This window comes from Seriola dumerili, unplaced genomic scaffold (genome assembly GCF_002260705.1).
Source record: "Seriola dumerili isolate Sdu_G_001 unplaced genomic scaffold, Sdu_1.0 BDQW01001191.1, whole genome shotgun sequence".
NCBI classification, from domain to species: Eukaryota; Metazoa; Chordata; class Actinopteri; order Carangiformes; family Carangidae; genus Seriola; species Seriola dumerili.
The window spans coordinates 1-140,322 of NW_019175446.1; the positions used below are offsets into that span (position 1 = coordinate 1).

The following is a 140,322-nucleotide window of genomic DNA, read 5'->3' on the forward strand; positions in this document are numbered from 1 at the left end:
GCATTGAGGACATTGTTGAACACTGTTGGGACTCTTAATCGTTCAAATGTTGTTGCATTATATTCATTTATTCATCCATGAATTGGTATGAATGACATGAATATCCAGAGACTGTGGGTCAAATTATTAATGTGGTTGTAAGAGAGGGTTTTTTAACCTCTCAAATACAACTGTAAAATGGTGAGTAGTCTGGGTGAAACTATGTTACCTTGGTTTTAGCTGCACTTTCCTCCAGCTCATCTAGTGACAGGCCATGTAAGAAAAAACAGATTGAACAGGATCAGCATAAAAACAATATGTGGTTTGTGAACAATTCTTAATTTATGAATGTTTGTATTGTCAAACTTTCAAATTACCTTTGTCATCTGTCACAGATGATATTACAGATTTGATTTCAGACTCTCCTCCTCCTGCTTCTGTGTTATTATGGTTCTCCACCTCCATCTCAACGGCTGCTCATCTTTACAGTCAAGAGACAGAGCCATTCAGACAAAAGTGATAAAAAACAGTCACTAGAAAATGCATGCTACCATTCAAATCAATTCAGAAAATGTTTTGATCAAGAGAATATAAAACATAAGTTCATCTCTTTGTAAAGTTACAACATCTAACACATAAAACATTTCAGTGAACATCTAGAAGATTGAATTGCATGTGATATGTTGCAAATATTAAAAAAAAACTTTTCCTCTTAGAATAAAATGCAAGTCAAGATTTTCTTTTTTGGTTGGTGAAAAAAGAAAAAGACAAGAAGAGTAATATAACATACCATAACATAACAAAACTTAACAACATAACATGACTGCATGCACTACTTCACTGGGACAAATCAACTGACAGCTTTTTTGTTATTGCTATAGATTTTTATTTTGACTAATTGAGAGGGACAGAGAAATATATATATATATATATATATATCATATTTGATATTTATATATACTTAAGAGGAGTAGGAGTAGTAAGCGCACATTCCTAACCTGCTGGGCATTGGCTGACTTGCCACTCCCAAAGAAAAAGATACACAAATGACAATTAAGGAAGAAAGAAAGACATAAATAAATAATCACAAAAGATAATACAATAGAGATAAATAATAATACGCAAGCAGATGAATGACTATATAATATGAACTATAAAAATCTGAGTTTATATGCTTTTTTCCCCTTCTCTCCACCCCACCACCACCCAGAACAAACATTGGCTTCCAAACATGCACACACAAATCCATATACTTTTATATATACACACACACACACACAAACAAAAAAAAATAAAATAAATAATAATAATAATAATAATAATAATAATAATAAATAAATAAATAAGACAAAGAGCCAAAACAGAAAGAGAGAAAGTGACGAAAAATAAAAAGTTAGAAGGTAAATCGGTGTTGTGTCATAATTGGTGGGAGAAATGAGGGGAAAGACAGGGAAAAGAGAGAAGGGGGAGGACAGAAGGAGATGGTTATCGTGGCGTGGGGGCTAGGTCATGTATGTGGCAAGAGGATTTTCTGTGTATTTTGCTGAAAATACAGTATAATTACAAAGTGAAAAAAATGACATATCTTTAAAATGGCAAATGGCAGTGAAGGGCAATGGCAGGAGCAAGGGCGTAGGTTTGGTCTCAACAGTGGGAGGGACACAACAACCCCACCACCTCTCCAAAACAAAGAGGACTTTTTAATGCTGTCAACCAAATGGTTTATTAACATATAAGGTTTGAATTTACATTCAGAAATGTATTTATGCTGTATGTAATAAACTTATGCAGCATCAGATCAAAGATTAAAACTGTCCAACCGAAATTATCATGTGTTATAATAACTTACAAGTTCACATCAGAATAGGTAGACTATGGTTCCATTAAATATAAGTTAGTAATTTACAATTAATCCATAATAGACCAACACTATCATTTTAAAACCTCACCTAAAACCCTGAAGATGCACCTGTTTCCTCATCAGCCTCCTTTACTTCTCTGGTCCGCTGCTGTTCCTGCATACAAAAATAATTCTTCATAAATGATCATGCAGTTGAATCTACAACTGTCTAAAACAATTTTTTATAAAAACTGAACATTATAACCTTCATGAAGGAGGATTTACTGCAGGAATGTTATATTAGACTACATCAGTTTTAGCTGGATGTTTCTAATAAATTGCCAACTGAGTGCATATTAGTAATTATCAATTGTGTTCACAGGCTGGAATTAATTGGTTGATTTTGGTGTTGTCCTCATTAGTGAACTGATTCACCTGTCAGCCTAAATATGTTCTTTAATTAAAGTTTTATCATATATTATTATTATCACCATATAACATGTTTTACCCATACCCTTTTAAAATGTAACACATTTACTCGGACACATTTTAACTGACTTACCTTGTACTTTTATCTGAGAACATTTTCACCGTGATTTTACTTCTACTGTAATAAAATGTCTTTTCAGTAACAGCCGTTAGTAACCGTTGACGTTCCGACGTGCTGACGTTGGTGTAGCGTCTCATCGCCACTCTCTAGAGTTTAGTTAGTGGTAGATTTTATTGCTGCTCTGTCTGAACACAGTTGATGTTGTTGTATTCTTAATCACAGTGACTAACTACCTGCTGTACATTTAAACTTACACTAGTTCTGCTCCAGCTGCTTTAGCGATTTTCACTAATTCAGTGGTTATTTACATGCTGTTCCGATCTGCTAGTTACCTTAGCTTAGCAGTTAGCGCTAGCTTCTCTCCCTCTCTCTCTCTCTTGTTCGTTGAGATTTGAATCAACAGATGAACTTGCTCATCAGAGTTTTCTGTTGTTGTAACTTCAGTTTAGAGTATTGTTTATTATAACTTCAGTGATGTCTGCCGTCTAACCTTCAACACACAGCTCCACTAATTAGCCGAGTCCGCTCGTCAACCGTAAGTGTTCGAGTCTGTCCTTCACCGTTGATAGGCTATTCCTCGTGACGTCAAACCAATCGGATAATGCTGTGGGCGGGACATTGCTCCAGACCACAGACTGGAAACTACATATATCAGAGTAGTACATTTTTGTTTTAATTAATTTGCTCGATTATCGGTTGCGCATCCCTAGAGCCAGGCACGCATCGGAATGATCTAATATGACTTCACTCCTAACATGGTGCGAACGAGGTCACTCAAATATTGATAGGGACAATTCTGTCCTCCCAAAATATTTGTATAGGGGACATGTCTCAATCGTCCATATGCAGCCCTACGCTCTTGGCCAGGAGTGTCATTTACAACCCCTCCTTGATAAGGAAACTAAGTAAACTAAACCATTGTGTCACACAGACAAACTGTTTTGAGTTAAACTTGAGTTAAAAACAAAAGATCAAACCTGAAGGTAAGATAAAATAAACGTGTGTTTCTGCACAGCAAGAACACACACTTAATAAAACCTCTGCAACACAAGTCAGAACAGTCAAGACTTCAAGAACAAACATCACAGTGTGAAGCTGAAGTTTTTGTTTGAACAGTCAATGTCTCTAATAAAAACTGTAGTACTGGTGTACATGCACCAGTCAGGGGTACAACCCCTTATTCCGTTGTATTTTAAATACAATGACAATAAAGGCTTTCTATAACTATTTTACTCTATTTCTAGGCTACATATACTGCTTTTTCGACACATAAAGAAATGTACAAACTCACCTTTCTTTGTGTTTTCCCTGCTCAGTCTGATCTGTGTAGATGCGCCTGTCTTGTTATGAATCCTAACTGTTGTTCTTCCATATATACTGATCAGAGGATTTTAAGATTCGATTCTTGGTCAGCTCCTCAGTATCCCCTCCTACCGGCTCTTAACGAATCAGATACGATGTGAGAGTCTCTAGGAGCCCAAGAAGTGAAACTTAAACTTATTTTTCGTATTTCCCCAAAACCTTGTGACTTCAGAGGAAAGTCTCAAATATTGCTTCATCAAACACAGCTTCATCCATCTTGAAGCAATTTTGCGTAGATCTTAATCTGACTCCGATTATTTATATTATTATTGATGCCTTTTTATTCCGCTGCGGGCGACAGCCAGAGCCGGAGGCAGACTGCGGGTTGTCAGTCCGTCTCATTGTCGTGGACGCGAACGCCTTGAATGAACTGATTAGATATTGGTGGTCCAAGGTCAAGGCCGTGGTGACCTCACAGCCTTGGCTTTGTGAATGTGATATCTCCTTAATGCCTTGAGGGACTTTAATACAATAAAGACACAATTCATTTGTATTTTATTTTGGTAAGTGTTATATTTTTCTTGCACTTGACTTTCACTTGGACAGTAATGATTGAATTCATTCTAACTCCTGGGTTCACTCTCAGCAATTTTCTGAATTTATAACAAACTGTTCTAAATGTTTCTGTAGAGGATTGTTAATGTTCAGCCATGTTAGAGGATAAGACATGTCTGGACCGCCTTCGGCCAAATCCTGATTTTATAACCGCGACATCGTCTGACAAAATCACCAAACACATAAATGAAATACTTACTACTGTATTACTTACTGTAGTGTCATACAAAGTGGGTTTACATTGTAATGCAAGCAGGAATTTCAAGCAATATTTCTGTATTTATTTATTATATCAGTCCCTTAAAAAAGAGTCTAATACTGGTAAATGTTTGATTAACAATCCTGTTACATGTACAGAGTTTTTATAACATAATGAAACATAATGAAAATACAGCCGCAGTAATCCTCAGATTTCTCAGCGCTCAGAACCTGAACATCTTTATTTCTGTAATTACATCTTTGTTATGAGTTTGTGAGTGAGCCGTCATACAACAACAACAACAAAAAGAAAAGAAAATTTAATTCAAAGTAAAATATATTGTTCTTCAATAGTCTGAAACAGATACAAGTGTAATGAGTGCAGTTGTGACAATCTTTAAGCAATTTTAGATCCTTCTTACAAGTCAGTGTTAAAAGCTGTTGTGTTATTTTTCCTGCAGTTGGTAGTAAGATGGTTAACTTACTACAAAACATTTGTTTTAGCAATTTCAGATAGTTAGTTAGTGATGTCTCGTGGCTCCATTCTGTTTGATTTCTGTCTTAACAGTAATGTCTCTTTTGTAGTTTTTGCATTTTTCTGACAATTTCCAAAAACACAAATGGGATTTGCAAAAGGATAACAAACATATAGAAAACTTTAAATCATTTGTCAAAAGCCTTGCAGTGCAGTGAGAGTGGTTCAACATCAAACATCCAGAGTCCAGACCCGGGGCTGGAGGAGGAACGACAGACTATCACACACTCACTGAAAAGTTTCTATGATTTTATTGGAACAATAAAGTTTGTTCCAGAGACAGTTTCAACATCTAGACTTTGATCTCTTCCTCCTCTTCAGAAAAGGCATATGATGTTTTGCGGCTGCGGGTCAAAGCAGGAGAGGGTGTGTTGTTGCTCACCCTCGTTCCCTTTGTGAAGGACCCGCCGCCATAATGACGAGACAGCACGTCAGCCGCCCTCTGGAACCTCTCCGCCTCCATCACAGGCTCCGCCCTCTGAGGAGACCCAGAGGACGCATCAGGTGTCCTCAGAGACCTCCTGTCCTCCTCCTGCTCTGTCCAGTTAGAGCTACATGAGCGCCCCCTGTTGTTGCACATGGAAGGGGTGGGCGAAGTCACCCGAGGGCTCTGCACAGGCGTCTCTGTTAGAGAGCCGTCGTCCTCATCTTCCTCACCTCCTCTTTCATCTTCCTCACCCGCTGCCTGGCTGTGATTGGACATGTGAAGGCAGCTGGTGTTGTCAATCAAGCTGAGCACCTCAGTCATGAGGGAGGGGCCGAGGTCTAAGGTGAACGAGGTGAGGGAATCCGAGCGCGTCAGTGCCAGGCCACCGCTGTCCGGTAGAGACCCTCTCCGGGCGTCTCCATCTTGAAACTGTCTGTCGAGGCGAGAGAGGCGGGGCAGAGTGACAAATCCAGACTGCAGTCCTGCAAACAGACGGGCAGAGAAAACACACTGAGGTCACTGAGATGAACTAATGACACAACGTACAGAAAACATCACGAAACCGTACAGGAACAATATCACCAGCACTGTGTTGTAGTTGGATTTGGGATTTCAAATTATGACAAAGTGCAAATCTCTGATTGAAATCCATCCTAAAAAAGATTTTTTTACAAACACAACAACCTTAAACTAAGCTGGACATAAGATAATGAAGACTCAGTTTTTCTTTGCTACAGTCCCAATTATTTCGAGTAAATCCAATTCCTGTATCAATCAATCAATCAATCAATCAATCAATCAGAGTCTATTTGTATTGCACTTTTCATTCATACACTTACACACAGAGCACTCAGGGATAAAAACAATACTCAAAATTAAGACAATAACAGGAACAAAGATATATATAGAGTAATAAAGATAAAATAATAAAATATTAAAACAGAAGAGGTGAGTAAAACCATAAATGAAAGGTAAGATATTAAAATCAAATTAAAAAATGAAGACAAAATAGTAAAGATAAAATAATAAAATGCTAAAAGAGAGGAGAGGTTTAGAAGAGAATAAAACCAGAAATAAAAGTAGAAATAAAATAAATAACCAGAGATTAAAGTGGGGTGTTAAAAGTAAAGCAGTTTGAGTTTCCCATGCCTTCCTGTGTTGATTGTTATTAGTCCCGTTATTCACTGTTTATTTCACTACAGTCTGTCCTCGTCAGCATTTATTCAAAATTATATTAATAAAAAAAGAAATTTAACAAAATAATAAAACAATAATTGAAATCAAATATTCTGAATGAATAAACTTGTCCCCAGCAGTTCAATAGCTCGACCACAGGGCGGCAGTATGTGACAACCCAGGAGGAGTTAAAGGCGTTTTTCCACTCTCAGGGAAGTGGGACAGACAGTTTTCCGTCTCCTGTACACTTAATATTATAAGTGTCACACAGGATGCCACTGAAAGGAGGGGAACAAGACACATATAAAGACAAATGCGAAGTGAGGGCGGGTGATATTCAGTTGATAAAAGGCTGAATTACTTAAATGTGGGGGGAAAAATGTTATTTACTTTACTAAAAACATGTTGTGAACCACAGTATTAGATCACTTAGTCATGTTTCTTTGCAGTGTTATAATTTAGATTTAATCTTTTGCAGAAGAGTTGCACTTGTGTTCTCCTATTACCCAATAGTAATTGTAATCGTGAGAGCAACTGAGACTGTATGAAAAGGAGGGAAATGAAATAATGACATGTACTCAGATTACCCATCATCCCTCAGTTTCAGCTCCTCATCACTCAGTTCGGGCAAATTCCTGATGAATTGGGTAACAGGTCTGGAGGCGGAGAGGGGATTTCCAGTCCAGACCGTGCACTCCGCCGCCTGATAAGCTCTGATTGGTTAGCAGATATAATGAATGGTGTTTTCACGCAGTCACACATGCACACAGATATGACAGTAAAATGCCCACAAAGTGTCTTTCTTTCTTTCTCCCAAATCCAGCTGTGTGTGTTTGTGTTTATAGACCTAATTGTGCACAGGTGTTGCCTAGGTGATTCCAGATGACTCAGAGGAAGCCCGACTGTTCGCTGGTTGTCTTGGAGGAATGCGAGAACGATGTTGAAAGGAGGGCAACCTCGCTCTCTGTATTTATGTGTCCACCGACATTTACAGTCCTCTTTTCACCAGCTCCTCCTCACGCTGCTGGTCTGCAGGAGGGTGAGGAGTCGGAGCTGAGACTGAAATGACGTTTCATCGTACCTGGGTCCATTTTTCTTTTCTTATTAATACATTGCTGCTTTACCAACGGGCTGCAGCCTATAACTAGGTCATTGGTTTTTCTGATTGGGTCACACATCTAAGTAATGTTCCAGTTTACTGTAACCTAAACAAAGAGACACAAAGTACAGTATGCCTCTTCAAAGGTCTTGACATTTCACATCCGACCCACGCTCCATTTTATTTAATGTGAGTGATGATCTGAGCCTCTAACCAACATAAATGTCTTTTACATGAACACCCAGGAAACTTTTTTTAAATGCTTTGCTGACGCTTCATGTTTTCTCAGTTACAGTCTTTTGCTGATTTTTATCCAAAATGAAAAAAAAAAAACTGCATATTTTATGTAAAATGATTTAAGGACCATGTGACCAAACTGTCAACTTACACTTTCACTTAGTTTAATCTCTCTCGTGTCAATACTAATCAGTCTTATATCTACAGATGTTGTTTCTTCTGCTTTTTCAAAGTTCAGTCAGTTTCTTTCTGAACGCTAGAGACCATCCTGTGACGGGATCCCACGAGCTGCAACACCCGCCATCGTGTTGACGTTCTGACCCACGAGAGGGTCAGACCTCATCCATCCTCAAACTCGGTCCTCACCTTGATCCCAACTACACGTTTGTAAAGTTTTGTCACTTGTGTATCTTGAACAAGACCTTACCAAAAACATTACCAGCCGTGATGTCACGGCTCGTAATTAAGACAGAAATTTGAAGAAAAAAAAATAGATTTGAGTCTGGACTCCCAAACTATATGATGATGCAAAATGGGCTTTAAGGAAAAAACAATGTGTCTACACCTTAAAAAAACTAAAAACCCGTCACAAAAATGATGAAATGCCGGTTTTTGTTCAGTAGAAACGTCAAAAAATGCCTGAACACACCTGCTCTATAAGCTCAGCCAAGCATCTCATGGAAACCTTACTCACATGTATAGATGGGATCTGCACACACACACACACACACACACACACACACACACACACACACACACACACACACACACACACACGGCGTATGATCCCTCTTTGCTTCACTTTTCTAAAACCACATTTCCTCAGGTAACTTATAAAGAAGATGATGTCGCTGTTAAGATGCTTTACGTAAACCCCGCCCCATGCCGCAGGTGATTATCTACGTTATCTCACCATATGTGCAGAAGGAGTCATCTGTTGAGCTGATAGAGCTGGGGAACAGCACCCTCTGTAGGCACCCATTGGGAGAGTCTATGTTCAGCTGGGGCAGGGAGATGGCGTTCTTGATGATGGGCGAGATGTCTGGTGGCGGCGACGACAAGTCCCGGGAGCCCCCCCGCGGACATGGCCCGGAGTTCTTCCGTACGTGGCGAAAGGTGCGCGTGAAGAACCCGCTTGTCTTGGAGCTGTTTGCCGAGTCCGGACTTCCTGGTTCCCTGACGCCCCCGTAGTTGCTAAGGAAGGAAGTGTCACCAAACACGTCACCGCCACGGCCAACATGCATTGTATGGCGGAAGTCGCCCAGCGGCGGGCTGATCATGTCTACAGAGAGGTCGCTCTTGAACCGGCGTTTCCCCTGAGAGCCAGACACAAGGCCCTTAATCCCTGGCAGTTTTCCCAGACTCATGGTGGCAGAGGAGTTGTGTAATTTCCCCCCTTTAACTGGAATGAGAGCGTCTGATTACATGTCAGTCAAATGTGAATTCCAGTAAAGGGTTCACTGTAAAACCAGAGGGAGAGAAAAAAAAAAAAAACTTAAAATGCCAAGACAGTGAGGACAGAAAGCACAAATATGTGGTTGTTCAGTCGGCAGAGAATGTGTGTATAATCCATTCTCCACACGGCCAGAGCCAACTATTCATCCACTGTGGGCCAACCGCTTCCCGTTTGGACCGACCCTGAAAGATGCCAGTGTGGACGTAGAGTCAGTCAAGTCGCCGTCTACGTCCCGCCATCATTCTCCTCTCTCTCTCTCTCTCTCTCTCTCTCTCCCTCTCCTTATCCACAGATACTTCTGCACGTCTTCCCAAAGCGACCGATATGAACGAATGACAGAATGACAAAGACGATGAATTACAAGCTCGCGCTCCGTCTCCTCGGGGTGCCAGCGCTCATGTGGCTGCAGAGTTTGGGGCCGACCGGGCAACTCCTTCAGATTCGCTTCAGCAAATGACAGTTTAGACTTGCACAATCCGGCCACAACTGCAAATACACCGAGATGTGATTTCGGCCGAACAGCTCGGCTGGTGTGTGTGAAAAAAGCAACGAAACACACTGATGTTTACACTCTGTTAACTCTGTATCTATCTAGACTTGGACAACTGTCTTGTTGTCAGTCTCTTGCTTGCAACACTAAGAGGAAACCAAATTATATTTCACTTGCATTTTACCCAAACCTAGTAATGAAGCTTTGAAGTAGCAGATATTATAAATATTAGACTGTTTTCTCCTCTCACTGTTGTTTAGCTTTCAGGTTATCTTGCAGGGATTAGTATCTGAGTTTATGTTTGAGCTGCTACTCAGTTCTCTGTGGTTTTTCACAGCGTCCCACCTGCACCGCATGTCCTCAAGCACTGATGAAGCACATGCATGACGAATCATTCATGTCCTGTGTTCCTGTGCTGTTAAAGAAAGTAACTGCATGCATGAGATCTCAACCCCGGACAGGATCCTCATCCGGTGAGTTGCTCTGCGCTTGCCTTCCTCAAAGTTCAGCAGAGAGAGAGAGAGACAGAGTAGGGGGGGGGTCCACGTCCATGCACCGTCTCCCACTAAAGAGGTTTATCCATGTGTGCACCACGCTGTCCATGGGGCGCCACGTCTGTCGCCATACGTCTTCTTTGTCCCCTCCGCTTCCTCTGTCGCCGAGGCACCAGACCTTTGGACGGTCGGGTGAAAACAATCACAGCAAAGGAAAAAGGAGGGGGACGCTTTCTCGAAAAGGCCGATGAAGTAAAGCGCCGTAATCCAGCAACTGTTTTGTCTGCATCGTCCTGGAAGAAAGATAAGGCTCCTGTCGGATTGTCCGTGCACTGGATTAGCTGATAATCCCTTCTGTCTTCCCTCCCTCTCTGACTCCCTCACTTGCTCTCTGCCTTCTTCAATCCACTTAGTCCTCCAATGGTTTCCAGGTAGGAGGGAGGGTGGTGGTGGTGGTGGTGGGGGGGTCGTCTCTGTTTTCTTTCAGTTCACTTGAGGCCAACTAAGAGAGAAAAGGAGAGAGATGTGAGTTACACATTAGACCAAAGGCTGAAGCAGGAGCCTTCACATAAATGTGTCAGGAAACAGAAACTCTGGACTGACTGATGCTGCGGATGTTTCTCTCTGTGTCTCTGTTGCCTGAGGAGTCAGAAGGTTTTCAAAATAAAACCTGACCACACAGAGTCTCTGGTGTCATACGCAGAACCAGCCCCCTCCATTATTCTCTCCTGAGTCACAGCACCTTTCTGCAGCACTGAGATGTTCAGATTCTTCATCTAATTTGTCCACAGACAAAAACATAAATATCTTTTATTTTATTTCTTTTAAGTTTCTTTTATTTATTAAGCACAAATACCAAACGTGTTGGTTCCAGCTTTTCCAATGTGATGATTCACCATCATAGTGAACTGAATAACTTTGGGGTTTGGACAAAAAAACAGTGTTTGAAAATGTCACCTTTGACTCTGAGAAGGTGTTCTTGGCAATTTTCATTATTTTGAGACATTTTATACTGAACATTTACTCGATTTATCAAAAAACAAACAAACATATAGAAAATATTTACTGCTAAAACAGAGAATATGTCACTTTGTTATTTCTTGTGCCAGATTTTTCCACATTAGAAACATAAGCTGTGATTACACATGAAGCTTTTTTTAAACACACGCAGAGCATTATGTCGGTATGAAAATAAACTATTAAATGGTCTATTTCACAACTATATATTAGCATGGATTAATTTAAAATGAAAATGATCATTAGCCCAATTTTATTAGATGTAGTGATGTTCATACTTTAGAGGCCTTGCTTACAATTGTATACACGACATTTTTCTGTTCATTAAGTAATAATTTAATGACGTGACGTGATGTGTCTCCTGTGTCTCTGTGTTTCCTGGATTCTCCTTCTTCCTGCTGAAGGACTGACTCCAGGTCAGAGGGAGCACCGCTAAGCTCCAAACACGTGACCTCTCCGAACCGCGTCCAGCGTTGGATTAATGTCACAGGCTGCTGGAGATACGAGCCGAGGCCGCTGCCAGGCCAATCTGGACCTGCGATGTAACGACTTGGGCAAGGTGATGGTGCCACTCTTACTGGGCTCAGATTACCTTCCTTAAACCTTCAACTAATCCCGGTTTTTCATCCGCAATCCCGGGACAAATGTCCAGGGGTGGCCGTCATTCGCTGTCATTAGCCCGAGGGAGGGGGAGATCGGTGAAGGGAGGGGAGGTACGGTGAAGGTATGGGTGTGGCGGACTCATTCATAAAGAGGAGGAGGGGAGGTAGGAATGGATGGATTTTATCTGTTGCCTGACCACTCCTGATCCCTCAGCTCGTAGCACTTAGCTTAAAGAGGCGATTATGGCCTGTGGGGCACGAGAAGGTGAGAGACAAGGGAGGCAAATATCCGCCGTCTGTCTCAACAGCAAGTTTGGATGAAATCAGATCATATGAGAAGCTGTTCTGTGCCGAGTTTAACGTCACTTTCCAGATTGATGAACGAACTAGCATTTGTTTCCTTTCATCCATCCTTACTGATGCTGCATTTCTGTCATCTGACGTCGCAGCTGTTCGTGGTGTAATTGACACGTTTTCTCCTGCTTTTATAGCTTCTTGGCTTTGCGAGCAGCTCAACTCAGATCTCTCCATGTACAACAAAGTGTAATACCAACTGTGGAAACTTTACACAGGAAACTGGCCTCGTTGAAACACACAGAAAGACATTAAGATCTGCCAAACATGTTATTTATCCGTAAATTGTACCTGCAGACATCCATAAACAAGCCTGATCCGCGTGAGCTGCCTGACTGATTGCAGAGACAGAGGCAGACGGGCTGGAAAGTGTAATGGGAACAGCGTGCAATGGGGAGAACAGACCGGACGCCATCTATTATGGCCATCAAATAAAGGATCTGAGGACACTGATGAAAAACACATTTTACCTCCTGTCTTTATGTGTTTTTTTCCCCCGTCTTCTATTTTAGCCTCTGACTTCAATCAATCTTGCTGTTTTTTTTTTTATCTCTCTGTTATTTCCCTCTGTCACAAACACACACACACTGTCAAACAGGCCTCCTTTCTCTGTCAGTCCCAGATGTGGTGGGTCAGTCAAACATCTGGCACCACAGAGCCACAACTTGCAGGATCAGGCTCTGGTGACATTTGAGGGACTGTTCAATCACAGTGGCACAGAAAAAGAGGCATGTGTAAGTCCATGGGTTTACACACACACACACACACACACACACACACACACACACACACACACACACACACACACACACACACACACACACACACACACGTCTGTGTCGCAGTGGGTCAGTACTGAGGTTGCCTCCTCCACTGGACCGGAGGGCCGCGGTCGTTTTCCTGCACGGCACCAGTGAACTGTGGTTGAGGTCGGAACACCCGGACCATTACACACAGCTCCAAAATACAACATGCTCTCAGTTTAAAAAGATCTACTGCTGCAACGTGGCAATAGGTCCTGGCAGGTCCTTATGGTGAGGGTGTGTGTGTGTGTGTGTGTGTGTGTGTATGTGTGTGTGTGTGACTGTCACAGCCAGAGCCAAAGGTCAAAGGTCAAGGACACGGTGACCTCACAAAATGCGGTTTTGGCCTTGTGAACACAATATCTCTCTAACGCCTTGAGGGAACTTCTTCAAATTTCATACAAACAATCACTTGAACTCAAGGATGAACTGGTTAGACTTTGGGGGTCAAAGATCAAAGGTCAAAGTCACGGTGACCTCACAAAACATGATTTTTGCCTCGTGAACACGATATCTCCAGAACTCTTTGAGGGAATCACTTCCAATTTTGCACAAATGTTCACCTGGACTCAAGGATGAATTGATTAGACTTTGGGGGTCAAAGGTCAAAAGACAAGGTCACGGTGACCTCGGAAAACCCTTATTAGTCATTACTCAAGACTTATGACAATTATGACAAAATTTCATACAAATGGTTCATATTTTATCTGACTCTGGATAAACAGGGATGTAACCTGAGACCAGTCTGAGTGGCGGAGGGATACGACCACGAGGAGGTGATTCTAGTTTGTGATGATATCTGATTTGGATGTCTGATATCTCACTGTGATGACATGGGTTCATGATGATGTCTTACGGTATTAGACTGAGAACACAGATATGACATATGTATCATATCTGAGCATTGTAACTCGTAGATGAACTTCCGGTTCACACTTTCCTTAATGTTCTGTTGAGTCAACAAAATAACTCACAAGAGGAAACATTGCAGATAAGAATTCACTGCACATCAGACCTCTTCAACCAGTTCAATGACTTCTTTCACAACGTGCAAAGACTCTAAAGAAAACACTGCAAAATAACAGCAGGCTAAGCAAACATATTCATCATTATGGCCTGGTTTAACCCTTAGCTTCATAAATTAGGTTTTTTTATGTATGGGACTTCTGTCAACAGAACAAAGGGGAAACAGTGAAGTGCAAACATATCTTATTCCATTCAAAAGCTCTGCCTAACAAAGAGCATAAGGAAATGTCACCACTCCAAACTTCCACCTAGCAAACATTACAAACATGCAGTTAATGAAACATAAAAGTGGCTGTTCAAAGCTGCTCAGTCCTTTTCACTGTGTATTGTATAAACCCTGTCACTAAAGCGTGGACACTGACCAAACATGGTCCCACCACCTCAGTCAGAGGCAAACTGCAGTTCATGGTCCTTAGTAAGATACAAGCCTGGTGAAGACACATATAATACAGTCTGTTCAAGTTCTATATAAACAGGACCTATAAAAGAACACATCACCGCTTAATAGGAAGTAATGTTGCAGTAGAGGATGGATGTACAAAGGGTAGAGCATGACATGATGTGAGTGCTGATGAAGAGGGACACCACTGCACTGTTTGTAAACGTTTTCCATTCATGATGATGCAGCTTGTTTTCTACTTGACAGGATCTACTTGATACCGTCTTTTGACCGATGCACCAGCGATATGAGCACAGATCTTTACAGCACTGATGGTTGTCTAAAGTTTTCATGCCAGATGTTAAAAGCTGACAAATATTTTAGTGTCCCAAAGTGACAGTGACAGTCCCCTTTTTTAGTGTCCTGTCCCTGGAAATGTCTCCATTTTTAACTGTCATTAAAAACAGACGTCTAGTGTTTGTTTTGGCTAACAGTGGGGGCTAGCTGCTAGCTATAGCAGCTTCAGAAATGAAGCTAAAACCATCAAAAAAAGAGTTATCCAATCAGACTTTTCTTTTTTCCTTTTTATCTCAAGGCAGAATAAAGGTTAGCTGGCTTACTCATTGGTTAGGAGTTTATAACCAGGCAGTAAACAAACAAAAACATACCCAAGCAACGTACCCAAAACCCCGGCAGCTGGAACTTGAAAAAGTTGTTTTTACGTTAGAAGAAGTGAAGGAGAAGTTACCTCACCGTCTGTGGTGGACTTCACATGACAATATTCACAAGAATACTTTTGATTTGATTCTTTTGACCTGTGGACCCTTACGAATTAAAGGAATATAAATAATCAAGGAATAGATAGACAATTGGACTTCATAACTGCTTCAAAGGTAGTGAGTCATCAACAGTTACCAAGTTCAAAATACATGAAACCAGGACTGTCCCCCTTTTTTATTTCATAAAAACATTGGATATTTGTAATGATATATTGACACTGAACTGGTTTTCATTTCGGTAATCTGGTCACCTCAAAATATTAGCTAGTTTCCATTCAGGTGTTTAACACCTACATCATACAGCAGTTTCTGTATCTGTGAAAATAGCCATTTTCCATGAGGTGGTTACTTTATCTAAACCATTTTAAAGCAGAGCCTGCGCAGTGATAAAAACACTTTTTATGACATGTGCAGCTACTGTTTGTTTGTTGGTTTATTTACAGCACAGAGACGCATGGCTTCTCCCGCTTCACAGAAAGCCAATGAGACCGGATTAAAGTCTGTGAAGTAACTTACTCTAAATAACCCCTGCTGCTGATTTCACACCACCTTCAGCGGTTTCCACGACAATTTCGGAAACATACATCAAACAAGGTGATTTACAAAACAATCTTACCTTAGAGTTGAACTCCGCACGCGCTCTTTTCGCAGGGAGAGGGCTTCACCGCCTCTTCTCTCCCTCATCCTCGTCGGTTTGTGGTGCGCACCGTATGTTTCCGCTTAGACGTGTAGCGGCTCTGTGCTGCTGCTGCTGCTGCTGACAAGTGGACTGGAAGGAGATGAAGAGGAGGAGGAGGTGGAGGAGGAGGAGGAGGTGGGAGGACTCCAGAAGCGCGAATGGCTAAATAGCAATGACTAGTGTTAAAAGAAGCCAACATCAACTTCCTGTTACAAGTAAATCTATGATAAGTGTAAGGAAGTGCAAAGAGGATGAGTGGCTGCCTGACAGGCTGGTGCAACATAACTCAAAACTTTCAATCTGAGTCAAACGCGTTTAAGTGATAAAAAAAAAAAAAAAACCCAAGCAGGAGAAGAAGAAGAAGAGAACAGCTGGAGTTCATCAATGCAAAGACAGGAGCAGGTTCTCCTGTGAGGCTGGATGCTGCAGTGATGAACTGGCTCTTCCCACACTGTCCGGTCACCGAGGGCTCCTGCTTCTGGCTAAATATGGGTGTATGTGCGTCTTCGTGGCTTTTGTATTTTTGTCAGCTTGTTTGGTTTGCAGCGACTTAGATGTTTAAACATGAGCTCAGATATGCAATAAACAATGGAACACACACACACGCACACACACACACACACTGACCTTTACCCACCTCTGTAAACATGATCTCTTAATAGCCACCATGGGTGTCTTCTACTTTTCTTCTCTGTGACACCTTTTGACCTCACTCTCGACAAAAGTACACTCATCACCAGCTTTCATTCAGGCATGCAACAATAGTGTGTGTGTGTGTGTGTGTGTGTGTCTGTACAACAGGATAAGACATTAGTGAAGAGTTGTGAGCAGTAACTTTTATTTTAAATAATTAGATACCAGTGACCCTGCACTTCTTTGTGAAAGGCTCACCTCATGCCTCAGTGTGTTTGCTGGTATAAAACAAAAATACAAGCACATATAGCCACACTCTGGTGTGTGTGTGTGTGTGTGTGTGTGTGTGTGTGTGTGTGTGTGTGTGTGTGTGTGTGGGCGTCACCACATATACATAGCAAACCCAGAATCACCTCCTCGTGGTTGTATCCCTCCTCCACTCAGACTACTGTCAGGTAACATTTTGTCATAATTTCTGTGTGAAGTCTTGAGTAAAGGCTAAAAAGTGTTTTCTGAGGTCACCGTGACTTTGACCTTTGACCTTTGAAGTCTAATCAGTTCATCCTTGAGTCCTAGTGAACATTTGTGCAAGATTTGAAGGGATTCCCTTGTGGAGTTCTGGAGCTCTTGTGTCCACAGGTCCCTGTGACCTTTGACCTTTAGCCACCAAAATCTAATCAGTTCATCTTTGAGTCCTGCTGAATGTTTGGGCAAAATTTGAAGAAGTTCTGTCAAGGCGTTTCAGAGATATCGCGTCCACGAGAATGAGACAACCTGAAAACAACATGCCTCCGGCTCCGACTGTCGGAGGAATAAAAATATGGAGCAAAAAACAAAAAGGTCAGATCACTTTGTGACTTTTCCAAAATGTAATAAAATATCCTCAGCAAAATAAAAACCAAAAAATCTGAATGAACATGAAATGATTCTTTTAATCTTAAAGCTCGACTCTGTTCACTTTCATGAGATGAAAAACTACAGCACTTTGTGTTGTGATGATTTCATGCGTCTTTGCAGCGAGTTCCAATGATCAGGATACGTCTGCGGTTTCACTTATAATGGAGGAACGATCGCTGCTGGCACCAGCTGCTGCGTCCTGATGGAGGAAACAGAGATTCTTCGGGGCGGTGATCCTTCAGACTGGAGCCAGAAAAGATCAAGCTGAGGGTGTGTGATGCAGCCTGGACAAAGACATGAGAAATGGAGGGATCATCTTTGCTGTGAACCTGGGAGGGCGAGCAGCTCCTGTTGACAACAGCTGCAACGAATCAGGGGAGGAAAAGAAAACCAGAGGACAGAGGAAGAGAGAGAGAGAGAGAGAGAGAGAGAGAACGATAACAGGAAATCACACACCATAAAACGATCATGAACCGTGTGAAATTGTTATTATTCTACATTTAAGAGAGAAGTGACAGAGATGTAGTGAGAATAAATTAGAAATATGAAGCTCGTGGGCATGAAAAGAGGAAAGAGAAGGAGGGGGAGGGGGGAGGAACGCCACTGAAACAGGATGAGAAGAAAAAGATTTTCTTCTTCACAGGAAAAGAGTTTCTCACAAATCAGAGAGGCAGCCGAGAGGCTTCATATAACAGCTCACTAAATTAGTTTGTGGTGAAGATTTGTATCATTTTCCTCTTCCCTTTCTTCACCCACCTCACTTCCTTTCCTTTCATTATCACCGATTGGCTCTTGTTTTCAACTCTTCCCCTTCATGTTTGGAAATGAGAATAAACCTTCACTGGATAACACTGATGTTTCATGACGTTTGTTCTGCATCCTGACTCGACGCCAACGGTGACTGAACCTTTTTCTGAACGTCCTACTAAACAGGTTCATCCAGTAAAAACATATTTAAAGCAAAAAATTCCTCTTTACCTGCAGCATCACTCTTCATGATGGCCGTGCAGTTTGGATGTGTGTTTTGTGAATCTGGCCCCTGTTCTGGAGGACAGGCTCCCAGACTCCCAGATGTGCGTTTGGAGAACATCATTCAGGAAGTGGGACTGATCAGTTGAACCTTTTTGGGGGGGGGGGTTGATATATGGAGCGTTGGGTTGAGGGGAACATAAAAGAAGTCGACCCCGGTGTCTTTGTCTGGTCCCGCAGACAACACAGCGTTGTAACGTCAGTCCTCGGTGCTCTGCAGACAAGCATGAGCACACAGACACACGCTGGAACATTTATTACCTTTGTTTTCAGAAGCCTGATCTAAATCTAAGAGTCAGATGTTTCTCAGGAGAGAAGACGGGGCGCCGAATGTAAAAAATCAGTTACAATTTTATATTTAACTCACTTTCCTCACATTTAGATTTAACTTTTTTTTTTTTTTTTTTTTTTTTACATATTCACTGTTAACAATTACATATAACACGTTTTCTGTCTCAAACAAGCGGAAAATGAGGTAAATATTCAAAATATATCAGCTATAAAATTGTAACTGAATCTTTACACTTTCTTATAATATAGAATATTTGAGAGAATATTTCTCAGGATAATCAAGTGTTAACTGGAATACCAAAAATCTATCAATGAAGTATGAAATAGGGGAGAAGGCTTGAAAAACAACTCCTTTCCAAGTGGGAAGCCAGTGAGGGATCGTGAGTTTGTTGCTGCATTTGCAACTTTTACTGGTTGGTTAAAAAAAAAAAAAAAACATAACTATATTTACTGCTCTTCGGGTTTTTTTTGCCAGTGTCAGATTTATGCACAACAGTCTCCTCCAAAATTCCCAAATTAGAAGTTTCCAAGGCATTTACAACTTTTCTCTATTTTCTTGAGCAACTCCTGGAGATAGTTTCTGCCTTCAGACCTACAGTAGATAATAAATTGCACCAATCTGAGAAAATAACGTACGATTCCTTGTGAAGCTGTTGAGTGCTGGGCTGCGGGAAACGTTGCTGTCGTGTTACAGTCCAAAAAAAGCTTGAGAGAAGTAGAAGTTTGGAGATGTCAGTAGTTCTGAGTGAGTCACAAAGACTCAGCGAGGGTTAATCCCTTGTTCCTGTGTGCTGGGTCGCGGTGGGGAGACTGATGATGATGATGATGATGATGATGATGTCTGAGTAAGCTGCTGAGCATTGAAACCAGCCATTGTACTTCACAGACGGACTGTATTCATGGTCGGAGCATGCAAACTGATGCTGATGGAGCTGGAAACAGAGATCAAATACTGTCAGCGGGTTTGTTAGGGAGCTGACGGGCTTCCTGCAACATTAGTGAATAACTCACGTCTCTGAATCCCTGCAACATGAAATACTTTCTACACACACACACATATATATTGTTGTGTAAACCTTGAAATAGAAGCGTCTTACCACACTGACTTTGTTGTTATCACTCCCCACAGGACGGCTTCTCCTGCTGGTGTCGATGCTCATTTAAGAACCGCAGGGAATGTGAACCAGCAGCAGGTGAGGAAGTGTCGCAAATGTGTGTCCCTTCATAGAAAATGTGGTCGTCATCTCCCAAGATTTCCAATCCAGACATCACACTTAAAGGCAAACAGTTACATGTGAGGTTAAATATGGTTGCTAGCGGCAACATGTATGATGCATGTGGGGTTTCGAAACTCCTGACCTTGGCATCTCCAGAGAAGGTGCCTTTACTGGTTGCACCGCTGGGCAGTGACATCACATGAGCCAAACTGTGTTATTTATGTCGCTTTCACTTTAAAACACTTAAAACCGACAAAATGTTGGTGTGAAAGTCCTGAAAAAAAAAAAAAAAACCCACACACATCCTGGTTTCAGGAGACAGACAGACAGACAGACAGACAGACAGACAGACAGACAGACAGACAGACAGACAGACAGACAGACGTGTTTTGCTTATCGTGACTGTTTGTGACCCTGTTCCTGTTCCAGGGCAACTTTTACTGTGCGGTTGGCAATGGACGCATTTTTAAAAAAAACAAAAAGCAGTTTGTGTATCTGGAAACTGATGTGCAGCGGTCGGTAAAGCCGTCTATGTCTGCAGTTCAAATGTGTGGTGGAGCTCAGATTTAGACAGCTACGCTACACCCTGTAATTCAAACGTCAACTCAAACCTCACCGCTCTGGAAGGAGAGTGACAGGAAGGGGAGCGGGCCGAGGCGTCACTTCACACTGGCACCACAAAGTCGTGTGTGTGTGTGTAGATCTGTGTGTAGGTGTATTTAAATGTGTAAAAAACACATGTCATACTCTGGGCTGAAGTGTAAATCCAACAATAAATACATTTATGGTTCTTTTTTTTTCTTTCACACAGCTTTAGTTTGAAGCAGTGTCTGTTTGGGAAAACTTTACCCTCTGAGGTGGATGGATGTTTCTATTAATATCTTAATATCTTGCTCTGTGTTTAGGAACCTTTAGACGTTGGTGAACACATTTCAAGCACCAAAACAATTCGTCCACAACAGTAAAAGGTTTGTTTTCACAAGATATTTGAAGAATTTCAAAAACTCAGCTTCAAGTTTTCAGCATTGGGGCCGAATGATCTGTCGACACGGTGAGGGGCCTCGTTAGAGAAAGAGCTGAGGTTGCTCTGAAGATTGAGACAAACACTTGGGTGTGATGTGAGATGCAAGTACGTTTTAAAAAAGTGCATTTAAGAAATAATGTAGAAATGGAGGAAATGCCCTCTGACCTCAGAGGGTTTTAAGTAACCATGTGTTTTTACCTGTTTGTCCGGTAATTGATTTTAAATGTGAGTCATATAAATAATTCAGTTTCCGTCTTGTGTTGTTATCGTATGTTGCGTTCTGTCTTTAGTTATGACTCATGAACTCACATCTCGCCTCTGTCTGTCTCTCTGTCCCTCTAGCTCGCCCTTTTCTTCCTTCTGTTCTTCTTCTATTTATTATGTGCCACCACCCCCCTGCCTGGGTGTCTGGTGTTGACTTTGTGCTTCTTCTTCTTCAGACAGAGCCATCCTTCCTCCAACAGTCTGTGCAGGCCTCGGTCTGCAGAGGGAGGGAGGGAGGGAGGGAGGGAGGGAGGGCTGCAGTGGATGAGCATTCCTGTTGTTTCTGAGGTGACAGCGACACAGAGGAGCCATTGACGGCAGCACTGGACCCCACAGTTTGCTCATGCAGGAATGTGTGATATCGTGACAGCTCGGTCCGACAGAAATAAACCGTGCAGAATTCCTTCAGTGCACCATACACTTTCATTTTTTAGCTCTTTTAGCTCTTTTCCTTCCAAACAACAACAGGTGTTGGCTTCAGCATCTTCTTTTTGAAAAGGCAAGACAAGGCTGATGATGAACACTTTTACTGTTGTTTGGCTTAGAAAGTCACACCGCTACAGTCATGGAGACGTAGCTGACAGTTTAGATCCAGCAGCTATTTTATTTCACCTGCAACCTCAAGGCAACAGGAAGCGGTTGGGACTGATAACCATCCGTGCTGCTCTTTGGGTCTTAAATTTGCTCTTCACATCTGTGTGATTATTGTTAGTGACTGTCAGAGAGAGAGAGAGAGACAGAAATGTTGCTTCAGCAAACGATGAAATCAGAAAGCTGAATTAATTCAAATACGCCCACACCTATAACTATTCAACAATGTACAGCTCAACCAGCAGCAGCGTCTGTGGGTTTCATTTCTATGTTTGTTCCACTCTGATGCTTCCCAGCACACAACAGGCCTGGCTCTTCACCCGGCAGCTGACCCCCCGTGGCTCCGGCTATGACTCAAGCTGCACAGAATCGCCTCTTTGTGTCCCTGAAGAATGTGTCTTTTCTGGCTTTTTTTGTTTTGTTTTTGGAAAACAGAGGCCGAGAACGAGAGGGACGAGAGGGACCGGGGGGGGGGGGTATCTGTAATTGAGACAGATTTAAATCTTTGCCATGATTTATGATTCCTTTGCAGGATACTGTGACAGCATCTCTATTGATCAGGCCGGTGGTGCTCAAGATACCCATGATGCTTTATGACAAAGTTGAGAGTGAGAAAATGAAAACCAGGCAACCCGGGAAATGTACTGTGTTAAAAGTGAAGATGTATTTCCAAAAGTGCTGTGCTGATAGATTTAACTTGAGCAAGAAAAGCCACTTGTGTTGAGATCTTGTAACTATCCCAGAATAACATCATGCAATTTCCTGTTTAACATGGAATCAACATCAATAACATCAGAGTCAACAAAAAAAAATTCTGAGTGACGCAAACGAGAAGCTTGGAAAAACAATGAGTGGGGTGGAAATATTAAAGATTTAGACTGATGTTTATTTATCACCCGGATCAGCTTGAGCTTTGATTTCCACGACCTGCTGCGTGAAAGACATCAGTCCCCCCGTCCCCGTCCCCGTCCCCGTCCCCGTCCCCGTGCACCGGCCAGAATCAAGGAGCAGCTGAACACACCTTTACACACTTATGTTTTTAAATCACGACATCGTGTATCATGAGTTAGTCTTTGGTTTAGAGCTGGAACTGGATATTTACAATCGCCTCCTGAGTTTAAACTAATGGCGCACACTGCTCAGCTACTTTGACAGAGCTCTGTGAGATGCCTTCAACTACACATCCTTCAGTGGCTGGGTGAAACCAAGTGATGTCACTAATGCTTTTACTTTTGCAGCACACCACGTACTATTTGTGACCGAGGCCTGATGTAAAGTCTGAGAACACTCACCTATAACTACGCTTCCTGTGACGTAAGGGGCAGACGAGTCTATTATATATCCTGTCTCCTTTTTTCTGCAGTGACCCACACTGTCTCCAACAGGAGGCCCGGAGGCGTTTCCTGTCCTCATGCCAAGAAAAAAAGACACATTCTTCTTCTCTTCACGGCCTCGTTCCCTCATTTTCTTTCCCCTTTATTGAATTTAATGCTCAGAGGCCTCCGAGTCTTTCACCTGCTGCCAAAGGGATTTAGAGTATGACCGGCGCGATCATCACAGGATGCTCTTGCCGCCACTTGTTTTTGCCTTTATCTGATTTCCGGGTTAAACCCAGTATCGGGTACGGATGAGCTAACTGCTCTGAGTCAGCTCATAGTCACTTATGAATTTAACCCTCTGAGGTGGATGGATGTTTTTATTATCTTTGTGATAACACAGCGTAGAGATATGGTTTAAATGTTGTTAGAATCTGTCGACTCTCCACTTTCTCACACATTCTTCTGAAATCACACGTGACTCACAGCTTCTAATATTTGGTTAAAGTAGAGTGACAGACACTAGGACACACAAAATTTCATTTTGGGCATTTATCTACTATTTCAATCATATATTGCTCTATTTTTATGAACATTTCAAACACCAAAACAATTCATACACATCAGTAAAGGTTTGTTTTCCACATGAATTTCAAAAACTCGTCTTCAGGTTTTCAGCATTTGGGCCAAATAATCTCTTTACACAGTGAAGGGCCTCGTTAGAGAAAGAGCTGAGATTGTTCTGAGAACTGTGACATAAACACGTGGGTGTGACGTCATATGCACGCACCTTTTAAAAGGTGAATTCAAGAAATAATGTAGAAACAGATAAAATGGCCTCAGACCTTCAGCGGGTTAATTGCAGTCATTATGTTGGAAGTGAACGAGACGGCGCCATGACATGGTCCACTAACATTGAACACACAGTGAGGATGAAACTCTGTGTCACGGTGAGTTGATGTGTGGGATCAGCCAGGTTTCCCTTGGCAGCGCCGGTGACTCACCTGCTCTCCTCCAGCCCTACAGCGCTGAACTGTCACTCACGTCGTTTTACAAGAGCTATTTTTTGCTCTTGGTTTGCAGCGAAGCACCTGGTGAGTCACTGTGTCAGTGAGTCATATGTTCATAAAAAACATATCTGTGTCAAACTTTCATTTGAAAACTGACAAGTTTCAGAAACAGTCCTGTGTGAGCTTTTGTCAGCCTCCGGCTCAGGTCGCTGGATGTTCGGCAGAAACGGTGTTTCCGCTGTGACGCTGAGCTTCAGCTCTGAAGGAGGAGAATCACTGGCTGAAAGCGCCATCTAGCGCCGAAGTCTTCTACAGACACATCATGTTTTCATCGACACTCCTCTGCCGAGGCCACACAGAGGAAATCCGCATGAGTCGGCGGTGAGTGGGGATTTTTTTTTTTTATCGTTCTTCGTGGCTGCCGATTGGCTGGTGGCGGTTGGCTGAAGGTGGAGGAGCTGAGTGTGCCAAGGTGTGCGTAAAAGGAGGACCTGTGCTTTACGCGCCCCCCCTCCACGCTCTGACCTCACTCCTCGGTTTCCCTCCTGACTGAATGGGATGTGGAGGATTTAACTACACTGAGATTTCCCTTCCTGGTCTCTCGACATATATTCACGCAGGTTGAAGACATGAGCGGTAAGTCAACATTTCACTCTCTCTCTCTTTCTGTACGTTGATGTTCGTTTACAAAGTGTCACCGGGGAGTGATTGACAGATTAGCTGACGGCAGGTCTGTGCTGTTGCTTATTATTGATCTATTATCAGTGATACGTAAAGTCTCTAAAACTCAGTTTCAAATTCACTTTTCACCCGATAATGAACCACATTCTGTCCAATCCTCAGGTATGTGACGCTCAGTAATGATGTAATGTTGAGCACGGATTCATCTGTTTATTATATTTCTATTTATAAAGTATCCGGTGACATTATTATTATTATTATTATTATTACTACTATTATTAGTGATATTAACTTTGGCATCCATGAGTCAAGTTAGATTTTTTTTTCTCTGTTGATTCGACACATTCCTCCAAAATAAAAGCTCTCAAAACAGTCAACACAATAATCTAAACTAGTCATTTTGAAAAAACTAACTATATGTTTTCTATTATCTTCATTAAAGCTGCACACAATTTAAACTTTGTCTTTTTAGAGATAAAAGATCTGACACACATCTGTGACAAATTCTGATGAGCAGCTTTTGTTATTCACCTTCTTCATGGAATATGTCTGAATATATTATTATCTTATCAGTAGAAAGAACATGTTTACTTTTGTTTCCTTCATTTTTTTTATTTTCTATTAGTTGAAAGCAAGTCTTCATTTTACAGTTCAGATTGATAGTTTTAGTGATACAGATTATATTCCGTAATATTCCATAATATTCCAATTTGTAAAGAGCGTTTTCTACTATGTTTTGTGTAAGCTGGAGGAAGTAATTGGCAGATCACATCAGAACAATGTCTCAACAGATGGTTTATGAGAAATGCAGAGATTCCAGAGCATTCAGACCTGCCTCGACCTGCCTGTGAGCTCAGGCAGCTCCGATCAGCTGCACACTCTCAGTATTGGTAAATAACCTGGATGGGCAACAACAGAGAGACGCTGAGGGTCAAAACCTACAGGGACACTTTCATGACTGAGTGATTTACTGACTTTTGTTCTAGAATTTTAATTAGAATTAAAGATAAAGATCACTAGCTTTTTCTACAGTTTTAATTCATTCAATAAAATGTCACAAATAAAGATCAATAGAGTTTTTACATACAGAAAACAAACACTATAACATGAGAGGAAACAGGCACTGCTCTGCATGTCAGCTGGACAGGACCGGTCTGTGATTACAGCAGACTCACTACATTTGTTAAACCAACAAAAGAGGAGACGTGGGAATCTGCCTGAGGATCAACACGGCTCTGGAGGGCTCGTGTTGTTACAGCTCTGAGCCTTGCTCAGCGATTCCTCACTGGATCTGGAAAGGTGGAAAAAGCTTTCCCTCCCTCGCATCGTTGATAATGGAACCACCTCTTCTGTTGTTATTGCTGTTCCATGTAGCTGGTGGTTTTTTTAACAAACTCCAGCAGTGGCAGGTTTATCCACTTTCCCTCTGTGTCTCCTCCAGTGTGCAGTGAATGGGGCTGAGGAAGCCTTTGTCTGCGGTCCCCTGGTGTGTTTTTAGGTGTGCAGCATGACTCACACCAGTATTTTCATTCCTGCGCTCTGAGGCACTGACCCACAAAGTGTCTCTCCCACAAGTTTATGACCCTCATAACAGCAGACCTTTCGCCCTATAACAGTTAAACACAGTCTCACACCACCGCTGCTGTTACATGAACTCACACTGAAGCTCTTCTTCACGTGTCTTCATGTGTACGTGGGATGTAACACCGTATCTGCTGTCTGTCAGGAAGGTGGCTTCAGGTTGAATGATCGTTTGTCAGACTCGTGTTTCGTAGGGAGTAAATCCCCCTCAGTATGCCTTGGAAGATTTCCAGTGAGGAGCACTCACCTCATGCCTTCACTATGCAGCAGATCAGCCCAGTAATCCTCTGTACATCCACGAGAATGTCTTCTATTATAAAGCCATTCAGTGTTGGACAAAGACGATTGCCGTGCAACAAAAATCTCATCAAAACCCTTTGAGGTCTGAGGGCTTTTCCTCCATTTCTACATTATTTCTTAAATCTAAACTTCACCTTTTAAAATACACTTGCATATCACACAATACCAAAGTGTTTTATGTCACAATCTTCAGAACAATCTCAGTTCTTTCACTGTGCAAAGAGATGCAGGGTGGATTGTTTTGGTGCTTGAAATGGATTTACCAACCAGGTTCCAGTTTACCAGGTTCTTAAAAATAGTACAACACTTGAGTAAAATAGTAGATAAATGGATATTAAATGCCTACAATTACATTTCGTAATATCACTGAGTCATAGTGTTGATTAACCAAATTTCAGAGGCTGTGAATCACGTACGATCTCGCCAGAATATGAAAGGGAAAGTGGAGAGTGGACAGGTTCTAACAACATTTAAACCATATTTCTCCGCTGTATTATCACTAAGATATTAATAGAAACATCCAGCGACCTCAGAGGGGTTGAGGCCGAAAATAGGGGAATTTCGAAACAGCTCATAAAAGTTCCTGACTTAAAGGTTTGTTTGTGATGTCTTATCTTCGCGTTAAAAAGCGAACAAACTGTGATTGTTTAGAAAGCATGGAAGTAGGGTGAGACAACCCACTGCTGATGGCCGACAGTTGCAGAGATACAGATAAGCGCAGTGAGACGAAAACAAATTCCAGTGGAATTCTCCATGGGAAACAGTATTTAGTCTAGCACTGGATGTAAGATGTGCGTCCAAGTCTGTCCCTCAAATGTGAAATGAAAGAGACACGAGTCACAGTAACAGATGTAAGCTGAGCAAATGAATCTTACTGAATGTGAAGAATAACACCGTCCCGTCACCTTCACTCTCCTTTTCTGCCTCTTCCAGGTGCCACCGTTTGGGCGGAGGAGGGGGACATCGCCCCGGAGGAGGTGCGATCTTCACCCCCTTGGACGGAGGAGCGCTGTGAGGAGCTGTGGGATCGCGTGGAAGGAGTGCGACACAAGCTCACGCGCATCCTGAACCCGGCCAAGCTCACCCCGTACCTGCGGCAGTGCAAGGTCATCGACGAACAGGATGAGGACGAGGTGCTCAACTCCACGCAGTACCCGCTGCGCATCAGCAAGGCCGGTGAGAGGAAGAAGGAGTCAGTCAGTAAATCAAACATCCAGCCTCATAATACACACATTTTTAGATTCAGCGTGACTTAAACCCTCTGAGGATTTCATAATCTCTGATGCATATTGCAAATAATCACAATTAAAGCAGTTTAAAAATCAGAGAAAAAAAGAACTTGCCTGAGAATAATCACATTTGGAGTTTTCTTCAGTAGCAGATGAATCCTCTGACAAATATCTGCACATCCACGTACTTTGGAACTAGAAATTCAATAGGAGAAGAGAAACAATAAAACCAACTTTGATAGGGGTTTGTGCAGGCAACACGCAACATGGTCTTCACCGAGACGAACTGACGCAAACGGGAGAACTGGGAGACCGGAAACTAATCTACAATCTCACAAGGCGCTTTAGAAATTGGGAGCTCGGTGGAAGCTGTGTGGTTCTTTTGTAAAACATTATGTGTGATTGATTGCGCAGTAAGGTGCAGGTTGAGAGGAACATGTGGAAAGATAAACCAGAACCAGGCAGCAACCACAAGGAGAGAGAGAGTACAAGATGAAAGACTCTGCTAAGTAAAGGGGAGTGTGACGGCCGACAGAGAGGGAAGAATTATTAGGAGTGAGAGAAGATAAAGATGAAGGAGGGAGATGCTGCAAGTAAAGACGAGATGAGGACGAGCACCTGGTCCAAATACTGAGCAAAGACTGTTGTTTTGCTGCCAGTGAGTTCAGTCATCATGTTCATGTTTGAAATACCTGCTTAACTACAGGGGTGAAGGACTCTCACATCAAAGAGACAGAGACACGTCTGTGTTGTTGTTCGCCTGTTTCAGCTGTGAGAGTTCTGCAGAACCAAACATGAGCGTGCATCAGTTTATTTGTTGAAGGCAGTGGGATCATTATCACAGTGTCTCTGAGCACCTGTGTGTCTTTTGTCCAACAGGTCGTTTGCTGGACATTCTGCGCGTCCAGGGCCAGCGGGGGCTTCAGGCCTTCATGGAGTCGCTGGAGTTTTACCACCCAGAGCAGTACACACAGCTGACTGGAGAACAGCCCACACAGAGATGCTCCCTCATACTGGGTAAGCAGGGATGTCTCCACAGGGAGGACGGCAAAGGTGCAGACTGAAGTCACGTGATGTAGATATGAGGCAAAATCAAAACAAAAACAAAAAATGATTAAAAAAAAAAAAAAGCCTATTAAAAGTGGAAGGAAGGAACAACCTGTAACAGATGTTACAGCTTTCACTCACCTCTGCAGGTGTCTCTGTCTTGACTATCCATGTTCATTTTTAATGCTATGAAACGCTACTGACAATAACCACGTTCATGATTTCATAATAATAATAATAATAATAATAATAAACTTTATCTGTACAGCACCTTTCATACAAGGAATGAAGCACCAAGTGCTCCACATGAAAAGACATAAAATGAACATAAAAACATGTTAAAAGCATTAATGTAAAATTAAAAACATTAAAAACATGAGATAAAATAGTAAGTATTATTATTATTAAATAAGAAGACATTTAAAAGAAGTGCAGAGCAAAGTGCAAAGGCTTAAGTGAAGAAATAAGTTTTGAGCTTTCTTTTAAAAATACCTGTTTATCTGTAGGAAGTGTGTCCAGAGCTTTGGGTTGTGATGAAACTGCGTTCGGTTTCAGACTGAAAACACACTTTTGTTTACGTTTTGGAAAGTGAGTTTGTTCTTGAGACTTTAATCTGCAAAAAAAAAAAAAAGAAAAGACCTGATCCCACTCAAAGTGCTGCAGAAACATGAAAACAAAACAAAGCAATAAACGACACAGAGAAGAGAGGCAACGTGTTGATCAGCAAATACAAATACACAAAAACTAAAAACTAAAAGTAGAAACCAAAGATAAAAGCATTGAAATCAAGAATTAAAAGCTGCTTTATACAAGTAGGTTTTGAGTAGAGTTTTAAACCGGGGCATCAACTCGGCACGCCCGACCTCCTCAGGCAGGACACTCCCAGTCTGTCACCTTTGCTTTTTATCTGAGACTTTGGGAAAGAGATATCGACATGGAAAGTTGATTGAATGGTTCTTTATTGGCCCGTAGTAAATACACGAGGAGATAAGACAGTCACATGTGAATAGAATAAACACAAAGGTTTATGTTTAAGTGTTACGCAGAGCTGACATACAGGCACTTAGTCGACCTTATAACCTCCACCTGTCTCTCTCTCTCTCTCTCTCCCACTCCAACAGACAAGGAAGGTCCGGAGGGTTTGACCCAGTTTCTGCTGCTGGAGGTGCGTAAACTGAGGGAGCAGCTTCGGAACAGCCGCATGTGTGAGCGACGCCTGTCTCAGCGCTGCCGGATGGCGGAGGACGAGCGCGGCCGCGCCGAGCGCAAAGCGCAGGAGCTACGTCACGACAGACTGCAGCTCCAGAGGTTGGTCCAACTTTTCCAGGTGGATTAGTTTCTTCCTCTTGAGTCCCGTTATTTCCACTTAGAGAGGGATGTTTTATAATAATATTCTTTCATCCTGCGGCTTCAGTGAGTGAATTTAAACTCATGAGCATCTACAATAATACAACTATTGTTTCCTTTTACCGATATTTACATCGTTACACAAAAATGAATCAACGAGAAATAGTAAAGTTGTGTCCACTGGATGGTTTGTGATCTGAAGGCTGCGTCAGGACTGCGAGCTGGCCAGCAGAGAGCTGGGGAAGCTGAAGGACCGACACCTGGAGCAGGCTGTGAAGTACTCCAGGGCCTTGGAGGAGCAAGGCAAGGCCTCCACCCGAGAGAGGGAACTCCTGAGGCAGGTAGGTCGGTTAGGTGCAGCGTGGGAAAAAACAGGAAGTGTACTGATACGTTTAAACTTAATGTACCTCAGAAGAGTTAGAAAGCGTCACTTTGGTCTTAAACTCGTTAAACCTGCAGATATTAATACCTGTGAGTTTCCCAACACGACCACAGCCTGGGAAACTTCAGTGGAGCAGTTGGAACAGTTCCTCATTACGTAGAAACAGGGAGAGCTACTCTAATAACATTTTTAAGTTTCAGTAGACTGAATGGGAAAAGGAAAAGAAATGTTTTGTTTTGTTAGGCAGCATAAAAATAGTTGCCAAGGCAACTGTGATGTTATCAGCCTCCTTTTAATCTGGTTCATGCTCTGTCGCAACATGTCGACCATGCCGCTGAGGTATGAACCACCTGGTTGCGAAACATATTTGGGTTCATTTTATCCTTAAAGATGGAGAGGTTCATAAACAGCTGCGTTGTATTTACACGCCAGGTGCAGAAAAGCCGAAGCGTGAAATGTCATAAGGATATAATGTATGTGTTTCTGTGTCCGTGCAGGTAGAGGAGCTGAAGTCCAGGCTGACAGAGGCAGAGCAGCAAACAGTCCGGGCTCCAGAGAAAACTTCACCAGCCAAAACAAACAGTTTGTTCTCTAATGGAGTAAATGGTTCTGCTTTACCAGAGAAGCCGCTGCACCACGCTGACTTTCACAAATCTGAGGGGACAGAAACTCGGACGAGGGACTCAGTTCCTGCCACTGGAGTCATAGTATGTTCTTGATGCTACAGTATTTATTTATATATATGTCCCTCAAGATTTTCATAATGAAGATCTTTTTTTATGTCGTAAAAATGTTGTTTCTGTGGTTTCCCTCAGGCTCTGATGGACATCCTGCAACAGGACCGCAGGGAGGCTTCAGAGCAGAGACAGGAGCTCTGCGACATCATCGCCAGACTGCAGGGAGAACTGCAGAGCACTGAGCAGCACACGGACAAGGTGAACACTTATCACTCATCGTCCTAAACATTATATTAATCTGCTGTGAACACGATTTTTCTGCCTCTGAATAGAGACCGTGATGGTGAACTGCTGTGTGTTTGCAGCTGGAGTCGCAGAGCGAGCAGCTGCAGCTGAAGGTGAGGACTCTCCAGCTGGACTGGGAGACCGAGCAGAAGAGGAGTATGTCCTATTTCAACCAGATCATGGAAATGGAAAAGGAGAGAGACCAGGTCAGTGTGACTCGTGGCCTGGACTCACGGCTGAACACGGTGTGTAACAGTCTTCACCGTTAGCCCGTGGATCTGTGGCTCACCTGGTAGAGCGCGCACCACACGGGCTTAGTCCTCACTGCAGCGGCTGAGGGTTCGAGTCTGACCTACGACCCTTTGCTGCATGTCGTCCCCTGACCGTCCTGTTTCTCTCTCACTGCGCTTTCAACAATGCCTGAAAAATCTAACTTTTCCGGTCGAGTCCATATCAGCATCCCTGACTAGCCTTAACATTTACACCATGCAAACGTCCCCTCTCTTGTTGCCAGGCGCTGCGTAGCCGGGACAGCCTGCAGCTGGAGTACACCGACTGTCTGCTGGACAAGAACCGTCTGCGTAAACGCATCGCAGAGCTGCAGGCCGACCTGGAGCAGCAGCAGAGGGACCTGGAGAGAGAGAGAGAGAGGGAGCGGAACCGGGAGCAAATGGAGCAGAGCGGCCACTGCCTGCACTGTGTGAGTTAACGTGGGAGCGCTGCGCTGTCTTCCCGCTGCAAACCACACAACATTTTATTACATATATCATTCCTTGCGTCTGCCCCCCAGTCCCACCTGTCTCTGTGCAGCGAGGACCAGTGCTACGGCCCCTGCTGCTCCCTCGGCCTGGACCTGAGCCCCCAGGCCAACAGCAGCCACCTGGTGCTGAGAAAGGTCAGGGCTTTTAATGGCTGTCATCTCAGTGGAGTCACCGTTGTCCTGGTCATGATTTAAATCAGAATCAGGGCTCCTGACTGTAGGAATGTGGTGCTGCTGTCAGTCAAAGCAGTTGTAGCTGCTGTTTACACAGTGGAACTACTGTGTTGACTGTAAGGGATCATTTCCACGGGACACAGCTGCTTTGTGTGTTTTCTCATGTTGTTGTTATTGCTATGTGAGGAATGCAGCTTTTGGACTGCAAGCTGAATTTCTTTCAGCTAGATTTGGATCTTGTTATTGTTTTAGAGATGTTGTAATGCATTAGCATGTTAGCATATGCACAATTAGCCGTGAGGTCACGCCACCATAACTTGACTCTTCTGTGCACACAGACGCCGTCTAGAGGCCGAGCCAATGAAAACTCGGAGGGTGAGTCGCGCACCGACAGCTGGAAGATGATTCCTTGAGTTTTGCCTGGGAAAATAGTTAGAGAGCGTTATTTACATTATTTATTTGAATAATGTTTCTGCTCCTTCACAGATTCTTGTTCCAATTCAGAGGAGAACCTCCTGTCTTCAGTGAGTGACAGCTCTGCTCATTAATGAACACGTGAACGAAATACAGACAGAACGAAAGAAGGAGTCAGAATTGTTTATCTCTCTATCCTCAGACAGAAGACAATGAAAAGGAAATAAATCGGCTCTCCACATTCCCCTTCCCTCCTTGTATGAACTCCATCAACCGACGGGTCAACACAGAGTGAGTTTATCAGCCCGTCATGAACCTTTCCCACACTTTCCTTCAGCCTGTCCTTTATTCCACTTGACTAACATCCTTTTTTTTCCCTCTTCTGCGAAGGTTCGACCTGGACTCCTGGGGCAGTGACGAGAATGATAACATCACAGGTACATTTGATTCTGTCGCGATTTGCATTAAACAACCATCACCGTCTTCTCTGCAAACAAACACTTTCTTTGCATGTGACACACTGTGAGCCTGAAAGTCATGAGGCTCTGTGGTGTGTGTGTGTGTGTAGGTGAACACACTGAACCTTCTTCGTGGGATTCCTGGAACTCCCTGCACTCCCACCTCTTCCCCCCTGACCTGGTCAACCTGCCCACAGTCTCCTCACACCAACCCAATCCAAGTGTTCCCAGGTGCTACTTCAAAACTTTGACTTGTAGCTGCGTTCTGCGCAATAATAGTAATGTGTAAAAACCTCTATGACATTGACATCAGAGGATTCATTAATAAGTTTCTTTAAGCCTCAATATTCAACCAAAGTTTCATTTATAGCACATACAGAATGATGGAGCTCTCACTAAACATCAATGATCTCATTTGTAAGATTTGTCTAATGTACGTGTCTCATCGCCGGCCACCCGTCTCTCAGGATGCCCCCCTGCTCCCCGTCTTCAAGCCCCCCCACCTTACCAAAGCACGGACGAGCCAGTCTGGCCGACGATATCACGATAGTCGGAGGAAACAGAACGGGGATCTTTGTGAGCCACGTGAGAGCCGGATCCCCAGCGGAACAATGTGGACTGAGGGAGGGCAGCGAGCTGCTGGAGGTGTGTGTGTGTGTGTGTGTGTGTGTGTGTTGAATGAATCGTGTGATTGAATATTTGCTGCAGGTTCTTCAGCTCGTGCTCATATGGGACAAACACAAATGGCAGTTCAGTTTCTGAAAGCTCCTGGGCCGCGACATATAAACACGAAATCAAAAATGAGACACAGAAAAAGATAGACGCAGTGTAAGAACATAAGGCTGTAACATGACGTTCAGTTTTGGGCTGATGTTTTCCAGCTGGAGCGGGTTCTGTTCGGTGGGGGCAGTGTCCTGCTGGGCCAGTGCACTGCTGAGGTAGCCCACTTTTCTCTGCAGTGGTGGATGGAGCCGTCAACACTCAAACACCAGAGCAACCCAGAGGGTGAGTCTGTAATCTAAGAGATTTGAAGCATGACTGAAAACTCTCCCGATGACACATAAAGTTGCATCGCTTCATGTAAGGTGAGGCTGAACTGTCCCCTCCTCTGCTTCCTGTCGGCAGCATACGCACAGCTGTGCTCCCAGCTGTCGTCACCGACCTTCATGGGGGCGGACTCTTTCTACGTGCGTGTCAATCTCAATATGGAGCCCCACGGTGACCCGCCGTCTCTGGGTGTGTCCTGCGATGACATCATACATGTCACAGACACACGGTACGATGGGAAATACCACTGGCACTGTTCCCTTGTGGACCCGCTCACAGCCAAGCCCCTGCAGGCAGGAACCATGCCCAACTACAACAGGTACGCCAGTTAGACCTCTGAAAGACAAACATTAGCCCGGTTTGTCTCATAGTGTTTTAATAAATAACCTGAATTACACCGTTTTCCATCTCAGGGCACAGCAGCTGTTACTTGTACGGCTACGAAAAATGGCCCTGGATCAAAAGGACTTCAAGAAGAAGGTGGTGAACCTGCTCGTACTGGAATGACTAACTCTTACAGAACTTGTAACCACAGTGAACACAACTAAACGGATGTTTATTTTTCTGCATTTTTCCTACATGCAGTTCTTGAAGAAATCATCTGGCCGTGTACGACTGGTGAAGGCAGTGGGTCCCGGTGGCCGTGGCATCGGTTCCACACAGCAGGTCCTTTACACACTCAGCAAACGTAAGATCCAGATTCTTTTTTTTTTTTTTTTGAATAAGACATCGGTTTTCTGTGACAGTCTCTGTATGTGTGCATTAATGAGTGAGTGTGTGTGTTTGTGTGTGTGTCACCTCAGGTCACGAGGAGCACTTGATCCCTTACAGTTTAGTGCAGCCAGTGCAGGTTCAGACGAAGCGGCCAGTCATCTTCTCCCCGTCTCTCCTCTCCCGTGGTCTCATAGAGAGACTGCTGCAACCAGCAGAGTCTGGTCTGAACTTCAACACCTGCCCACCAGGTATACGTACACCACACACACACACACACACACACACACACACATTTATTCACACACATGAAGAATTTAACTCTGACAAAACCCAGCGAATACAAAAAGGTTGATGATTCCTCACACGTTTCCTGTGGTTTGCAGAGCCGATCCAGGCCTCCGAGAGACGAGACAAGAGCGTGTTCTTGTTGGACTCCTGCAGTCCGGAGGAGGCTCTGGGCATACGGCTGCAGTCAATACAGGACGTCATTAGCCAGGTAATGAAAAAAACACATCATTTCTCCCCAAAATTTAGATCTTCCCCATCGCTAAAGTGCACCCCATTCATCGTAATCATCTCAACTAACAACCCAAACAATCAGAGTCTGCTCCAAGGACAAGTTAGAAGGGTGGTCGTAGGTTAGATCAATACAGTACATCGGCACAGATGATCTAAATCTCCCTTTTTGTCAACGTCTAGGACAAACACTGTCTACTGGAGCTGGGGCTGCCCAGTGTTGAAGGCTTACTGAGACAGAGGATTTATCCTATTGTGATCCATATCCACCCCAAGAACAAAAAACACAAGAAGCTGAGGTAAGTGCAGGAAATTCAGTGCTACACTCAGTACACATCAGATCATAGCTGTATAATGGTACTTCATTCAGGTTTGTCCAGGTGTGTTCTTACCTTACAAATATCCAAAAACATTTGAAATAGGAAGTTTTTTCCACGGTGTGGGGAGGACTGCGTCATGGAGGAAGTGTGCCAGGCCGAGGAGCTGCAGCTGGAGACGCTGCCCCTGCTCTACTACACCTTAGAGCCCAACACCTGGAGCTGCACCGATGAGCTGCTGGCAGCCATACGCAATGCCATCCACAGCCAGCAGAGGGCAGTAGCATGGGTGGAACTGGATAGGCTGCAGTAGAGGAGAGATAAAGAGTGTGTGCTGTGTATTCAAAGTGCAATCTAGACTCTAGTCTTTGAGTAAAGAATCTGGCAGCAGACCACGGTCAAGTCTCTGTAGAGGATTAACGTTTAGGGGTTAGATCATCCTACTATAAGTGAGTGAAACACCATCAACTTTGGATTTATCTGGAATTTCAAAGGAGGTCAGATCAGGTCTGTGTGCATGTGTGAAAACAGAAAATGTAATAATTCTCATCTCTATAGCCGAGCTGGACTGGCTACAATAGGAGAAGAGTGAAAAACAAAATTAAAACTAAAACAGATTTGTCTTTCACAAGGACGTACGTGTCAGTGGAGACTTATCTGGAACTAGTAACATGAATTATGCCATGTTTCCTTTTTTCCATTCAGACAGCTTACTACACATAAAGGTTTATTATACGAGTGCATTAGGGTTCAGGATCATACGAGGGGCCCATTTTTTAAGGCATATGGGTCATTGGTCATTGAGTTATTCTGTGAGATGAAAGTCAAGCTGCGAGGACACAAAGAGGGACAAAGGGTGAAGGTGAAGCAGATCGTAATATGTTGTAGGTAGGAATGTAGGGAAAATGCAAATATGCTCATCCACACTTTGTATTTGCAGTAAAGACCAATTCTACAGATCATACTGAAAAGTATCAAACTGATATAACCGTAGTTTTATTAGCACTTAAAGAGAAAAGCTGTTAATTTCTGGATATTCTTTAGCTGGGCTATGAATGACTGAAGGTCAGCTAGTGCTGCCTTTTTATTTAAACTACTTTGTACAACTGAAGCTTTGGTTCACTATGAACAAACGGTTTTGTTTTGTTACTGCCAAATTTTTATTTTTTTTTTCCTTTTGTAACCAGTTTAAAGAATAAATTGATACTAAAAGAATTGAGCTTTACTTCACTCGTGCGCTCAAATACACTAAATACTGGATCTAATTGTTTGCTTTTTATTGAAATGTAACCGCATACATTTAGACATCACTGCAGTCACTGGATTCAGGAAACTCTACTAATAATCTGAAACATATAGACAAAGATTTGGAAAACTAAAACAAACTCATTCAGTAGAGTAACTCAACTAGACAAGATTTCTTTGTGATTAAGATCCTCTAATAAATAAAAAAAGGCTACCATATGTTCATTAGAAGGGAAAGAATGCTGTGTTTGACTGGGGAAAATTTTCAAAACTACCCGGAAGTGTTATTATTCCTGTTGACAGGAAGAAGCAGATTCACCATTAAAATAAAATCTTGAAAAACATGACTTTCAAATGTTTGCAAATTAAGTTGCAGAAACGCTGTAGTATTCCTCAGTATTCAAAATTAAATAAATGTACTATAATGTCTGCTTTAATCAACAACAGACATGATAGAAATGTTTAAATGTGTCCGTCCTTCAACAGTAATAATACAAGTTCTGAATAAAACTACATGAGCTGTACTACACTGTCAACTGCTTCAAAATCTTAACTGTCAATGTTCAGTTCACACTAAAGAGTGTGTAAGGTGAATACATACCTCTGAGGTCACAGCATCACATCTATGAAGACTGAGGACAGAATAATAAACAAAACTAGAAAAATTCCTGGAGAAATTTTTAATGTTCCTGCTGCTTGGTGCGTGTACTTCACTCCTCTCATTTCAATCTGCAGCAGTAGAGCTCCAAAGAGGGCGGGGTTTGGTCATTTTGAAGACGTCTCCTTATTCATTCTCTATGGGAATTTTTTTGCCTTTTACCAGCATTTACGTTGCTATGGTTACTCGAATCGCTAAGAATATCTTTATTGTCTGGGTTTTCTCAAAGTTGTGGGACTAGTTACGTGCTGAAATTTCGATACAGAAGATGACTAAGGCGAAGTAGTATGCAGATTAATAATATGCCTTCAAGGATATTGCACTGCAGGCACATAACCAGGAAATTTTGCTCTTCTTCAGCTCAGGAGACAAAACTGATTCTCATTTCAGCTTCACTTTAGTTTCTATTTTGTTTGAAATGCTGTTTCTCGTATTTTTCTCCTAAAATTCTCTAGGAGAAATATGTGAGACACGACGACTTGAGGAGATACCCTGCTGAACTCCATTCAGTGTTTTTATTGGCTCCTTTTATTCTCCTTTGTAAATAAAACTGAGTGATACTAGAGCTGCTATAGAGCAACATGTGAGGCTACATGGGAAAGTGGTCTTAGACTTTTGGACACCAATGTATATAAACTAACCCTATACTGAGAGGTGTTCCTAATATTTTGTCCATCCCATTTATAGGAATTAGATTTGACAAAATATTAGGAACACTGCTCAGTATATTACACTTAAACATTACCACAATTACAATCACAGCCTCCACAATGACCATTAAAATAAACCAACACTTCTCAAACAGATTCAGTAAATACTGAACATTATAATCCTCATGGAGGATTTACTGCAGCCCTGTTCCATTATACTGCATTAGTTTCATCCAGGTTCACCCAATACATATGAATCAAAACTAAAAGTCAAGGACACTTACAAATGCTAAAACCAATCAGCCCTTTTTTTAAAGTTCACCCAATATACAGCAACTCTTAATAAAATGCNACTTGATTCAGTAAATACTGAACATTATAATCCTCATGGAGGATTTACTGCAGGCCTGTTCCATTATACTGCATTAGTTTCATCCAGGTTCACCCAATACATATGAATCAAAACTAAAAGTCAAGGACACTTACAAATGCTAAAACCAATCAGCCCTTTTTTTAAAGTTCACCCAATATACAGCAACTCTTAATAAAATGCATTCCTTTGAACAGAATGGTGATGGGGGTTAATGGGGCAGAAATAAGTGACTGCAGATTGTCTTAAAAAGGTTCACTGTGTAACTGGTGCTGGATGTCCTGAACAGTCCGTCTCATCTCGTAACACCACTTTGTTCCTCATATAACTTACTAATAGAACTTGAGGTTCAGGAGAAACTGATCTCTCTCCAGGGCTCCTCCCCCTGTGACAGTGAGTCATGTGATGACCTTAGTTTTCTCAAACGATGCCCATCGTTACATCATGTACAACAGCACATGATATAAGCTGCAAGAATAAAAAAGCTCAAATTACAAATTAATTCTTACATACAGTAACAGCATTGTGCCCAATGGAAACTAAACAGTCAATGTCCAGTCTTTGCACTGCGCTCATTTTAACTTTCTATCTTGGTGTTGGAAAGTTTTTCAGGCCATGGTGAATGCAATTTAAGAATATAATAAAAAAAAGAAAAGAAAAAAGACCTGTGAAGTAAAAGTCTGTCCACGACCTCCTCAGCAGCAAACAGCAGACAGACACGGTCCGAGAGCAGCTGCTGAACATAGTGGAGCATTAAGAAGCTAAAGAGACAGATTTCCCTCAGGAGCTGGAGGAGACCAAACACAGAGCTAAAAGAGGGAACACTGGACTCAGTGTCATACACTTGCAGATTTATGAAGGGAAGGGGATACTGCAGGTCACATGGGGGGGGCCTTGGCAGGCTATAGCAGCATGAGGAAGGGATGATGACATCATCACAAAGGCAGACTCAGGAAATAAGGTTTATTGCCAGGTAGGTTTTCAATTACAAGATATTTGGCTTGGTGTAGTATCCAATTAACGTATTCATAGGAAATAAAAATGTAAAATACTACAACAGTCAAATATAAATATACATATAAAATAAAATACTACACAACTATGTACAAAAGTGTTTTAGAATGACAAAACTCTTGCTGGGCAAGATGTACAAAAGGTATTGATTAGGGGATGTGCAAAATAGTTCAGTGTACACACACTATATCAACAAATTGAGTAATATAAATATGGATATACCGTAAAATACATAACCAATATTGGCAGTGGTATATCCATTATTAAGAATCATCAGTATGAACATGTTTACACTGTGGGTCTGATTTAATCACAGGTGTATAGACAAGTCTTACTGTTAAAAGTGAATGATAGCATGTTACTCACCTAGACCCTCCTCACTGTCTGGACTCTGCCGTTGGTGAGACAGGTGGAGGCGGTATTGCATCTGTACTGGCTCAGGTCCTGATAAAGACAGAGGGATGCTGAAATCTGCTGAGAAATGTAAAGACCTAGTGCACTTTCAATCATGGCTGATCTCCTAACAGAAATGTAAAGTGGTTACAACATGGTGAACCGATCGACGTGTTTTCACTCGGTCTACTGGGTCCATACAATCTCAAGTTACAGTCATCAGTTACAAGATGAGCCTAAAGTTACTGACGTCACTAGCTGTACAACAGCCGAGAGCAACAGACACAATCCTAGTAAACCGCTAAAACGTCTGTCGACAACGTCAATATCACCACCTGAAATGTTTGTCAGTCGTTGCACTGATTATACTGGGAGAGGTTTTCTACCATCATCATCATCATCATCACAGCACATTTGAGAACTAAGGATGTCCATGCAGTCTCCCTTCTCCACAACCAGATGAATGGAAACAAGCGGGCTGCTCTGTACATGAGGTCCTCTTCCTGTTGGCACAGATCACTCAGTTTTCACAGTGTGGAAACCTTTCAAATGACAATAAAAGACAAACACCTGAGTTAAGATGCGGTGGATCACAGTTAATCACAAACATCTATCAGATGTCAGGATAGGTGCATGAATGTCTGCTTCAGTTGAGGACTGATTTGAGTATTAAATTAATCTTCTATGTGACAAATATTTTTCTACACATTTTGTATAAGTGACGTTATCTTAACTTGAACTATCACAACGTCTCGATGGGCAATGTATTAACTAACATTAACGCTGCGCATTACACTAACGCAGATCACTTAACCTGGGTCACATGTGGAGAAACACAAACCTAACGTCGATTAAATTCACCTTTTTATTGGGCTTTGATTGAACACCTCCACGGGCAAACCCAGGCTGACAGGTTATCAACCCAGCGGGGCCAGGTACCGTTAGCATAGCAATCGCTAAGTTATCAGCTAACGCTAGCACTAGCCGGCTAGCTTGGTTAGCAAGGTGCATCTTCACCTGAACTGTGATATAAACAGGGATGCTAATTTTGCCGCCGACTCCTCCGAGTGTCTTTTAGAACAACTGAACGCCGAACAAGACACTTTTAGTCAAACAACATGTTCGAGCTAACACTGATGAACTGAAAACACAATGACAAGTCAAACACCCGAAACATTGCTCCGGCATCTATCCGGATTAACAGGCAGGTCCCCCGTGTGTCAATCATGCGCTAGCCACGCCCCTAAAATAACTCTTTAACGTCTATTTTATTTTAAATAGGACCATAATTTGAAAAGAGAACTAGCGATTCAGACCATGAATACATAACGAAAACGTTTACTGAGGTAACAAATCAAGTGACAAGTAGAGTCATTTTCCCATAGACTTCAATACAAGTTTAAGACACTTCCGCATTGGCTTCATCTTCCAGAGCCTGCATCGAAGTCCATTTATATATATATACCACAAATTAACTAGAGCACAGTTTTTTTTTTGTTTTTTTTTTACCTATTTATTATTAATTAATTACATTACATATTGAAAGTAAGGCTCAAAAGAAGTAGCCCAACATAATTAACAAAGACAGACAACAAATATGCACAGCGCCAGGGGTTACAAACAGAGGTGACACAATCAAATACAAACTGAAAGAGGTATAGTAAGAAAGATTTTTTTTAAAAAGTATACTAAAAATTATAATAATATTTTAAGTTTGGAGCACAGATTGAAGGTTTTTACAGCTTTATTATTACATGAGGTACATGATATAGGATTTGATATAGGACTCTGCTTCCTTCTTAAAAGTACAAAAAGAAGGTTTAGTTTTTAACACCTTACATTTGTGGATATAAAACTTGACAAATAATATGATGAGATCACAAAGAAAAAATGTTGTTTTCTAGATTTCTTGTATAATTTGTGAACCTAAACAATACATCCTTCAAACAAAGTAAAAAAGCATCATAGTAAAAATCCGAAATGAAGCGACAGATGCTTTGCCACAGATTACAGGTGTGTTCACAAGTCCAAAACAGATGAAAGACAGTCTCTGGGTGCATGTCACAAAAACTGCAGTTTACGTCAATGTCTTTCTTGAATCTTACTAAAAATGATTTGACAGGATAGCAATGATGGATGAGATCTCTTTAACTTTGTTTACTAGTAGAAATCTGTTAGGAAGAGCCCATGTCTTGTCCCAGTCTATATCCTGAACAAGACCATTCCAGATTGTGATCACATAAGGAACAAAGATACAACTAGCCTGGAACAAGCTGTGGATGTTCCTATTGTTTTTTCTTTTACAGGAAGCAGCCATAAAACACAGTTTGTCAATAGGTGTGTCAACTTGATCAAGTGAAGGTGTCACATCAGAAGGTGGAAAAGAGTAACCCTTATAGAGCATGATAACACCTGATGGAATGGCATCAAAGACAATAGCAAATTGTTTGGGGCTCACAGGGATCTTAAAATGATAAAGAACTTACACTCCTTATTGAAAAGTTGACTCACCAACACAATCTCATTGTTGAACCACTTGATTTGACCCATTTGTTTACTTATTCATACCCCGCGTGTATGACGTCATGTTTCCGGTGATAGGACTCCCTCTGGCGGACAGTATCGGTACGCGCTCCGCTCCTCCTCCCCTCTCTGATCAACAACCAGCCTGGTGATATCATATGCTGGCTAAACCTCCACACAGAAGCAAAATGGCCGATAGTAAACTAACCGATCATACAGCGTCTGACAGTCATCAAGGGGTTATGCGTGTTTTGTTTACAGCTTGAGAACTACAGTCGCGCTAAAAGGATAGTCGCCTTTCTTCATTTTTTTCTACGATTAACATTTCGCCTTTCGGTGATGTCATTTCTTATTCAATTTAGCCTTGGAAGCCTCGAAGAACTCGCTCGCTAGGCTAGCTACCTTGCTAGCCTGCTAGCGGTAGGTCTGCAAGAATTTTTGCACAGAAGCACTTTATGTCCTATGTGATTCCCGAGGTGAGTTTTGAACATTTAACGTTATACGTTTTGGTAGCTTTTATCATTTGTGTGCTGGATAATGACGTAAATCGTTTCCACCGCTACACAGCCAACAACATTTAGGTTTCACAGTTTTAGAAGAGCTTCGCTTGTTATGCGTTGCAATGCCGAAGAAACGTCACCGAAGTTCGTCGTTTAATATGGCCCTGTCGACCGTTGGTGCTGATGAACTAGTTTGCTAACAGTCTGTTCACTGACTTGTCAGTAGTGTTTCGTGCCCACGTTAAAGTTACGAAACAGAACAGCTAATCGTGTAAATGAAAGGCCTTGTGTTTGAAAACAAGGGGCATATCTTTAGCCAATATGACGTGCCTGTTGTCCGCAGTCAACTGCGTACAGGTTAGAGCCGTCGCGCGGAGCGACAGAGGCACCTTGCTCTGGGACAGCATATCCCCGCGAGACCCCAGCTCTTTGGGTCACGGCACAGCGCTCAGCCGCTGCTTTAAAGTCGACTAGCATTAGCCATTTGCGTACCCGAGTAAAGCTCTTCTGGTGGACACTAGTAGCTGCACAGCTATTCCTTTCTTGGCCTGTTAGTTATATGAAATCCCGGTCGTTTGCTCCTAATGCTGCTGAAAACATCCACCTTTTATGGTTTCTCACACATTACATAAACTAATTGTGAAAGGTTATGTCAGCTGGTGTATTTTTTTTACAGCTAAGGGTTAAAGCCATTAGTTGTTCAGTTAGCTTACATTAGCGCTGTATGACATGGTGCTAATTATGTGCAGCTTAGCTAACAGAAACACTGGGCCCAGTCGTATTTACAGCTCTGTTATCTGAGATCCCTTTACTTTTCCACATATAAAGCTATCCGGTTTTTCTCAGCAGCCTGTATTATGTTTTGCTTTCCACTAAGATGGCCTCACGTGGCTTGGGTATGAGCTTTGTATTTGCATATTTCAAATACATATGTTTACTTTTTGCAGGGGGGGGGGGCGCAGGTGTTAGGTCTTGTCCTTGATAACACCGGACAGATCTCGTCATGTACTCACATTAAAGCCAGTATCATCTGGATCATGCTGACTTTACAGTCTCTACTGTAATACAAGAGACCCTGACTTTTCCAGAAATGTAGAGTTTGGAGTCACCGGTCTGTTTGGCTGTTGCCCGTGTTGTTTGTTGGTTGGAATTGCAATCGTTTGCTGGTTAATGAATTATGCAGTGAGAAGCTAGACTACCATGGGCTGTTGTCAAGCTGTCTGCCCCTGGTTAACGTTACAGTCCTTACAACATCGACTGTGTAGGAGTACACTTGGCAGTGATCTGATCACATACACAATATAAATTTGAGTCAAATTGTAAGTGTGTGTGTGTGTGTGTTTGTGTGAGAGAAAAATGTCTTTTTTAGTGAGCATTAAGTTACTTTCATTGTGGCTTGAGGTGTAACATAAATAATTGAATGTGTACATTTATCCTCACAGACAGGAGAATCAGGAAAGGGAACAGTAGTTCATGGAAGACAAGAAAAAGAAGAAAGAAGATAAAAAGAAAAGGGAAACCTCTCAGAAGGTAAACAGTGTCACCAAACATTCACAGCCTGTACATTTAACAGATAATCACTGTGAGATTGCTGCTTCCATATCATTACCACTTACTTGGCCAGGATTGTTTTTGTTGCATTAGAGCTGATACATCTTAAATTTAATTTGCCTTTTGCAATTTTTACTTTGGTAACTTTAAGTTTTAAAGCTTAGGGCTTTGGGAATGATTTTACCATGTTTGAAGATTGTAAGAATGAGTATCAAATGTAATAGTTTTTATGTTTTCTGTAACAGTTCTTTGCTAGTGTATTTCTCACTTACTCTTGTATGTCTACATAGATTCATGTAGGGATCTGAAAACAAAACTTTCTTGTTGCTTTATCAATTTGCCAGCAGGAACTTCTCCTCTGCTGTATGTCTGACTCAATTATTCTTTATATTGTAGGTGCCAGAACAGAAAATCAAAGGTATGTTTTGTTTCTTCTGTGTTTATCCTCACCCTCTACATATATGAATTCTGTGTCTTGTTGTTATATATGTTTTAATCAGCATTACCCAGTTCTTATCAATGTATTGTGACGACCAAGGGAATTGGTTGTTGCATAGGGTTATGTACATGTTTGCTCACACTACAAAGTTTGGGTGTACCAGTGATTCACACCCTTTGTTATTTGTGTGTTTCAGTGCCAGAATCAGCCAAGCCCTCCTGCTCCCAGCCGCTCGCCACCCCAGGCTCAGTGTCCCCCAGCCCTGGCCCTGTTGCCCCCTCATCCCCCAGTCCTGGTGCAGCTGGGGTTTCTGCACAAGTTCCTCCTGGTGGTGGGAACAATGCAAAGCAGCGGACTGCTGTGGCCAACGGACAGCCCTCCTCCTCTCCTTCTGGAAGCCAGAGCTCCCAGCAGCAGCGATACATGTCCAGAGAGGTTCCACCGAGATTTCGCTGCCAGCAGGACCATAAAGTGTTACTGAAGAGGGGCCAGCCACCGCTGTCCTCCATGCTGCTGGGGGGAGGAGGAGGAGGAGGAGGGGAAGGGGGCACAGGAGGAGGCAGTGGCTGGGTAGCCACCCCACCTGTTTCCTCACAGGGAGCAGATAACCCCAATGCAAGCACAGCTGGAGGAGCAGGTGGGTCAATGTCTCAGAGCAAAAAAGATTATCACATTTACTATGTAGTCCACTGAGTACCACATGCTACTAACAGTGGTAATCTTCTGTCTTAAAGTAGCAACAGTTGAGTTTATCCAGCAGCCATGGATGGAATTTACAACAGCACATAAACCATCAGTTGACATTATAATATAAGAGTCACTGAAATTATAGTTGTAAACTTGCACACAAATATGATATGCATTCAATGGAGGGACTTGTAAGCTGTAGCACTGGGACCACCAATTGGTACGTTCCACAAGTTATTAGTTAGTATTGTTGATGCTTGAATTGTCAAAATCAATGGTCTCAATTTTGTCCATATAGATTCCAACCTGGGTTCATCGTCCCCTTCACCCCCCAACTCCTCGTCATCCTCATTATGTGTCGCTGCTCTGTCGTCTTCTTCTACTACTACTACTTCAACTTATGCAAATTCCACATGGGGGGCAGGCTCTGGCAGCCAGTCCTCTTCTCAGGGCTGCGGGAAGGTGATTGTGGATGGGACTGACCTGGAGGATTGGCCAAGCATCCTAGGCGGGGCCAAATTGAGTTCTGACGGGGCTGGAGGAGGGGTGCAGGAGCAAGACTGCCCCAGTAACAACAACAACAGTAGTGCCTCATGGAGTGAGAGAAACATCCAGCAGAAGGGAGGAGCAGTAGGAGGAGGAGCAGGGAACATGGACAATCCTTCCCCACCTCGTTCTTCTCCTCTTCCCTCCTCTTCCTCGCTTAATGAATGTGTTCAGTCAAGTGGTGGTGTGTGGGGCTCTTCCACCTCCTCTCAGGTGGAGGCAGGGCTAGGATCAGCAGCATTTTACAATTCCAAAGTCTCCCATCTTCTTCCTGGGCCTCAGGAGAGCCCTGTGGGTGGCAGCAGCAATGTCCCTGGTGCCAATTTCAACCCCAACGTGAACCCCTCTGCCTGGCCTGCTCTGGTGCAGGGTGGGACGTCAACTTCGGCTAGCGACGGCCTTCCACAACACTCATCCATTACTTCAGCTTCCTCGTTCTCTGCCAGCACCACCCTCATCACCACTCACTCTCTTTCATCTGTGAATCAAACCGGTCTTCATCAGCAGCATACTGAGACAGCTGTGGGGGCCAGGAGTGGAGAACCGCAGCAGCACTTAGGAAACCCAGGGGCGGAGCTGGGTTCAGGTGGGGGAGCACGAGGAGCAGGACCAAATCAAGAAGGTGGGGATGAGAGGGACTGTGGGGTGGCTAGTGTTGAAGAAGAAGGGAATGGTAACCTTTCTGGCTCTTCCTCATTAGCTGCCTCTTCTTCTTGGAGATCCATGCCTCCAGTGTCCTCTGACATCAGTGCAGGTGCATCAAAGGCAGATGGCTGGGGTGGAGGAGGGACTGGAGCTCAGGGGCAGGAAGGGAATGTGTGGGGCTTTGGTAGCCAGGGTGAAAAGGCAGGGTGGGGCAGGGGAAATGATGGTGGCTCAAATACCCCAGTGGTATCTCAGGGAGCGTGGGAAGGAGGCAGTTCAGATGCAGAGTGGGGTGGCACAGCGGGAGGTGTAAGTTCGAGTAACTTAGCAATAGGAAGTGGAAGAGGAGGAGACGGGAGTAGCAGCAACAGCAGCAGCAGTGGAGGCAGCGGGGGTATTGGTGGCAGCGTTTTGCAGGACTCTGCCTCACCAAAGTTGGAAACTATGACAAAAGCTTGGGACAATCAGAAAGGGATGGAAAGTGGGGATGGGGTGGTTGGGGAGTGGGGTGGAGGAGGAGGAGTGCAGGGTGGAGGCACTGGAGGTGGGGGACCTTCATCTTCTAGTGGAGGAGGCTCCACAGCTGGAAGTGGTGGAGAAGGGAGCGGTAGCAGTCAGAAGCAGGACCGAGCCTCATCTGTGCGCCAACGCTCCCTCCAGACCTCCAATGCTGAAGTGGCCTTACTTAGCATGCTCAATCGATCTGACCTGGACCCCAGGGTTCTGTCTAACATGGGCTGGGGTCAGACCCAGATTCGACAGAATGTGGCCTGGGACCTGGACACCACAAAAGGAGTAGGAAACAGAAATGAAAGAAGCACTTCATCTTCCTCTGCATTCTCATCAGCAACCATGAACACTACCACTAGTCGTGGTCCTGGGTACCCGTCTAACACAAGTTCAGTAACTAATGATCCAGCTTCTGGCAGTCACACGACCAGTCTAAACTCTGGCCCTGCTACAGTGAAGGAAGGCTGGGATGGTGGTGCAACACAGACCACCTGTGGTCCTCACATGCCTGGTAGCACTATAAGGAAGCCAGGGATGCCAGAAGAAGATAGGGAGGGCAACCCAGGAAAGGCAGCTGGAGGCTGGGGTGAGCACCCACCTGAAAACCAGGGCAAAGGATGGGGGACTGAAGAACAACAATGGAGGGATCACAGAGGAGGAGGAGGAGGGAACAGGAGAGACATTGGAGAACAGGGTAGTGGGTGGGCAGATGGTCCAGAGGATAAAGGGACTGGGGGGTGGAAGGGGACTGGAAGAGGGGAGGCAGGTGGGTGGGGAGGAGATTGGGGAAAGAGAGACTCTACACCTGGAAGTGGGTGGGGAAGCGATGGACGAAACAGAGGTGGAAACAACTCTGATGAGGGATCTTCCTGGGGCAATTTGGATGAAGGGGGATCTCAACGAGGAGGATGGGGAGGGGGAGATGTGGGTGGAGGCAAATCCCACCAGGACTGGGGGAGTGCCAAACCCCACACAGCATCAGCACAGATACCAAACAGCCAAGTGGCACCAATGAAAGCCCCAAATCAACAGCAGCACCAATCACAGGGCCAGCAGCCACCAGGAGGTCCCATGCAAGGAGGGTGGAACAGCCGGTCCACTGTTGGAGGTGGAGGTGGAGGTCCACCATCCAAGAATCAGAACCAAAGTTCGGGCTGGACTTCTGGCCCGATCCCCCAAATCTCTGGAGGTGGGGGGGAAACCCTGGAGCCCAGTGGCTGGGAAGAACCCTCCCCTCAGTCCATCAGTCGCAAAATGGAAATCGACGATGGCACTTCAGCCTGGGGAGACCCAACCCGCTACAACAGTAAGAATGTGAACTTGTGGGATAAGAACAGTGCTACGCCCAGCCAAAGCCACAGTCAACCGCCCCCACCACCACCATCCATGCAGCAGCAACCACCTAGAAGGCAGCAGGCGATGCAGCATAGCAGGGACACAAACCCTGGCAATGCTACAGTGGGTAAGCAGAAGTTGTGCCATTACAAATAAGTTTGCACTTGGCAAGTTACCCTTATTTTTTTTATGCCCTTGATTCCATCTATCAGAAACAGGCTGCAGAGCACCAAGATATTTGCTTATGTCAGCCTCATTGAGTATAGTATCACACAATTAACTTGACATTTTTTCTTTGGCACATTCTAAAAGGTAGTATTCAATTTCATCAATCTCCCATGTCCAGGTATGTGGGGAGGAGGTGCACAATCTGTGGATAATGGTACAGCTGCGTGGGGCCAGACGTCAGATGCAGCAACAGGTTGGGGGGATCCAGATGAACCCAGCAAAACTTCCGGCTGGGGTAACCCTTCACCCAACCCTGGCAAACCTGGTAAGAAGAGTAATTCTAAATACTACAATATCTGAATTCTCAGTTCTCCCTTATCCATAACATTTCGAGACATGATGCCGAGTCTCAAACAAAGCGACATTAGACATCTCTCAGTTTGAAAGGGATTCAGCATTTTTCAAAACACAACTTTCAAACAGATGGAATCTTTAGAAATGGCCGCCAACGTTATCGTAACCATCTGCTTTGTTTTTGCTGCAGGCACCAAGTCAATGGAAAGCTGGGGTGGGAAAGGAGAAGGCTCCGTGGCAGCCTCCCGTCACCCCAGCTGGGATGAGGAAGATGACGGTGGTGGAGGGGTCTGGAACAGCACTGGCTCCCAGGGAAGCAGCTCCTCCTTCAACTCAGGAGGTTGGGGTCAGACTCATGGAGGAAAGAGAGGCAACATCAAGGTAGGGAACAGGACATTCTCGAACACACAAACAATTTTATATGGCCTCTCTTTGGTTCATTGTATTAAGACAAAGCAGCTCTGATTTTGTTTTGTAACTTTCCCCAATACAGTCATTTGTTCTTTTTTATTTTCTTTTTTGTTTGACTGACAGTAATGTTTGAATTTCTTTCCTAAAGAGTGGAGGCGGGGACAGTTGGATGAACCCAGTGTCACGGCAGTTTTCAAACATGGGTCTTCTGGTAAGATCTCAATTCACTAAAAAAGAATCAGCAGTTACAATGACCCATATTGATAAAATCATTATTATGGATGGATTATATTGTTTCTATCCTCTGAATGAGTGCAAGGCCACTAAATGACTTTGTTCTTTCTTAGGGGGATGACCCAAATGATGACAAAAAGATGGAAGTCGATAAGAGAGGTATAACTGACTATAATGGAGAGATGCGAAGGGGAGGAAGAGGTGGAGGAGGTTACCGTATGCCTAGTTCCAAAGACATGGGTCCTGTCGACATGGGGCCGTATGGTGAAAAGGTAAGAGTCGTTTTTTTGTCCTAACTTGTATTAAGTCAGTTTACAGTGTGTTCATTTTGATATTTATATCAACAATATCTGCTGCATGGGTGTGAAATTCTATGTCAGGTGTGAGTTGTGCTAACTGGAGGACTGTTGTATGGTTTCCGTTGAACTTCAGATGGGTGGCCACGGAGTGTTTGTTGGAAGTGGCGGAGGGATGCCTCCGCCTCGAGGGATGCACCAACCTGGCATGCATCCGATGAACCCCTCCCAGGGGTTACGTGCTCAAGTGCCTCATCAGTTCCTGTCTGCTCAGGTCTGTTGTCTGCTGTCTCCGATGTTATCAGTCAGGACGAATGTTGTATCTAGGAGAGATGGATGTTGACTTCACAAAAACAAAAGTTTTCGTTGGTTATAAGATTTATTACAAAATAATCTACTTTACCCTTTTTTTGCTTCCTGTGTACTGTGCCATAACTGTTTATTCCTGGTCACGCCAAACAGGAGATGACACCTTAGCTGTCTAATTCATCTGGCCTGACACAGTAATGAGCCCCACACTTGCTGCATCTTGAAGTCTCTTGGCTTTATCAGATGCAGCTGCTCAAAATTGGAAAGTGTTGTGGCTTACTCTGTGGACATAAACATTTCTAATAAATCCAAGAATCAATCCTGTTTTCATTTAGAAAAAAACCCTCAGAAAGAAAGTTCTTAGAGGACAAAGTCACGCCCACACAGTCTTTCATTTGTGCTCACTTTATTAACAACATTTCAGTTCCCAGTTTGTCATTTAGACAAACGGCACCATTCATATATTCGCTGAAGGCTTTCCCTGGGGAAAGAGCTGCCAGCAACACTCTCCGGTGTGCATACAAGTTAAAGTCAATAAGCTCTTCAAATATAAAAAACAAACCTGATACTGAGCTCTTCGTAAGCAAACATAATAGGAAATGTTAATATTATAGAAAGTATGTTCACATCATAAAAAGGCCCTTTAAGGACATTAGAAAATTACTTTTTTTTACAGATCAGTTTCATATTGCACAATCTAACCTAAAAACACAAAAAAGTTTAATAGTCACAAAACTCTAAAATCATTTATATCAAAAAAGAAAACAAGTAAAATGCCAAAACCAAGCCTTCTTACTGTGCAAAAACTGTTTTGAAATTGTTAGATAATGAATTTAAATATATTTAGTCATTCATAAATTTTGAATGAATGTTTCTCATATTACACCATCCGAGTGTCTGTATCAACAGGCACATATAAATCAATTCCTGTGACGTGCAGGTGCCGGGTCCTATGCTGAAGCAGATGCCCTCTCCTGGTGGCAGCGTGGGTGGAGTGGTTGGAGGAGTGGGAGGTGTCGGCAGCGTCGGAAGTGTCGGAGGGGTCGGTGGTGTCGGAGGAGGAGTGTTCCCTCCTCAGATTTCCCCACAGCAGCTAGCAATGCTTAGCAACATTTACCCCCACATGCAGCAGTTTCATCTGGTACGTTGAAATAAATATTTCATTGCAGACTACCTTTGTGTGAATATCTTAAATCACATGGTGAATTATAGTAATCCCACCCCTACTAGCAGTACTCACAGTATCTGTACGTGCTGTGGTCACCTCCATCTCTGACCCTTTCTCCCCACCACCACACAGGCCTGTCAGCTCCTGATACAACAGCAGCAACAGCAGCAGCAGCTCTTGCAGAACCAGAGGAAGTTCCCTCAGCCTCAGCCTCTCAGGCAGCAGCCAGACCCGCAGCAGGTGAGCATGATAATATTCTACACACAGGCGTACCCCTCGATCATGTAGACGAGAACATATATTATTCTAAACATTGGTAAATAAAGAGTTTATTTATCAAGACAATTTGGGAACACTTGCTGTACTTTGCAGTTATTCTAATAGGGATTTATTTTCTTGAATCACGCTGTTAGCTTGCAAGGATTATGGCTATTCTGCAGCAGCAGAGACAGCATCAGCAAGGTGGAGTTGGAGGAGCTGCAGCAGGAGGAGGGAGCTCCAAACTGTCCCCCTCTCACCTGGGAGGAAGCCTATCCAAACAGCCCATGGTAGACCCTCTTCCACATCCTGGAATGGGGGGTCCCTTATCAGACCTTCATGCCAAAACACAAGGGATGTACTCTGGTGAGTCTAATGTGCAAAATGTTTGTGGGTTAGAACGATGCAGTCGGCTGTTTAGGTAACTTTAAATAAAACTGGTATATGGTTTTGTTTACTTTTATTTACTCAAAGTGTGCCCTAGGATAATTTCATACAGCTACGCCCACCTCTCAGTATCCTGTAGCTGTCTAATTAGTGTAAACACTGACCTCCTCTCAGGGCTTGCCCCCGGTGGTAACCTGTCAGGACTCGAGCTCGGTCCCATGATGGGAGGAATGAAAGACACAGGAGGACAGCAGTCCCGCTTCAAATGGATGATGGAGGGACACTCCCCAGCTCCCTCTCCCCCTGACACAACCCTTCACAAGAATGGTGGGTAAACAGATGGTTCATAACTGGATGTTTGCGAATTTCACACTTTGGGAGAGCTCACCTCCCAGGCTGCTGTCTGGTGTTAACTGTGCTGGTAATCACCTTCATTCACAATGTCAGTCGAAGAGACGTATTCATTTCAATCTGTGTGACCTCATTTCTCTCTCGTGTGCCATTCTGAAGGCCCTTTACCCAGTGCTATAAAGGTGAGAGGAGGATCCCCTTACTCCCAGTATGAAATGCTGGGCGGTGATGGTTTAGGGATTCCCCCACAGGGCCCTGCAGACAGCTGGCACCGAACTCCTGGCAGTAAAATGGGCAACAAACCTGCCACATCAAGCTGGCCTCCAGGTAAATATATATATGTCTTTCTCTGCGACTTGATACCACAGGGAAGAAATAGACAATAAAAAACAAACTCATTACATTAATTTGCTCCTAATTTTATGAACAATTTATGGATTAAAGATAAGAGGGGACTTGATCAAATGTTCCTCAAATAAACAAATACAATTACAACAATAAACACACAGCCACATGTTCTTGTGGTGTTTGATTTGAAAAGTAGCAGTAGCATGATAGCATTTCATTTCAATCAGTCAATACGTTTTCTGTTGTCCGATGACAGAGTTCCAGCCCGGTGTGCCCTGGAAGGGAATCCAGAGTAGTGGGGACCCCGAGTCTGACCCCTACATGACCCCCGGTAGTGTTCTCGGCTCCCCAGGACCCCCGAGCCTCAATGACTCTGACCACCAGTTACTGCGAGACAACATAGGTATTTGACTAAATGTGCCCAATATTTCGATGAGCTTAGCTGCTGATTTTAGCACTTAAAGAGTAAATAACTCTCAAAAAGAATGAGCGTTGTATCGACAGAAGTTCCAACTCTGTCCCAGATAAAAGCAAAGAATAGATTACAGGGGCTTAGTTTTATAATGGCAGCAACAGAATGAAGCTGAACGACTGATTGAGAGCGTTTTTTTTTTTTTTATAAATATTCCTGTCTAATCTATTATACAGCTGAAGGTGCAGTTGTTAACAGAGCACATTATATTGAGGATTAAGGCTAAACAATAAATCTGTTCACCACTAACCGTTACCACTGTAACAGCGTGGACGTTTTAAATGGGGAATAATGATACTCAATCCTGTTCCCTGAATTATTAACACCAAAGATTTCAGTCAGACTTTTCCCAGGAAACTTGGAATGCCAAACTGATTAATTAGATTTCCAGTTTAGCTTCTTATCACCACCCTGTTTAATGAACATCAGCTGATCTAACTCAATTAAAATGCCATAAGGCTTAACTTGCTTAATAACGATTCTAAAGTTATTTTTGGCTGGGCCGGCGCCACATCCGTGACTGAGTGAGTGATGAAGTTTACACGATTGGTCGACCAAGTGTTTGGACTTCTTCCATTGGCCATTGCACTTTCAAAATGATTTGGTTTGAGCACTTTGTGTTGCGTCAGCATTTACAGCGACAACAGTTTTAAACCACAGTATTTTCTCTAACCGTGAGCAGGGCCTGTACTTCAACTGCAGAAGGTAACGGGCCTTTATTTACAGCAGGCTTGTATTAGAGGCAGGCCTTTATTTCTAATTCCCTCTGTTTGATATGTAGAATTCATCAGACCAGTATTTTAGTATGATGCTTTGTTTTGATCCTCTCCGTTTGCCCTGTTAAAGTTACTACATTATGCGTTAATACAAACGCACACTTCCTGTAAATGTTTCAAACTAAATGCCCTCTAGTGTTTCAGTGGACAGAAACCCTTTGTTTCTTAACGGGGCTTTTATTGCTGTGCTGACATGCTGCAGTGAGGGTATTGTCTCATTTCCAGTTGCTGATGTTTCTGATTTTTCGACTGGCCCATCGATGGTGGCGGCTCATTGGGATCTAGTCCGACAATGGAACAATCTCTAGGGCAAACAACAATAAAATCAGAAATGGACTCTGTGTCAGTGCTCGCACTCCTGTGACAATAGCCTGTTTATTTTCACATTATCGGCACGTTGTGCTATTGCTTTTTGAGATTGCATTAGCATTTAACCTGTTTGTTGTGTACGATCACATTCCCCACGTGATCGCATGAGCAAAGGACAAGGTACATGGTCAGACCGGGAACGAAATTCTGACCTAGATTTATGATTGACATGATTTTTTTTTTTTTNATTGTGACCAAATACTTGAAAACATGCTCCAGCACCATTTATTGACAGGAAGTTACTGATCAAAGGTTTGACAAACAGTGTTCTTCACACACTCTGTCTGCAGTCCAGCTGTACTTTGGTTTACCTTGTAATGTTCTTGTAGGGCCAAACCCCTCCCTCAACACCTCGCTGCCTTCACCTGGTGCCTGGCCCTACAGTGCCTCAGACAGCCCCCTCAGCAATGCACACAGCACAGGTATGTTTTAATTTGTTCGATTATGATATACTATTGATTTTCTTTTGCATTTTGACCTGAATCTCCTTCATCTCATGAGCTCCGTTGTTGTTTGNGATCACATTCCCCACGTGATCGCATGAGCAAAGGACAAGGTACATGGTCAGACCGGGAACGAAATTCTGACCTAGATTTATGATTGACATGATTTTTTTTTTTTTCATGAATCGCACCCTGCGCACACACATCCACAGTCCAGCCATACACTAGGTTTATACCTAGTCTTGTTTGTATATTGTTGCCTTTTTGCTGGAAGAATAAATATCTTTCACTCACTGACTCTCCATTGTGCAAACACACATTCACAAAGTCAGGCAGGTAGCGGAAGAAAGTGGGGCCATGTTCATATATATATATATATATATATATATATATAATATTATATATATAGTATATAGATTATTAATTTATTTTTATTGTGACCAAATACTTGAAAACATGCTCCAGCACCATTTATTGACAGGAAGTTACTGATCAAAGGTTTGACAAACAGTGTTCTTCACACACTCTGTCTGCAGTCCAGCTGTACTTTGGTTTACCTTGTAATGTTCTTGTAGGGCCAAACCCCTCCCTCAACACCTCGCTGCCTTCACCTGGTGCCTGGCCCTACAGTGCCTCAGACAGCCCCCTCAGCAATGCACACAGCACAGGTATGTTTTAATTTGTTCGATTATGATATACTATTGATTTTCTTTTGCATTTTGACCTGAATCTCCTTCATCTCATGAGCTCCGTTGTTGTTTGATTTTATTTCTGTTACTGTTATTGTGTTGGTGATGAGTTTTACTGCTGTACAAGTTGTCTTTTCTGCACAGATGCCTCAGGAGTTAGCTCTTCTGTGTCCTCTCCACTCCCAGTTTTGTTTGTCAAAACTCATTTTCCCCCTCTTTCTCCCACCCTCTCCATATCCTCCTCAGGAAAGTACTCGGAGTACAAGCCCAGCTGGCCCCCAGAGCCCATCGGACAAAACAAGTTATGGAAGACCAATCGCAACAGCTCGCAGCTGCCACGCCCCCCTCCTGGCTTAACTAATCAGAAGCAGGCCTCGCCCTCCCCATGGGGCAGTGGAGGCCCACGGTTGGCCCGGAGCTGGGGAGGAGGTGGGATGAATCAAGAGTCGAGATTTGGGCCAGGTACTGTTTACGAGAAAAGATTTGATTATTTCATAACCATTTGTCAACTTATCACTTAACTGCTGCATATACTGTGTAGAGAAATCTTTTCAGTATCATGAAACCAAGTATTAAAGTTGTCTTTATGTAAATAAGGTAAAACATCAGTGTAACCTGATTTGTCATCAACATCCCTCCAATTGTTTCATTCTTGTCTTCTTTTCTGTTTGTCTTTTGAAGGCTCAGCTTGGAGCGATGGTGTGGCCTCCAGAGGCAGCTGCTGGCTGCTGCTGAGCAACCTGACCCCTCAGGTGAAGGAGTGAGACTAAAGATACTAAAGGGACAATTTTCAGGGATTTTGTAGCAACAGTGAACTCAGATTGTTATCACTGTCACCGCTAGTAAACCTGCTGTCTGTAAACTGAAATGACGCAGAAGGGTGAGGTAAAGATGTGACATAAGTAAACTGTACGAGCAGCGTAGAATTACAATGTTCTTAAAACCCTTCATCACAGCAGAATTTGTCATGGCTGTAAAGTAAAACAGCTTCCCAGACAGACTGGTCAGGGTTTGAATTCGAAAAGCATTAAACCTCTGTGCTCATTCATCTGTATTCCCCTTCAGTCTGTCTTATGCAAATTAGACAGAATGATGCGTGACCCATCTGTAATTGGATTGTGAAGTTGGATGAGCCATTTAATCAATTAGGGTCTGTACAAATGACAGTGGCATGACACTGCCCTGCGAAAAGGAATGAAAAGAGAATGTTTAATTATAAGTCTGGACAAATTTTTGTTTTAGGCATATAGGTTTTGTTTTTTACCGTTATCAATTTGGTCTTATCAGTGCTGTTGTAAACAGGCTCATATGACTGTCTTACTGTAACAGGATTACGGACCAATAAAGCCACAGTGTTCAGTCTCACCATAATTATTTATTAATTCAGGATTCTTCATACACATAACTATCGTTGTGAAACCTCCTAGATTCCCTGACCTTTCTCTGTCCCCATAATTGATGACTCAAGATTGCGGACAATTACTCTAGCTTTGTGACATCACACACACACACACACACACACACACACTAAATCTTTTACACTTAACCTTTATCATGCTTTCTCTGTAGATCGATGGCTCCACACTGAGGACTATCTGCATGCAGCATGGCCCCCTGCTGACCTTCCACCTCGGCCTGACCCAGGGCAGTGCTCTGATTCGCTACAGCAGCCGGCAGGAAGCAGCCAAGGCCCAGGGTGCACTGCACATGTAGGTTAACCTGTAACCTCACTAATACACATATACTTAACATTGCACACGTTGTTGTTGATCTAAAGAGCCTTGACTTGTCTCTTCCTCTCAGGTGTGTTCTGGGCAACACCACAATCCTGGCGGAGTTCGTGAGTGAGGAAGAAGTCGCTCGCTATTTTGCACATTCCCAGGCCGGAGGGGCGGAGGGAGCCAGCTCAGGAGGGGCCGCGGCCGGTGGGACGCAGGGCTCATCTGGAACAGGCCCCGTTGTGGCCAGCAGTGGAGGCAGCTCCCCAGGGAGTGAGCGGGCGGCAGCGGGCACAACTTCAGGTGGAAATGGAAATGGTGGTGGAGGAGGGGAAAGTGGAGCAGCGGTTCTCAGTAGTGTGCGGTCCTCCGGCTCTGGTTGGCAAAGTCTTGATGGTACAGGCAGTTCTTCAGAAACCTCTTCAGCCCAAGGACCTGGGCTGGGGATATTTTCCCAGTGGAGCACCAATGGGTCTGGGGAGGGAGGAGGTGTCGGGGGAGTAGAGGCTGGGAGGTCTGGGCTCTGGGGGGGCATGACTGCTGGATACCCCAGCAGCAGCCTGTGGGGGGCACCGCAAATGGAGGAAAGGCACCAAATGGACAGCCCTGCCGCTTTGTTACCTGGCGACCTGCTGGGAGGAGGAGCTGATTCCATCTGATGAGCCCCCTCCATTTGTACGTGTAGGTTTGGACACACTGATACAACATACACTGGGATACATATGTACTTACTATAGCACACACACAAACACATTTACATGGTATGCATATTAATGTACTACACATATACCACATGTGCATACATATACATGGTATGCATATTAATGTGCACACACACAAAGCAGAAATGTGAGACATGCTTACACACATTCTTGTGGCCAGACTTAAGCTATTATATAAACAAATGCAGGGACTGTTAGATGTGTATACAGCCTTTTTCCACAGATGAAGATTTCAACTGCTTAGACTTGAAACCTGAAAAAGAATGAAAAGTCAGTTGGTCTGAAAGACTTGACTGGATTGCTATGTGCTTAGTAAATAGGGGACTTTTCAGCAGATTTACATACACATGCACACACCAAATACAGACAAGCCTTCAGACAGATGGGCACTGTAAACAGCATTACCTTCATCGTATAAGAGAACTTAAAACTACTACATGATGTGAGGTTAAAGTGCAGTTTGTATTCACGTCCCCTTAAAGATGGAGACCGAATCCAAACACATGCAAACAGCTCTGATTGACAACAGAACTGTAACTTACTGTGTATGTTAAGTTTGTTTTTCTGTTTGTTTGTATGTATGGTTTTAATTTTTGAACAGTGAAAATATTGAAAAATGTCATTGTTCTGTTTTCAAAATGCTGACCTCCTACTGTTGTATCTCACGCACTCTTTCTCTGTTATTCTCTCTTGAACATGTTTGTTACTGTTGCAGTGATAAATGTTAAATTGCTGGCAGTTTGAGGCTATGTTGCATTTCTCCATGTGTCGATACTGCGCGCAGTGTCATACACATTATATGGACATGAGTATGAGTGAGACTGAGACCAAGTAAGTGGATTAAACCACCACAGTTGTTGTGCGTGTGTGTGAATGTGAGGATAATGTGTGTGTGCATGTTACTGCCTGTCATAATGTGGGCAAGGCTGCTTACTATACAGAAGGTCTATACAAAATGTTTTGAGTGCATTCGATATACTGCTGACTGTGTGTTAAGAAATATTGGCACTAATGCTTTTTTCTCATTTGAAGTTGTTTTTTTAGCAGACTTGTCTTTTTTATTGTCCGACCTGCAATAATAAAAAAAAAAAAAAAGAACATTTTAATGACACAAAGAGCTGAAGGCATACGCGTTGAGAAAATGGACATGCCAAATCTTATCAAACTGTGTGGAGTGGGAGGGAGGGGTGGGACGGGTTGTTTACAGATGCAGAGTAAGAGTTACCGTACGTTTTTAATGTTCTGTTGTTGTGTATTCGTTTTAAATTAAGACAGGCTTTAACACTCCTGTTCAGTGTTTTCGTTTTGAGATTTTACAAAGGAAAAATTTATTTAAACAAATGAGAACAAGATTAATAAAGATGAAAGTATTGGCTTCTAAATTTGCCCTTGTGTTCATTTTTCTAATTTATTTTGTGTGTGAACCCAGGTTTCTGGATTTGGGTTAAAAGCACTTTGAAGTTTTTTTCCATGTTGATCCAGTCATAGTTTGAAACTGGTCCTTGCCTGTTCCTCTGTTGATGTCTGATGTTACAGTGATGAGTATGTCAAAGAAACTACATTAAGGTGGAATGACTGTTCAGAGACTGGGCCACAACAAAACAAGCCAGGATGTCCATCTGTCACCCTCTCATTACCATCCACAAACCAATCCTATTTAACACCCACGTCATCCTGCTGTAAGCCACTGCTTACTGTATGAAATTATTTTCCTTCTCTGGTGCAACTGTGAGTTCTCACTGTGTGAAGTGGGTACCGTTCCCCACAGAAACAATATTACAGACCACTTCTTTTGTCCAGAGATAAAAGCCCCGATTTAAAGGATTTCTCAACACTTTGTGACAGGACCATTAATCCTGGATAGTTTGGGCTTCAAATTGAGTCACAGACGATGCAGGTGTGTACTGCAGGAAAAGTGAGATTTCATGCTTGTCAGGACATCATGTGGGAGACACTTGGCATGTACCAACTGACAAATATTGACCACAAGTGGACAAAATATTATAATTATTTTTATTGTTGTTGTTACATTTTCTGATATTAAAACTTGATATGTTTGTTACTGTACTGCATGATAAACATAAGCAACACACCCAGATTCACTTTGTAAACAGAATTATAACTCAAAAATAACAATTACAAACTTGATAATTAGTGAATATATATATATATATATAATATATATATATTTGCTTTTATTCCCTCCTTTTTATTGAACATTGCACAAATTCAAATTTCAGACATGAGGTATATCAAATATGCAAAAGTATACAAACACATACATACATGCATATACATATACACAATTATTTAACATATATATATTTTTATATATATATATATGTGTGTGTGTGTGTGTGTGTGTGTGTGTACAGAGAAAAATATAAACAATCAAATAGAAAACCCATCAAATGACATAAAATACAAAAAGTAGATGTAATAATGATAACAAATTTAAATAATTAAAAAAATATATAAATCAAATACACAAATTAATCACCGGTCAATCATTTTATGGAGGAAGGAGCAGTTGCGTGTGACGTTTTTCTTTAATGACTGTGCCCTGACATCCAGGGAATGACATCATCGACGTTGTGAACGGGCGTGTTGTTAAGTAACGAGAGGGGGAGACAGACTCGAGTGGAGAACGGCCGCTCGTGCTGCTGGAGCTTCTCAGGGACTATCAACAGGGAGTGCAACCGACAACAGAGCTAAGAGCTGGGGGTATGAAAGCCGCCAGAATCCGCTCCCATCCTCCTCTACCCAGGCCCCTGTCCGACTGACAACCATCGGATCAGAACCTCCACCGAAGCAGCTATCGGACGAACCCAATATCGGGTGAGTGTTGGGTCGGGGAACCGGAGAAACCAAGGGGGAAAAGGGGCCTGATTCGGCCGAATTAGAGTCTCGTATTCACGGCTTACGGGAGAGGGGGAGGGGGCGAGTAGTAAGGATGGCTATCTACACAGGCTAGTCCGGTACATGGGTGCGGTTGTAACTATAATACAAAATGTGGCGAAGTGCGATATAACCACACATTTACAGCTTCTTTTAATTTTGAACACATTTATGGTGCAGTACGTATCACGGTTCGGTTAACGTTTCTCCACTAGCTTACTCTTAGCAGCTAACACTTTACTAACGTTAATGCTCGCGCTTGGTATTTATTTATTCTCACACTAGCGTTACTACCGTCTGTAATTTATACAAAGGGGGTCTTTCTGAACATTATAACTGTTAACAGATGCCATTAAATTTAATATTATAGCAGATATTATGCTCTAGTAACGTTAATCTTAATTGACTCGTGTCTCGCCGATTTGCAACCAGGATATAAAAATACAACCGGGACATCTGCCATTACATTACCCGAACAAAACGCATAATAATATTTCAGTTGAGTTATTGTTATAATAAAGCATGGGTTTGGTGTCGACCCTGTAACACACGAGTTGGCTGTGGAGTGACAGCTGCCTGAGTGCCAGAGGCGTAGCAGTGCTCAGTTCTTCATGTGATTGTGAAATCCTCGAGTCTCTGACACTTGTTTTTCTCTCGGACTTATTTTGTCACTTCCACGCAGGAACCTTTTTCTGCACAAGTGCGTCTGACTAATGTAAAGACGTACAGAATTACCACACTTTGGGACATCCTGACTCCACAACCGACCCCCCCCCCTCCCGACCCTACAGTTATGTGCTGTAGCATTGCTTTAACCAATCCACTGTCTTTTAGGCGACTACTACCATAATAGCACATGGAGTCTCTTGACAGACTGTTACCACCTGCTACTCTTTACACAGGCCAATTTTAAAACACAAATTTATACATTCTTCAAGTGTCATTCTCGTATTTGCAAATACCAACTCCTCCCTTAGTAAATCTTTTTTAGAAAGAACACATTAGGCAACTGAAAACCATATGGGCACAGTCTTTAGAGGAGCAGTAATTAATCAATGGCACGTACAGCACAGTGTGGCCCTCCCTAAATCAGGTTCCTGATGGCATCACATGAGACAAACCTAACCCTTTATTAACCCAAATCCATCTGCCTCCGTCACATCTACCATGGCAGGCCGTCCTCTCATCAGCTACAATTGACAAAGAGGTGCAGGGCCTGTGTTTTTACAGTATTTTGGGTCAGTTGATGTTTTCACTTAAAATGAGGCAAGTTGTTCAAGTTGTAATTGTTTAACAAGATCAGATTATCCAAGATGAAAGACATAACTGTTGTTTTAGAACAGAGCTGGTGTCTTCAGCTGTAGGTTTATTTATTCCACCGTTTACAGTCGAGCAAAGTAACTATGTATGTTGAGATAAAGGCTGTTTTGGATGTAAGCAGCTTGAATACAGAGGACTAGTTCTGCAGATGTGATGACTGTTCTTGCTCGCTTGATTTGGCGCGCCCGCAAAACTGAGGTTGTCTGAGAACGCTTTGTTTTGAAATTTCTCTGAGTTGTCGTCATGTCGTCATGAGACTGTTTTCATGTCTATAGAGCACGTAGATTCAGATCATTCAAAGTGCAACACAGGAAGATGACACGGTTGATTTCATATATTTCCCTGGTGAATTGTCAATAGGGCACGTGACATGAACTTGTTTGATAGCTCAGAGCCTGACTAGAAGTGCTATTTGAAGACACAGCTGTGCTACATTTGGAACAAGGGGCCACTGTTACTATAAAGGGCACCGTTTGTTTACATGGTGTACCCAAAATTGCTGGTTAGGAAGTAAATCTCTTTGATAAATGCGCTGATGCGTTCTCTGCAGCACTTTGCTTTCTGAAGTTCATTGCACAGAATTGTCTGAGGGCCTTGACACAGATAAAGTCAAGCCAGCGCTCCGCGGCTGCTCATGCCTTCCCTCCCTTGGCAGTGCCAGCGCAGAACAGTGGAGAGCTTAGTCTTGCTTTTGCAGTGGCTGCACAATGTGGCGTGGTAGGGGCGAGTGCTAAATAAATGATGATCCTGCTCCAGCGTCACGTGCAGTTCAGCTCAGAAGATACACTTCATTTCCTCGTGTGTGTGCATGTGCATGTGTGTGTGCTAAGTCGCAGTCCTGATGCAGCCGTCGATTCTGATCCACTCCTCTTCCAAGCAGCAACTAGCATGTCTGTGTAGCCTTCATTGTTGCTGTATTTCTTTCTCCTCCTTTCCCTGTGTTTGCTGGATCTCAATGCAACCACCTCCCCCTCTCAGCCACCCTACACATCTAATCGTGTGTTTCTGGAGGCCAGACAGCTGTTTGCTGATCAACTAGCCCTGCTTAGGCTACATTCTCACACAAACACGTGGTCAGTTCAGCATGTCTGCCACTGACGTTCATCATGTGAGCAGCTGACTGGCTCTTGAGGATATCTTTTCATCTCATTCTACCGCTCAGGGAAAGTCCAGGAAACAGTCTTGTTATATTCAGTTGAGTTTTACTGCTCTATGATGTTTCAGAGTCGGTGGTGAGAGTAAAGAGGTGCAGCGCAGGCAAACCAGCCTGGTGTCATGTGTCATTTGCCTTCCTCTAACCGTAGCTGTGCTTGTCTGTTTGTGACAGTGACGACTTGAAACCATGGAGCTGAGAGTGGGGAACAAGTACCGGCTCGGCCGAAAAATAGGGAGTGGTTCTTTTGGAGACATTTACCTTGGTAAGTGGAAATAGACAAAGTTTTTCTGTTTTTGCATGACTTACCCAACTTTCCATTTTTGTCCTGTGTTCAGGTTCTTTCCACATTAGTTGCTAGACAGTCTATTTTCATACTATACCATTAATTTGCCTTTTTAATTGGGGCACTGAATCTGATTTTCCTTCATGTTCATCCATCACTGGCTCTTACATCTGTGGTTGTATTTTTATTTTGTGTGTCTGTGTCTCTGTCTGTCTGTCTCTGTGTGTGTGTGTGTGTGTGTGTCTGTGTCTGTGTCTGTGTGTCTGTGTGTGTCCTCAGGTGCCAACATTGCCACCGGTGAGGAGGTAGCCATCAAGCTTGAATGTGTGAAGACCAAACACCCACAACTGCACATTGAAAGCAAGTTCTACAAGATGATGCAAGGAGGAGGTAAGAAGTGAATACAGCTTTGACATGCTCTGCAAGATTTTTCAACGCATTCCTTATCAAATTTTTTTTGTCACAGATAATATTCTTGATGCAGATACCAGACTAAGCCTGCAGGAAATATGTGCAATGAATTCTTTCGACAAATGCCTGAAGGACTGTTATTTTCTCAACTTTTTAACATGTAATTCCATCTTAATTCAGTTGAGAAAGGCTAATTCTATGTAATTATCTTGTGTAAAACTCACTCGGTTTAAAATGTGATTTGTGTATCACATAATATTTGCTACATGCCAAACAATATCAATTGTAGCTGTGCCAGTAATAACAGGTTGAACAAACTTGTATTCTAGTTGGAATTCCATCGATAAAGTGGTGTGGTGCCGAGGGAGACTACAACGTGATGGTAATGGAGCTGCTTGGTCCCAGCCTGGAGGACCTTTTCAACTTTTGCTCCCGGAAGTTCAGCCTGAAGACCGTCCTGCTTTTGGCAGACCAGATGGTATGTCCTGTCTCTGCATGAAGCTAGGGCGGTTATAATTAGGGCACTTTCACAGTCCCCTCACTTAAGATCTCACTTTACGAAACTGCTCTGTTTATGAGCAGATTACAGAGATGTAGTATTTAAATCCTACTGGGTCATGTGCATGACCTGGATAACTTATTTGTTGGTGCAGGCTCATGTACATCAACATTGGACATGATTCCCCTAAGGCTTGCTTAAAGATTATAAATGTTTTGGTCTCCGCTCCTCTCGTGCATCCACTGTGCTGCAGAGTTCTGGCCTCTGCTTGGCCTGTCCTGGCCTAGATATTTCATTTCATGGATCGCTCTCTCAAGCACAACTCATCAAACCTTTTGTTCTAACTGCAGCCAAGTTGCTGTGTCAGTCCTCTATATGGGTGTATGACTCTCCACTTAAAGCCTGGGGTCATCACCTTCTTGTCCTGTCTCCATATATCTTGTTGTCCTCCCTTGACCTCTTTGCTTTAGTTTGTTCAAGGTATTGATGCATTGAGTGCTCTTACTGCTGCTTGGTGAACTTAGAAAACTACACAAGGAAAGCGCTGGCCTGACAGCATGTAAAATGTGACGATGTGAACTCTATTCATGCCTCCGCCATGTTCTGTGTTGCAGAAACCTGACAGTTTGATCACTCTTTGTCTCACCTGTGCTCTGCAGATCAGTCGCATTGAGTACATCCACTCCAAGAATTTCATCCATCGGGATGTGAAGCCTGACAACTTCCTAATGGGGCTTGGCAAGAAGGGCAACCTGGTGTACATCATTGACTTCGGCCTGGCCAAAAAGTACCGTGATGCCCGCACACACCAGCACATCCCCTACAGGGAGAACAAGAACCTGACTGGCACGGCACGCTACGCCTCCATCAACACACATCTTGGAATTGGTAAGGTGGATCGCTGATGAAAACTGATTTGCCTACTGTTTTTTGATGGTGTGTGTGTGCATGTGGGGTATCAAGAACTGGTGCTAGATTAGATTGGATAAGGTTCCTCACAACACAGTACTGCAGTCACATGTTCTCAGGCAGTTCTGTTAGTACTAGAAAGCCCTTATTAGACTTGTTGTGATTCGTGTTTGTTTACATTCTGTGTCTAGCCGCCATGCCACTGAGGTCCAAGTGTCTGAAAGTGGATAATCTAGACTAAAGCAGAAAGAAATACAACAGTCCTGCAGTCAAATGGAGAAGAAGTTATGAGATTTGTAACCGTTCGTTGGTGCCATGAGTGACAGGCAGCTCAAGTCGCGTGTCTTCTGCTCCATCAGGGTGACACACTTGCTCCACTTTGACAGCCGCCTCTAAACGCCATGTTTAATGTGTGATGCATCGGAGCTGGCTTATGATGAGATCATCAGCCAGCCAGTCATCAGTTGTCTCTGGAATCTTTACTTTAATCAGTTTTATCCCTTCTGTGGAAGAACATATTGCTTTGTTTTTTTTGTTTTGTTTTTTTTTTTAATCTGTAGTTCTTACTGGTGCTCAGCTAGCTCTACTCTGTTTGATCTTCGACGTTCCTCCTCTCTTTATCAGTGTTTTTGTTTATACACACCTTATCAGATTGTTTAGCGGATGCAAAGGAACAGAGCTCACGATGGAGAAAACAAAGGAAATGCCAAGTGGGATAGAAAACAGGCCTGTGGTGGTGGTGTTGTCATTTCAGTGTAATGTTCTATAAGACGTGCTGCAGAGCATTTTTATATGGCTAACCATTTAAACACATCCCCCTATCTCATTACAGTGTACTAGCTGAACAGTTGCAGACCCAGCAAGTTATTTATCTCTGATGTATTTGGGTTTTATAATATTGACTTTGGGTTAGATACTAACTGGAGGGACAAAGGTGAGAGTGACGGATGGTTCAGGACATGAGCTCAAGCTCTGAAAGGATATAACTGTCTCTGTTGTAAAAGTTTAGCAGTTTCAGAAGTCAGTGTTTTGAGTGTTAAAGTATGAATGCACCAATTTGAATGTGAAACTTAATCAACCAGTAAGTGCTGTAATGTCCGTACCTTGGTTACACTTAAAATAGTGTTTTATAGAAACAGCTGTTATTTTACCTCAATAAACAAGGTTCATTTCAAGTGTTGTCTGATTAACAGGCGACACAAGCTCCGCAGTAAGAAGTGCCACATTATTTATTTATGTCATCAGGAAATGAGCAGTCTGGATGAAATGCAAACCACACATCATGCAAAAAAATGACCTCATTACGCTACCATTATCTTTCACACATCGATATTTGTAATTGGTAATATTGAATAGAATAGTTGAGCCACATATATGGCTAAACTAATTATATTTCTTTTAGTTTTCCATCTGCAATCATGTGGAGGAAATTAAATTGTGACATATTCCCAGTTTACAAGATCACTACAACCCAGTATCACAAAAAGTCTGCTGAATAAAACCCATAGGCCTTTTCAGTTTTTGACGACATGAGCTGTATTTTATTCATCTGTTAACTGTGTCCATTACAAACCACTAAACCCTGTAACTTGCTATAATTCCTTAGAGACACATGGTTGAAGAAGTCGGGGGTTTTATCTTTTAAAAACTGTAAACAGGGTCTGGGTCAATGGTCCTTTTGTTATGGAACTAAGTGGATATCCCTCAGCTTTTTCACTCACTCTCACATGAACTGTCCGTGCTTTCTGTCCACAGAGCAGTCCAGGCGTGACGACCTGGAGTCTCTCGGCTATGTGCTCATGTACTTCAACCTGGGCTCCCTCCCCTGGCAGGGCCTCAAGGCTGCGACCAAGAGACAGAAGTACGAACGAATCAGTGAGAAGAAAATGTCCACGCCCATCGAGGTTCTTTGCAAAGGATATCCTTGTAAGTGAAGTTTCTGTGTCGCCTCTGTGAACTGGGGCTGCAACATACCCTGGGTTGTGACATTATCTGCAGCTGCTGTATTGGGTTTCCTCCGTATGGAATTGAACCCTAACAATGCACATGTTATCTAATCACAAAGTCGGAGGTTACTACCCATTCAGTGATGTTGTGTTTGTGTGTAATCTGAGTTTGTCCTCATTACTGTTTCTCCTGCAGCTGAGTTCTCCACATACCTGAATTTTTGCCGTTCACTCCGTTTCGATGACAAGCCAGACTACTCGTACCTACGACAGCTCTTCAGGAATCTGTTCCACCGACAGGGCTTCTCCTATGATTATGTCTTTGACTGGAACATGCTCAAATTTGTAAGTTTATGACAAAGTGTTTTAAGTATTGTTTCTTTTTCATCACAGTGCTCATAAATCTCACAGCTTACAATATAGTACAGATAATTTAAAGCTTTTTTTTGTTTTTTTGGTCAATGGATAAGCTTTAATGTGGCTGTTCTCATCCATCAGGGTGCCAGTCGGACAGCTGAGGACGGGGATCGGGAGAGGAGAACGGGAGATGAGAGGGATGAGCGGATCGGAGGAGCCCCCAGGGGGTCTGCATCGCGAGGCCTCCCTCCAGGTCCCAACCCTGGAGCTCCCAACAGAGTCAGGAACGGGCCAGAGCAGGCCATCTCTAACCCTGCCTCACGGATCCAGCAGTCTGGTGAGTTCTTGCTGAAGTCTCAAACTCCTGCTACCTGTCATTTCATAACAATATTCTGTTATTAAAAGACAGGTAGCTGATATTTTTTTCTTCTTGAATATCTGCATCAGATGTGGTCAGCTCTTAATTTTATGCATCATTTTAGGCAACACGTCGCCACGTGCAATTTCTCGTGCAGAGAGGGAGAGGAAGGTGAGCATGAGGCTTCACCGTGGGGCTCCTGCAAACGTATCGTCCTCTGACCTCACAGCCCGTCACGACCAGTCCAGAATTTCCACATCACAGGTGAGAAAACCCGCCTATGCTGGAAAAAACATTTTACACACAGCAGGACCTCCACCTCTTTCTGAGTGATGTGACTCAACTGTAGCTGTAAAGTTGGACTCACAAAGACAAGAGGAGTGGGTGATTTGGACTGAATTAATATTACGACAGCATTTTCTTTTTCAGCATTCTTCCTCTTGAGTCTAATTCTGTTTTGTTTTGCAGGTCAGCGTGCCGTTCGAGCACATGGGAAAGTAGACTTCTTTGGCTCTGCATGCACATGAAACTGACAGGTGAGGTCTAGTTTGACTCATTTCTTCACGTGCCGACCGCAGAAATACATCACCAGTACGTTGCTTTCTCTGCTGATAACTAACAATGTACTTGTTGTTGCAGGGCTGCAAGGTATATTCTTCGCTCCGGTTTGTTTTCCTTTTATTTTCTACCTGGTCTTATTTCAAGATAATTGCCAATGGACACGTGGATATTTGGAAAAGGACAGTACATTTTTAAAGGATCCAGGGAAGTACATGACAGCATCCAACATGCACTCTTTCATGAACCCTCTTTGCTGAACCCTGGATCACAAAAAGCAAATGAAGGACAGTGCTACACCATTGTTACTCCATGGTTGCTCATACCTGCTCCCCTCTTCCTTGAAGCATTCCCTCAATACCTTCTGTCTGACAAATGTGAAGGAACTTTTGGCATCAAAGAAGCAAAAAGGTATCGGGGACACACGCATGTTTCTCCTCAAAGGTCAACTTTGTGATTGATATAGGCTTAGTAAAGATTTATCTTTTTCAGTTTTAACACAGCAAAAACAACTTTTCAGTGAATGTCGTCTCTTTTTATCTTTCATGAGGACATCTTAGATTGGAGCTTGTTATGGGTTTTCTTTCTTTTGCGTTTTTGAAAGAAGTAACAGCTAAAAGATGAAGAGGTCGGTGGGGAGAGATAGGTGAGAGGGTAGTGGACAAAAAGAAAGATAACTTTGAAAGGATAAGTAAGTGATGTTTTAGCTGTTGTAGAGTAATGTCTCTGGTGAAGTAGCAATTGGTCCCTGCTTGCCCTTCATCCATCTATGTTGTGATGATGTACTGTCCCTCAAAACTCAGCCACCAAAACCTCCACCGCCCTTATATTTTGCCTGTTTTTAAATTGTGTTTTTGTTCGATTTTAATGTGAGCGGGTAAGGTGAAGAATGACCATAGATATTGCAAAGACGCACTCCCAAGTCTTGAGGGAAGCTCCTCAGGAAATTCTCAGAGTATTTGACCAGAGACCATAGCTGCCCATTTTGGCTAACAAATAGTGGCTGCAATTTTTATGATACTTCTTAATGTTACCTTTTTTATTCTTTTGTTATTGGAGGTTATTGGGGAGTGGGGAGGCTCTGATAGGGATTACATTTGGGGGGTGGGGCATCCAATGATTTTTTTTTTTTTTTTTTTTTTTTTTTTTTTAAATGTTTACTTCACTGTAAATATTTTTTTTTTATTTTGATGTAAAGCCAAAATGTGGTTATTTGTTTTAAGATGTAAAGTAGAAAAATGCATACTAATGACTAAAATAGGGGCTGGGTTCAGAAGTTTAGCTATTAGTATTGTGGGATGGGCTACTGTTGCTTTGCCAGCTGGGTCATCCGACATTTTGTGTGTTTGTGTTTGTGTGTGTCTGTCTCCGTGTGTGTGTGTGTGTGTGTGCGTGCGCGCGCGTGAGAGAGTGTGTGTGTGAGAAAGTGAAACGGTGAATCCCTGCTCAGAATACAAGATTCATGTTGTCGTTGTTTGTGTTTGTATGCAGATTGTTTTTATCATTGTTCTCTTTAGTATTTATGTTAAACTATTTTTTATTTGTCAGAAATAACTTTCCATTCTTTATTCTCTTATTTCTGTTTCATTTCATTGTCCTATAACTTATTAGAATTATCTTTATCATTTATCATCTCTTTGTTCTTCTGTTACGCCTCAAAGGTTGTCTGTCCACCTCCATGTAATACATAGGGCTTTCAATATTCCTTCTGCAAAAATGATACACCAATAGTTTGATGTCACCTTTCAATTTTAACCTCCAGCAACCTTGATGATGTCATTCAGAAGAAAACAGCTGATGCAATTGCAGGGATGTGTAAATAGCAGTATACTGTGTGTAATTACCTTTGTACAGGCCACCATGACCCAGTGGCATTGTAACTGTCGGGTTGGGGATGGTATAGAAGAGGCTGTGGCAATGGGGATTTCACTTTATGTATTGTGTACTGATAGCTTGTACAGTTCTTTAACACACTTTATTTACAACAGTATTTGTGTATATTTTATGAAGTAATAAAAATGAATAACGTTGCTCACAACTTTTTGCTTCTTGCTTTTTGCTGTGTGAGTTCATAAACTATAAACTTCTTTTCTTTTTGTATTTGTTGTTTTGTTTTTTGTTTGTTTTTTTGTTTGTTTCGGGTGGGTTTCAAACACAACAGCATATGTAGTGCACTTCCCTGTACAAAGTTTATATCATGTTTAATGGCAAAGTACCTGAAAATTAAAACGACGTGACTGCGCATGCGCCAGGAGCGGAGTACTTACTGGCATCTGCTGCTGTCCGTACAGTGAACTGTTGGTGGTGATGTGGATGAAGTAACGGTATCTGGTTCATCAGCATTGGATGGGAAATGGCAAGATAATTTGTTGTAGACTTTTTTTTTAAACATTGTAATTGTGTCGCTTCTTTAAATCGTGTTATATTTCTGTGTTTTGACTTTACGGGGAGAATCCACAGCAAGCTAGCGCCAGGCTAGGGAGGCTAGCTAACGTTAGCTAACAGCGCTCGGCGTAGTTACGGCTCAGCTGCCGACACTTTCCAGCTTTATAAAAAGAGACAGGTTTCCGGGGTTCAAACAACGATGCAGTGATCACAATAAGTGGCTGGCTGTAGTCTGAAGGTTAGCGCTTGGCCCAAATAACTTTTTGAACTCCAGGAGGTTTGCGGTCGCCTTGAGATGATGAGCTAAATTGATGCTTGGATTCAAACCAGCGCTGATCAAACAACTGCAGCGGAGGTAAGTAAAGCAGCAGGATGGAGTCATGAACACTGAACAACGGCTACCATTATTTTCTGTTTAGTGTGTTTTTCTCAACTCGTAGCCGGTCTCAACGCACTATTAAAATCAGCTGAGGTAAATATTCCCCCCCCCAGCTGATTTTACATTACATATGATGTCACCCTTTCTCTAAAAACGCAGCACGGCTTTGTGTGTACACTGTTAGAGAGGTTGAACATGCTCTGTCGTTATTTTGAGTGATTTGTTACAGCTCCACTCAGCTCAACTAAAACGAGTTGTGGTCAATGCTAAGTAGCCCAGTTGTTTTCACTGCCTCTGATTGAACACGACCTTAATGGCCTGATGCTTTTACAGTATGTGTGATGCAGCTCTCCTAGCCTGGGGACTTATGATGGTCTGTCACAAACACCGCTGATTCGATTGAGGTCAAAGTACAATGCATGTTTTGAAACCTGCCCACGGGTGCAGTGAACAGGATTGATGAGTTGCCTCTCTCTCTCTCTCTTGTCTGTGGCCCACTGGGAAGCACCGAGCCCTGTTGTTGTAGGTGTAGCTGAGGCTGGTGCTTGTGATCATCGCCAGTGCGCCTGTATAATAAAAACAGACCTCACCCCATATTCATTTTTTCTCAGAGAATACCTAGAACATTCTTATTATTATTTTTAAAATCTTTAATAAAGACAAACTGTTTTGACTCATTTACATACATCCATTCTTGCTTGGTAAATAAATAAAGATAATCCATTTGCTTACTTATCAGGCAATATGAGAAAAAAGGTGCCATGGTAAATGGTAAGACCTTTACCTCAATATCAGTGTGTGGTACATTACACAGCTGCTAAATAGTCTACTTGAAGTTGATCGAATCAAAATGCATGGTTATGTGGAACTGGCTCTTGTATCAGAAATCATTGTGTGAGATGTTTGGCTGAGTGATTGCTTTGTAGTAAATAAGAGAAAAGGAAACAAATTAGAACGGCTGATATCTTGCACAGTCTTTTATTACACCAATTTCAAAATGTGAAAAACAGTATATTGATATTATAGCTATGTCTCCCTGGTACAGTCCATGTATGCAGAAAGTAGAATTTGTCTATGCTGTCCTAATTTGATTACCTTGCAGTTTCTTTTTCTTAATAGTCAAGCATATTCTGACGCGCTCACTGATGTGTTTCTAGTTTCTGTTAGCTGGCAAGCAGCGAGTTATCCGTGATCACGTTGAGTTCCAGTATTGAACCTATATTTAGCTGGTACACAGGGGGAAGTGGGGGTGAAAGTCATTGTGAAATTAGTTTTCTGTGAATGATCAGATTATCGCCTTCCTGGTATCCACACCAAGACACTGATGCAGTTGAAGAGAAGGCAGTACTCAGAGATCTGCAGTGGTTTCATGGGGGGGGGGGGCACAAAGCGTAGTTTGGATGGTTTTGATGTTGTGAGATCCGGTTTGGCCCGTACTGTTTTTATTTGTCCAAATCTGTGCAGCTTACTTATGTGTTACACACCACTTTTCTTATTTACACTTATTATAGGTCATTGTTGATACTTTGAGGAATGGGGGGGTTTTCTAATGGGCGTGATATCTTCCCTTTCCACTGATGGGGCACAAATGCAGTGTAAGCATTAGCACTGACATAGCACATACCTAATAAAGACAACTCAGTTGGTTTCGCACCGTTCAGTTCCGTGCAGTTGGCTTTATTTTTAACAATGGATATTGAGAAAAAGTGAAGCCCAAAATATGATACCTAAAGCCTCTCGGTGTCTCCAGTCTTTCCAATCTCTACCTCTGGATTTGTGGAAAGGTGTTTCACCACTCTGAAGAAATATGTTTGTGTTTAGCGCCGTTTCTAGCTGCACTACACGTCTTCCGGCCCTGAGGAAGGCACAGGGAAAAAGAAGGGGAGAAATTGGGTCAGCAGCCCTCAGCTCGTTGCTGTCAAACTGATTCGCTGTGTTTGACTGATTCAGCCCACCCCCCACCCACCCCCCCACCGTGTGCTGGTGTTTGGTTTTTACACTCTTTATCAGCCTCTTCTCACCCACCTACCTTATTCCTCCTCTTTACACTCCCTCTGCCTTGATCTCCCTTCATCTGTCTGTCTGTGGATAGACAGTGTAGATCTGTGCACTGTCCTACTTTGCTCTGTATCGTCTTCTCTTTTCTCATTCTAACATGGATGTTGGCTTGAGATTTAGGTCTTAGACTACGCAGGCCTTTTGCAATGCACTTGCACATTTTCATTCAGGCTTTATAACAGATATGAGTTCTCACTGCTGATTGTTACTGACCGATTGTTGCTTAAATAAACATAGTACTGATTTAAAGTCTAAGCTAAATATGTCTGATTTACATAAAGAGCATCTTCACTGATGAAATCTGCTCTATACCCTTTCTTCATACAGATGAGTCAACTTTGGCGGCGAGACATACCCCTGTCGGAGAGGTTGGGGAATGACTCTCCAGTCGGCTTCGCCCCGGGGTCCCCAGCCACTGTGGCCCCACAAGGATCCAACTCCTCCTTGGTACCAGAAGCCCCAGTGTTCACACAAGAAGAGCCAATTTTCCTCATGACCTCCACTGCTCAAACTATATCGGGTTTCTTTGTTTGGACAGCTCTTCTTATCACGTGTCACCAGGTAAGAAGATCCTGACATTTGGTGGATGCAGCTGGTCAGAGGATTGAAACTAAACCTATAACTTGAAGATTTCAGGGTTCTCTCTCCACAACTATGTTATGTTGTCCACCAATACACATGTAGAAGAGAAGACATGGAGTTAGAGTAATACACCCCAGGTTTTTCCCTGGGACACCTAGTTGTCAATGCTTTGGTCTTATTGAAATGAAAGAAGTGTTTTATTTACACTGCGCCAGTATCAATCTGAATGCAGTCAAAGTATTGTTAAGCAAGATACTAAAGCCCGATGTCCTTACTCATTACATGCCTCTCTGGATAAGACTTGATACAAACTTAATACAAAGTGTAAATGAGTGTTTGCATCTGTTCTAGCCTAGAAGTCAGAGGACTGGAACAAAACCTAAATCTGGCACATGGTCTGTCAGCTCTACCCACTGTTCCCCCTCTTTTTCTTTAACCTTCATGTAGTGAAGGTGGCTCCTTTTCCACGAGCTCCTGTTAAGCTAAGGCTTTTTATTTGCACATGCACCCACCAGACACATGCATGCACAGGTGTTGTGTCCTGCGGGGAGAAGGCTTCCTTTAGCAATAACCAATTACGTGAGGCTATTTATGTTTCATACATATTTGGTGTTTGTGTGAAATGTAAGGAAAAAAAATCTGGGGTTTTTTATTAACCCACCTCTTATGAATGACAAATGCTGGAATGATAATACTGTTTTTAGATAGATAATAGTTGTAACACATGAGTAATAGGGCTTCTTACCTAAAGTTTGCCTTTCTTAGATAGCCACAAGCATCAAGCTTTAAAGAGTTTGATTTGAGTTTTTCTTTTATTATCTGGGCATTTTGTGTCTTCCTTTGGTAGCTTGACAGGGGAGAGATGATAGGAACTGATTGGAAAGGGGGAGATTGGGTTGTTTCAGATGTTTGAGTTCATGGTGGGCGCCCGCAACCCAAAGGCCACCAGGGAGTTTGATTGACTGAAGTTGTTTATGCCTCCGAAACACACCCAGCATGGGATAAACACATCAGGTAGTGTAGCTGTAGGGGAAGTACGGGAAGACCTTAGTGAGCACTTCCTGAACTGCTGCTTGTCTGTTTTTGTTTTTTAGCTTCTTGTGTAATATCAACAATGATGTTTAAAATCTCTAGAGAATGGAAATGTTAAGTGTTAGCGATGCAGTACAGTGGATACATGCTGTTTGTCCTGTTTGTGTTGGTTCATCAGCCCTCAGGTTAATGATTGCTCTTCCATTGTCTGCTGCTGCTCTTAACGTACACGGTTAAAGAAGAGCCTTCTGTCACTCTGGCAACAGGTGCTCAACGACGACATCATCAAAGACCAGGGAATGGGTGTGTGTGTGTGTGTGTGTGTGTGTGTGTATATGTGTGCATGCAGAGGAGGGTAACCTAGCAACAAGCCCTGTGAGCAAAGTGCACTATCTTGCTTGGTGTGTTGTGTTGTCACCCACTGTTTGTTATTTCACCCAAGGTGTGTGTCTGTTTGCCGTCCAGGAAAGGTGATAGGTGGGGCATTGTGTGAGTGGAAAGGAGCCGGATGGTGCAGACAGAGGTGCTGCTGACAAAGGCCCACCCTGTCCTTCCTGCCGTCTGCTGCTCTGAATAGGAGTTTTAAAAGCCCCAGTGTCAATTACCTGAAACAACCCCAATGTCATTGCACGCACGCAACACACACCTTGCAGTCACACACGACTCAGGCAAATGTATACTGGCTGTATTGTGACCTGTACAGGCAGACTAAAGCCTGGTGAGGACACACATGCAGGTTTCATGAGGTAGCAGTTAGTGTCTGCAAACCCATTTATTATCTGAGCTGTGGTTTCACACACACATTTGTTTTTAGGTAGTTTTTAATTTGAACTTGTGCAAAACAGTGTGGGACACTGCATCACAGTTGGTGCTCTCTGATTAAATAAACAGGTCACTTTTTGGAAACGTTGAAAATGCAGAAACTGTTTTTCTGTGCGTTTGTATAAGAACAGATGTTCTCATGTGAATGTGTATATGCATCTACGACTGTGTTTCAGTGCATCGTCTTGTCTGTCTCTCCCTCCTTTTTCGATTATTTAATTTCACGTTTTAGCTTACGCAGTGTTCCTAGAATGAGCAGCTCTATCGCAAAACCAGAGTCCCAGTGAGTCAATATGAGGCCATGAAGAAAAAATGTTCCAGCTGCTGCCTTAGCAACTTTTGGACAGCTGATGTAGACGAGGAAAAAGTTAGGTGAAAAGTTCAAACCTGCTGTTTTAAATCTACTGGACAATTGTGGATCCGAAACAGCAGCTACAATTCAGTCACCATCCACACACATGGACGTATAATTATCACCAACTGGAACAGTGTTTGATGTCTGCAGACATCGCAGCTTCACGCTCTGGCAGTGACTCATTTCTGCACCAAATTTGTGACAGAATCATAAAAAGATCACAGAATTAATATAAATAGTAGCAGTAAGTAAATGATGGTTAAAGCATGTAAGTGTAGGCACTCGTGTTATTTAATCTTTGCACGCTTCTGGTCAGATAATTGTGTCTTTTATGGGAGAATTGTGAAAATCATGTTCTTGCATATCTGATATCTGTTATCGCTTCTTTATTTTTGATGGATCCTGTTTTTTTTTTCTCACCTCTTCTTTCTCTGTTCTTTTTAAGATCTACATGCACCTACGTTACTACAGCTCTCCAAATGAACAGAGGCACATAGTTCGGATCCTCTTCATAGTCCCCATCTACGCCTTCGACTCTTGGCTCAGCCTCCTTTTCTTCACCAATGAGGAGTATTACGTGTACTTTGACACGGTGCGAGATTGCTACGAAGGTGAGTGGATGGAGAAACACGGTGCAGTGAACTGGTACACTAGCATTTTCTGCTGCAGTCTGTATTGTATGCCGCCATATTTGACGGGCACGCTGCAGCCCGGTGTTGACCACAGTGTTGACCACAGTGTTGAGAGTGTTCCAGTGTGTGTCTTTTGATTCCCAGTAGAAACAAGGGTGTGAGAATTTATGTGTGGTGATACCCCAGTGGCAGATGGCCTTTGCAGTGTCTTCATTTAAAAAGGTTGCCATCTTTGTTCTCATGTCTCTGCGGCCTGTTGGGATTGCAGGGGAGGGGGAGACCTGTTACCTAGCAACTGTATGAAAACGAGCAAATCCTTGGGAAGACTTTTTTAAAAGCCGTCTCATTTGTGAACAGATAAACCACAACGTTGCTCTTTGTCCCACCAGCCTGTAATCAGGATTCCTGCGGGTCGTTAAAAAATCTTTAAAAGTAGGAAAATAAGGTCTGAAAATGTCTTTTATTTACCATAAATTTATTATAGGTATTACATTTGTAGATAGTGTGTTTAAGACTGGCAGAAAAAACAAAGCCAGTATTAATAATGATGGTGTTGCTGTTTCATGTCACTTGTTCCACTTTTCTTAACAGACACACATTTACACACACATTTTCTCCACGGGTCGACAGGGAGGGGCTGTAAGGTATATAAGGTATATAAGAACAGATGCTATTTTTCCTCTGATTACTTAAAAGTTCATCTCAAATTCTGTCGTAGGATTTAGAAAATATTAAGCAATGATAGGAAGTAATAGTTATTTCTACCAACATGCAAAATGAGTGGTGTGGTTCTTTAATACATGTGCTGCTGCAGGTGTTTAGATCTGAATTTTCTACTCCGCCTCTATTTTAAAACAGTGTTTACAGGAGAGCAAAAACAAAAGTGAGAAATCATTTCCACATTGTTCGGTCTTAATTTAAATTTATTGAGGTCTTGATTTGAAGTGATTTTGATTTTTAAAATGGTGCAGGAATGAATGACTTGGAGGGGTTTGAACTGTTGGTTTAATACTCAGTTTGAGGGCCTTGGATCCAGAACTTGTGATGGTCACTGTTTTCATCCAAATCATCTAATGAATGAATAGCACATTAAAAGTAAATGTTATTGTTCTTGAGTAAAGGACAGTTTTGACTTGGAGGATCTAGATCGATGAGACATTTATGCGTTGTTGCTCTTATTGTTAACACTTCAGGATATTTATACTCCCAGAATGCATGTTCAGATTATTGTCATCTTTCATACTGCCGGTCCTTTCGGGGCTAAAAGCAGCGGCAGAACATTTTAGACTGAAAAAAGTCCAGTGTCAGTAATAATGCTACATTAACAAAGCCGGCACCGTGCTGACTGTGTTCTGGCAGGGGTTGTCACTCAGTGTGCTACTTTTAAACTCAGCCACTTTCAACAGAAAAGAGAGCTGCGGCAGTGGGGAGCTGGTGTGTGTGGGTTACCCTCAAATTAGCCTGAGAACACCCAGGGCAGCAGACGAGAAAACATTCTGCTCAGAGACACATTACTGGGATCAGTGTGCAGTTCAGTCCGGTTCATTTCAATTATATGTTGCTTCTCTGCTAAATAGCCAATATATTATTAACCAGTACACAACATATGCTGTAACTGTCCTGTTTACTTATTTGGGTGAACTGCCTGTATGTGAGAAGGATGGGTTTCAGAGTTGAGAGCAGGTATGTCAGTATCATTGCATTTATGAATAGACACCATCCATTGCGTATTAATGCACAGTCTAGATTTGTCAGGTTAGTGCTAAAACAACTAGTGTCGCTGGCTGCATTGATTATGTATCAGATAGAATAGAAGGGATTAGGGAAACGCCTGGTGTAGCTGAGGAAGAGAAACACAAAACATCACATCAATTCATCAAACTTTATTTGTATAGCACTTTTCAAACAGGTTAGTGCAGTTCAAAGTGCTTCACAAGCCGACAATGAGATACAATAATAGATTTAAAAAGCTTTAATAACATGAGCAAAAAAAAAGTTAATAAAGTAGGTAAAATATAATAAAATAGATTAATTAAAGAATAGGTCAAATAGAATAAAATACAATTTTGAACATAATTGCAATAAAAAAAGTAAGTAAAATAAAGTGACTAATGACTAAAACTATATTAAATGAAAAGCCAGGCTGAGGAGGTAAGTTTCGAGTCTCAGGTCCTCTGGGAAACTGTTCCATCAGCTCGGGGCATAAAAGCTGAAAACTGCCCCGCTGAAGGTTTTTGTTCCGGAGGACCTGAGATGCAGCGCTGGTTCGTAAGCCTTAAGCCTGACGTGACATGTCTCCTGGTGCAACACCATGAAGTGCTTTAAAAACAAATTAAAGAATTTTGAAATCAATACAGAAGCGGACAGGTAAACCAATGTAGGGACTTTGATGCCTTACTGTCAGTGTGTTTGCTTCACTTGTCTTACGTGACTCTATTGTGTGACATGACTGTGAGCTTTCCTCAGTAATGTTTCCACAGGCGTCCCATGCTCAGCCCTCAGCACCAGAGAGCTACTGTACACCATATAATTACACCACCTCACTCACAACCATTACCCCGTCATTTCCAAGCCTGCTGATGGGGATGACTCACCTTTCTGCCTTGAAATGGAAAGCTCAGCAGCTCTGAAAGAAAGAATCAGCAAAACATAACTGTAATCATGACCGAGTGTTAACAACACTTGTATGTATAACTAAAACTGAATCGCCGTAATTAAACCACAGCCGCTATAGCCGTCGTGCATCAATATGTTGTTGGAAACATCCAGGGTTTTCAAGTGTCTGTGTGATTTTACAAATACCAGCGGTCACCTTAAAAAAAAAAACCAGTAACATGTTTTTCCTGCAGCCTTTGTCATCTACAACTTCCTGAGTCTGTGTTATGAGTATCTGGGAGGAGAGAGTGCCATCATGGCTGAGATCAGAGGGAAACCTATCGAGTAAGTCCCGTTTGTTCTCATCATCCCTGTTTTTCCCGTTCTATTCATATGGTTCAAATAACCTGCATACCTGTCCTATCTATCCTGACCTGTATGAACCTGCTCTTCACTGTAGGTCCAGCTGTGTGTACGGGACCTGTTGTCTGTGGGGGAAAACCTACTCCATTGGTTTCCTCAGGTTCTGCAAACAGGTACCAAACACCCTCTTTGCCCATTTTGCCGTACGTTGCGTAATATCGCTCACATGGCGGTGTCACTTTGTTTTAGTGTTGAGATTCACAGAAAGACTGTCCACACCAGTGCTACAGCACGTTGGATCATACAAATACAACACAGATCACTTTGCTGTTAACCACTGGCAGCCATTTTATTCATTACCATATAGTATGACAGGGATCCACTTTCCTCCACTGACTCATTGATTTAATGTTGATATCATTAGTATTGCTAGTCACTGAAAACTGGTTGTTGTCAGAAGCTTTATACTCGATTTATAGAATTAGTAAAGACTGCTGTACCTATGAGTCAAACTATTATTTCTTCTGACGTACTCATTGTGTTTTCCTACCGTGTTTCCTCCTCCGCCTCCCGACCTGTCTCACTCTTGCCTCCTCAGGCAACTCTCCAGTTCTGTGTGGTGAAACCCCTGATGGCAGTGATCACCGTCATTCTTCAGGCCTTTGGGAAATACAGAGATGGAGACTTTAAGTACGTTTGAGCTCTGAGCAGTGACTCCTCGTGTTCTGACTCGCTGTGTTGCGTCACGGACCGACACCAGCCAAAAGTCTTTAGAGTCCAACCTTCTGAATGCAGAGTATTCGTATCTTTAAACGAGTGGTCGTTTTCAAAAAGATATAAATTCAAGTCTCCTGTTATCTCCACTGTGCAGTCTGGTCATTACACTGAAATGCCTCTCTCCTCCAGTGTTGCTAGTGGCTACCTGTACGTGACCATCATCTACAACATCTCCGTCAGTCTGTCGCTCTACGCTCTCTTCCTCTTCTACTTCGCCACGCGTGAACTGCTCGTCCCATACAGCCCCGTGCTCAAGTTCTTCATGGTCAAGTCGGTCATCTTCCTCTCCTTCTGGCAGGGTAAGAAAACAGTACATGTGGCTGTCTATTTATTTTGTCCAGCTGCTTGTACCATGTTTTTTTTATTGTTTACATTTGAAGTGTATTTCCAAAGGATTTGCTCCTTAAGTGAAATATTCTAGTGGCTGCAACCAGATTACAGAGTGTAATTAAGAGACAGCTTTGCTTCCTTTATGAATTCATTTGTTTTCTCAGCGTGGTGTTTTCGCAGCTGCAATTTGTGTGTTTCATTTGTTGGGTTGTGGGCTATGATGCTGCATCGCTGTGCCAGAAATAAACCCAGAAGAAGAGGGTGAAACGTGTCCTGTAACCTCATCACTTACTGAGTTTTACTTCCTTTTGTGGCCCGTGTCTGTCGTCACTTCTTGTGGCAGCGGGTTTTAATTTTAATTTCCTCCTGCGCAAAAAATTCAAATTGCACAGGAAAAATGTGGCTGAAAACTTCTTGTGTAATTCCTCTGTGTGTGTGATTTCTATTTTTTCTCACTCTGGCTCTCTCTGTGTGATTCAGGGATGCTGCTGGCCATCCTGGAGAAGTGCGGAGCCATCCCTCAGATCAGCTCTGCTGACTTCTCAGTGGGCGAGGGAACAGTTGCTGCCGGTTACCAAAACTTCATCATCTGCATCGAGATGTTCTTTGCTGCTGTCGCTCTGCGCCATGCCTTTACTTACAAAGTCTACATGGATAAAAGACTGGACTCATACGGTAAAGGAAGTGCATGTTTGGGGTATTAAGAAGCCGGTGTCGTTCATCTTGGTTTGAGGTTGGAGAAGTAAAGATAAATGTGTGGATAATGACTAATGATTGGTAATGAATAGTTTGCCTGTTTGGGAGATTAATTTAATGTTCTATCTAATCTTGATGTATAATTCACACAGGACTCTTGATACAGTCTGATTTCTACAGTCTCTGATCTGACCTCACTCTTTGTGTCCCACCCTTTACTTTGATTCCTATCTTTATCACGCTCTTAAATATCTTTAAATATTTCTCTTTTCATCTGCTCTGTTTTTCTGCTCCTTCATTTTCATCTTGACTTTCTTATTGTCTCCCTTCTCTCCTTTTTCTCTCTTCTTCCCTGCGCTGCACTGAAAGGCTCATTTCCTATCTATGGACAGTACGGTAGGTCTGACGTTAGCTGTCTTTCGTCTGTATCTGCCCCAGTCCTGTATATTACAGTGCTTTTTATTTGCTTTTCTGTGTTTTCATTGTGCTCATATGTTCATTACTGTCAAGTCCAGCATGAATTCCATTGATACATTTAGAATTATGGGTATTTTGCTGTCTCGTCTCCGTCTTTCATTTTGTCGTCAGTGAATTCAGCCCTTGAACATTTTGCCTTTTTGTTTCTCCTGGAATAATTTAGTTTAGTTTATGTTTTCTACCCAGGGTCAGGAGTCCCCTCTTGTTCTCTCTCTCCTCTTCCATCAAACATGCCTCTGCTTGCTAGAAGCAGGAAAACATTTGTGTGTAAAAAAAAAAAAAAAAATGTGCGTGCTAAGAACTGAGGCGATGCAAATTAGAAGCAGAAAGTGATGTTAAATCTTCACTGTCCAGGTCCAGCTGTATTAGTTTATTATTTAACAATAAATGTTAGAATTAGCATCCATCTTGACCTCCAGAAATATCTTACTACCCGCTGTTGCTCTGTTATATAATTCATAGCGAACAGATTTATTTCTTACATGCTTCTGATTACATTTTGCAAAAGTGTATTTTTTTTTATCCAACACTTCAAATATTTATTTAGAAAATTCACTTGACAACTGGATGGAATCTTAGTTTCTGTCGTTTCATTTCATTTCATCCCTTCATCCCTCCCTCCCTCGCCTTCCACTTTGCTCCGTGTCTCTTTATTAATGTCTCACCTTCACGTTTCCAGGTCGCTGCGCCCCAATGAAGAGCATCTCCAGCAGCCTGAAGGAGACCATGAATCCAGGGGACATGGTCCAGGATGCCATACATAACTTCTCCCCAGCTTATCAGCAGTACACCCAGCAGTCCACGCTGGACCGGAGCGGGGGGCCACCGCTCTCCCGCAGCCACAGTAACCTCAGCACTCGCGGGGACAACGAAAAGACCCTGCTGCTCAGCTCTGACGACGAGTTCTGAGACTCAGACGTGCACTCAGAAGGTCATTTTACCCCCCCGGTAGCCCATATTGAATTTTTAGCAGCTGTGTGACAAATCAGATCTTTCGTTCCAACCTGAGCACGGAAGATCAGATTCTGTTTTTGGGGTTTTCTTTTTCACATTTAGACATTGCGGCTAGCAGACTGCAGGGAGGTGTTTTACAAGGAAAAGAGGAAATGAGAGGAGACAGAGGGAGCATGAAGAGGACGGACGTGTTGTTTACAAATAAAGTTAGGGTGAAGGGAGGTCGGGGGCATTTATGATAAAGGCCATTACTGACAGAAATACAATATCTACATTCATCCATGGATCCATGACGATGGATCAGTACAAATAACCGTGCCTGCATCCAGCATCCTTTATGCTGCACTTTAGACACCATGGCAAAAAAACAAAAAACCCCATCAGATGTAAAATGTTCACAAGTGCCATCCTCTTCTGAAAAACATGGCCTCCTTCGTTCTTTAGCTTTTATATTGATTCTTAATACAGACTCCTCCTCACCCCTCTGCCAACTCTGCCTCTTAACGTTGCCAAATAGAGGGAGCTTCAGTTAATGAGACACTGTCTTCAGATGTAGAGCTGATTTATAGTCAAGAAAACTAAGGAGCCTTTGTATTGCAGGGCTTCATTTTAATATATAAGAATTTAATCGCAAATATTTTTTTTATTTAAACGTTGTATGACCTTGAAGGTATAACTCATTTAAAGACTAGTGTGTTGGAAAATTCTTATTCCAGAAATGTTATAAATATTCTGTGTATGTTTTCATCTTTTGTTGGGGATTCATATGAACAAGTGAATCATGAGCGTAATAGTGTGACTGCGGCTGATGGCCACGGCTTGAGCTCCTCCCACAATGTTATTGTTTGTGGAGCTCGGAGAGAACAGCTGTAGCAGAGACATTAGTGTGGGCAGAGGGACTGACGGAAAAACAACACCCACACACAGATTACAGATTACCGAAGAAGCAACACTTCCCCGCAGACCCGGCCCAGCTGTGACCTGCTGTGGACTGTATTCCCGTAATTAAGGGCGTTACAGGCAGCACAGATCAAGCCTGCCTCTGCTGGTACAGTTTGTAACGGCGTCACTGCTGGAGGAGTCGTGAGTCAGGACATAGGTCACTACAGACAAATAAGGATGTCAGTGCAAACAAGGCTTTAAATCTGACTGTACTCACATCCTGAATAGAAACACTTGGGCATTAAAAGCTGGTTCGCAAGAGGGACAGAGTGTTTCGGTACAGTAAGAAAATATATATGTTAAAGTGGCAATCTCAAAGATTTTCATTAAAATAGGTCCGTTTAAATCTATCGCTGAATGAGTCCTTGCATTTTACAGTTTTCTGAACTGAGTGTCTGGTGAGACTCACCCGCCAAATCACAAGGAACACAAGTCACTAACACAGTGTGGTTTAATAACAAACCTGTAATTGCGGTGTATGGCCATAGGTGTCGCCAAAGATAATGAAACAGATCTTCAAGCTAGCTGCTTCAAAGGGACACTGAAGCAGAAAACATTGATCCATGGTGGTGAAGCAGGCCTGCCATCCTCCTGTCCCTCTTCTGTTATCTTTTTCCAAAAGATAATACAAAGTGTATTTGAGCTGATTGTTCATACTGTCATCAGCTATGGTTTAATATGCGTTTTAGCAGCAGCCGACATTGCAGTTGCTTGTGGTTGTGGTATTAAATATTTAATGGCAGAGCACAGTGGTGTAAAAGCTGAGTAGATCCTTTGGACACATGACATAAGGCCCAACGCTGCCTTTTAAATGTGCGCTAAGCATTTTATGTTTATGTTGAGAGCAGAATCCAAACAGGTGTAACTCTAGTCGACTGACTGCAGGTGAACATAGTGCAGCACAGTCTTTATGCACGATGAATGCAGTCAGGATGATCTTTTACATCTTCGTGAAGAGAAAAACGTCTTTCATTAGAATATATGTCACTTCAGACCTATATTCTAATGAAATATAGGTCTATGGTATTTGTGAATTTTTGAATCCACCATTAGTGGATATAAAAGTTGGTTTCCGGCTGTAGCTGCTAACCCGTATCCTTTCCAACCACCTCCTGCACTCAATAATTAACGCATCTCGTTATCCATCTCTCTGCTGAGCCTGCAGTGATTCAGTTAGAGGCAAAAGTTGAGTGAATTTATTCTATTAATTTAACATTAACTTAGTGGTATTGAAAAAGTGACATTCACTGCCTTACACTTTGCCCCGAGGCAACAGCACATCAGACTCGAGCCTCTTGATTCAAAACACTATCAAATGATAATTTTGATACTATGTGATTTAAGCGCTGGATGTTAATTGTAAAGCTGAATATTTTAAATCGGGAAATATTATACCAGAAAGGAAAGAATGTTGTAAATAGTTAATCTAAGCACTGCGAAACATTCATGGTGATGACTGTAATGGCATTGCTTGGTATAGTGCTTCGTTTTAATATTTTTGTGTTTTTAATATTTTAATTTTCATATATTCTCCTGATTTATTTCTGTTGCATACTTTTTAATTTGTATATTGGTAATATCTCATGTTTTGATGCTATAATGGTTTCTGTTGGTGTTGAAAAGGAAATAAAAGACAAAATGGAAACATATCTACCACCTTTTTGTTAGTCAGCTTTCACACTTGTAAACACCACTGTCACAACAATATGTAATAGTTTGTGACACTGTAAAATGATTGTGCTATTTTAAAGTACACTTTAGAAATAGGTCAGAGTGACCAGAAAAGTAGAAACCCCTGTTGTCAGCATTGGTAGAAAGTAAGAGCCTTTATTCTAGTACTTTGCTTACAGTGGTATGAAAAAGTTTAGGCACCCCTGACAATTTCCATTATTTTCATTTATAAAACAGTGGGTGTTTGGATCAGCAAGTTCATTTTGATCAATCAAATAACTGATGGACACAGCAATATTTCAGTAGTGAAATGAGGTTTATTGGATTAACAGAAAATGGTGAAGAAAATGTGCAATATGCATCAAAACAAAATTAGACAGGTGCATAAATTTGTTATGACCAAATAACTCAATCTTTGTTTCATCAGTCCACAGCACCTTATTCCAAAATGAAGCTGGCTTGTCCAAATGTGCTTTTGCATACCTCAAGCGACTCTGTTTGTGGCGTGTGTGCAGAAAAGAGGATGTTGTAGGTCTTTGGAGGTGGTCTGTGGGTTGTCTTTGACCGTTCTCACCATCCTTCGCCTTCGCCTCTCTGATATTTTTCTTGGCCTGCAGCTTCTGGCCTTAACAAGAACTGTGCCTGTGGTCTTCCATTTCCTCACTATGTTCCTCACAGTGGAAACTGACAGCTGAAATCTCTGAGATAGCTTTTTGTAGCCTTCCCCTAAACCATAATGATGCCACCTTAAATACCTTTTCTCATGATTGGATGCACCTGTCTATGAAGTTCAAGGCTTAATGATCTCACCAAACCAATTTTGTGTTCCAATTAATCAGTGCTAAATAGTTACAGGTATTCAAATAAAAAAAAATGACAAGGGTGCCCAAATTTTTGCACAGCCTATTTTTCACAACTGATTTAATTTCATACAACTTAATATTGCTACACTTAAAATCTCTGTCTGGAAAATACCCCAGTACTCAGCTTTTATTAGAAAATGAATGGCATGCCACTGTGATCATTTTCTGTGAAGACGGAGTAAATTATTATGCAGCCTCAGAGGGGTGCCTAAACTTTTTCATACCACTGTATATTTATAGCATCTTGACAGTTACAGCTGCCAGTTACTATGCAGGCTTAGATTTTGGAAATCTGTCATTGGCATACGAGATATGATGCACATTGAAGTGTCAATTAAATAACGTGTCAATGAATTACACGATTTACAAAGGATCATAATATATATAGTTATATGATTGGTAAATCTTGATATTGGTCAAAATCATATTCACTTTTCAATATAACTTATTCATAAATACATCAACATATAAAGTGGTATGCAGTAAAGACAGTTAAGAATATGTATGTTAGAAAATGTGTAAAGCTGTGTTTTTCTACAAAGTGGTTAATGTTAAGAAATAAATACATAAAATACATAATGTGGCCCAAATACATAAAGGATTGAGACCTAGAGGTGTCAATCATCCTTGGGGGCGGGGCTTCCCAGCAGCCAGCCAATCACAGAAGCTTCTGCTCGCAGGCTGAAGGCTAAGCTAACAACAACAACATAGCGGTGCAATCACAGGTGCGCCTTATTATTGTGTCATTTGAACCGAAGTCTAAGTTTCGTCGTATTTGGGTTTTCAACAGGCCTGTAAGAAAGCCACAGTTTCTTCATTCAGTCCGTGTTCCAAGTTAGCTGTTAGCGTTAGCATTTGGCTGGAACAGAGAGGACGCCTCGGTTATAGTTAGCTAGCGTCTTTCTCAAACGAGGCCTGAGACGGTAACGGTAAAAGCGAAGGACGGGTAACTTCTTCTTCGAGATAAACGGGCCACTTCTGTGATATTACAGAGGCACTTTATCAGTCGGAGGAGCCTGTGTCCTCAAAATGAGAGGTTCGTACGGAGACAGAGATAGAGACCGTGCCCGTGACAGAGGGTAAGCAGCGCGAGTCAACATTGTCAATTAGCATGTGAGCTAATGCTAGCACAAACTGTCAGTTTAAATATTTTGATACGTTTGTCGCTGTAAGTATAACGCAAGAAGGCGAAGTAAAACTAGCTTTGCAATGTATGTGTCATTATTTGTGCAGCAGCCCTCGTTTCGGGTCCAGCAGAGGTGGACCACCGTCGGGTAAGAAGTTTGGGAACCCCGGGGACCGTTTACGAAAGAAGAGGTGGGACCTGGACGAGCTTCCCAAATTTGAGAAGAACTTCTACAGTGAACACATTGAAGTGCAGAGAATGAGCCAGGTATTCCTGTAGTATCACAGTCTGATCCTCTAGTGCAGCTACATGATGGAAAACCTGTGTTAGGGTCCTGAAAAGGGAGACAAGTGTCATTTTCAGTTTTGTAAATACCACTCTGATTCTTGGTCCGTTAAGGTTTGTTAGTTTCACACTCGTTTGTTGTCTTGTGATTTCAGTATGATCTTGAGGAGTATCGCAGGAAGAAAGAAATCACTGTTCGAGGCTCAGGCTGCCCAAAGCCTGTCACCACCTTCCATCAGGCACAGTTTCCCCGTAAGCACCTACATACATGGATATCTAAACATGTTAAACTGTGCAACAGTAACATACAATGCCACAACAGCAACTATACTAAATCTGCTGGTGTTTTTCTCCCGCCTGTCCATCTAGAATATGTAATGGATGTACTGATGCATCAGAACTTCAAGGAGCCCACAGCCATTCAGGCTCAAGGTTTCCCCCTGGCTCTCAGCGGGAGAGACATGGTGGGCATTGCTCAGACTGGCTCTGGGAAGACATTATCGGTGAGAGGCACATCTTCGTCTACTCAACTACTTGCAAAGATGAATACATAAAGTCAGAGGTGGACCAAGTACACAACATCATTATTTGGTTCAAAGTATAGATCCTCCTGGTCAAATATGACTCCAGTACAAGTGAAAGTTGTGTTAGTAGTTAAAGTTAAGTACTGGAGTACTTGATTTTAAAAATACTTAAGTATCCAAAAGTACATTTTTTTTATGTAAACACATTGTTGTATTGTTCCACATTACAGAACTGAATGACTGTGAAACAACTGACTGAAGACACTTGTGGAACCTGTAGAATAAAAAGCTCGTATGTTCTATAAAGCCTGTAGAAATGGCCATAAAAACACAGTTGAATTAACAAAAGGAGCTATTGTTGGTTTTCTATTTCTTTTTTTTTTAAGGCAGTGATGAAGTCTGGTCGTGGTAAACAAAGCAAACATTTAAAACTAAATCAATCTTCCTTTATTTCTAAAACTTCAAACACAGACTTCAGATCAGATCAGACTCTCTGGTGAAGAATCTTCTGCCTCATCTTTATCTAATGTCGCCATTGTTAGGACACTGACAGGTTCAAACATGACTGGCAGTGGAGGAGCTGGCTGTGATTGGTTTTTCTCCTGTGATGAACACAGTGTATGGTCTATCACATTTTCAAAATAAAAGAAATTTCATTCCACTGATTAAACGCTGTGCTCCAAAGTAAGAGTGCTTCAGTACTTCATAGAAATGTGGTGAATAAAAAGCACAATATTTGTCTTTTAAGTGTAGTGGAGTAAAAGTCACAAGTTTACAAAAAGAATGATATCCCAAAAATGTACAGTACTCAAGTATAAGTACTTCACTACTGTCCACCCCTGCAGAAAGTACTGGTGAATAGCACAGCAGCAAAATCCTCTGACTTCTCCTCTCTTTCTTTCTTCAGTATCTCCTGCCTGCAATTGTGCACATCAACCATCAGCCCTACCTGGAGCGTGGAGACGGACCCATTGTACGTGATGAGAAACCAAATACACTGAGTAGTGTGCTTTGGAATATCAGAGTTTACCAGAATGATATTAAACTTCATTTTCACACAACATTTCAGTGTCTTAACACTATAAGCAGTGGATTGTTATGGCATTATACGTGTGCTTTGTAGTGCTTGGTTCTGGCCCCCACAAGAGAACTGGCGCAGCAGGTCCAGCAGGTGGCATATGACTATGGGAAGTCATCCCGCATCAAAAGCACTTGTGTGTATGGAGGTGCTCCCAAGGGACCTCAAATCCGAGACTTGGAGAGAGGTGAGGAGTGTTTACTGTCGGATTAACGCTAACACTGTTTTGTGCGCCATAACTAATAAATCACTTCATCTCTTCTAGGCGTTGAGATCTGCATTGCCACGCCAGGTCGTTTGATTGACTTCCTTGAGGCTGGAAAGACCAACCTGCGGCGCTGCACATACTTAGTTCTAGATGAAGCAGACCGTATGCTGGACATGGGTTTTGAACCACAGATTCGCAAAATTGTGGACCAGATCAGGGTAAAGTTGATAAGAGGATGTAGAATATTAGTGCTTGACTTTTAGCACCAGAGAAATTCCTGCTTTGATATCTTATGCATTATGTTGTAGTATGTTTTCATTTGGATTAATTTGAGTGTATGTCATTAACATGTTGCTTATTTGATGTGCTCCTTGCTCAGCCTGACAGACAGACCCTGATGTGGAGCGCTACGTGGCCTAAAGAGGTTCGCCAGCTGGCAGAGGACTTCCTGAAGGACTATGTCCAAATCAATGTTGGAGCACTGGAACTCAGTGCCAACCACAACATCCTTCAGATAGTTGATGTCTGTATGGAGAGTGAGAAGGACCACAAGTAAGTGGCTGGTCGCATAGCAGATCTTTATTTTCCTGCCTTGGTTAAGTACAGTACAGTTAATGGCACTCTTGCTGTTTCTATCTTAATTCTACTCGTTTACTCTTTCCTGCTTTTTATCCTTAATTTAATGATTGTAGCCTCTTTTTTCTAAAGTGGTGAGTGAGGCGGACATTTGCATGTATGATTTGTCATTATTGTGTGTCTGGTATTTACTTTACATTTTCTTTCTTGAGGTTGATCCAGCTGATGGAGGAGATTATGGCTGAGAAAGAGAACAAGACCATCATCTTTGTGGAGACCAAGAAACGATGTGACGACCTCACACGCAGAATGAGACGTGATGGGTGAGTAGATCTAACAGGTGTGAGTGCACATCTGAAAAACAAGCTAAAAAAAAAAGCCTTTTTATACAAAATGAATTCATCCCAGCAGCAGTAGTTTAATATGGTTCTGTACAGTTTAATCTGTCATTTTTATCATGCATGAGATCATGTATGACTGTGTTCTGCATGTCCTGTAGCTGAGCCACAGCTCTTCCTTTTCACAGTGATTAAAAACTGGTTGAAACCATATCTGACTGGTTGCTGTTTTTTTTCCCAGGTGGCCTGCCATGTGTATCCATGGTGATAAGAGCCAGCCAGAGAGAGACTGGGTGTTGTCAGGTACAATAAACACAGAGACATCTGAACTGCAGTGACTCACAATATCGTTCCCTCTTCTTTGATGTTGTCTCTTTGCTCTCGATCGTCTATAACTTTGTCTCGTGTTACAGAGTTCCGCAGCGGCAAAGCTCCCATCCTCATCGCTACTGACGTGGCCTCACGCGGTTTGGGTATGTCCTGTGTGCTCAAGTGCAGAGCAAATCATTTCCTCAGTATAACCACACACAGATATGGTACACACACAAGATATTTGACCATTCACTATGAAGAATACTATGAACAATGATTAATATAATAATCAGGCTTTTCACTGCATGTTTATTTACAGTAGATTTATGGTTAAACGTCAACCACAAACACATAGAGATTTGCTTTTCTTAAGCAGCATGTGATGCTTCTCAGATAGAGGGTGTATCTAAGAAGCACCATATATGAAGCAGGACTTCCTGTGAAGATTTAAGCCACTTTGCTCTGTTGAATAACACTGACGAACACTGAACATAGGAATGATGTTGAATGAAGTGTGAAGATGTAAGGGGTGAGGCTAGTGAAGTAGCCCCTTACAGGATGGCAATCGACCTTTAACCTAATTCTATGTTCATTTGTTTTCTTTTCATTTTGTTTTTGTTTGTTTTTTTGTTTCCAAGTCTCTCTTCCGGCAACTAGAAGCACACAGGCCCTCGGGAGCCTGCAGCCGGACCTAGGCATGACAAATCGAAAGCTGACGTGGGGAGAGAGACGGCCTGATTAATCAGTCCCAGACACAGCCATCTCCGCTGAAAACCTAGAACAGTGCCCACAAACAAAACTCTCCCCCCTTCCAGGACACTGGCTCCCTGGGCGACATGGGGGGGGGGCAAGCGCGGGATGCTGCTGGGCTTCCAAATTTGATCCTAGGGTCGGGGGCGGCTGTCAGGTGAGAGGGCGAAGAGGGCGGTGTGGAGGAGGGTGGGCTCCCCTTGGCCATGCCATCATCACAGTGACGCACCACATCATTTCCTGATTAGATCGATTCAGATTCACCCAGTGACTTTTGACAAGTTTTCAATATCTGTATTTATTCTGATGGGATATGGATTAAGAAAACTTTGCTGCACAGTCCCTGAGGATTTACATTTCCATTTCCAATACCAAACAAATATTTTTTTTAACCTAAATTAGTCCTGCAGATATTAAACTTAGATACATGAAAGTTAAGCTTTGTGAAGCTGAGATACAGTGGTGCGCTACCAGAAGACAGAGAAACAGACAACTGCCAGGAAGTGAGGGTGGAAAGCAGCCAAAGCCGGGCATGGACGGCTATGCTGGAGGCTCCCCTCTGAACTGCCCCCTGATGCCAGCCCCTGACACCCCCCACCACTGGCTGTGCCGGCCGGCCTCTCCCTCTGCGGACGTCATGTCTGGTCCTGGCTGGCAGGAGTCCTGGCCTGGAGGAGCCACCTATCTATAATCGATTTCCCTCTCTCTTTCACTCTTGTTCTCTTCTGTACTTTGTTTCTCTCTCTCTCTCTCTCTCTCTCTCTCGCACACCATCTCTCTTTTACCTGCTGTCACTTTCTTTCGTGGTCGTCACTTCTCTCCCTTCTTTCTCTCATTCGTCTCTTTTCTCTACCTCTCTCCTCCACCCTCCCCCTTCCTCTTCAGCCTCCTATCTCGTGCTCTCTTATTACCTTTGTGTTGTTTTCTTCAGACCATTTCTGACTTCCTGTCCTTTTTGTCCCTTTGCCCCCTGTCCCCAAATCCACCATATGTCCTTTCAATTTTTCTTTGTGTACATCATACCCAACTGCCAGTTATGTCTGTAAATAACTCGCCAGCTTTTGATGACTTGCTAAACGCCCCATAAGGACTAGCACAAGCTGTCGGGAGTCAAATTCCCTAGCAGAGCCCACTGTCAAATCCCTCTCCATGAAAGCGTCCACGCGTCTTCTCCGTTGTGTCTGTTTCTTGTTACTTCACTTGAAAAGCTGGGCTCTATGATATCACTGCCTTTGGAAGTGACCTGGGAGGCATTTGGAACAAGCTTCACCAATCACAGACCATAAAAGCCTCACAGGGAAGTCTGCCACTCCCTGTGTCACTGCCACCCACTAATGTAAGAAATGGCAGAGTAAGTCTATAACAAGATCCTTCAGGTTCACATGAAATAATCCCGTAAAGGCCTCTCAAGCCGTCACCTTGTACTCCTAGAGTAGCACCACGTCCCAGCTCAGTCCAGCTGGAGCTCTGGCCCAGACAGTTTCCAGCTTTGGGAGTGCTGTGGAGGAGTGGTGAGGTGGGAGAAGGGACTACTTTTTGTCCTGTGCGCTCTCCTCCTACCTCTGCAGACCTCCCAGGACTGGCGAGGGGAAGGGGGGTCAGAGGGGTAACTTTGTATGTCATCACTAAATCTCTGATACAGGGTAAGTACGGTGCCTCAACCCTCCCTTCATTTCCTCCTCTGCCGGCCTTCATCGTTACGCTTCCAAAACAAAGACTCGTTTCTCTGTAATCAGCAGTGTCTTCTGAGCCCTTCGTCAACTGTAATGAGAAACAGACCTGTCATCTGTTTTTGTTTAAAAGAAAATTAACTTTCTCAGTTGATTCTTATACTTTAAACCATTAATCGGCTGAATCTGTCTTTGTCACCAGAATCACCTGTTGAGGTTTCAGTTCAGGGTCACTCGCTTCTCATAATTAGTTTCTCCCTTTTTTTTAAATGCCACTTAATATTCTCTAAATTCTTCAGCAATTCACTGTAACTTTTTCATCATTTAATGAAGTTGATCAGTAGCTTTTGCTGCACGTAACCCTATTTGCATGTGTGCAGGCACTTAATTATTGTTATACTAGATTATTGAGCCCTGTTTTGTAATTGGCATGGTAAGTAAATTAATTTTCTAATTGTATATTTTACAAGTAGTTGCTCACTTGACAGGTAAGTGATGTGTTCAGGGGATGGTGGGTGTCTTGCAGGTATTGTCTGTCTGAATGTTTCCAGTTTCAAAAGCACAAAACCTAAAAATTCATCAATGGAGTAAATTGATTGATTGATTAGTGTTAGTTCTGTTCTGACTTGTTCTTTTATCTTTTCCGTCCCTGTAACTGATCCCGTCACACCGCCCCCTTCCCACCCCCACCGCCGCCTCACATGTCAAGATGTGGAGGATGTCAAGTTTGTCATCAATTATGATTATCCCAATTCATCGGAGGACTACATCCACCGCATCGGCCGTACGGCCCGCAGCACCAACAAAGGCACCGCCTACACCTTCTTCACCCCGGGGAACCTCCGCCAGGCCCGGGAGCTGATCCGGGTTCTGGAGGAGGCCCGACAGGCCATCAACCCCAAACTGCTGCAGCTGGTTGACACTGGACGTGGAGGAGGAGGCGGAGGAGGTGAGGGAGGCATCCTGCTGATCAGATAATTGTGGAGTTCAGCTCAACTGATCGTGACGTTGTTTTAAAGGAGTCAGAGTTTTATCCCACAGCCAACAGATGTTTGTGTGAATGAGCCAGTTAACAGTTTGATGGGAATGTGCCCTCCCTTTGTTTGTCTCTCTCTCTCTCTCTCTCGTCTTTTCCAGGTGGCCGCCCCCGCTTCCGTGGTGGCTCCAATTCTAACAACCCCAACCTGATGTACCAGGACGAGTGTGATCGCCGGATGCGTTCTGTGGGTGGGAGCGGCAGCTCCAAGGACAGCCGCAGCAGCAGTAGCTACAGTCGGGACAGCAGAGACAGCCGCGGTGGGAGCAGCCGGGACGGGGACCGCACCTCCTCTTCCTCCTCATACAGAGATCGCAGCAGCAGGGACGGAGGACGCAGCTACAGCTCCAGCTCCAGCTCGTATGACCAGTACCAGAATAACAGCGGCGGCGGCGGCAGCAGCCAGTACGGCAGCTCCAGGGGCACATCTGGGTCAGCGGGCGGTGGAGCGGGGCAGGCCCCGCCTCCATCGTCGGTTCCCCAGCCTCTGATGGCCCAGCAGTTCAACCCTCCCCAGCCCATGATGGGCCTGATGGGGCACTCCCCTTTCCAGTTTGCTCCTCCACCACCGCCTCCTTCCTCAGGGAGAAAGTAACGTAATCTGTGCACCACAGTCTCACACAGCACAACACACATTACACACACTCACACAGACGGTTTCAAAACCATTCAGAAGTGTCGTTTGTAACGATTTTCGTCCAGTGTCACATCAGCGTTCCTGTCATGAGCTGGTTTGGGTTGCAACACATCGGTGCACTGTGGTGTTGTTGTTAAAATGTCTCACTTCTTCAGCATCGACCTGGTTTGAAACCATTTCGACTGGTTCCCAGATCATTTAGAAATGGTCGAACCTTTCTGGTTTTGACTTTTTCTGTAAAGTCAAATTAATCAGCATTAGTTTTTCAGTTTGACAGCAGCTCCTCTGTGTCACTTCACTTTTCACACGATTGTCCTGAAAAAAGATTTTTATACAAAACGTGCTGTTTTTGTATCGTGAGCCTCTTGACGTGAGCTGCTGCAGAGGATTCAGAGAGTATCTGATTTTCCCTTTAGGTGTCTCAAAGGTAGGTGCTGAAGTTCCTCTTTGTACATAAGCTCGTTTCTGTTTTCAATATCTTTATTTTTGGATTTAAAACTTTGTACGCTACGAAATCAGTTTGAATTACTGAAGAAAACTCGCCCCTGATGTATCTTGAGCAAAAGGGGTAAAAATATTTTTTTTTTTCCATAATGAGATTTTTCCTTTTCAGACATAGATATTAATTTCAGCCTTATAGAGGCAACTGTGCTGGGGCTTTGCATTCAAGCCACATGCATGTAAATGAGCTTCTCTTTCACACTTTCTAACTTTGTGTACTAACTAATAACCTACGACCTGCTGTAGGTTACCTTTATTCAGTTAATCACCAGTGTGTGGTCGAGTCGTTGCCGCAGTGATCATGGAGATTTTCCCTTTCTACAGTTTGTTTTTTCATGTTTAATAAAGCTCTTCAATGTATCGTTGTGTACTCGTGAAGTCCTTGAGGTGGATGGGAGCGTTAGGTGTTTGTGTTGGTGAGTTTTCATGCGGCAGTATTACAAACAGTTTCCTACAACACGAGGTCACAGAGAAAAAAAAAACCTTTATTACCCATTTGGAATATTTTACCAGTGTTATGCTCATGCACATTGCACAAGTCAAATGTACACAACAGAACTGCCATCATTGGTATTTACAGAGCAGTTGTATTGGAGATTAGTGCAGTGGAATGTGACTGAGAGCCTGTGGGGAGGAGGAAGTGTTCAGCGTGGCTGACATGCATCGCAGACTGTTGAAACAAGTTGGACATGTTTGAGACGGACACTGTGCTCGAGCACCAGCGTGCCGCTCAGTTTGCATATGCTCAAGTGCATGATAATCAGTTTTACCCAATAAATGCTAAAATATTCACTTAAATCACAAGCTAAAGAAAAATGTAACTCATCCTACTGAATATATTAAGAATTTAAGGTTATGATGTAGCTGATGTGCATCTCAGACAATCTGCAGACCTAATATGACTGACATGTAATATGAGAAAAATAAATCCATCCAAAATTGCACTAAAATTCAAATAAAGTTAGAACTGCAAAATAGGCACATATGGCAGATAATACACAACTCTGATGTTACAGTAATTCTTGCTCTTTACGGAAGATGAGGGAAAAACAGGGAAACTACCATCAAAAAAATCATTCTCTGCAAATCAAGAAGTGGACTCAGTCATTGTCAAAGAAATAAGTGAAATTCACTCATCACAAAATGAACAGATGCCACAGAAAGTTGATTAAGTAGAGCTTTGTTTTGCAAACTAATGTGGCCTGTGTCTATGTAATGTTCATGTTCGTGTTCTTTCCCTCCTAGTGTGCTGGATTTTGCAAGCATTGTGTCCCGTGTTGGCAGAGCATGCAGAGGTGAAGGTAAACGCAACTGATCATGGATTTAAATTGACTTTGTGCCCGAGCTGCAAAAAGAAAAACCCAACAAAAACAAAGCACACCAAATGAGCAAATACCCACACTGTTGGTAGTTTTCCTCCTTCGAAGCACTGTTTGTTTAAAAAGATGACAAGACTGCAACAACTTTGAGGAAGCAGTTGCAGGTTTGTTTTTAAAGCAGCCACATACAGCAGACTAGACCTAGACATACATGACTCATTTAGAGCAAAGCATACGCACATTACACTGACTGAGCATGAGCTGTAATCCAGGGAAAACAATCAATACCAATCAAAGAAAGTACAATGTAATTACAAAGGAAAACGGGCTTATGCAGAGTGTTGAGTTGGTTTAGGAGGAAGCTGTGTCTGAAAGCAGAGAGTCTGTCTGGTTGTGGTTGTGTTTAAATGCTATAGGTTCCCCCACGTCTCCGGAGTAGGAAACTGTTCTAGACTGCCGCTCTCGGTGTGTTCCTGCTCTCCCATGGTGAAGGTTAGTCTGTACTGGAGCTGCACTTTCTCCTGAAGCACACACACACACACACAGACACACACAGACACACACACACGATAAGAGATGTGGACAGGTACATGGTGAAACACTCAGAGACCCTCGGATGAATGGACAAACTCTTGTCGTAAGTTACAAGAACCTCTCAGTGAGGGATAACTACAGACTAATCACAGCCATTACAATATGAGTTTCACAGCTCAACTGACCAGTGGCAGTAAAATTTGTCTTTCCCCACTCATTCTGTAATTTGTCACTTCATTTCTTTTACTTCTGATCACTTTTATAGAAAGCATATATATATATATATGCTATGAAAGTATTTAGAAAGCAGTGAAAGAAACATCACATTTAAAGGGACAGTTCAGGTGTTTTGACGTGAGGTAGTCATATATAGTCGGTACAGAGGAACACGTCACTCTGCTGGTCTGACGGTGCTCTGATCTAACTGGGAGTGCACTGATCAGAATCTACTGCAGGTAATGTACCGACTATATATGACTGACCTCACACAACCCCATGTCAAAACACCTGAACTGTCCCTTTAATATCAGACACTTGACAGACCCATTGATTTTCACCAAAGCAGCTTCATTTTCTTTTAAAGGGGACCCCCTGTGTCTAGATGGTTCAGTCTCACCTTGTTTGGGTTTGCCAGCAGCAGGATCTGTGTGACAGCAGCAGGAGGAAGGATGGGGTTGAAAGCTGGGAGCTCCGTTCCTGATGGGGGCTGTAGCTTCGCTGCCATAGACTACAGTTAACACATGAAAACAACATTTTTTTGTCTTTACTGAGACAGTATCAGTTGCAGTGGTGTAATAATAATGTCTTGCCTATATTTGAAGCTCTTATCAAAAATCAGCTTGTGATCTAATTTACTGTATCCAATGGGAGACAAAGGCTCTCAACTTTCTCACTGCTGACCTTTGGAGCTGTAGTCTCGAAGTTTATGTTGGTGACAGGGACGGGGGCCGAGGACAGCATGGAGATGATCACCACCAGCACATCAGGGCGAGACGGAGGCGAGTCGCGAGCAAAGTGAAAGAGAACGCGCAGACTGTGTCCGTCAAACACAGTCACAGGTAACAGACTACCTATGAAGAGAGAACAGAGTGATGGGGAGGGAGGGAGAGAGAGAGAGCGAGAGAGAGAGGAGAAGGGCATTTAATAAATCCATACAAATGCGCTCCCAGGCGTGCAGGAGCTTAAAGCTATCAAGTGACCTCAGTTTACTTACTGGGCTTAATGGATTCTAGCGGTACAAAAACATCAGTCAGGGAGATTTCAGCAGCAGGAGTCTCCGTGTGAGTCGGGGACATATCCAGCAACGTAGCTCCGAGGCCGGGCTGAGAGTTGAGTTGAGGCGCAGGATGTTCAGAGGTAAAAGTTGGGATGGGGTTTAGGGAAACGTGGGCCCCAGACTTGCTCTGGAGATCTCTCAGAGTTGGTTTGGACTGTTGCTTGTCCCTAAAAGCAGAAAAATCAACAACTCATCTCATCTCCACCGTTACATTTCACTCTGAGAAACAAAGCTAAAGGAGATACTGTTTGAATTTTTGAGCAGTTCAGTTTAAAGGTTTGGCAGTTTCAAAAATCTTCAGATCACTGCCTCCCTGCTGTACTTGGAAAATGGTATCAAGAGGCTGTTCTGCAGCTTTTAAAAGGAAAGTGAACTTTGTGAGTGTGAAAAATATCTTTCCTCCGACCTCCATTGCTCTAAATAGACCGACTGTCATACTTTGAAACAGAGCACGCCACACAGACGAGCACATCCAGTCAAAACTTAGAGAATATCAAGGCCATGTTGAGGCTGTTCCTCCTAGTTTAAGCAGCGATGCGACAGTGTTGGAACAGTGTTAGTTCAATACCATTTGACCTGCAGGCCCTCTGGAGGCAGGGACTGCTGCAGCAGCGTCTTCCCCAGCAGGTCCAGCTCGTCCAGGGCCGAGTTCCCCGGGGTGGAGCCAGAGGAAAGGGGCTGAGAGTGGGAGGGTGGGTCTGGACTCAGGAGGAGACTGGGTGCTGCGGGGGGGTCTGCGTCTATGCTGTCAGAGGACTGGAAGTAGAACGTGTGTGAGCAATTACGTTAACAAACACGACTTTCAGAACAGATGTCAGTAATCTAACTGATACAAACTGGACACTGGAGCATCACAGTTGTGATATAATTCTCCCTGCGCTCACCTGGAAGGAGTCCCAGGCTGTGGAGTCCTCAGGCTGTGAGGGGGGGTTGGAGGTGTGCGTTCCTTCACTTAAACCTGTGGGATGCACAAAGAGTGGCAGGAATATTTAGAGATAAAATAACACAAAGTTTTTCTCTCTGCAATTTAAAGCTGGACATGTTCTAATATTCCTCAGAGGGAAGTCTTGAAAAATTCTGTTTAATTCAACTAACAAAAAAAAAAAAAAAAGGTGTGTGCTGTCTGACATGCTGTTACCGAGTGACATCAGCTCGTCGTCAAGGAGACTTATCCCCATCTCCTGTGAGGGGGCGTTCAGGCTGTCTGTCGGAGTGGGAAATTCTGGGAAGGATGGTGGCGACTGGGGTGACGTGTCCAATCCCGACAGATCTAGCAGTGCTGTCCCTCCTCCAAGACAAAGACAAAGAACTACTAAACGATCGACATTTACGAGGCGCTCTCCACGTTGGTTTGTGTTCACTGCTTCACCCACCTGTTTGTTTCTGTGCGTTTAATGTGTTGTTGCCGTTCACTATCTCCCCCTTCACCTGCTGTTTGTAGAGGTTGATGACCGTAGTCAAGCTGTCGTTGGCCTGCAGGATCTCCGCTGTGGAAACACAGGAGAAACAACAGTGTGCTGTGAGTAGAGAGGACACAGTTTAAGAGGTTAATATCACGATTATAGGGACCAAAGTTATCACAGTTATTGTTAAAATGTGCTGAAAATGTTCAATAAGTAATAAAACACAACATTTCACCGAGTAAATGTTTGAATTTAAACATTAAAATAATGTCCAACACATCTGAGACACAGGTTTTTTAACAGGTTTACCTGCTAAAAAACGTATAAAACTTATAAAGACAAACCTTTATACTCGCTACTTTGGTGTAAAAAATCTCTGGTGATGCCACGTTTTGACACTGATGCAAAACAAACCCATGTGAATTAAAATAACCACAGTAATCGGACACTATAATTAAAATTTAAATTAATTAAATTTTAAAAACGGTAATTCTAACCATCTGTCTTTTCCACTGTGATTTAGTGTGAAACCGCTTCATCTCTAGCTGAGAGGTAACAGTCATTTAACACTGGCATCAGCTCTCCATTACAAGGTATTATGTATTCTATATTCATAACAAATATATAACATATGGAACAAAGAGGCCTGAGTAATGTCCACTGCCTTTTACTCTGCTTGATGTTTAATGACAGGTGAATGAAAGTGACACTCACCCAGAGCCTCATCGTTGTCCTCTGTGTCACTGGCCAGTCTGAACAGTGTAGGTCTCATTTTCTCACAGCGCTGGTACAGGTCCTGACCACGCACACACACACACACACACACACACACACACACACACACACACACCGAATGAAATGCTTGCAGCTCAGGCTACATGTGTAAACACAACTCAACCGTCTGAATCTCACCTGTATGAGTTCAGCGTTGCTCTGATCGCTGGCTGTGCTGTCATAGTCCTGCAGGAGCTGAGTCAGCAGAGCGACGCTCTCGTTCACCTCCTGAATGGCGTTCACCCGCTTCGACACCTTCTCTGCCCGCCTCTGGTCCTAAGACAGGCGGGACACAAAATCTCAAACGCGTGCACGTGTGTGAAATCATCATAAATGCAGAAGAACAGCGGGTCAGGGAGAGGCCGTTAGAAAGGTCCAGGGTAAGAGAAAAGAGCTGCTGCACTGCCCCTTAAATCAGGACAGATTTCCTCTGAACTCCTGCTGAATCACTCTGACAGCGACACACAACCCCCCCCCCCCCCCCCCCCCCCCCCCCCCCCCCCCCTCCCCCTTTTTTTNCCGACCCATTTCCTCATTCAGTTAATGTTCCTGCCATGAGTGCAGCGCTCTGATATTTTACTCTTTTTCTTAGAGACCACACACACAAGAAGCAGCAATGAAAAGTGGCAGTGTAGTTAATGTGTAACGGAAAAAGTGCAATTTATAAAAGAGTTTTACCTCTTGGACCATTTCCTTGATGAGTTTGTTGGCGGCCTTCAGGTCCTCGGGGTGCGAGCTGTTCAACAGGCGAGACAGCATCTGACAGCCAGAGTTCACGTGGTGAGATGTGAGTGAACAGTCACATTTTCATTTAACTACCACAGTTGTATGAAATGTGTTCTGCAACACTTTTTGATGCTCACTTTGGACTTCTCCTCGTCCTCAAAGATGGCATTCTTGGGTCTGGGTGGAGGAAGGTTCAGTAGTTTGTCCGGTGGCAGCTCTGGGTCTTGTTTGATAATACCTGATTTACAAGCAACATGAACAAGAAGGGCAGTTAAATGCTTGTCAACATTTCTTATCACTTTAGTTGTTAATTGCTATTACTACTTAAAGAATCCTAAAAATGAACCTGAGCTGCAGGTTTAGGGTTTTGTCCATTAGTCTGAAAGCAGAAAGACTCTCACCTTGTTTTTTCAGCATCTGATAAGCATCTGAGATCTTGGCCTCATCAGGTAACCCCAAAGTCCAGCTATAGATCAACTCCAAAACCTTCTTTTTTACTGGCTCTGGTGACCGTGAGCCCAGGTACTGGGTGGGGGATTGAGAACAACAACAGTGATTTACACACACACGTCATACAATAAAAAATAAAAAAATATCTGAAACATATAGAAGCACACAGAGGAAATCTGAAGTCTTACCTTTGGAGAAACTACTTTGATGAGTTCATTAAGAAAACGGAATTTGCCCACTTCATTATGAAACCTTTTCCCGCAATTTTTCATACACGTCTCCAAAACCTTATAATGAAACGAAATAAAAAAATATATACATATAAAAAGAAAAAGAAAACAGCGGTTCTCTAACAGGAACGCCACTTCAGACGAAAGTTAGAATATTGCAGCAATAAAACGTCTTTAAATTGAATTATTTTTCATATCAAAACATAAACAACTTTGAATAAAACCTGTACGATCTTATTCTGAACTGATGGGACACTAAAACTTTGTAGTGAAAACCAGGAAACATCACTACAGAGGCAACTGATCATTACAGATGCGGGTTCAGATCTGAACTCACCAGCAGGGCTTGCATGGCCTCCCACTCCTGGGGAGACTGGATCTTGTGGGCCAGGAGCCTGGTGGCCAGCTGAGGACTGAAACACAAGTCCCAAACAATAGTGAATGTCCAGGCTGGACAGTCTGTATTTATCATTGGCTTCTTTTAACCACTGTAATCATAATGAGGGATTTTAAAAGAAATGTTTTTAGTGTTTTCATGTTTACATGGACAGTGATGAAGTCAGTTTAACCCTGGAATGATTTCTGAAATAATTGAGAGTAACTAGTGAGAAATGTCAGGATTGTTTAATTTCCTAAACAGACAACTTCACATGGCTTTTTTTAATCTCTCTTTCCAGGCCTATACGTATGTTCTGCATTAAGCACTTAGATGTCTTCAGGTGTAACAAGCAGGTCGTGAACTGAATGTTAATTTACATTCACAGTTCAGTTTATTTAGCAATTTAGATTTTTTTCATTAATTTTAAATTAAGCAGAGAAAAACGGCCCAAGTCAGATGACTTGAACTTGAATCAGCAACAACCAGAACATAATGTCATAATTAAGGAATGAGGCACAAACTCTCTCCTCTTACCCCTCCAGATCATTGTTGAGCTGGTCACAGAAGGCATGGATGCTGCTCCAGTCTGTGTCTCTGTTGAGTGGGTTTGTGGCTCTGTCTGAAATGTCAGCAAATGGGATGTCAAACGACACAGATGTTATATTAGAACACATGTCGATTACATGTATAGAATACGTGTTGTAAATACTTAGGTCTCTGGTTGGATACCACTCTCTTTTAAGACCCACGTGGAACACCTATCAAACAAACTAAAAGGTCAAAATTGGATTTTTGTGCAGAAACAAATCATGTTTCTCTTCAGCTAGTTGAAAGACCATGATACAATATACAACTCTGTCTGCTCTGGATTATGGTGATGTTGTTAATGTATGCTTCTCCCTCCACACTGGAACCTCTTGACTCCGCGTATCACAGCGCACTGCGCTTCATCACATTGCGTTTTATACAAAAAGGTGGGAAGGTCTTCCTAAACACATAGAAGGGAGCAGCGCTGTATGTTGTTTATTTAAAATGCTCTGCTGCAAAAACTACCATGTTATCTCGGCTCTCTGGCAACATTTAAACAAAGCACTTACAACGTCGGGTCACAGGACATTTTAGCCTTAACTGGAACTCAGAAAAACTGGTTTCAAACACCACGCTGCACACAGACAGAATGAGCTCCAAAAAAAGTTGTACTTGTGTAAATACAATCTACACATGTGCACATGCTTTTTTCATGTGAGGGTGCATGGTGTTTTAACTGCCTCTTTGTGTGTATAAATTATATGTGTGTTTTTGTAAACAGGTCTCTTAAAAAGAGAATACCTGTTTAAACAAAGGATTTAATAATTATAACGTGTCTAGGATTTTAGTTGCAGCAATGTTGTGATATTAAAAGCACATTTCCCAAGTGTTAAACTTTACATTGCAATACAATTATTTATCTTAACTTCTTCCACTGAGTGAAATGTGACTATCTCTAATGCATCTTTTACTGTCTCTACACTCAGGTGACACCTGTCACAAACTAATGCAGTCTATTTGTATCAACGAAGGAAGACAATGTTGGAAACGCCTCTGATTTCAATGTAATGCAATTAGACAAAAGTTTTATATTTGTCAGATTTTCTGTTTGTTAATTTTAAATAGGAATACACTGGCAGTTGAATGCAAGTTGTAAATGTCTCTTTTAGACTAAAAAATTAATGATGCCTTCAATACTCATACCCAAAGTATTTTTCTGTCAAAAAAAAATTCACGATTTTTAACGTACAGAACTTGAACTAAGCACGCAAGACAGTCAACGAAGGCGTACAGGCTTCCTGAGTGACTCCGTGATTTAAAATTCATTAAGTCTGTGCCACATAACCCCAGCAGTCACCGCGCAAAGAAACACACAGGGCAGGTGCTAGCAGAGTGTAACGTTAGCTAGCTTGCTGTCGGGAGTCGTACTGTGTCACTGTCTCGTCTCGAACTTTCTTACGAGACCGTAGCTTTGCCTTAATTATAATCTACCCACTATGAGTAAAAATGGGGCCGCCGTGATCGTGTCGCCCACCGCCTTGTTGAGCTATAGAGCCGTAAAGCTAAAGCTGCACCTGGGCTGTGTTGTGTGTTGACAGCTGCCAGGCACAGCAGCTCCAGAGAGCTAGGTTAGCATCCTGGATGTGACGGCAGGGTCCGAGTCCCCTCCGCTGGGACACGCGCCGCTGTGGTGAGCTGTCATTTCGTTAAAAACAACTCACGGATTATAATTTGTGAGTGTCCGGGTCTCCAGACAACACCGGCTCAGTAAAATAAGTTTAAAATACTCACTAATACGAGACTCCAAACTCTCCGCATCGGGCGGTGCAGCCATCACTGCGAGATTTATGTAGTGCGTCGGTCTCGCGAGGGACGCATGGGCACGTAGAGGCAGAAAAGACGCAGAACTTGAGTGAATAGAAAGGACATTAACGAATCAAAGGCGTGGTGGTTTTGAAATATATTTGTATATTACCTTAATTTTGCCTAATTTGCATATATAAAATATTCTTAAAGTGTATGCCTTAACTAAGCTTAACTACACTTCCTGGTGAAATAAATTAACACAATAACAACGTTTAGGCTACATTTTATAAATGAACGTCTCACCACAGCTGCATATTGTTCGTCCTAATTATTTTTGTGTGTTTCATATGCCATAACAACAGCCACAATGTCAATGTAAACATCATCAAATACAGCATTTTAACCGCAAATGAGATTATAACGTAAAGTTGAACGGGAATAACCAGTCTAGCACATGAATCTCTATGACCAGAGAGCTACGTCAAGCAAGAAATCAGAACCAACCGGAAGTTAAATTCCTTCAAAGTAAAAGTAGGCAATTTAGTCGGTGTGGCCATCAGTATAAATAAATAAATTAGAGGCAAATTACCGTTATTTTAGTGTTAGCCCAAAACATGTGGCGTTTTTCTCGAGTCTGCTCGACGTGTTAATGCTGCTATAGTTTGCCAATTAATGTTTTATTCAACTTGACCGGACGTGCCTTTTAAAATGGCTTACTTTACAGATGACTAAGAAACTGCCTGAAATTAAGATGGATAATATTACAAAGAGTGTTGTAGCCAATAAAATGAATATGCTCACAAAACAAATCAAGTGATCAAAATAGGAGTGGGGGAAGGATTGAAGCATTTTAACGAAGCTGTAATGCATCTAGGTTTTGATTATATATTTATCTGTAACACAGTAAGTCTGTCATGTCTGCTTGTCACCAGAACCCCCCCCCCCCTCCTAATTATAGAGAAGCACCAGCTCTGTGTCGCCCTCCAGTGGCAGCTATTGTTCATGTCACTGACTGTGGAGCACAACAAGGAGCACTACTGCAAGTAACGGGACGAGATTGAAATTAACAACCTTTCTAACAAGTTGACCAGAAGTCCTCGAGGCGCTGCAGATGTTTGGACGACAGCTGAGCACGTTCAAGGAGCTCGGTGGTGGTTTGTGGTGAACAGTGACACTGAGGAGAACCGTTTGAGACTGAAGTTGTGTCTGGAAGCAGTGAAGCAATGTTAAACCGCTTTACGTGCACGGATAACTTTGTGTTGATCTGAAACAGCAACATAACAAGGGGAAGAACACCACTTCCTTCCTGTTGCTTTCACCAACGCGACGCACACGTTTGGCTGCAGGTTAACTCAACAACAACAAAAAAAACTTGTTGCTATGCAGTGTAGTAGATGCTCGTTTCCTGTTTTCTCCACAAAACCAAACCTTGCCTTTCCTTTTATTTGATCTCCTCTAACTCATTAAGTGCCATGTTCACCCAGCCCACATGTCTAATCCCACACAAGCAATGGCATCACCGAGGGCTCTGCGAGAGTGGTGCCGCGACACATGCGCCGGTTACCCCGAGGTGGACATAAAGAATATGTCGGCCTCATTCAGAGATGGACTTGCATTTTGCGCCATCATCCATAAACACCGGCCTGACTTGATGTAAGTAATCCCGTGGTTTCTTAGACCTGTGCAGCCTCATCCTGCTCCGCCAGGTACACAAGCACAGTCAGGTGTGTTATTTTCTCAGTAGCTACAGGTGTGTTACATTATTTGGACATTTCCTCACACTGTAAGTGTTTGTCCTTGTCTGTTTTTGGTGTCCTGCCCTGAGATTTAAAAGTCTTCTTGACTGTGACCACCATGCTGTGTAATCTGGACCTGTTGTACTCTGTTGGACTAATCTCTCCTTTCCTTAATCTCTGTCAACCTTTTCTTGTCCCATTAAATGGGATTAGTCAGTTTTTTTTTACCTTTTACAGTCAGCGATTGAACCAGGGTCATCTCACAGTAATCTCTGATCATGAGCTGCACCTGGGCAACTGTTTTCTTTTGATTGTTACTTTGTCTTTTCATCGTCATTTAATCGATCCCTCCGTTTTCCTCCAGTGATTTTAGCTCCCTCTCCAAAGATAATGTCTATCACAATAACAAACTGGTGAGTCATTTTACTCTCGTGTTCTGCACACATAAGCCACAATGCAAGCATGTCTCTTTCATCTCTGTGTTTGGTATTTATCCATCATTACTAACGCAGAAGACACTGACACGTTTTCACAGTCATCTACCTTTGCTCCGTGCTTCTGTTTCCTGATCTGCAGGCGTTTGAGGTTGCAGAAGCAAAGCTGGGCATCCCTGCATTGCTGGACCCAAAGGAAATGGTTTCCACCAAGGTGCCCGACTGTCTGAGCGTCATCACCTACCTTTCGCATTACCACTGCTTCTTCAACAGGAAGTCTCATGGTGCGTGGTCTGTTACAGCCATTTATCAGATGCTTTTATTCAGTTTCTTGCAGTGAGTCAGAAGAGGTGTATCCACTATCTCCACTTCCCTTATGATTGTATCTGGGCTCTTTGCATTCACCCTTCCTCTATTAAAATGAACACAGCACATTTTCCAACATGAAGTCTGTGCTTCACTTTGCATGACTTCTCTTGACTTTGCAGCAGGTCCTGCGAGTCTGAGGTCATCACACGTCGCTGTCTTAAACAATCTCACCAAGATCTCATCCCCCGATGGTCTGAAAGTCCTGAAGGTAAACACGGTCATTGTGACACACACGTGCCTGTTTTCACATTGCTCGTTGTCGTCTCCAGCTGCTGGATTAACAGCTCTCAGCTGAGAGTTTCTCTTCTCTTTTCAGAGCGTCACTCATCTGGAAACCAGTGACCATCATTTATCCAACACAAGGCCGCGGGCGGTGTGTAATCTGTGTTTCAAACCCGTCCACCTCATACAGAGACATTTGGTCGATGGAAAGATCTACCATCGCAGCTGTTTCAGGTAACGGCACCGTTCACACGGCAACAGCAGCTTCTTCTTCTGCTTCTCTTAGCGTGTGGATCCAGACACGTCCAGGCCGTCTAGACCCGGCTGAGACAGACTGCAGCTCACACACAGGAATGCGTCTCTAATGTGTTTCAAGTGACCACATGTTTGACCTCCCTGCTCACTTCTGATTATATATGACATATGACATCTGTCTGCACTCGGCCACACAGATTGAGAAAATTACTTTTTTGTTTTGTTTTGTTTTATATTTTTAAATGGTTGGATTTTCTTCTGTACGTTTGGATTATAATTATTTTATTAGTTGTTTTTTTTTCTGTGAAAAGGTGTGAAAGATGTTTTCACAGCAACACATTTCATTTTTTGTCCTTCAGGTGCAAAGTGTGTCACAGCACTCTCTTACCAGAGTCGTACACACAGGGAAGTGATGCCGGCTCGTTGATCTGCACTCACCATTTAACAGACAGTCAAAGTTCTCGTGTTGACCTCGGGCAACAAACTGGATCTACTGACAGTCGTCCACAATGTAAATTTCAGGCAGGTTATTTATCTCTCAGTGGATTGGCCATCAGCAGCGTCCCTCATTACACTAAGAAAACAGAGTCACAGGACAGACAGGTTTGTCAAACAGCAGAGATGGAGGGAAGAGAAAGGTGGGAGAGGAGCAGAGAAAACAACAAGTCAACTGTCGCACTGAAGAGCACGGCAAAGAAGCCAGCACCTCCTTCTCCTCCTCGGCCCAGCGTTAAAGACGGGACAGCCGCAGGAGCTGGGTCTGCACCCGTCCTGTCAGACGGCAAGAAGGAAGCAACGGAGACTCAGCCGCCGTCTGAGCTCTCCTCGCCGTGTGTGCGGTCGACAGAAGGAAGTGCTCAGCCCGTCCCAGCACCCAGGAGAATGTTCGACTCCCCTGTGGTCCCTGTCCCTGCACCCAGGGCCAAAACTACCCACGCAGCTAACGGCTCACCTGCTGCAGGTAAATACACACATTGTTGTTTTACTGCATCTGTTTATCTATCTGTCAGTCTGTCAGTCTGTCAGTCTGTCTGTCTGTCTGTCTGTCTGTCTGTCTGTCTGTCTGTCTGTCTTTCTGTCTGTCTGTCTGTCTGTCTGTCTAGTTCTTGTTTTCAGTACTGTCTGTATCATGTACGTCTCCTCTCTTTCATGACAAAGTGAAATAAATGAGTGAAGCCATTTTTGCTTTTCTCTCTCTCTCTCTCTCTCTCTCTGCAGGCAAATCGACCAACCAAAGTAAATCTGCCCTCGGTTCATCTCACATGTAAGTGCACACAAAGAGTCTGTCTTTTCTTTGCCGTCCAGGTCTCTTCTGTATTTCACATCGAGCCATATCATATATTATCACACATTTCTTTTTTTAAAATGTGTTTTATTTTGTAATATATCACAGATGCATAACAACATAATAATTTCTGCTTTCCTCAGAAGTCCGTCCTCACTCGTGCAGTCACCTCTAACACCACCTCTTGTCTCTCTCCCTGCAGCACCAGCCCGACCGCTGGCAGCCCTAAAGTGAAAACCAACCACCCGTGGATGGCCATCGTCCATCCCGGGCCCTGGACGCAGCTGCCTCCCGCCCCGGCCCCGGTGCCCACTCCTCGATCCAAATCTCTCTCCAACCTGCGGGGGTCCTGGTACAGACCAAAAGTAGCCCCTCCCAATCCATTTGCAGAGGACGTGGATGAGGACACTCAGGCGGAGAAGTCTGCGCACCCCACTGAGTCCTCGGAGGACGGTGGCGGTCGCACGGAGGCTGCTGCCATTAAATCTGAGGACAATAATGTAAAACCGCTGGATAAACCCAGTGAAGCAAACAGACCAGATGTGACTGAGGCGGGTGGAGCTGCAGGACGTGACCCGGCAGAGCGAAGGAGTGCAGTGACTGACACAGTGGAGGCTTCCATTGAACCGGCTGCAAACACAAGTCAAATGGATTCACATGCTCTGGGTGAAAATGGAAGCACAGGTGTCTCACAGCCAGATGTGACTGAAGCGGCTGCAGGTCGCTTTTTACCCAAGAGTCTTTCTGTGCCGGTTATCACATGTGTCCACTCTCAAAGGTCCTCAGTGCCTGTTGGTGTAGCAGAGGCACAAGAGTCTGTCACATCATGCCAAAGTAAGGTATGACCAGAGTTTAAGGCTAATTAATAATAATGAAATCTAACATGAACACATTCTTTTTATCGCTGCAGTCACAGGCCACATGTTTTTATAGAAAAAGGATGTTTTATCACTAAAGTAGACGTAACAATCATATTCTGCATAAAAACACCCACAATTTTCTTTCCATGTTCTCAGCCGGCCTGCAAAGAGAATCCCTTTGATCGGAAACCTGCAATATCCAAATCAAAGACTTTCCAGGACCTCCCATCGAGACGGGCTCCTGCCCCGGGACATGGCTTCCCACTCATCAAGAGGAAGGTACAATGGCTGACTTTAAACCTCAACAGGCGATACATGTTTGTACTAATTTATATTTTTATTGTTCTAAATACAAATTGGCACATTGCTGCCCCATAAAAACACAATCTGAAGTTTTGCCTCCTTCATCTTCAGCCTCCATAGAAGGATTATTATTTCATTAGTTTTGTCTACACTGATTATTTTAGCTGCCATCGTGTCTCAGGTTTAGTCATTAGTGGTTATATGTAAATTGTTCTGGTGTAAATAAATCTGTACGTGGTTCTGTGCGTCGCTGACAGGTGCAGACGGACCAACATGTTTCTACAGAAGACCTGCAGACAGAGATGGGAGAACTGGATAAACATCTGGAGGCGCTGGAACAAAGAGGAGTGGAACTGGAAAGACATCTGAGAGACTGCAAGAACGGTACGCCGGATAAATTTACCGCCGCAGAATCGCTCAGTGTCGTCGGTGTCGTCAGTGTCGTCAGTGTCGTCAGTGTCGTCAGTGTTGCGGTGTCGTCAGTGTTGCGGTGTCNTGGAGGCGCTGGAACAAAGAGGAGAGGAACTGGAAAGACATCTGAGAGACTGCAAGAACGGTACGCCAGATAAATTTACCGCCGCAGAATCGCTCAGTGTCGTCAGTGTCGTCAGTGTCGTCAGTGTCGTCAGTGTTGCGGTGTCGTCAGTGTTGCGGTGTCGTCAGTGTGCATCAGTGTCGTCAGTGTCGTCAGTGTCATCAGTGCGGCAGGGATGTCTTTGTCTCTGCTTTCACAGTCCGTCCTTTTTTATTTCAGCTAAAGACGAGGAACGAATGCTGATGGAGTGGTTCTCTCTTATCCACGAGAGACACGCTCTGGTGCGCAGAGATACGGAGCTGGTTCACCTGTAAGTGAACGAGACAGGCTCTTTGCTCTGATAATGAGTTGTATATGCCATTATTTAAAAATTAGGAAGCGAAGTTTCATGATTTTTTTTATTTTTGTGTATTTTCCCAGGACAAAGCAGAAGAAGTTAGAGGAGAGACAGGCAGATGTGGAGTATGAGCTGCGATGTCTCCTTAATAAACCTGGTCTGTATGATCCTGTGTGTCACTTTTGTCAGCTTACTTTTCCTTGAACATATAATCAAATCATTAATAGGTCCAATATTTCTAGTCTAACTCCTAACCGTAGCTTTTTTTCTGCAAGGTGCAGCAAAGCAGAAGTTTATTATTATTACTATTGTTCTGATCTGTGAGTTCTGCCTTCTGACCGGAGACCTCGCTGCGTACAGGCTCTTGAATGTGGATGTAGTGGAAAGGAGTTCTTTGTTTTGGTTCTTCTTATTAAATGTTAAACACTGTCGTCTGCACATTCAGAGAGCGACTGGAGTCAGGAGGATCGAGGTCGAGAGCGGAAGCTGATGGACGAGCTGGTCGCCATCATCGAACAGAGGAACCAGATCGTCAGCAGCTTGGATCAGGACAGGCAGAGGTGCGAAGGAAAGAAACAATACAATGCACGGTGCCTTCACATTCATAGATTTATTATGTTGTAAAGTAGAAATTGAACTTTGTTTTTTCTGATCAGGGAAAGAGAGGAGGATGAGCTCTGGGAAGCCTCGCTGAAGAATAAAGGTGAGAAAATAACTTCAAAATGTTTCTCATGTTGTGTGTCTTACTGAATTGTTTTAAAAATGATAATTAATTGTGTTTTTTCTCCTCAGAGTTCCAGAAAGAGGAACTAAAAGAGCTCAAGAAGTCAAAAGGAAAGTTCAGGCCCACAAAGGTTTTTAAGCTGCTGAACCATAAAGCAGAGAGCAGCAAAGACTCCTCAGACAAAAAGAGCTGACGCACCGTCACGACTGTAGAAATGTTACTGACACGAAACTCTCGTAGACAACAAACTCATTTGTACCTTTAGATGATAAAAGTGTTGATATTTCTTTTACCACAGAAGAAGATCATCATATGAAAGATTAGTTAATGAAGACATGTCTGTGCAAATGATTCCGTGTTATGTTCTCTTCCTTGTTCATCTTTACTTGCCATATCTGCTATATGCAACCAGTATTTATGTTTCCTCATTTTATTACATACTTGTTTTAGTTGAAGTATGCAATAAATATTTATTTGTGAAAGTTCGATGTCTTGTCTGTGGAGACGAAGTGTGTATCTTATGATTAACCAGCTTTTGTTTTAACCAGTTTTTTGAGATGTCATTTATCTACTGTGCTGAAAAAGTGCATTTAAATTCACTCAAAACAGTCGGGTAACACCAACTCGTCTTGAGTTGTTTGATGAACATATATTTCTCCTTGCACATTTATCAATGTAGATATTATTTCCATTATCGGTTTAGTTGTTTTTCGCTCTTTAAGTGATGAAAGCAGATGCAGAAGAAAAAGAGTTAATCCTGGGGAGGACTTTTTCTGTTCTATGACTTCACAAGCTCTTCAGAAAATTCCTTTGAAATTTTGAGGGCTGTGTTCTTTTCTAAATACTGTGAGGATATGGAGAAAAATATCTACACATTACTGATGGTTAACAAAGAGGATTAGCTCATTTACCAACTGTAAGCAAGTGCGTCCACAAGTTTGTAACCCAATATAAGCAATAGGATGTAAGAGGGTGGAACAATAGGCTGTCTAATCCACGCCACCATGAAAGAGACGAATACATTTATTAACTTACACCAAAAAATGCCAGCTTTAATATTTTCCTGACACGTTCTCGAAAATAAGCGGAACGAAACACAAATGTTCCGCTTACGCACCCGGAATATTTTCCAACACACCGAGCGGCCGGAAGTCGGAAGGCCATCGCGCTCATGTGGGTTCATGTTGACAACAAAAAGTGTGTTAGAACATTTTCACTAGTAATAATTCACAGAGGGCAGATAGGGGCTTCAAAATAAAACATGTCCGACAACGAAGACAAGTAAGTAACGACGCTCTGATTTAACGCGTTTTATTAAGCCGCGTATTTAAACAACACAACGTGGGCTAACGTTACAGCTAGCTAACGTTTAGCCAGTTAGCTAGCAGAACTGCCCTTTTCTAAACTTTCTCTGGATGTCTGGTCTTCGTCATAACTGTATTTTGTCTCATTTGTAGCTTCGATGATGGAGATTTTGATGATGCCGAGGAGGACGAGGGATTAGATGACCTTGAAAACGTGGAAGATGTAAGTTCTTCGTTTATTGTCAGCGATTTGATCTTGTTGTTAGCGTTTTCCCACCGGTTTTCTATGGTCGTGTCATTTGGTTAATATTCAACGAGTCCAAACCTTGTTTACTTTGCTCTCGTGAGCAGGAAGATCAGGAGAACGTGCAGATCCTGCCGGCGGGAGAGGGTCAGCAGGCAAATCAGAAGAGGATCACAACACCATACATGACCAAATACGAGAGGGCCAGAGTGCTGGGGACACGAGCTCTGCAGATAGCGTGAGTAATGATATGTGAAATAAAATCATATTGCTATGTGTGGTTTCAGTTGGAATGATCTTTTTTTGCGTTTAATTTTCACTTAGAAAAAACATAATGAAATGATGTGATTTTTGTTGCGTCTTGTACCAAACAGACATGTTTACATGTTTTGGCACATGTGGAGAGTATGATTTTTAGCCTGGAGCGTCTCTTTAGAGTAAAAGAAAGTGGATCCTGAGATTTGGATGTTGCTCTGGGCCATATTGCGATTTGTATTATATTTTGATCAGTTGCGCAGCCCTACGTGTGAACAGACAGCGGTGTGTCCACACTGTCCTGATGTTTGACTCTTCTGTACACACTCGTTTACACTCCTGCCTTCACTGTATTATGGATGTATGTCACAGAAGGGGAAGTGCTCTGTGTGAGGACAGAGTTGTTTTCTGGATTACTACTGTGTGATAATTGTACATACAGGTGTAAGAAGCAGCACCTGAGGGAAATGAGTTGTCACCAACAATTCCTTAAAAATGTCTCGTGTGTCCATTTCTTGTAAAACCACAGATAAGCATCTCTAACATTTAATCTGTACTGTACATATATACAGTATACATATATATTACATATATATTACATATATACATATATATATATATATACACTCTGAGCTGTTTTGTCAAAAGTAACATTTGAGTGCATCAGTATCATTCAGCTTAAATTGCCGGGAAAAATGGACTTTAAAACCGAAGGAGACAAGGACAAAGGAGGCAGCTTTAGTAAGTAGTCACTTACATATATCATTTAGTATTTACCACTCCTGTCTATCTGCTGGCTTGTTTTCCACAGGATGTGCGCTCCGGTCATGGTGGAGCTGGAGGGAGAAACAGACCCCTTGCAAATAGCTATGAAAGAGCTCAAGTAAGTAATCATTTTTATCGTTTGAAATTATCTGTTATGCTTTAGTTTATTTTTGTTATTTAAAGAGGATGTTGAGTTTCTCTGTATTTCCCAGTGTTTTACTGTGACCTTCGCTCGTCTCCTCCAACAGGAGCAGAAAGATCCCCATCATCATCCGCAGGTACCTTCCTGACGGCAGTTATGAGGACTGGGGTTGTGACGAGCTCATCATAACTGATTAAACAAATGATCCAGTCTGCACTGACACAACAGTCTGTGCTGTTTCACACTCTCCGTCGTACCAGGTCAGTCAGCTGCACAAACCCGGGGGAGTCCTTAGACTGACGGCGTCATCACCCACCTGCTCCTACCTTCACCTGAAACACAAAATGGTCAGGTGACTGTGAGAGCTGGTGAAATATGAACACATGAAATGTTCCAAACAGACACTCAGAGAACCGTGAAAATCTTTTATGTTGATGATCCTTCGTCTGAATAACCGTGAATTTAACTAAAGTGAAATTCAGACTTATTATCCACCGTACTTCCTATTTTAACAGCTGCATTATAACAAACAACCACAAGGGGGAAATGTATCTTAAGGCAAACATTTACTCAATTTTTTTTTTTTTACAAAATAATCCTGTGTTGTAATTATTCCATCTATTGTTTTGAAGGACAGAGGTGATTAATGTAAAATAACTGTTTTATAGTTTAGAATAAACTCTTTTGTATGAACAAGCACATCTCATTCATGTTACTGAAACTCACACTCACAGAGGTTTGTAATGACTTTCGAAGTTAGACTCTGGGTTGTTAATATCTGTGTTTAATCGTGCAATAAGCCACTTACACCTGAACAAATGGGAAATAACTGCAAGCTTGTTATTTAGTTGCCCCTGAACCAACATTATATGATACTGATGATTCTGCTAAATCACATTTCAGCCTCAGAAGTGATTAAATAATTCTTCCATTGAGAAAAATAAACTCTCTACAACACAGTGCAACAGCCTGAGGTTAGCAGCAGCTTATTAAAACTCACAGTCTTTAGTTTTTGCATTAACTGTTGGAGATTTGGGGGTTTTGTATTGACTATTTAATACTATTGACTAAATATCCTCTTAGTCGTCTACATGCAGTATGTCAGCTGTTCACGCTGCTAATGCAGCTTTATGTTGCGTGGCTAAAGTTATCATATACCACAACATTCCCAAGTGGAGATGTGTGTTTGAGCTGCAGGCGACTGTAAGAGATACAACAGCCGCCCTACAGGTGACTCTGCTTATGCTGAATACCAGGTGAATATTGTGATTTCTACAGACGAGATTTCTTACAAAAACTGCATTTCTGATGCATCTGTCAAAGCAAACTGCAAAAATTATATTACAAGTGAGGGGGAAAGTCCCACAATCAATCCATGCTGCTGCAACAATGGCAATCGGCTTAAAAGACTCACTCCTGAACTTTATGATTTTTATTTCTCCCCTCTGTCTTTGATAACTAGTGTGAAAGCCTGACAAACACACACATGCACACAGCAGCCAAACAGTCGGCGTATTGTTTCGGGGGAAACGGGTTGTTGCCCGGGCAGAACGAAGCCCGGTGAGCGCTGGAAAAAAGAAGGGGGCTGAAAGTTTGTGAGAAAGAGAAGATTAAGAGTTTTGTTGTAGAAGAAGCTGCGTGATGATACTCCAGCCTCTGGTGGATGGACGGGTGGATTATAAACTGTGTGTGTGTGTGTGTGTGTGTGTGTGTGTGTGTGTGTGTGTGTGTGTGTGTGTGTGTGTGTATGGCATGAATGTAAAGACATGGAAAATGATAAGAAATGCAGCAGGATGAAGCCGCATGTTTTCCTGTGGTGAGAATAAAGCCGAGAGGATCCACCTCACACACGTTATAAATGCCATCAGCAGGAAGCCGGTGTGTCCTGGTGTCTGTTCCTGTGTGTGTAGCCACAGTTGTGTTTTTGATTTCTGAAAGAAAAAGAGAAAAACTGACTTAATCTGTGAGACTTTCTGATTGGAGGAGACAGCGCCTCGGGGTGATGCTGCTCTCCTTTCATGGGGCGGAGGGGGGAGGGGGGCAGCAGCGCATGTGACACTCACCAGCACCAGCCACAGTGAGGCCACCATCAGGTCGCCCTCACCCCAGCAGGGTATGACTCATATCTTCTGACTTGTGCTTTTGCTCATTCCTCTCTTGATTTACTCGTCTGTCTTTATTTATTCGTCCTGTGCGATCACGGCGAGCCACACGTTCCATCTGTCTCCGTGCTTCTCATCGCTTTTTATATTTATTAATCTTCTGCTGTTCTTCCAGTTTTAGAACAGTGGTCATCTTACAACCATTACTGGGTTGTGATCTGTCTTTTTTTTTTAGCAGATTCCTACAGCACAATGAATTGTCTTAAATCACATTCAATTCTTCAGATGTTGAATGTGATTTTTCGGAGCCTCTTTGTAGCATTTGGTGCGACATGAGTCCAACTTTGTAGCTGCTTTACATTCGAGCTCAGGATCGTTTAATTGTGTCTTTGTGAAGATAATAACCACATGAGAACATTTAGAAAGAACAAGTTCCTTTTACTTGCCATTTTTAAGTTGGAAAAACTTCACAAATGAAGTAAACATAACTAACGTTTACATAAACTTAACAAGTAGATATAAAGCCAACATAACTTAAAACTAATTATTTATTTAACTCGGTTTCCTCGATTATTATTTTTTTTAACTGAGATGAACTTGGAGGATCTCCTGCTCTGACACCTGCTCTGACTTTGTTTGCAATATTGAATTTAACTCTACTTCCGTCTGCTCTCTGGTTAACTTTCTTAATGTTTTGAGGGTTTAATCCCATTACAGTTCCAACCTGAAGAGAGTTAGTTTTTTTTCAGTGGATGGGTTGAGTGTGGAGGAGGATGAGGGGGAGGAGGGGGGAGGAGGGTAGTGGGGGTTTGCAGGGTGTATGTGCAGAGAGTGTATGAGAGTCCCTTTGTATCCTGGTGAAGCTACAGGCCAGGCAGTTATGGGTAAGGCTCCCTCATTGCCCTGTTTCCCTCCTCCTCCTCCTCCCCCCTCATCCTCCTCCTCCCCCCCGGCTCCCGTTTCAATGGCCCTCTTTGTCTCTCCAAAGTATCACACAGCCGATTAAAGCGAGGGAATTAGGAGTCAGGCTTAACCTGCAACACACACACAAACACGCACACACATAAATGCACACTATAACAAACTTGAAATATGCATATAGGCGTGTACCCCCCCCCCCCCACCCCCCTTCTAAGACTGGATTAGTTCAAGTTCAGAGGAAACTTTCAGCTGCAGAACGTGAATGTGGATCTGAGGACAGTCCTGCCTCTATTGTAATACAACACATGAGCCTCAGTCACCGCCTGCACATGCAACGCACCGTCACTCGTGCGCAGCTCACCTCTGCTGATGGTCAGTGGTTGGTCTGTGGCTGTGAGCTGAGCCGCGCGGTGCAGCTGAAGTGAATTAACCGTTAGCTGAACAGATTATGCCGAGAGCGTGAGCGGGCGCTCGAGCCGTTAAGATGCCACAGAGGCGCGCGCTTCTGTTGTTTGGTTGTAATTAATAACGAGAAGATGAGAATGTGTCCCTCTCATAAACCGCTGGAACGTTTCCGTAATTAGTTGTTTAAAAATGAGGACGTTCAGCTTATTGTTTGTTATCATACTGCAGTTATTATTCAGATCAGGACCTTTCATTTCCATTATTTGCTCCGTTGTGAAAATGTTTCAAGAGGCAGACTTGTATTAAAGCGGGAATAATAGCTTTATTTCAAGTGAGAGTCAGAGATCATTAGTCATCATCACATGTTTAGGCTTTCGCTCCTGCTGTTATTTAGCAGTTGTGTTGCTGTGCTGTGCTGGCAGCTGTTACACAAGACTGGAAAGATTAAATACTAAAACGGCAGTAACAGTAACAGTCGAGAGGTTTCTTCAAAAAAAAAAGGAGAGAAACAATTCACTGCGCACACAAACATAAAACAAATATAAATAGGAAATGTAAAATTCAAAGCAACATTACAGATGTTTCACGCCTGGCAGGGAGGAGGTGAGATGAACTGGAGGTAAAAAAAAATAAAAAAAAAGTTACATCAAAATGTGCTTTAAGCGAAAAAAATAAAAAGAATAAAGTGAATTAAAACAAGCAGTGCTGCATGCATATGGTTCAGACATGTGTCCAGTAGTGATGAAGGATAATTTCAGCGATAAACATAAACACAAGGCAAATTAAATGTTTCATCTTTTTCACTTCCTCAGATGGAGAATAAGATCAATGAAGTGCAGTTCTGCTCAGGAGCTGAGACGTAGAAACAACATGTGGAAACACGGGAGAGCAAAGAGAGAAAAAGACACTGTGACATAAAAAAACAGATTAGCTTCAACAAAGTACAGCCTGTGTTCAATGTGTTAGTAACAGATATTATTATTATTATTATTAGGATAAGGCACATTTTTTATTTAACATTAGGTTGTGTTAAAACGTTTTATCTCCTGGAGGCTTTATTCGCTCAATCTCTGGCAACTGTTTCTCAGTACTGGCATCACCCACACTGACACTGTCTTCAAATTGTGTTTTTTAAAGAAATTTAAATTTAAAAAAAAAAAAAAAAGATACACAACTACAATAAAAAGAAATGTGACATTTCACATTGAATACTGTTCTAAAAAACAAAAACACACTTTAAACGACACAGGAGGGAAGAGGAAAGGCAGTGGTGCAGGATCTCAGTGGAGATTATAATGGCAAATAGCACATGAGAATTAATACAGTCAGTTCTTTTAAAAATAAAAATAAAAAAACTGCAAAAGCTTCTATTATGTAATTCTATAACATATTGCAACCGTGGTCAATGAAAACAAATGACCCAAGTATAAATAGATTTGTCTTTTATCATGAATGTTCGACACGAAAACGTCCAAAAAAAAAACGACTTAAAATCATCACACTCATCAGTGCCTTAGAGAAAAAAAATAAAAAACTCAACAGAAACTTTTGACACCAACACGTTTTTTAAAAAAAAAAAAAGTCACATTGGAGAAAACGTGGACAGCTAAGAGAAGGCTAGCTAGCTACATAATGAAAGGTAGTTTTGAGTGTCGTGTTGGGAGAAACATCGGTTTCTTCTCTATGTAATAAAGTTTTGGTCTCAAAACTTTGGTCGTTTTACACACAGTTCGTATCAGAATCCATCAATATAAAGAACAGTTTGTAATTTCAAGTACTTTTTTTTTTTTATAAACCATCCTGATAATAAGTCGTTTCACTTCCACGGCTTTTTATGGCATTTTTTTTTTTTTTTCATGGCGTATACAAAAAGGCATTTGAAGTGAACACAGCACAATCAATCATTAAGAATTAAATAAGGGACCGATGTGCCTCAGAAACCAACAGAGTGCCGTCAGTGTTTGTTGTATTGATTTCCAGAAGCGATACAAAAACTAACATCTGTCCGATGAAAGGTCGCTCAATCTTGCCTGAGAAATAAATGGGCCACAGCCAAATGATTTGGCACTCCTTTCCTCTGGCACAAAACAAAACAACAACAAAAACATTTCATATAGACTGAATCCTGCTCCCTCTCACTCACACCCTTCGTTACACAGGTCATGGTTATATATATTCCAGATGTAGATGTGGGTATTTCTCTGTGTGGGGTGTGGACTACAGTGAAGCTTCCTCAGAACCGAAGGGGAGACGATCCTTTCCCGCCTGTGAACTCTGTCGCTAACCGTGTTGTTCGAAGTGCTGCGAGAGATCGAACCTGGAACTCTGCGGTGAGTGTTTTTTTTTTTTTTCTCTTTGCACCGTCAAAGTAACTCGCTCTCTGGCTGCTGACGCTGCGCGCCCCCGAATTTATCAGCCACGCTTCACAAGCTCCACGCTTCACGCTCATCCCTGGGCCGTGACAGCGTTTGTGCGCCTGGGCCCGGGCAGAGCGGGGTTTGTCCCGTCCTGCCTCCCCAGCCTCCTCCCCTGGTGCTTGCCCACTCCCCCCAGCCCAGACCACTCTGACCTCCGATGCCACCAGCGCTGCAGCTGCTGCTGCTGCTTCTCGGGTCTGACGTGGGGGCTGAACCTGCACCAGTACTCTCTGGTCTCGTTGTCTGTCATGGCCGCGACAGCGTTGTGTAGACGGGCTGTTCCCAGTGCGTGGGGCTGTGTGACTGCGGCACGCTGGCTGGGTCAGTGATGGGCGTGTACAGGGGCCTCTGGGAGGGGCCCATGTAAGAGAAGGCTGAGTACAACCCCGAGGCCTGGCTGGTGTGGGCGTAGTACGACCCCGAGGCCTGGTGGTCCGCATACTCGGCAAACTGAGCCCTGGAGGCCAGTGAGGGGAAGGCGGAGCTGTAGTGAGGAAGGCTGAGGGGCGTGTACGTGACGTGGGAACCTGCTGAGGCTGCCTCTGCAAAATGACCGCCGGCGCCTCCGGCCTCACTCTTGATCTGGGCCTTGGACGGGTCTGAGCCCAGAGGGGAGGCGTGATGCTGCTGCGGCTGCTGCTGCTTGGAGAGCCAGGCCGCTGAGTGTCCGCTGGCCGCCGCCAGAGCTGAGGAGATGCCATAGGTGTATGGCGAGGCCGGAGAAGCTGCCGCAGCTGCTCCTCCCCCTGCGCTCTGCCCGACCCCCGGGTGCCCGTTCGGGGGGAGATACTGGTCAAACTCGTTGACGTCGAAAGGCTCCATGTTGGCCATCACCTCGTGGCTCATCTCACCGATGTCCACATTACCAAAGTCGATGTGAGGTTTCCCGGATCCCGGAGCGCCTGAGCTCCCTTCTGCTCCCATTGTTCCCCGGGAGCCCCCGCTCCCAGCACCCTCCCTCTTCCCATCCCCTGCCTTCCCAGACTGAGGCTCTGTCTTGGGAGTGGTGGGAGGTGTGGGAGGACTGTGGCTCTGACCTGTGGAGACAAAAGAAAACGTGAAGTTACATCTGGTTTTCTCGGCAGACTCGAACCATGATCTGTGTGTCTGTGCCACACTGTCCAGCTGCATCCAGACTCATCTAAAAACAGGGGGGGGGGTGTAGTGTAGTGGAGGGGAGCCCGTAGCCCACCTGCAGCATGAGGGTGGTGCCCATCTGTCAGAGGGGACCGGGCTCCCCCACTGAGGGCCACATCCAGGTGGAGGCCCTTGTAGTGGGATTGGCTTTGGCTGACCTCACCCTCCGAATGGCCGTCGGCCTCACTTCCTGACCCGGAACCCATCTTTCCGTTCTTGCGGCGTCGCGGCTGGTACTTGTAGTCGGGATAGTCTTTCTTGTGCTGCTTCCTCAGCCGCTCGGCTTCCTCGATGAAGGGGCGCTTGTCGCTCTCATTGAGGAGTCTTTGGAGGGGGGGAAAAAAAGGTTTGGTTATGTGAGAAGACGAGAAGAAAACACTTTGTTTTCGTGCTGCGGTTTCTACAATATTCCACAAGATGAGGCCAGAAGTGTTTAGAAATTCAATTTAGGCGACTTTTTCATTTAGTTTAGAGAAATAATGTCACAAATACTTAAAAAATACACATTAAAATAAACTCTTTAAGGCTCAGTTTTCAGAGGAAGTCAACATCTGGATTGTTGACTGACTGGAGGACTGGGCTTTGTGGTTTGGGTGGTTATGGTACATATTGTTATTAATCAGCGTTTGTGATAATAATTCATTCATTTGATTGTTCTTTGTGCAATCACGGGTTGATTATGGCGAGTTGGGTCACGTATGTTCGGGTAGCGTGTGGGACAGACGGAAGCAGGTCGCTCTCGGCCTCTCAGCGACTGTTGCTCAGTCTTCCTGAGGTCACCACAGGAGTGATATTCTGTGCAGCACGTAATACGTTTGATCCCGTTTCGGTGCTTATTAACATATTACGAAGAGAATGTAAAATTTTCTTCCAGCTATTCATTCACGTCATCTGCACAGCTGCATGTAATGTCGTGCCTGCCAGGGGCTTTTGACTGCCGGACAGTAATGAAATAATGGCGGCTGTAGAAGCATCCTGTCTGCAAAACAGGGAACTGAGCTCCTTATTACCACCGCTGGCAGGAATGGCATGAGAAAACCCTGACCTTCCCCAGCCTCTCTGTTCATCATGCCTCTGGGCTAATTAGCCAATCATGCCCCGAGCCCAAGGTCAAGTCTTCATCTAATTAATGCTCCAGTCTCACAAGGTTAATGAATTTAATCTTTCTGACCTTCCTTGTCAGCAGATATTGTGCACAGGGACGGGGTCTGTGTGAGACTTTAAGCTTAAAGAGCTGCAGGAGTTCTAGCTATGTCATATTAACTATAACTTTTAACTATTCACTTAAATATATGAAGATTATCTTTAAATAACATCTTCCAATACTTGTAACTTAGTCGAATGGCTCTGAAAACTCCCTGTTATTCCCTCAGGAGCCGGTCGCTGCAGCCACACGGCCCAGAATGAGACAGCGTATGAAATGAGCCTGATCTCAGCGACATGTGACCGTGACACATCCACAGCAGACACACAGATAGTGGCTCTTATGGCTGTTGAGCTGTGACCAAAAGAAAAGTGGGACAGGAGACGGCGTGGCCTCCTGAAAGTTACAACTGATGTACAACATTAATAGAGAACACAGTGGCGTGGAGGAGCCTGTGTGAGGGAATTAAGGCTTTAAAGACAAAACAGAATAAAGTCGAGGGACGGAAACTTGCACGTGCACAAACAACCTGCAGTTGTCTCATTCTGTCTAAGAACTATAAACATCCACTAATGTGTGACGCTTGTGTTAAATCCATATGAGGGAGAATCATGAAAATGAAAGTGTGGGACAGAAGTGATGGGGAGGTAAAGATCAGCTGATTGAGGTGAAGCTGCTGCCAGTCAGAGCTTAGAAAACCTTTATGGGGGGGGAAGGCTGTTCAGTGTTGTTTTGTCCAGTTGCATTCATTCTTGAAACTGACCTTTGTCCCGCTCTAATCTGGAGCTAATTTCCCCCCAACCTAAAAATAAACCCTGACCCAGCAGAACACTGATCTTTCACAGAGTGTTTCCTGAAAGCTGAAGATTTATCCAGAACATTATATTTTTACTTTTAATCTCCAAACCCAACCCATACCTGGGCCGCCCCCTACATGCCTGTCCACACCTTCCTTCCTGAGCATCACCACAACATGACAGACAGTGGGTCAGCACTCTACAGTCCACATAAAGTGGCCTCCTCACCTCCACAGCTTCCCCAGGGTCTTGCTCAGCTCCGCGTTGTGCAGGTGCGGGTGTTGATCGGCCAGTTTCCTCCGCGCCGCCTGCGCCCACACCATGAAGGCGTTCATGGGCCTCTTCACGTGCGGCTTGTTCTTGCCCCCGGTGTTCACGCGCACGGGCATGGGCACGAGGGTCCAGTCATAGCAGTTGAGCACCTGGCTCACCGCCTCGCGGATTCCTGCCGGGAAGCGTTCGTCCTCGTCGTCGGATCTGGCGGACGAGCAGCCCGCCGACACGTCGTCCAGACCCGCGAGCTGCGGCGGCTGCTGCTGCTGCTGCTGCCCGTGGAGAGGCGAGTCCCCCCCGCCTGTCGCACCGGAGGAATGACCCGGCGACAGGGAGCGACTGTCGTCAGACATCCCGGGACTGAGCTCGACCTCCGATAAGCTCTGCTCCTCTCTGGACATCCTGCTACCGCAAACCTCCGGGTGCGCAGAGGACGCACGGCCTGTCCCTAACAGCTCAGCTACCTGTCGGGTCCTCGCGCTTGTTTTTGTCCCTACAGTGACGCACGGAGTGTCGGCTGCCTGCGGTCTGATCTGTCGCTTCCTCTAAGTTATAATATAAACTGCCAGTCTGTCTCTACTCTCAGCCTCCGCTGCAAAACTCTGTGAGGGTTCCACATTAAAGTTCTTTCCATCCGTGTTGTTGGTATCATAGGCGGCTCAGTGCGCACCTTGGACCCCAGTTTACCTGCTAATGCACAAATGTCTGCGCCAAACTCACCCGGTCTCACTTCTCCCCCTTCTCTCTCTCTCTCTCTCTCTCGCTCTCTCTCTCTCTCTCTCTCTCTCTCTCTCTCTCTCTCCTCCGTGTGTCCCGCGATTGAAATCCAGCAGCAAAGACCTGAAACAGCAGAGTGATGAGGAGGTCAGTTCTCACAGTCCGAGATAAACTTGACCGACACCTGTGACCAGTGGGGAGGTGTCGTTACCTGGTTAGTGTGTTTATTTTATTGAGGTTAGGTCAAGACAGAGGGGAGGGGGGGTGGGGGGATCACAGGATTGCCCCACCCCCAGATTTTTTTGCCCCCAATAAAAAAGTTACTCCACATAACAGCATTCACACAGATATGACTGTTAAATGATATTTTGTGAATGTCCTGGAGTCATTGAAAAGACCAGATTAGAAGGACTGATTCATTTCAGCTCATTTACACAAAGATTTTCCATAATGAAGTTGTTTATTCAGTGTTTCTGCACCAGTTCAGTCACTTTTATATAAGTGACAATAAGTAGCCTATATATACATTTATATATTTGCTCCCGCTAAGAAAAAAAAAAAAAAAGAAAAAGAGAAAAGCTACTGTTTAAGGTTTTGCAGTTATTCCAAGCTCCCGGGGGAGAAAGTGTTGTAATGATACGAGGCCGCAGCAGCACAGACCTTGGATTTATACCCGGCTCTCCTTGGATAAACACAGCCTGGGCGCTGGAAATATAAACCTCGTGTACGTGCGTGTGTCGGTACGCGTGTGTGAATTAGACACAGTCTGGTTGTTAAAACAGGGGCAGGTCTTAACGGCAAGGAGCAAAATGTGTCCTTGTTTTGTCCATTAAATCAACACCCTGCCTCCAACTTTACGCCCTGAATCAGCGCACTTCCTGTGAACCGGCGACTCCGGTTTGTTTTCGGTGTCGTGTTGCAGGAAAATTAGTGATTATGTGAAGTCGGCTGTCAGTTAAAGAGCTGCTGTTTTCTTGTGCAGGTCAAGTGGTGGATTATAGTCACTTAACCCTCTGGTTGCTGCACCTTCACGTTTGCTTCACCACTTCTTTTTTTTTTTTTTTTTTAACCTGCAGCCTTATATTTAGACGTGAGTTTTATACACGCGTCATGCAGGAATATTAATTTAAAATAGATGTTAAACGACAGATCATGCGCAGTGTGGCTCTGTAATTAAAGTTCCTGAACACCGGAGTGGATGTCGGGAATCGTCTCCATTCATTCGCAGCCGGTGTTTGTGTCTCTAACGCTTCGCCATCTGTCCGAGGCGCGTTAATGATGAATGATATTCGGTTGCCACCTGGTCCGCGGGGCCGCTTCACGGACCGTCGTCACGTCCCGGAGACACGATGCAGCAGCAGCGCAAGGTACTTAAATAAAACGCCTCATTTGCGCACGTGTTGTCCGTGTTTTGCCCCACAAACCAATTATAATATTATCATTATTATAATATTAGAAGGACTGGTGGTGATAATTCCCTCTGGTCTGTGAACGTGTTGATTATGAAGCGTGTTATTTCTTTAACAAACATTAGAAACAAACGAGCCAATAAAGTGAATCAACAGAGACTCATCGTCTGTTTCCATTCAAATCAGACTTGTTGTTAATTTCCATCACTGAGCGCTTTTACTGTGTGGGATGAATGTCGGTATGTGAACTCATTATCGCCGCTTGACTTGCCAATAAGTTGGCCTTAATTTGCTTGTTTGAAACTTTTTTTTTTTTTTTGCAGTTTTACAATAGCTGATATTTGTCACTGAGTTGTCAGAACTCCCATCGTTAAAAAAGCTTTTTCAGCTGTTTGCTTTTCTCAGTTTAAATGAAGTCTTCTCGGTTAGTCGAACAGAAAAATCTTAAACTTTAAATTTTATGGAAAAGAGAAAATAAAACTGTCTGAACAAAAGAGAATCAACGATACATGAACAGGAAACCATCAGAAATCAATTAAAAACAGCATCACCTGTTAAACTGACAACAACTGTTCTAATATCAATAATCAGCCTCATCAAACTTGTTCTAATGGTTTATAGCGAATTGAAGCATTTACACATTTAGTTTCATCTCAAATGTTACAGATTTAAAAACTACAACACCCAGCTCACACACCCTGAAAACTACTACCAATTATCATGTCGATGTTAAAGATCATTAGAGGTAGCCCGAGACTGATCGATCTCTAACTGTGAGTTCGGGGCTCTTCTCTCTGACTCCGATGCAGCAGCTACACAGGAAAGAGTTGGAAATGCGGAGCGCCTTACTTCAGTAATGAGAAAAGGAGGTCGCCGGTTTCGCACGAGAATCCGTGAGTTCCCGAGTTTCCAAAGTGACGCTCGCTCGCTCCCCAGCCCCCTCGCTCGCGCTGCCCGAGTATGAATGCCTGCTCTGTGTGACGGCACCGGGGCTTAAAGAGCTCCTTGTATGAGGCCGAGGGAAAAAAATAAAAAAAGATGGATGGGAGGACGAGTCTTAAAGGAGCAGCGCGAATGTAGGGATGCAGGCTGGGAGATCTCTGATTGGCTCTCTCGCCCCCCCCCCCCCCCCCCCCCTCCCTCTCTTTAGAAATTTTAGATTTTGTTTTTTCTCTAATTCTAATGAGTCTGAATACGAGATATGAGCGTGCGTAAATTGTGCGCATGACATTTTACGCAGAAAGAATGCACAAGGCGTGAATCCTAATATCAATCAATCAATATTATATCAATACGCTATCAACTAAATACATATTCTTTACAGTACAGGTATTTGCATTTGCATTTTTCCCTGAAAACAAACGGTTTTATTCACGGCTGCAAAGGAGAAGTAGCTGGTCAATTAAAATGAAGACTGTGCACGAGCCCAGGACATAAATTGTTCGCACTTTTTAGCATCAGGAGTTTCTTGGTTGAGTCCTGTTCACTGAACACAACTGTCAGTGTGACGGATTTAAAGTTTAAATTTCAGATTTCAGAACAAACGCGAGACCACAGCCGGTCATTGTCAGATCAACCACACATTAAGAAAGGTCTTGGTCTGAGGCTGAAACTGCGCCTCACAGAGCAGACCGAGGCTGAACTTCACCCAGTATCTCTAAAATAAGATGCGGTTATTAGAGAAAACGTTGCGCAGGTTTTGTGCCTTTGCGCAGAAACACAATCAGCAGGATACAGTGACAGATCACGGCTCCAGTTTGATGCAGTGAAGTTGTTTCAGGGTGAAATGTACAAGTTGAGATGTTAATCACAGCAGGTCGATCCTAAATCATAATATTATTCATTTATGATACAAGATTTAAACCGGCTCATGTTAGAGTAACAGCAGAACATACAAACATTCACAATATACAACAATATAATTGTTTTATATTGGTGAATATTTCTATTCACCTGCACGTCACAGGTGAAGACTCTCTAATCAACGAACGGCCCCCTGAAGGAGACTCGTGTGTGAGTTTGATAATTACACCAGCGTCTCTGTGAGAGTCACAGCCAGCTTTTACACCGAACAGCGCTGGTAGAAAACGCAGAAAAGGAGGGACGAGAGGGGACATTACGGGCCGCGCGGAGACAAACACGAGCGCTGTTCTTCGCAACAATGACCCCTTGTATCCCCGCCATGCGACCCACTGGCCCCCAATCCAAAAATCACCACTTTTTTTTTTTTTTTCGTTATCCATGAATGTTGACTGTGATAAGGGGAATCCTAACCATGAGTGCATCTCTCTGTCTGATTCTCTGCCTCTTTCATTCCTCCTCTCCCCTCCTTTCTTTGCGCCCTTTGTTTTATCTCAGGTGAATTGTAATCATGTGATCAAAAACGAGCACCCCCTTCCCCCTTAAATGAAAAAAAAAGAGGGGGGGAACAAAAAGCAGTTTTGTGCATATAAAAAAAGAAAAGAAAAGAAGGAAAAGGCTTGTGTCTTCTCTTCTACCGTCACTCTTTATCCGCGTCTCAACAAACTGACATATAGAGAAAAATGCTCCAGGAGCGCGGAGACTCGGCCCGGGAGCTGTGGCGGGACTGGCCGGCTCCTGGAGCTTTAAACCGGACAGCTTCAGAGAGACACTCCGGGGATTTCTCTCCCTGCTGTGCAGCTGAGGATTTGCGGTCCGGCCTCGGTTTGACGTGAGTGTTTGTTCAGGCGTGTGTGTGTGTGTGTGTGTGTGTGTGTGTGAGAGAGTGTGTGTCTGTGTGCGTGCGTGCGTGCGTGTGTGTTTGTGCACAAATAATGAAGATGGAGAGAAATTAAAGTAAATGAAGAGGCCTAACAAAGTTATACTGCGACACGAGTTGATGAGCAGCGTTTAGATTCAGGGAGATGTTTGACAGAGGAAGCAGGAATTAGATTTTAGATCTTCGCCATCATTTAGCTGATGACCTTGTGACAAAATGCTGCAAACATGAATTTTCTAGTCACATTTTTGTCTTTCGTTAAAACTATCAGTGAGAAACACAGAGAGTAAGATTTAATTTACTCTTGCTTAATAATTCTCCTCAAACATCCCCTTTGTGTGAAGATGTTTCCTTCAGAATAAGACTGGATCTTTGAGTTAGCTCAGACAGATAGAAATTAAATTAATTGAATAGAGATGAATGAAGCCATTGGAAAAAAAACAAAAACAAACGGACTATTGAGCCGTTTTTATTTCAGATTATTATTTTTTCAGTTTTCTATTTTTCTATTAGGCCTATGTATTACGTGGAAAATCAAATTTCTTATCATGTCAAAAGCAAAAGTAGATCACTCATTATAAAATGTACAATATTTTTTATTGGCTTAAATAATATTAAAAAATTACTGAGGTAGTTTTAATTTCTCTTTTCAATGAGAAAAAAAAATGCAAGTTTCAAAATATAATTAAACCCTAAATCATGTAAAACCTAAAAGAAATTAGTCTCAATGAAATGATGCAAAACTTCAGGCCTTTTGTAGATTATTTGAACATTTAATGAGCAGTAAATGATTTACTGTGTGACCTGCTCCCACTTACACTTCTCCTGACATAAATGAACTTTTCTAATGGAAAATAATGAGATAAGATAAGATAAGATAAGATAAGATAAGATAAGATACTTTTATTGATCTCCCGTAGAGGAAATTCAGATTGCCAACAGCACAAGGGAACAAATGTAGAAAAGAAATAAAATAAGAAAAGAAACAGAATCTAGAATAGATAAGATAAATTAGAAATACTAAATACAAATGCAATACAATAGCTCAATGCTACTCTGCCATGACACTGATTATGAAACCGTATTGTTTATGGAAAATATTGAAAATTCACAACAATAATGGATTTCCCATGATTCTTTCTAAATTAGTTTTTGGTTTCACTGCACATAGACTCACTCTGCAACTTCAAGCTGTTGTTTCAGTATCAATCCTCTTCTGTAATGAAGTAATTAGACGATAATTATTACTGACCGGACAGATTTAAAACTCACAGTAAAGATAAATGATGTTAATTGGACAAACTCGGCGATAAACACATAAAAACCAGGCAGTAAAAAAAAAAAAGAGAACAAAACAATGCAAGCTCGTCCTCTCATGTGACGATGATGCAGTTTGTTGTGAAGCTGATGTGTAGACATGAACAGCCCGCAGGGTCACAGCTAAAGGTCAGCAGGTTGTGGGTCTGCAGGAGCCGCTAACACGGGCCCTGCAGTTCTGTTACCATGAGGCCATGCAGGGGCCGTAAACACGCACCATCATCCCCCGCCACTCCTCGTCCTGACGTTACACACTCCTGTTAAATATGACGTATTCCTGGTTGATGTTGCTTATGAATCATCACGGAACCAAATCACACAGTGTTTTAGAGGGAAAACAAACCGGTCATCTACTGGTGGGAGACACTGAGTTGACCTTCGTCTATTGGCTGAACTCTGCCAGGTGACTTCAGTCTGTAAACAACAACAACAACAACAACAAATATACACATTTGTAATCATTAAAAAGATAGAATTGTGGGAGAATAGAGTAGAAGAAGAAGATATTTCCTGTGCTGTGATTTATTAACATTAAAATGAATCAGAAATCATTTTACAATCACAAGATAAAATTTATTTGGTGCATGTTTCCTCTGGTTTATACAGTTGTTTTATATATTGTGTCCTGTCACGTGGCTGGGGGGGGATTTTTTTTTTATTGCCATGTAAAACAGTGTTTGTATTGTGTGTTAAAGAGCGAGAGGCAGCGTTCTTCATCCGAGGTGCCGCGATGGGAGCGTCGCCTCGTTTTTTGCCTGTTTCTTCTGGTACTCACAGTCAGAGTTCACAACATCAGGAGAGTCTCGGTGCAGATCCTCCTGCTCAAATACGACTCCAATACAAGTGGAAGATGTTCAGTCAGGACTGTTACAGGAATATTTAATACTGAATGAAGACACTGAGTTACTAGAACCTGTAGAATAAAAAGCTCGTATGTTCTATAAAGCCTGTAGAAATGGCCACAAAAACACAGATGAATTAACAAAAGGAGCTATTGTTGTTTTTCTATTTCTTTTTTTGTTTGTTTTAGGCAGTGATGAAGTTTGGTCGTGGTAAAAAAAGCAAACATTTAAAACTAAATGAATCTTTCTTTATTTCTAAACCTTGAAACACAGACTTCAGATCAGATCAGACTCTCTGGTGAAGAATCTTCTGCCTCATCTTTATCTAACGTCGCCGTCGTTAGGACACTGACAGGTTCAAAACATGGCGGAGAGTGGATTGGTTTTCCTCCCTCCATGGTCTATCACATTTTCAAAATAAAATAAAATTCATTCCACTGTTTTAAAAGCTGTGTTTCAAAGTAAGAGTGCTACATGTGTGATTGTGTGTATGTTCACACACGTACTTGAGTCTCTGTCGTATCATTTGAAAGCGGTTTATTTCCCTCTCTTACTCACAGACACCCAATCTACCTCTGAGTGACACCCTCGCTCTCTTTGTTTCCCTGCATGCACCTGTGCAGGGCCGAGCAGGTGTGTCGGTGCTGGGTTCACTGAAGTGGATCAGTCAGGCTTGCAGAAGGATCCGGTGGGCGACTGTTATTGCAGTTATTAAGTTATTATGAATGTAATCAACTCGGTCTTATATTTTACAAAAAAGCTGTATTCAAGCTCGACTTCCACTGGGAGGTCAAAGGTCAGGATCAACCACAGAGTGACAGGGATAGAGGTGATTATTATGAGTTTTATTATGTCAGGGAATCTTCAAACAGCTAAGAAAAAATAATTCTGGCCTCCACAAAAACCTTCTAGATCTTTTCTCTCCACCCATCTGCCTCAGTAGATTAATGCAGCTGTGTTACATCTAAATAGGTCCCCCTCCTGAACATCCCTGAATCTCACTTTGTGCTCGTAGCACCAAAGTTCCTATTCCTATGCCTCGTGTTAGTCTTGTCCTTTTTCTGAGTTACTTAGACGTGTGTGTGTGTGTGTGTGTGTGTGTGTGTGTGTGTGTGTGTGTGTGTGTGTGTGTGTGTGTGTGTGTGTGTGTTAGGGGTTGGCAAGAACTTGGACGGGCTTTCACTGCAGCTGCGTAGTGAGGTTGGGTGTTTTGTGTGTGTGTGTGTGTGTGTGTGTGTGTGTGTGTTTGCATGCGTGCATGTGCAAGCATGTATGCTACAGAAGGACATGTATGTGTGTGTGGGCTTTAAGAAAATGGACAGTGCTGCTACTGGTGCTAGTCAGATGGCGATGAATGGGGGTGAGGCGTTTATCTGTGTGTGTGTGCATGTGTGTGCATGTGTGTGTGTGTGTGTGTGGCTGCCTTAGTGTATAGCCCATTGTGTGCTCTGCTTCATATCTCCACTGACCAGCCAAAGGAAAGAATCTAGTTACTTCAATTGTGTGAGGGGGAACATCTAAAGGAAATTGATATATGGGGGTTGAGGTGGTGCTGGAGGGGGTGGGGGTATTGGGGTGGGGGTATTGGGGTAAGGGTCCCGGGTGAAACAGAGAAAGAGTTTAGTTGTGGCTGATCTCTGTTGGTATTCAGTAATCATCCTGCTGCTTGTTTTACCCGCCTCATGTCTCCTGGTTCCACCGTCAGCAGCTTCACGGTGCCGCTCACTATTTATTCTCATCGTGCTGAGTTTGAGTTCCCAGTGCTTTGTACGAGAATTATGTTTCTGCTCCTTCAGTAGGTTTGTGGAAAGGTTCATTTAAAATGAATAAGAGCTCATTCTCCAGATTGTGATATATGCTTTTTTTTCAGACTGATATATCTTACCTGTTAGGCCACGCCCACACCACTACCATTTCATTTTAAAACTGCGTTTTCAAACAAAATCGATCTCCGTCCAGACTGAGCGTTCACATACACTGGGCCGGTGTAAACAGGAAGCAGATTGTCTCCTCTGCAGTTGATAAGTTGTAAAAATAACAGTATTAAAAATACAGAATTTAACTCCTCAACAGCTGCTAGCAAAAACAACAAGGTCAGTAACACTTGTCATGTTGATGAGAGCCAATCAGGAGCGACCGTGTGCTTCTACGACATCGTTTTCAAAGGTCTGAAACAGGTCCGGAGTCGTTTTTAAAAGTGTGGACGCAGCTGCAGGTTGATTTCCTTGAATTTATTAGATTCATTCATGTTCCCCAGGGGATGAATCCTGTTCGGCTTTTAGTGAAACATCTGGACAACTATTGGATAGATTGCGGTAAAATGTGGAACACATATAAATAATATCCAGAGGATGATTCCTACTGACTCATCAGTGACTCAGTTCACTGTGTAGCGCAGTGTGTAACCCCTTGTGATGAAGTATTAGCAGTAAGCTGAATACCACGCTGAGACTTTCGACCTCTGGCGCCATCGGTGCAGGTTTACATTGATTACTTTGTTTTCTCCACATATATCTAGATGCGCTAAGCAGACACTGAGAAGTAACACGTCCTTCAGTGTGAGCCAAGACCCGCCCTTAAAGCTGGTGGCGTTTCTGGGCCCTGCTGCAGCTGTGACAGCAACAAGAGGCAAGAGAAGAAAAAAAACAGGGACGATGCTGGAGGAATTAGAGACAGAGAATCCTCAATGGTGCCTTGTGTCCCTCGCAAACTGTCCCCTGTCTCCCTGTCGCAGCAGAATCAGGCGCATTATTCACCACTCGCTCCTTCTACCGTGCAGTTTCGAATGTGTGCACAGTACATGTGTGTGTTGTTTTTTTTTTTTTTATGCCTTTAAACCCCCTCGCACGTATGAGCAGATTTCACAGCGAGATTTGGAAACTCCCAAACAACCCCATCTCTGCAGGACATGGGGACATGCCTGAGAAATGATAATTGGGCGGAATGAGAGGCGAGGGACGAGGAGATTGAGTCATTTTCAGGAAAATGCAGAAAATGGTGTTCAAGAATTCAGCCGGCAACAAGGACGTCCTTTGTTTGGATGCTTCTGCAGCATGTCTGGCTGGTTTTCTGTTTGGGACATCATCACACAGAAATGATGTTCAATTTCAATGATTCTCAGACTGTTTTTCCCCCTTCGGACGCAAAACAAAAGCCTCATTAAACGTCTGATTTAGCTCGACATCCTGGTAGCCGAGCACGGCCGGCTCCTGGGTCGTCTTTTCTCTTCATGTGTAGTTCTTGCGAAGCTTTGCGGTGTCTGCGGTCATCGTCCCGCTGCAGTGTGAACCCTGCTCCACAAAGATGCAAACCAGAGGGTCTAAGCATGTCTCTGAAGAACAGGGGGGGGAGGGGGAGGGGTTGGTCAGTGCAGGTGGCCAGTGTTCCCACCACCATGTTTCACTGTCACTTTGAGACACTGTGCTCTCCTGTTCGTGTCCTTACGTACACCCTCCTGTTCCTGCCATAAATCTCTCACTTGGATTCATCAGTGAATAGGACTTTTTTATTTATTTTTTTATAGTCGTCCACTGTGAAATGCTGGTACTTTTTAACCCACCCCAAGCGTTTGGCCTTGACTCCCCCTCCTGAGAAGTGGCGTGATGTATTGATCCTCTGACGGTTTGGTCACTTCTGCTTCATGCTTTTGGAGACAACTGATCTAGTTTCTGCAGAGTGTTTTAGAGTTCTCTGCACTGCCGCCTTAGAAACCTTTAGTCCGGCCATGTGAGCAACTTGAGTTACTTGACCGAGCCTCTCTCAACTCTACCTGAGTGTCCTCTGAACACATGCGTCAGTGGAAGGGCTACAACTCACTGAAATCGAACCTTTTGTTTCAGTTGGTTGATAAAACCAAATTTGCTTAAATGTAATTGCTAAATATTTCTTCTTTATTTTACTTGACATAACCTTTAATAACCCTCTGGAGTTTGTCTGCGTCTTTCTGTGTAAAGCTGTTTAAAATAACACAGGAGGCTGTAAAAGTTTACAAATCTTTAGTTACAATCATTCAGAATATGATCAAAGAACAGTTTATTATTCATATTATTTCATTATACAAACAAAAACAGCTGAATATGAAGGAAATAAAGCTCTGAAGTTACAGTCTATACTTATTCTTTCACTTTTTCATTAGAAATCAAACTGAAAATATTAATTAATATTATAAACTCACTGCTTTGAAACTTTCCTCTAACAGATGGTGGCCTACAGATGTGTATAAGATCATGTTCGAAAGCCCCACATCAGCATTTGCAGCTGATTCTTTCAGCTCGTCTCTACAGGACCATATAAATAAAGTTATGTTCGTGTAAATAAAGCATGTTCATTGTATTCCCAAATGAATAGACAGACTTCAGAGGGTTGTTAATGTTTCTCAATCCTCAAACATTCAGATTGTTTCCAGGTTTATGTGGAAAAGGAGATTTTCGACGTGAGTCACAGACTGTGAAGTTGAAACTACCTTGGTTGGGTGAATGTTGTTGACGGATGGAGAGGAATTAATTCACTTTGGAGTGAATTTTGCTTCAAAAGGAGAAAATGCTTTTATGTTATTGTGCAAATGAAGATCTGATTTTTCATGACGGACCAATCATCTAATCACGTCAGTTTGTGTGAACGCTGGCCCGTCGAAAAACAGGCCGAACTGTAACAACAGCTGACCGGTCGAGCGGATGTGCGTCCACCATCTTTGCCTTGTGGATTGCACTTGGCCTTTACTTCCTCTGTGAGTCGGACTTGGGGGAGTACAGGAAGAGGGGTGACGCTGCTTCGGAGCAGATATGGAAAAGGAAGATAAAAAAAGTCACTTTCCAATCATGAGTTTTTCTCGGAACATCGAATTAAGGAGCGTGAATGGGTGGGGGCCTGGAGGGTCTGGGGGTGGCTGGCCGCAAAGATGCCTGAATGAAAGAGTTTGTTGTTTGATGCTGGGAGAGGGAGATGAAAGGGGAGAGGGAGATGGGGAGTTTGTTGGGCATCAGTCCCCTCTCCCATCGCCTTCTCGCCCTGCGGCCCTCCCTCGCTCTGCCCATGTGAGCTCGGGTTCAAACACAGGGCCCACAGCTGCTCGCACACACACACCACACACACACACACAGATGCACACACACATACACACACATACACACACATACACACACATACACACACATACACACACATACACACACATACACACACATACACACACATACACACACATACACACACACGCACACACACACAGAAGTACATATTAGGATTAAAACACAGGCACACAAACATGCACTCAACTAAAACATAGAGACAGAAATGGAAACTACATGTAGAGGTGTGTACATGTATATGTGTGCTGCACACTCACACTCACACATATACACACCCACAGTTTCACAAACACACAGTCACGTGTGCATGAACCACCTACAGGTGAACACACATACTGTGGACAACCGATCGAAAAGTCAAAGCTCAAACAATGTTCCCGTAGGTAGAGAATGAAAAGGCGTGTACGTATTAAATGCACAGCGGGAATAAACTGCTTATAGACTGTAAAGGATGTTAAGGTTACTGACATACAGCAGTTAGAATCCAGAACTTCCTGGTTAACAGCCATTATGACTCGACAAGTCGAGCTGAGGACAATGACCATGAGAGCGAATGATCTGTACGTAAAGGACAAACACAGTACGTGGACGTGGACGGTGGATATATAGGCGTATACAGGTTTTTGTGATGTAAAAAGATAATAGATAAATCCTTTAATGTGACCTATAACCTGCACAATTCAACTGAAAAACAAACTGAAATCAACAAAAAACTTAAAATAACATATCTTTTACATCACAAAAACCTGACATTTTAACAGAGGTGCGTGTGTAGACTTTTTATATCCACGGTGCATAAATATATCCCGACAGGAAACCACTGCAGAAGAACATGTCGGTATGCTAATGCTAAGTACTCCAGCATCTGTAACCCCACCACTCACATTCGGTCGAGAGCAAACCAGATAAGAAATAACATCAACGTAAGGGTTCAAGCTGTCAGGCCCGACAAAACAAAGCCGGCTTTGTCGTGGTCAGGGAGAAACGTTTGTTGCTGTTTGCAGCGTTGTCTCTGTTCGCTGGTGTTCTCTCACCATCGGTCGTGTTAATGCCGTTTGACTGACATCAACTTACATTAGAGCGTGTTGACGCGTTTGGTCGACACGTTGTTCCACGTGAAGATCAGAGGAGACGAGCTTCTGAGATGAAAACGGCGTCTTACAGTTTCAGCTTGAAGGGATTCAGTGTATCTGTTGTTAAGACTATTGATCACAGCTCAGTGGTGAAACACATTCATTTTGTTTAATTTAGTAAAAAGATTCAGTTGAATTCTGTGCAACTTGTTAAAGAAGAGACTTTAATTCTTTGAAAAAATATGAAATCCTGTCTTAAAGGGACAGTTCGCATTATCTCTGTAAGACAGGTGGCTTTGTCTATGATGCTACTTTATTAAAGGGACAGTTCAGGTGTTTTGATGTGAGGTTGTGTGAGGTTAGTCGTATATAGTCAGTTCATTACCTGCAGTAGATTCTGATCAGCTCGCTCCCAGTGAGGAGATCAGACCAGGAGCACCGTCACACCAGCAGAGTGACGTGTTGCTGTGGGCGGGGCCACCAGAGAAAACCTGTTTTAAAGACACCCACCGAAACAATCCAATATCTGTTTAAATGAAGCTTCATGTAGAATATTTTCAGAGGTTTATCTTCCCATTTTCCCACGCACAAGCGCACCTACGGAGTGCACTATATTACGCCACTTCCTGATTCACTCAGGTGACCTGCGGTGTAATACAGTGCACTAGTGCGCGGTAGTTCAGCGGCTGAAAACATGTCGCACCAAAGCAAAGTGCTGTTTTCACAGGAAGATAAACCTCTGAAAATATTCTACATGAAGCTTCATTTAAACAGATACTGGACTGTTTCTGTGGGTGTTTTTAAAGGTGGCTAAAACACCTTTTCTCTGGTGGCCCCGCCCACAGCAACACGTCACTCTGCTGGTGTGACGGTGCTCCCGGTCTGATCTCCTCACTGGGAGCGAGCTGATCAGAACCTACTGCAGGTAAATGTACCGACTATATACGACTAACACCCTGAACTGTCCCTTTAATAAAGTAGCATCATAGACAAAGCCACCTGTCTAACAGAGATAATGCGATCCGACAGTAACCTGTGTCACAGGTTTAGTTACTGCGTTCACCTCTTGAAAAGCAGGTCGCCGGCCTCGCTCTTCTCCCTCCTAACATGCAACACTCTGGCCAAAAATATTTTCGGAATCTGTAATCTTACACCTGTAATCCAGCAGCGGGGAGAGCAGGCTCAAGACGGCTGGAGAGTTTGCAGGGGGAGGCGTCGTCACTGATGAAAGAGAGAGAGGGGGGGGGGCATGTCTGAAATGAGGTTTTCCATAGTTTTATGTGAAGATAATGTCCCACACTGACTGCGAGAAAAAAAAAGACTTTATATGTTTAGATGTTGGAGTCGAAGCGAAACTGATCATCAAACGCGGCTGATTAATTAAAAAAGGGAGAGCGAGAGGACACTGGCAGCACACAGATTGAGGAATAAAGACAGAAGTGGAGAGGATCAAAGCAACAGGAAGGAGCTTGAAGAGGAGGTCACAGCAGCAACACACAGATCAGTGGTGCGTTAGCGCCTTGGGGAAAGATAGAAGAGAGGAAGAAGTATTGGAGGGGTGTAAATCCCAGGAGAGGAATGGAGGGATGAGGAAGAAGAAGAAGAAGAAGAAGAAAAAAAAAAAAAAGCCCAGAAGATGATGGACGCACACTGGCACACACAGACACACACACATCCCATAATTAGCATGCTAACAGGCAGTTAAATGTCCCACACAAAGGCTCACTGTTGAGCCTCAGTTGTTCACTCTGGAGACAATACACAATAGGAGTCAGTGGGACCCCCCCCCCCCCCCCAAATCACACTAATAGCTGCTATGGCCCAGCACGACACGGCACTATTTTACCATTCCACCGGTCACACTCATTCACTCACTCAGTGACTCGCTAATGAAAAGCCGATAGCCCGGAGGCCTGCAGTCACTGAGCGGCTCTGCCCTTCCTCCTGATTTCCTCCTCTTTTCATCTTTTTCTCATCCACTGACAGAGACGCCTCTCCTGAGGTTCGGAGGTCCTGCACGCGGGTCGCTCTCTGCTGTCAGGGGTTCCCGCGCTTGGGACGGACACCGGACAGACAGAGATGGAGGATATATAATTAAAGGAAGATCAAGACAGGACAATCATGAGGGCCGACAGGGGAAGTCTCTTATTAGTGACACAGGATGATTTTAACTTGATTAAAATCTAGACAGAAAAACACAGGAGAGATGGAGGGAAATTATTTAATTATAGCACATGGGACATGTAGTGTAGTAAAAGAGGGAGGCGTTTACATATTGATGTAAGGAAATACAGCTTCCTGTTAAAGAGCAATCCTGACG

The 140,322-nt window shown here is 43.1% G+C and overlaps 10 protein-coding genes and 1 long non-coding RNA gene across 14 annotated transcripts; 7 read left to right on the forward strand and 4 right to left on the reverse strand.

The window, feature by feature from the left end:
• Positions 1–12: 12 nt before the first annotated feature.
• LOC111238105 lies at positions 13–3,720 on the reverse strand. Its single transcript, XR_002665804.1, has 4 exons — positions 3,661–3,720; positions 1,929–1,994; positions 357–460; positions 13–240 (listed from the first exon to the last, which is right to left on the reverse strand). It is a non-coding gene; the product is annotated as an uncharacterized LOC111238105 (long non-coding RNA).
• Positions 3,721–4,552: 832 nt separating this feature from the next.
• cdc42ep1 (CDC42 effector protein 1) lies at positions 4,553–10,870 on the reverse strand. The gene is made up of 2 exons (XM_022767510.1): positions 8,872–10,870; positions 4,553–5,928 (listed from the first exon to the last, which is right to left on the reverse strand). The coding sequence occupies exons 1-2, from the start codon at positions 9,323–9,325 to the stop codon at positions 5,312–5,314; spliced, it is 1,071 nt and encodes a 356-aa protein (XP_022623231.1). The 5' UTR covers positions 9,326–10,870; the 3' UTR covers positions 4,553–5,311.
• Positions 10,871–24,925: 14,055 nt separating this feature from the next.
• LOC111238095 (caspase recruitment domain-containing protein 10-like) lies at positions 24,926–37,605 on the forward strand. Its single transcript, XM_022767495.1, has 24 exons — positions 24,926–24,945; positions 27,805–28,047; positions 28,980–29,117; positions 30,269–30,455; positions 30,697–30,835; positions 31,374–31,583; positions 31,692–31,811; positions 31,919–32,044; positions 32,353–32,538; positions 32,629–32,733; positions 33,111–33,147; positions 33,259–33,296; positions 33,389–33,477; positions 33,577–33,623; positions 33,755–33,875; positions 34,112–34,289; positions 34,526–34,649; positions 34,770–35,010; positions 35,105–35,171; positions 35,277–35,379; positions 35,495–35,653; positions 35,789–35,901; positions 36,105–36,220; positions 36,344–37,605. The coding sequence occupies exons 1-24, from the start codon at positions 24,939–24,941 to the stop codon at positions 36,549–36,551; spliced, it is 3,102 nt and encodes a 1,033-aa protein (XP_022623216.1). The 5' UTR covers positions 24,926–24,938; the 3' UTR covers positions 36,552–37,605.
• A 5,665-nt stretch (positions 37,606–43,270) lies between these two features.
• On the forward strand, positions 43,271–60,159 carry LOC111238050 (trinucleotide repeat-containing gene 6B protein-like). The gene is made up of 21 exons (XM_022767433.1): positions 43,271–43,567; positions 45,034–45,121; positions 45,539–45,560; positions 45,778–46,218; positions 46,567–49,431; positions 49,651–49,797; positions 50,017–50,207; positions 50,386–50,448; positions 50,585–50,743; positions 50,904–51,041; positions 52,017–52,217; positions 52,377–52,484; positions 52,658–52,868; positions 53,064–53,216; positions 53,400–53,567; positions 53,845–53,991; positions 55,535–55,627; positions 56,584–56,799; positions 57,019–57,089; positions 57,907–58,046; positions 58,141–60,159. Exons 2-21 carry the CDS (start codon positions 45,065–45,067, stop codon positions 58,712–58,714), a joined length of 6,165 nt encoding a protein of 2,054 aa, XP_022623154.1. The 5' UTR covers positions 43,271–43,567; positions 45,034–45,064; the 3' UTR covers positions 58,715–60,159.
• A 1,253-nt stretch (positions 60,160–61,412) lies between these two features.
• LOC111238112 (casein kinase I) lies at positions 61,413–71,503 on the forward strand. Its single transcript, XM_022767516.1, has 11 exons — positions 61,413–61,615; positions 64,323–64,413; positions 64,714–64,824; positions 65,175–65,323; positions 66,004–66,232; positions 68,009–68,179; positions 68,396–68,544; positions 68,698–68,893; positions 69,039–69,178; positions 69,383–69,450; positions 69,554–71,503. Exons 2-10 carry the CDS (start codon positions 64,338–64,340, stop codon positions 69,413–69,415), a joined length of 1,254 nt encoding a protein of 417 aa, XP_022623237.1. The 5' UTR covers positions 61,413–61,615; positions 64,323–64,337; the 3' UTR covers positions 69,416–69,450; positions 69,554–71,503.
• Positions 71,504–71,721: 218 nt separating this feature from the next.
• LOC111238111 (transmembrane protein 184B-like) lies at positions 71,722–86,490 on the forward strand. 3 transcript variants are annotated; one of them, XM_022767512.1, is made up of 10 exons: positions 71,722–72,212; positions 74,622–74,855; positions 77,531–77,696; positions 80,567–80,657; positions 80,773–80,848; positions 81,274–81,365; positions 81,582–81,751; positions 82,263–82,457; positions 82,848–82,874; positions 83,635–86,490. In XM_022767512.1, exons 2-10 carry the CDS (start codon positions 74,622–74,624, stop codon positions 83,862–83,864), a joined length of 1,281 nt encoding a protein of 426 aa, XP_022623233.1. In that variant the 5' UTR covers positions 71,722–72,212; the 3' UTR covers positions 83,865–86,490. The 3 variants fall into 3 exon arrangements, with proteins under 3 accessions (XP_022623233.1, XP_022623232.1, XP_022623236.1); XM_022767511.1 differs by having other exon boundaries at positions 71,744–71,828; XM_022767515.1 differs by lacking the exon at positions 82,848–82,874 and having other exon boundaries at positions 71,744–71,828.
• A 1,607-nt stretch (positions 86,491–88,097) lies between these two features.
• LOC111238044 (probable ATP-dependent RNA helicase DDX17) lies at positions 88,098–96,741 on the forward strand. Its single transcript, XM_022767425.1, has 13 exons — positions 88,098–88,464; positions 88,619–88,778; positions 88,952–89,048; positions 89,166–89,299; positions 90,228–90,293; positions 90,444–90,585; positions 90,664–90,824; positions 90,986–91,158; positions 91,395–91,505; positions 91,762–91,823; positions 91,934–91,993; positions 94,962–95,201; positions 95,390–96,741. The coding sequence occupies exons 1-13, from the start codon at positions 88,415–88,417 to the stop codon at positions 95,881–95,883; spliced, it is 1,950 nt and encodes a 649-aa protein (XP_022623146.1). The 5' UTR covers positions 88,098–88,414; the 3' UTR covers positions 95,884–96,741.
• A 155-nt stretch (positions 96,742–96,896) lies between these two features.
• Positions 96,897–105,888, reverse strand: LOC111238043 (ADP-ribosylation factor-binding protein GGA1-like). The gene is made up of 17 exons (XM_022767423.1): positions 105,837–105,888; positions 104,052–104,136; positions 103,476–103,551; positions 103,097–103,195; positions 102,860–102,983; positions 102,596–102,696; positions 102,411–102,491; positions 101,871–102,008; positions 101,673–101,754; positions 100,929–101,042; positions 100,694–100,843; positions 100,440–100,513; positions 100,124–100,311; positions 99,493–99,722; positions 99,180–99,349; positions 98,896–99,006; positions 96,897–98,266 (listed from the first exon to the last, which is right to left on the reverse strand). The coding sequence occupies exons 1-17, from the start codon at positions 105,877–105,879 to the stop codon at positions 98,156–98,158; spliced, it is 1,977 nt and encodes a 658-aa protein (XP_022623144.1). The 5' UTR covers positions 105,880–105,888; the 3' UTR covers positions 96,897–98,155.
• Positions 105,889–107,361: 1,473 nt separating this feature from the next.
• On the forward strand, positions 107,362–113,331 carry LOC111238101 (MICAL-like protein 1). The gene is made up of 15 exons (XM_022767501.1): positions 107,362–107,504; positions 107,952–108,000; positions 108,164–108,305; positions 108,510–108,598; positions 108,707–108,846; positions 109,227–109,828; positions 110,086–110,131; positions 110,355–110,991; positions 111,169–111,291; positions 111,573–111,699; positions 112,070–112,160; positions 112,271–112,344; positions 112,633–112,747; positions 112,844–112,890; positions 112,980–113,331. Exons 1-15 carry the CDS (start codon positions 107,362–107,364, stop codon positions 113,102–113,104), a joined length of 2,550 nt encoding a protein of 849 aa, XP_022623222.1. The 3' UTR covers positions 113,105–113,331.
• Positions 113,332–114,054: 723 nt separating this feature from the next.
• On the forward strand, positions 114,055–116,320 carry polr2f (RNA polymerase II subunit F). The gene is made up of 5 exons (XM_022767497.1): positions 114,055–114,192; positions 114,369–114,438; positions 114,567–114,697; positions 115,526–115,597; positions 115,728–116,320. Exons 1-5 carry the CDS (start codon positions 114,173–114,175, stop codon positions 115,816–115,818), a joined length of 384 nt encoding a protein of 127 aa, XP_022623218.1. The 5' UTR covers positions 114,055–114,172; the 3' UTR covers positions 115,819–116,320.
• A 5,387-nt stretch (positions 116,321–121,707) lies between these two features.
• Positions 121,708–125,328, reverse strand: sox10 (SRY-box 10). 2 transcript variants are annotated; one of them, XM_022767432.1, is made up of 4 exons: positions 125,048–125,328; positions 124,773–125,008; positions 122,659–122,927; positions 121,708–122,503 (listed from the first exon to the last, which is right to left on the reverse strand). In XM_022767432.1, exons 1-4 carry the CDS (start codon positions 125,216–125,218, stop codon positions 121,713–121,715), a joined length of 1,467 nt encoding a protein of 488 aa, XP_022623153.1. In that variant the 5' UTR covers positions 125,219–125,328; the 3' UTR covers positions 121,708–121,712. The 2 variants fall into 2 exon arrangements, with proteins under 2 accessions (XP_022623153.1, XP_022623152.1); XM_022767431.1 differs by having other exon boundaries at positions 124,773–125,328.
• Between the last annotated feature and the right edge of the window lie 14,994 nt (positions 125,329–140,322).

Excerpts from the sequence above, each read along its gene's own strand:
- polr2f (XM_022767497.1), top strand. The coding sequence starts at position 114,173 with ATGTCCGACAACGAAGACAA. Across the intron at positions 114,193-114,368 it reads ATGTCCGACAACGAAGACAA|CTTCGATGATGGAGATTTTG; the intron begins GTAAGTAACGAC and ends TCTCATTTGTAG. Across the intron at positions 114,439-114,566 it reads ACCTTGAAAACGTGGAAGAT|GAAGATCAGGAGAACGTGCA; the intron begins GTAAGTTCTTCG and ends TCTCGTGAGCAG.
- LOC111238111 (XM_022767511.1), top strand. Across the intron at positions 80,658-80,772 it reads ATCAGAGGGAAACCTATCGA|GTCCAGCTGTGTGTACGGGA; the intron begins GTAAGTCCCGTT and ends TCTTCACTGTAG. Across the intron at positions 82,875-83,634 it reads TCCTATCTATGGACAGTACG|GTCGCTGCGCCCCAATGAAG; the intron begins GTAGGTCTGACG and ends TCACGTTTCCAG.
- cdc42ep1 (XM_022767510.1), bottom strand. The coding sequence starts at position 9,325 with ATGAGTCTGGGAAAACTGCCAGGGATTAAGGGCCTTGTGTCTGGCTCT. Across the intron at positions 5,929-8,871 it reads TGACTCCTTCTGCACATATG|GACTGCAGTCTGGATTTGTC; the intron begins GTGAGATAACGT and ends GTCTGTTTGCAG.
- LOC111238043 (XM_022767423.1), bottom strand. The coding sequence starts at position 105,879 with ATGGCTGCACCGCCCGATGCGGAGAGTTTGGAGTCTCGTATTA. Across the intron at positions 102,697-102,859 it reads TCAGATGCTGAAAAAACAAG|GTATTATCAAACAAGACCCA; the intron begins GTGAGAGTCTTT and ends CTTGTAAATCAG. Across the intron at positions 99,007-99,179 it reads TCGAGACTACAGCTCCAAAG|TCTATGGCAGCGAAGCTACA; the intron begins GTCAGCAGTGAG and ends TGTTAACTGTAG.
- LOC111238044 (XM_022767425.1), top strand. The coding sequence starts at position 88,415 with ATGAGAGGTTCGTACGGAGACAGAGATAGAGACCGTGCCCGTGACAGA. Across the intron at positions 91,994-94,961 it reads CGTGGCCTCACGCGGTTTGG|ATGTGGAGGATGTCAAGTTT; the intron begins GTATGTCCTGTG and ends TCACATGTCAAG. Across the intron at positions 95,202-95,389 it reads TGGAGGAGGAGGCGGAGGAG|GTGGCCGCCCCCGCTTCCGT; the intron begins GTGAGGGAGGCA and ends CGTCTTTTCCAG.
- LOC111238101 (XM_022767501.1), top strand. The coding sequence starts at position 107,362 with ATGGCATCACCGAGGGCTCTGCGAGAGTGGTGCCGCGACACATGCGCC. Across the intron at positions 108,001-108,163 it reads TCTATCACAATAACAAACTG|GCGTTTGAGGTTGCAGAAGC; the intron begins GTGAGTCATTTT and ends CCTGATCTGCAG. Across the intron at positions 112,891-112,979 it reads AGCCTCGCTGAAGAATAAAG|AGTTCCAGAAAGAGGAACTA; the intron begins GTGAGAAAATAA and ends TTTTCTCCTCAG.
- LOC111238112 (XM_022767516.1), top strand. The coding sequence starts at position 64,338 with ATGGAGCTGAGAGTGGGGAACAAGTACCGGCTCGGCCGAAAAATAGGG. Across the intron at positions 64,414-64,713 it reads TTTTGGAGACATTTACCTTG|GTGCCAACATTGCCACCGGT; the intron begins GTAAGTGGAAAT and ends GTGTGTCCTCAG. Across the intron at positions 69,179-69,382 it reads CCAGAATTTCCACATCACAG|GTCAGCGTGCCGTTCGAGCA; the intron begins GTGAGAAAACCC and ends TTTGTTTTGCAG.
- sox10 (XM_022767431.1), bottom strand. The coding sequence starts at position 125,218 with ATGTCCAGAGAGGAGCAGAGCTTATCGGAGGTCGAGCTCAGTCCCGGG. Across the intron at positions 122,928-124,772 it reads ACCCTGGGGAAGCTGTGGAG|ACTCCTCAATGAGAGCGACA; the intron begins GTGAGGAGGCCA and ends CCCCCTCCAAAG. Across the intron at positions 122,504-122,658 it reads GCACCACCCTCATGCTGCAG|GTCAGAGCCACAGTCCTCCC; the intron begins GTGGGCTACGGG and ends TTGTCTCCACAG.
- LOC111238050 (XM_022767433.1), top strand. The coding sequence starts at position 45,065 with ATGGAAGACAAGAAAAAGAAGAAAGAAGATAAAAAGAAAAGGGAAACC. Across the intron at positions 45,122-45,538 it reads AAAGGGAAACCTCTCAGAAG|GTGCCAGAACAGAAAATCAA; the intron begins GTAAACAGTGTC and ends TTTATATTGTAG. Across the intron at positions 50,449-50,584 it reads TTTCAAACATGGGTCTTCTG|GGGGATGACCCAAATGATGA; the intron begins GTAAGATCTCAA and ends GTTCTTTCTTAG.
- LOC111238095 (XM_022767495.1), top strand. Across the intron at positions 35,011-35,104 it reads ACCATGCCCAACTACAACAG|GGCACAGCAGCTGTTACTTG; the intron begins GTACGCCAGTTA and ends TTTCCATCTCAG. Across the intron at positions 35,172-35,276 it reads AAAAGGACTTCAAGAAGAAG|TTCTTGAAGAAATCATCTGG; the intron begins GTGGTGAACCTG and ends TCCTACATGCAG.